General features: G+C 57.1%; 5 protein-coding genes and 1 pseudogene across 14 annotated transcripts; 3 read left to right on the top strand and 3 right to left on the bottom strand.

The window, feature by feature from the left end:
• Positions 1-24,718: 24,718 nt before the first annotated feature.
• Positions 24,719-26,366, top strand: LOC144994104 (uncharacterized). Of its 2 annotated transcripts, XM_078950572.1 has the most exons (4): positions 24,719-25,288; positions 25,359-25,595; positions 25,685-25,954; positions 26,098-26,366. In XM_078950572.1, exons 1-4 carry the CDS (start codon positions 24,880-24,882, stop codon positions 26,220-26,222), a joined length of 1,041 nt encoding a protein of 346 aa, XP_078806698.1. In that variant the 5' UTR covers positions 24,719-24,879; the 3' UTR covers positions 26,223-26,366. The 2 variants fall into 2 exon arrangements, with proteins under 2 accessions (XP_078806698.1, XP_078806697.1); XM_078950571.1 differs by having other exon boundaries at positions 24,731-25,288; positions 25,685-26,366.
• Positions 25,531-28,739, top strand: LOC144994103 (uncharacterized). 5 transcript variants are annotated; one of them, XM_078950569.1, is made up of 5 exons: positions 25,531-27,141; positions 27,257-27,565; positions 27,654-27,968; positions 28,044-28,325; positions 28,527-28,739. In XM_078950569.1, exons 1-5 carry the CDS (start codon positions 27,078-27,080, stop codon positions 28,676-28,678), a joined length of 1,122 nt encoding a protein of 373 aa, XP_078806695.1. In that variant the 5' UTR covers positions 25,531-27,077; the 3' UTR covers positions 28,679-28,739. The 5 variants fall into 5 exon arrangements, with proteins under 5 accessions (XP_078806695.1, XP_078806692.1, XP_078806696.1 ...); XM_078950566.1 differs by having other exon boundaries at positions 27,654-28,325; XM_078950570.1 differs by having other exon boundaries at positions 25,531-27,382; positions 27,478-27,565; positions 27,654-28,325.
• A 36,388-nt stretch (positions 28,740-65,127) lies between these two features.
• On the bottom strand, positions 65,128-67,195 carry LOC144993915 (uncharacterized). The gene is made up of 2 exons (XM_078949841.1): positions 66,148-67,195; positions 65,128-66,046 (listed from the first exon to the last, which is right to left on the bottom strand). Exons 1-2 carry the CDS (start codon positions 66,917-66,919, stop codon positions 65,268-65,270), a joined length of 1,551 nt encoding a protein of 516 aa, XP_078805967.1. The 5' UTR covers positions 66,920-67,195; the 3' UTR covers positions 65,128-65,267.
• LOC144993914 (uncharacterized) lies at positions 66,824-70,849 on the bottom strand. Its single transcript, XM_078949840.1, has 2 exons — positions 67,078-70,849; positions 66,824-66,992 (listed from the first exon to the last, which is right to left on the bottom strand). Exons 1-2 carry the CDS (start codon positions 70,783-70,785, stop codon positions 66,960-66,962), a joined length of 3,741 nt encoding a protein of 1,246 aa, XP_078805966.1. The 5' UTR covers positions 70,786-70,849; the 3' UTR covers positions 66,824-66,959.
• A 14,949-nt stretch (positions 70,850-85,798) lies between these two features.
• On the bottom strand, positions 85,799-117,892 carry LOC144994101 (uncharacterized). Of its 4 annotated transcripts, XM_078950562.1 has the most exons (5): positions 117,614-117,789; positions 117,424-117,525; positions 113,770-113,896; positions 87,709-88,290; positions 85,799-86,694 (listed from the first exon to the last, which is right to left on the bottom strand). In XM_078950562.1, the coding sequence occupies exons 3-5, from the start codon at positions 113,770-113,772 to the stop codon at positions 85,858-85,860; spliced, it is 1,422 nt and encodes a 473-aa protein (XP_078806688.1). In that variant the 5' UTR covers positions 113,773-113,896; positions 117,424-117,525; positions 117,614-117,789; the 3' UTR covers positions 85,799-85,857. The 4 variants fall into 4 exon arrangements, with proteins under 4 accessions (XP_078806688.1, XP_078806687.1, XP_078806689.1 ...); XM_078950561.1 differs by lacking the exon at positions 113,770-113,896 and having other exon boundaries at positions 117,614-117,892; XM_078950563.1 differs by lacking the exon at positions 117,614-117,789 and having other exon boundaries at positions 117,424-117,560.
• On the top strand, positions 112,229-113,516 carry LOC144994102 (serine/threonine-protein kinase pim-3 pseudogene; annotated as a pseudogene). Its single transcript, XR_013657507.1, has one exon. The product of XR_013657507.1 is annotated as a serine/threonine-protein kinase pim-3 pseudogene (transcript).
• Positions 117,893-138,639: the final 20,747 nt, after the last annotated feature.

Below are 138,639 nucleotides of genomic sequence, written 5' to 3'. Positions count from 1 at the left end.
CTGCACAAATCCAGCCTGCCTCTCATTCCCTCCCCTGCAGGCGTGTGTGCCTCAGACGCAAAAGGCTCCAGCCTTCCTCTGCGTTGGGCCCCCCCTTGACACGAGCCTCGCGGAATGGAGAAAGAGTTGGCCTTCTAGCACTAAATCTCTCATTGTTTTTGCAAATGAGCTCTCCAACTCATGCTACTGTGAATGTCGTGTGAGGTTTTCACTAGATGTAAAATAAAAAACAGAGCAAAAAATCCAAAAGAACCCAAAAATTATTGTAATTGTTTTATTTTTTATTTTTTGCATGATGATTTTCTTTGTTGAGACTCGGGGATGCCTTCTGATGCAAAAGGCTCATCGCGTTGGCCAGAAAGAGTTGAATTCAGAAAGAGTTTTTCTCACTCGAGCTGTCAGAGATACAAGCGGAGCCAGCCTGAAGAGGGAACAGAAACGGGCCACAGCTCAACGGTCTGCCTGCGGGCGGCTCTCAGACAAAGCACGATCCAGGCTGCCTTCAGTCGCTCCCCTGCACAAATCCAGCCTGCCTCTCATTCCCTCCCCTGCAGGCGTGTGTGCCTCAGACGCAAAAGGCTCCAGCCTTCCTCTGCGTTGGGCCCCCCCTTGACACGAGCCTCGCGGAATGGAGAAAGAGTTGGCCTTCTAGCACTAAATCTCTCATTGTTTTTGCAAATGAGCTCTCCAACTCATGCTACTGTGAATGTCGTGTGAGGTTTTCACTAGATGTAAAATAAAAAACAGAGCAAAAAATCCAAAAGAACCCAAAAATTATTGTAATTGTTTTATTTTTTATTTTTTGCATGATGATTTTCTTTGTTGAGACTCGGGGATGCCTTCTGATGCAAAAGGCTCATCGCGTTGGCCAGAAAGAGTTGAATTCAGAAAGAGTTTTTCTCACTCGAGCTGTCAGAGATACAAGCGGAGCCAGCCTGAAGAGGGAACAGAAACGGGCCACAGCTCAACGGTCTGCCTGCGGGCGGCTCTCAGACAAAGCACGATCCAGGCTGCCTTCAGTCGCTCCCCTGCACAAATCCAGCCTGCCTCTCATTCCCTCCCCTGCAGGCGTGTGTGCCTCAGACGCAAAAGGCTCCAGCCTTCCTCTGCGTTGGGCCCCCCCTTGACACGAGCCTCGCGGAATGGAGAAAGAGTTGGCCTTCTAGCACTAAATCTCTCATTGTTTTTGCAAATGAGCTCTCCAACTCATGCTACTGTGAATGTCGTGTGAGGTTTTCACTAGATGTAAAATAAAAAACAGAGCAAAAAATCCAAAAGAACCCAAAAATTATTGTAATTGTTTTATTTTTTATTTTTTGCATGATGATTTTCTTTGTTGAGACTCGGGGATGCCTTCTGATGCAAAAGGCTCATCGCGTTGGCCAGAAAGAGTTGAATTCAGAAAGAGTTTTTCTCACTCGAGCTGTCAGAGATACAAGCGGAGCCAGCCTGAAGAGGGAACAGAAACGGGCCACAGCTCAACGGTCTGCCTGCGGGCGGCTCTCAGACAAAGCACGATCCAGGCTGCCTTCAGTCGCTCCCCTGCACAAATCCAGCCTGCCTCTCATTCCCTCCCCTGCAGGCGTGTGTGCCTCAGACGCAAAAGGCTCCAGCCTTCCTCTGCGTTGGGCCCCCCCTTGACACGAGCTTCAGTGTCTTTACTCCACACAGAGCCTTCCTGCGGGCGGCTCTCAGACAAAGCACGATCCAGCCTGCCTTCAGTCGCTCCCCTGCACAAATCCAGCCTGCCTCTCATTCCCTCCCCTGCAGGCGTGTGTGCCTCAGACGCAAAAGGCTCCAGCCTTCCTCTGCGTTGGGCCCCCCCTTGACACGAGCCTCGCGGAATGGAGAAAGAGTTGGCCTTCTAGCACTAAATCTCTCATTGTTTTTGCAAATGAGCTCTCCAACTCATGCTACTGTGAATGTCGTGTGAGGTTTTCACTAGATGTAAAATAAAAAACAGAGCAAAAAATCCAAAAGAACCCAAAAATTATTGTAATTGTTTTATTTTTTATTTTTTGCATGATGATTTTCTTTGTTGAGACTCGGGGATGCCTTCTGATGCAAAAGGCTCATCGCGTTGGCCAGAAAGAGTTGAATTCAGAAAGAGTTTTTCTCACTCGAGCTGTCAGAGATACAAGCGGAGCCAGCCTGAAGAGGGAACAGAAACGGGCCACAGCTCAACGGTCTGCCTGCGGGCCGCTCTCAGACAAAGCACGATCCAGCCTGCCTTCAGTCGCTCCCCTGCACGATCCAGCCTGCCTCTCATTCCCTCCCCTGCAGGCTCGTGTGCCTCAGACGCAAAAGGCTCCAGCCTTCCTCTGCGTTGGCCCCCCCTTGACACGAGCCTCCGTGTCTCTACTCCACACAGAGCCTGCCTGCGGGCCGCTCTCAGACAAAGCACGATCCAGCCTGCCTTCAGTCGCTCCCCTGCACAAATCCAGCCTGCCTCTCATTCCCTCCCCTGCAGGCGTGTGTGCCTCAGACGCAAAAGGCTCCAGCCTTCCTCTGCGTTGGCCCCCCCGTGTCTTTACTCCACACAGAGCCTGCCTGCGGGCCGCTCTCAGACAAAGCACGATCCAGCCTGCCTTCAGTCGCTCCCCTGCACGATCCAGCCTGCCTCTCATTCCCTCCCCTGCAGGCTTGTGTGCCTCAGACGCAAAAGGCTCCATCCTTCCTCTGCGTTGGCCCCCCCTTGACACGAGCCTCCGTGTCTCTACTCCACACAGAGCCTGCCTGCGGGCCGCTCTCAGACAAAGCACGATCCAGCCTGCCTTCAGTCGCTCCCCTGCACAAATCCAGCCTGCCTCTCATTCCCTCCCCTGCAGGCGTGTGTGCCTCAGACGCAAAAGGCTCCAGCCTTCCTCTGCGTTGGCCCCTCCGTGTCTTTACTCCACACAGAGCCTGCCTGCGGGCCGCTCTCAGACAAAGCACGATCCAGCCTGCCTTCAGTCGCTCCCCTGCACGATCCAGCCTGCCTCTCATTCCCTCCCCTGCAGGCTCGTGTGCCTCAGACGCAAAAGGCTCCATCCTTCCTCTGCGTTGGCCCCCCCTTGACACGAGCCTCCGTGTCTCTACTCCACACAGAGCCTGCCTGCGGGCCGCTCTCAGTCAAAGCACGATCCAGCCTGCCTTCAGTCGCTCACCTGCACGATCCAGCCTGCCTTTCATTCCCTCCCCTGCAGGCTCGTGTGCCTCAGACGCAAAAGGCTCCAGCCTTCCTCTGCGTTGGCCCCCCCGTGTCTTTACTCCACACAGAGCCTGCCTGCGGGCCGCTCTCAGACAAAGCACGATCCAGCCTGCCTTCAGTCGCTCCCCTGCACGATCCAGCCTGCCTCTCATTCCCTCCCCTGCAGGCTCGTGTGCCTCAGACACAAAAGGCTCCAGCCTTCCTCTGCGTTGGCCCCCCCTTGACACGAGCCTCCGTGTCTTTACTCCACACAGAGCCGCTCGTGATTTTTGCTTCACACAAACCGAGCCTTTCCGTCAAGCTTCATGTGCTGACGGAGGGACAGGGTCAGCCTGCGGGCTGCGCTGCAGCTCCCGTGAAGTTGCTTCAAAGTCAGAACGCTTGTGTTCGGAAAGGGTTTTCTCAATCCGGCTGTCAGAATTACATCCCGAGGCAGCCCGGAGAGGGAACAGAAATGGCCCAGAGCTCAGCAGACTGAATAGAATGTCGGTCTTAGAGCTCTCCGCCTGAAGCTATTGGGAATGTTCTTTGAGGTTTTCAATGAGTGTGAAATAAAAAAATAAAAAAAAAACAGGACAGAAAATCCAAATGAAAACAGAAATTGTTTGTTTTTGTATGACTTCTCCAGCCTGCCTCCTGCCTCTGAGTCGCCCCTTCCTGACACAGAGCTCTGTGGCGTGTGACTCGTCTGAGAGGAAGTCTCCCGCCTGCCTCCTGAGCGGGCTTCTCCTGACAGAAGAAGAGCTCCGAGGCTGTGCGGCTCTGGTTGCTAAAGGCTCCAGCCCGCCTCTGAGCGGGCTCCCCTCGACAGGACGCACAGCTCCGTCGCGTGTGACTCGTCTCGACCAAAGGTTGCAGCCTGCCCCTGAGTCTGCCTCTCCTGACAGACGCAGGGCTGCCTGGCGTATGGGTCGTTTTTGGAAAGGTTTTTTCTCTCTCGAGCTGCCAGAATTACATGCGGGGCCAGATCGGGGAGTGAACCGAAACGGCCCAGAGCTCAGCAGAACGAAGAGAAAGAGTTGGCCTTCAAGCAACAAATTTAAAGCTATTCTGAATGTTCTGTGAGGTTTGCGATGGGTGTGAAATAAAAGAACAAAACAAATCAAACGGGACAGAAAATCCAAACGAACACAGAAATTGTTTGTTTTGGTATGACTTTTTTATTTCAACCCAGGGATAGCTCAGCGAAATGGAGAAAGAGTTGGCTTTCCAGCCCCACACCTGAAGCAATTGCAGCCCGCAGAGCTCAGTGGAGTGTGACTCTTCTGAGAAGAATCCAGATTTTTGTTTTGTTCTTGTGGGCATACAACGGGGAACAGAGATGCTTCAGAGCAGGCTCAGAGACCCCGCCGAGCTTTGGAGAGTGATAAAAAGAAATGAAAAGCAAAAGAAGCTGTGCTTTTTTTAAAAAAAAAAACGGTGCTTAGAAAGGCGACTGGTAGTCGTGCGAAACACTTTCGGTGCTGCTGTTAGATACCGCACTCTTCATTCTGTTTCAGAGTCTGCCCATCGGAGTCCTCGCTGTCCCCAGCCACGCATTTGAGAGGGAAATACCGCCGCCCCTCACTACGGCACGCTGCCCCACGAGTAAATCCCACGCTCGAACAGTCAGGGGAAGAGCCTCGGGATTTACATTTAGGGCTGACCCAGGCTGGAAACCAAAAGGGCCCAGAACTCCGTCACGAGAGGAGAGGGTTGGCGTTCGAGCAATAGGTTCAGAAGCTATTGCAAACATTGTATGTGGTTTTCACTGGCTGTGGAATAAAACAATAACAAAACGAATAAAAAAGCCACAAAGACACCCAGAATTGGTTTTGCGTGGTGATTTTTTTTATTACAGCATGACTTGGAGACGCTCTCATAGACAATAAAATGGAAAAATACAAAAGATTTGTCCAGCGAATCGCTCAGATGTTCCTAGTCAACGTCTCCGTCGCTTGTCAAGGCTCTCAGAGCAGACTGACCTGGAGGTCAGCCGTTTGCGCGAACGGCCCATCCCTCCCAGTCCAGAAGTCCTCACTTCGTGCCGAGTTTCACCTGCGCGAGACTGGGTCGAAGGCCACGTTCTCATCTCCAGAGCGGCGCGACCGTCGGCCTTGCGCAAGACGCTCACCGCGCGGGCCAGCCTTCGCGATCTCATAGGCGCCCTGGACGCGTCCTCCCCCTTGACCACAGTCATGGCCACGGCGTAGTCCCGTTTCAGGCTTTCGACGGTGAACGCATCATGACCGTGCAGTCTGTTGAACACCTCGCAGGCTTCCAGCCACTCCCAATCCGGTTCCAGCTCGACGACGGGCCGGCGGGTGCCGTCTTCCTCCCTCAGCAGAATTCGCTCCTGGTGGTACACGGTTCGCGTTGCGCAGAAGGAGCTCGCGTTTTTCACCGGCAGGCCCGAGTACTCCGGCGAGTAGACGCTCAAGCGAGGCCCGTGAAAAGTGTCCGCCGGGCCTCTCTCGGACTCCCGCTCGTGCAGAGGGTCCAGAGATCCCCGCGGCGGGTCGTCTCCCCTGAGCCTGAAGGCTCTCGCCACCAGCCCTCCGTAGTACAAGGGGGCAGTGCAGCGAAAGAGCTGTCCCCCGATGGCGCATTTGTTGAACGAGAGCTCGTTCAGAGGATCCACTCCCGCCGTCGCCTCGAGTATCAGGGAGCGAACCGGGTCGTCGCCGAAGTCCAGGGAAAACACCAGTCTAGCGCTCCGATCCATATCCTTGTCCCCGTCGGCCTGCGCGGTCCCGAACGCGTTGGTCTTTTCGACCGTTTCGTTGTCATAGGCGTCCATCATCGCTTCGCCCAGCTGGTCCCAGAAGCCCCGGTGTGCCTCGGGCGCGTACAGAGCCAGCATGTCGTAGACCGCTTCGAGAGAAAGGGTGACGGAGCTCACCTTTTTGGGCCGAGCGTGTCCGCGCCTGCCCTGCTGCGTGTTCTGAGAGGGGGCGCATTTGTACGAGCAGAGCCTGCGGCTCCTGGGACCCGTCCCGCCACGTTCGGGAAACGTGCAGGTCGAGCAAAGCTGGAGCATTTCGTGAGCGGCGTCGTTGCCGCCTCTAAATTCGGGGCCTGAAAAACTCAAAGAATCGACGCCCGAAATGCACATCTGACCGTCCTTGACGGTGGTCTTCAGGCCCTTTTCCCGCACCTGACAAAGAAGGCGGCCCAGCGCCTTGCACGCGAAGCGTCCCTGCGCGTCCAGCACGCGGGGGCAAATGTCCGGCAGGCAGGCGGCCGCGCAGAGCTTGAACGCCGCGTTGGTCTCCAGGCAGATCTGTCCGAAAGACAGCCTGTCTAGGGCCCTCAGTCTGTTCCTGTTCAGCTGCGTCCAGAAGCCGCGGAGGTCCGGGAAGCTCCTCTCGTCTGGCACCTCCGTCCACGGAGGGACCCACACGTCGAACACAAAGTGGCAGGCCAGTTTCATGGCCTCGGCGAAGACCAGCTGGTTTATGCAGAAGGACACCCGTCTGCTCAAGGCTCCCGCGCACACGACGTGACTGGCGTACATGGCCTCGACGCAGGCGTCTCTGGCCGCGTCGAACCTCCTGTCGAACTGCATGATCTCGGACTCGGCGATCATGGTGGCCGACTGCACCAGGTTCTGCCTGTACAGGCAGACGGCAGCCACCTTGTCCATGGATCGCTTCTCCACTGTGTCCTGCAGCTGTTTCGAGCTGCGCGTCCGAGTCACGTGCGCCGAGAACTCGGATTCCATGATCACGCAGCGGTCGGCCCAGGCGTCGCTCACGAACCCCAGGGTGTTGGTGTTCCACACGAACCCGCAGTTGTGCACCGCGTGATACCTCACGGTGTCCACCTTTCCGCTGCACGCGTCCTTGCCCACCACGTCGCTCTCCAAGACGCTGGTGTCCAGCAGGTTCTTGAACGTGTTGGGTATCACGCTGGACTCCTTGTCCAGGGCCTTTAGGTTTTTCTCGTGGGTGATGTGAGCGTCGTCTATCATCACCACGCAAGCTTTCCTCTGTTGCTTGTACTTGAAAGCTTGCGGGGTGAAGGACGTGAGCGTCTCTATGCAGCCCTTCACCTGCCTGAACTGGCAGTTCAGCACGTTGTTGGCGTAGCTCTTGCCCTCCCCGGGCCCGGTGACGTTGAACAGCATGATCCGTTCGATCGTGTACCTGGGCGCGGTGTTGGTCACCACGTAGTTGAAGGTGGTGGAGGCCTGAAATAGCCTGCCCACCTGGAGGCTGTCAGAGAACATGTAGCGCACCAGCGCGTGGTCGTAGACCTTCACCGGGTTCAGCGAGCGCGGGTCCTCGGCGTAGTCGTCGTAGTAGTCCTCAGCCGGGAACTCCAGGCACAGCTCCTCGTGTATGTCGGGGAGAGCGCGGCCGAGAGACAGGCGCGAGTTGAGCATCCCTTCTCCCATCAGGTCCCGGAGCCCCGCGTATAGCGCGTCGGCGTGCGAGGAACGGCGCTTCGCGAGGATGTCGAAGACCATGTTGGCTATGCTCTCGAAGTGCCTGTGTCCTCCGTATTTCGTCTTCATGTCCTTGCTCAGGCGTTCGAGTTTTCCCAGGTGAGGGTACAGGTGCGCAAAGTAATGGTTGTAGTCGCACCTGCTCACGGAGAAGGGGTGCTGCTCGCACACGTTGTAGAAGCACGCGTACGCAGTCTGACAGTCTTCCCGGCACCTCCTCCCTCGACGATCCTGGTCGACGGCCGGGCCGGGCCGGGGGCAGGGGCAGTGGCAGCGGCCGCCCGTCAACAGCCGAGCGAGGTGCCGGGTCCTGCGGTTGGCCCTGATCTCTCGCAGCGCTCTCGAGATGCGAGGCTTCGTCACCGGCATGTGCCTGTGGAGCATGGAGTTCAGGAAGGCGTCGGGTTTGTCCCTGTCTATAAGCCTTTCGATCGAGTACCTAAACACCAGGAGCCTACCCACGCAGACTTGGGGCGCTGTCCCGCCCGCGAGGGCTCGCGTGAAGGCTCTCACCTCCTCCAAGAATCTTGCGTCGTTTGGGATGCTCGAGCTGTACCTCTGCACCACTTTGTGCCTTCTCCAGTTGTCCTCTGCGAGCCTCGAGACCAGGCGCTCGAAGAGTTCCTTGCCTTGGTCCCGACTCTCGGTGTCCGTGATCCTCCCTATCGCCTCGGCCAAGGACTTCAGCGTCAGACCGGTGATCGCCTCGGGCAGCGCGGTCGTCTGCTTTCCGCCCTGGCAGGCGGGCACGTACATCGAGCCCTGCAGTTCCTTGACCTTTTTCCGATCTATCTTGTCGGGGTTCAGCGTATCGCTGCGAATGTCTAACCACTCGAACGCAGGGTTCAGTTCTCCCTTGGGGTCTCTCATGACGATCATAGCGTTGTTCAGCGACACAGCTTTCTGCCTGACGAGCTGAAGTCTCATGAAGGCGTTGTAGGCCTCCTCTCCAAGCTCGTAGTCGATGGCGGTCCAGTCGTGTGGCTCCTCGTCGCCGTCATCGCCCTCGTCAGGCTCGCTGTCCACACTGGTGTCGGAAGGCTCGTCTCCGCTCGCCCCGGGACTGCGGAACACGCTCGCGTCCGCCTCCACGAAACGCAGTAGACCACCGCCGTAAACGCACTCGGCCGGGTCGCCGTCCTCGCGACCGCGACGTTTACCCGACTCGCGTCCAGCGGCCACAAAGCTAGACATTCCGGGAGAGTCGCCCCCGTTCATGTCCAACACGAAACAGAAAAGCCTTCCGTGCGCAAAGTCCTCCCTGACGGGGGCCGACATGCTCGAAAAGTCCGGGTCCTCCAAGGTCAACTGGAGGACTTGTCCTTTGCAGCAATAGGTGAGGTAGAGGAGCAGCTGCACCAAAGACCTTTCGCAGGGCGGCAGAGCCCGAAAAGCCAGCTCGACCGTCTCGTCGTCGTGCAGCATTTCGGTGTCCAACGCGAGGAACAGAGCTCTCCTGTCGGTGGGGAGTTCCACCATTCGCACCACGGCGGTGTTAGATTCCCTGTGGGGCAACGCCGCTCGCTCCTTCTGCGGGGCCTTTTTGTCAGACTCCATGCTCGTGGTGTGCGCGAACCTGCTGCCAACACTACATCTGGATCTGCGCGTGGCTCACTCACTCACGAGCTCATCGGTAGGCTGGCCAATTGAGCAGTCTGACTTCAACTGAGGCGGTGGGAAACGCTCCGAGTCTGGAGGCAGGGCATCCCCGTCAGATTTTGCTGTGGGTTGGACACTTTCAGAGGCGGCCTCTGGCTCACTCACTCACGAGCTCATCGGTAGGCTGGCCAAGTGAGCAGTCTGACTTCAACTGAGGCGGTGGGAAACGCTCAGAGTCTGGAGGCAGGGCATCCCCGTCAGATTTTGCTGTGGGTTGGACACTTTCAGAGGCGGCCTCTGGCTCACTCACTCACGAGCTCATCGGTAGGCTGGCCAAGTGAGCAGTCTGACTTCAACTGAGGCGGTGGGAAACGCTCAGAGTCTGGAGGCAGGGCATCCCCGTCAGTTTTTTGCTGTGGGTTGGACACTTTCAGAGGCGCCCACAGCCGGCCTCTTTTCGATCAGATTTTGCTGTGGGTTGGACACTTTCAGAGGCGGCCTCTGGCTCACTCACTCACGAGCTCATCGGTAGGCTGGCCAAGTGAGCAGTCTGACTTCAACTGAGGCGGTGGGAAACGCTCAGAGTCTGGAGGCAGGGCATCCCCGTCAGTTTTTTGCTGTGGGTTGGACACTTTCAGAGGCTGCCTCTTTTCGATCGGATCGTTTTGCTGGCGGTCGGGGCTGGTCTTTGCTACGTCGGAGATTTTAGATCGTGGCCGGACCCTTTCAGCGGCGGTCGGAGTCCTTCTGTGTAGCAAGGGGAACCTGTGTTGAGAAGAAGAAAGAAAAGAGGTGAATAAGAAAGAAGAAGAAGAAAATAGAAGAGAAAAGGAATTTAAAAATAAATAAAATAAAATAAAAATAAACCAAACACCTTGTGTCCAGTCTAAGTTCACTGTACCCCCCATTTTTTTTTTCTGAGGAGAACGATGGATAGGCCCATTCCTTTCGTGAATTTGTTCCCCGACATCTTTCCGAAACGTAGAGCAGTATCGCCCTCGGAAAGAGGTTTGATCGGGCTCATGGTCAAGTCTGTGATGTTTCACAGGTTGGAGGAGGCACTCTTGTGCAGGGGCTTGGTGCTGCAGGCTCACAACGGCACCACGGTGTACACCACAGTGTGTTTCAAAGTGGTGGGCATAATGCCCGTGGTGGGCTATGACTTGGAATTGGACTCTGACCAGGGCGACGCCTGTGAGAGCTGGGAGCGGGTGAGTCGAGAGTGGCGCAGACACTTTGCTGCGGAGCCGGCTCACGTGAGAGTGGTGCACGACGACGTGAAAAGGGAAGTGAAGGCCGCTGCGTTCCCGCTGGGGAGCATAGCGCTGGCCAAAAAATATATGGAGACCGTAAAAGGAGCTCTCACGTTTGGGGATTTCCACCCAGAGAGCGGCTACTACGTTGCACGGGACGGCAACACGCCGGCCCTGTGCTGCGATGTCATGTACGGACGAGTGTATTTCTTGCCCGAGGAAAAGTGTGGCGGGACCCTGGTCCCAAGCGAGCTCGTGTACGACCACGAGAGGTCCGAAGAGGAGGCCAAGCTGTTTGACACCGTGCACGCGCCGCACGTCTACAGGGCCGCCTGTCTTGACATCGAGACCGTGGTGGACGAGGCCTTCCGCGATCGCTCCCTGAGGTGCGAGTTTTTCGCCCACAGGTTCCCCTACTGCACGGAGCGCACGGTTTCCGATTTGACGGCGTACAGGAGCAAACTGGTCAAGATCCTGAGCGACTTGAAGAAAGGCCCGCTCAGAGGGGCTTGTCGGGTGTCCATACCGGCCCTGGCCAGTGACATGCCGGGACAGGAGCACGAGATCACATGCGTGTCCTTGGTGCTGATGAACTCGCACCTCCCAAAGCCCGAGCCGGGGAGTCACAGGAAACAACTGATAGTGGTCTACAACAAACTGAAGGTAAAGGGCCAGGGACGCCCGAAACCCGATGGCGCGCTCGTGGAGGCCGTGGGACTGGAGTCCGCGTCCAGGATCCTTTTCTACCCCTGCGCCGGAGAGCTCGCGCTCCTAGAGCAGACCCTGCGGCTGCTCGATCGCCACGGCGTGGAGCTCCTGTACGTGTACAATGCGGAATTCGACCTGAGAGTCATCGACCAGCGCGTGCATTTCTACGCGGACTCCAACTACGCAGAGCGATCGGACGAGGATACCCGCAGAAGGTGCGCTGAAATCCTCCGGTCTTGGCACGGGCTCTTTGTCACCAGGCACCTCTCGGAAGACCTGCCTCCCGTTTTCCGTTTCGAGTCGGTGCGCCACTTGGAAATTTACAAGGAGATGCTGACCGCCGTGGGCTCGAGCCTGACCGGAGGCAAGCTCACCGAGCGCGAGGTCGAAGCGGCGTGTCGACACGTGGACAAGTTCAACAAGGACAAGGGCAAGCTGGGCCACTTTAAGATGATCGGCTGCGGCATGACAGTCGTGGACCTGTACAGGATGGCGGGCACCAGGGAGATCAGATTCGCCTGCACGAGCATGAAGCTGAACGACGTGGCGCCCTTCGTGATTTCCAGAGACCGAGAGCTGCGCGGACTGCCTCCCAAAGACCCACGTAAGCTGCGGAAGCTGACCGACGTGCCCTACTCGATGATGGACGGCATGATCCACCGCGGCGGGACCGAACTGTTCGCCGTGCTGCTGTACAACTTGGTGGACTCGCAGCTGTGTTCGAGGATGGCCAAGGCGCTCAAGCCCGCGTCCGCGCTGTTCCACAGGTGCAGGATCATGCTCAACATAGACGTGGTGGTGCACGGGCGGGGAGACAACTTTGGCGGTTTCGTTCAGAGCATCCACTCGGTCCAGATGCCCCAGCTCAAGTACGTGCTCGACACTCTGAGGGTCAGGGCGGGACCCTCGGGCAGAGAGCTGAGCAGCCGCGAGCCCTGGGACGCCTCACCGCCGGGGCTCGACGGAGCGGGCGAGGACACGTGGAAGGGAGGGTCCGTGTGCGAACCCCTCTCGGGCCTCCACTACTCTGGGCCCGGCATGGGCTTGGAGCTGGCCTTCGATTTCGCCAGCATGTACCCGTCCATCATGTGCGCGCTCAACATTTCTCCAGAGACCACCGTGCCCTGGCCTCCGCGCTCCTTCCCCCACGATCTCTCCGGATGGGTCGTGTACAAGTGGGAGGCCGAAGGCTTCGAGTACGCGACGCTGATCCTCCGGTACGACGCGGACCGAGCCGTCTTCGAGCGGGCGCCGGCCGTCTTCTCCTCCTCCGTGGAGCATTACCTCAACAGGCGGGACGAGTTCAAGGCCAAGCTTAAGGACCCGGCCCTCTGCGACGCGGAGCGAGCGTACTACAAGGTGCAGGAGGCAGAGTGCAAAGTCATGGCCAATTCGTTTTACGGGACCGCTCCCCCACCCTGCGGGTCCCTCATATCGGGACACGGCAGGAGACAGATATCGGTGGTGAACGACTGCGTGTCGACTTTTTACAAAAACCGCTGCCCGGTCATGTACGGGGACACGGACAGCGTGATGGTGTCCGCGGGGTACGGGCCGGACGACCTGCCCGAGAGCGACGTGTCGGACGAACAGCCGGGCGACGGGGAGTCCCCGGAGCTCGAGACCGAGCGGCTTCGGAACTTCGCGGCGGCCTCCCTGGCGGCCTTGGGGGCGAAATTCGAACGCGCTGCCTCCGAGGTACCGGGTTTCCTCCGATACGTGCACCTGGCGCTGGTGGAGGACACTCTGAAGAGGATGTACACCATAGAGAGGGGCAACGAGCCGGTGGCGGTGATCAGAGACCCCGAGGGCGCCTTCACGGAGGAGGGCTACCCCGTGTACGTGGCGCAAACTCCGGACTCCCGGAGCCTCCTGGACGTGACGAGGCCCTTCGTGAAGGACCGGCGGGTGAAGCTGGAATACGAGTACAGCAGCTCGGTGTACTGCCACGTGGCGAAGAAGAGCTACGTGTCTCTCACTCACAACCTTGATGGGAGGGGCCGCATGTCCTCCTCGACGGTCAAGATCAGAGGACTCTCCGCTGTAAAAAGCCTGCGCTCGCCCTGCGATTCCGCCGTCGCGGACACTTTCGTGGCCTGCGTCATGAGGGGAGACTGCGTCAAGCTGGAGCCCCGCGGACTCTCCTGCTTCTCCACCCTACCGTGGCATCGGCTATCGGAGGGGGACCTCGTGCTGTACCCGGAGAGCGAGCTCACCGTGGACGGCCGCGGGCGGTGGGAGCAGCTGGATCGAGCGCAAGCCCTCTTCGTAGGCCACAGGGTGCTGCGCGTAACGGAGCTGAAACTGGACGGCGGATTTTCGGCCGTCTCCGTCACGTTGGCGAGGCCGGGTTCCGGCGTCGTCACGGCGAGAGCCCTGTACAAGGACGGAGCGTACTGCATGAACCACCTGTTCTCGAGCAGACACGGAGTGCTCAGGGACCTGCTCGCGTGCCGAGCCTCCGAGCTCATCGCGTCCAAGATGGGAGCGGGCTTCTTTCCCTGGAGCGCCCTCGTCAAATCGGCGAAAAACAAGCACTTCAGCCAACAGACGCTGGAACGTTTCAAAGCGAGCAAGTCAGGCGTGAAGACGACGTACGTGGAGATCGTCCGCACGTGGCTGCAGAGGATAACCGGGCTCTCTGTGAAACCCGTGGAGTGCGAGGAGTTCTACAAGTGCAGCCCCATCGAAGCCACCTTCTACAGGTACCCGCTCAACCTGCAGGCCACCTCGGGGTGCACGACCGCGATGTTCGGAGGGTCCCTCGCCTGCCTCTCGGACAAACACGCCCGAGGCGGCGACGGCGAGGCCGGCGCCCGGAGCGCCTCGGCGGGCCGTTTGGTCCCTCACCCCTGTCAGCCTCAGAGCCAGTGCTTCGCCGACGCCAGGGTCTTGACGGCGCACAAGGCAGACCGTGAGCTCGTCGGCCGATCCGGGAAGCTGGTGGCCCACTGCATCGTGGACTACTGCCTTCCGCGACGCATGTACGGGAGCGGCGCGGACGAGCTCGAGATCCTGGCAGACTGCAGGAGGCACCTGATCCTGTCATTCTCCGCCGTCCGAGAGCGCCTGAGCAGAGCTACGGCCGCGTTCAACGCGCTGATGAACGTCTGTCCGGAACACATGGAGCCGGCGTGCGGCCTCCGCGAGCTTGAGCGCCTGAGGGCTCTCCGTCGGGCTGCGCCTCGCCTCACGGGGGACAAACTGGAAGCCTGTCGCAGGGTCCTGGAGGAAGATCTCGCGCTGGTGCCCCGCGAGGTGTACGCCGGCCTGATCGGAGAGCTCGGCCGCTCGCTGGCCTTGCTGACTCGCGAAGGCGTCGTGCGCGTGGGAACCTCGGACGAAGGCGAAGGGCTCTCGGGCGAGCGCATAGCCCTCCGCCTGCCGACGTGCCTGTTGGTCGACGCGGGCCTCGCCGGCTCGGAGGGATCTCTGTCCATCTCGAAGAGCGAAGCCTCGGAGAGGGTCCTGGTGGACCTCGCGGGGCTTCTCTACCAGACGTTGCTCGCGCTGCACGTGAGATCGCCCGACGCGTTTTCCTCTGTCGTCGCCAGGGAGCCCGATTCGACGCTGCGCATCATGCCGTACACGACAGAAGACCCCGATGCCCTGAGAGCCTGGATAGAGGACTTCAAGAGCAAAAAGTGGCTCGTGCGTCCAGCGCCGCCAACGGGACAGAAAAGGACGGCCCGCGACAGGGCCTCTCTCGGAGGGACCGCGGGAGTCACGTATCACTGCGCCGGTTGCAAAGACTTTTTCAGAGACCTGTGCGCAAACAAGGTGTCGGGCCGAACGCTCCTGCGCAGTGTGTACGGAGACAACGGTAAGAGGAAGCTGGGGCGTTGCGTCAACGAAGCCTGGTGGCTCCGTTGAGAAAGGGGACGGCGCCCGAGCGGCAAACGGGTCGCGGTCCGGGGACGTGAACTGGGCAGACTAACTGAACCGAGGTGCGGAGGACCCCGAGCGAGCGAGCGACCAGGAGCGGACGAGATGGCCTTCAGTCAGAAGACCTACGTCTTTTGTCACGACGTGGCTAAGGACAGCGTGTCGAAACAGCCCCTCCTGTTCGCCGTCGACCTGCGGGATCTCATCTCGCCTTTCGAAGGATGCAGCCCCATGTTTGTGATCGAACAGATGAGCTTGCGGGCGTACAAGAGAGACACCTTCGAAAGGATACCGGCAAAGTTTGCGGTGCTCAACTACGCCAAGAGCAGGGTGGTCACCAACGACCCCTCGAGACTCTCGTCCGCGTGGGAAGTGGAGTTGAACGGAAAGGATGTCCGGATCAGGGCGGCGGGGACAGACACTGATCCTTTTTGCCGCACGCCGTCCACGCACGACGACGACAACAGACAGGCTCTCTTGAACGTTCTGGCCTTCATGATGTCGGGCGGGGTGCGAGCCTCGGATGGGGCGAGGCGCTCCCTCGACGCCATGAAAGGCTGTTTGTCCTCGGAACACTTCACCTACGCCTGCGAGCTGTGCAAGGGACAATGTGAGGCGACGGTCATCGTGACCCAGCCCGGCAACCCGTCCCTGTCGTTGCCCTTGTGCGTCGACGGCTACGTGTGCGTGCCCGAGCGGTCGGGCTCGACGAGTCCGAAGTCTCAAACGTACAGGAGTGTGATTTCGCTCCTCAGGACTGCGTACGAAGACAACACGAGCCTCGTGGACCGAGCGATCCAGGCCGCGTTTGCGAACTCGGGGGTCGGGCGTTATTTGAAACGGGGCAACGGAGAAGTGGAACTGTTTCCCAACCCGCTGATAAACTTTGTCGTTTCCCTGTATGACACGTTGAGCGACCAGGCCGGCAATTTCGTGGCGGTCGACAAACACGAGCCCGGTCTGAAGGTGCTGGTCGAGAGCCCCGCGGAGAAGGTGGGACACGTGACGGGCTCCCTCACTCTCACACTGCTGTACGGTCAGAGCGTGCTGGACGTGTACAGCAACGTGAAGGCACGGCACCGAGGCACCGACTGCCCACAGGACCTGCTGGACATGCACACGGCCGTGACTCGGCTCGGCTGCGACGCCTTGCTCAGACGATTCCCCTTGGACTTCTGCTCTAAGAAACGCCACCTCACCACAGTGGATTTGTGCAATTTTGACAACGACTAAGTGTGTCCCGTGGTTTATTTGAGGGTTATGCTTTATTGTGTGTTACCGGTTGCACTGTGCTCTAAACGCCAAGGTGACAATAAAAATCAAAGACAGAAAGAATATGTTTGGTCTCACGCACTCATTTATTTTGTGCACACAACCACATGGACAGAGAAAAGAAAACGAGAAAAAAAAATAATAACGCAGCCTCTCGCGCTGGGCAGAGCTGACCCACGGAGGCATCTAAAGGTGAAGGTGACAGCACAATTGTCTAATATCATGTGCAGACATTCACTTGGAAAGAAAAATCAGCCTTTTTAGCCGGCTGAGCCCGTACACCAGGGCCTCCATGTCCATGTGATAAGCGAGGCACTTTTTGTCCCTCGGTCCGCACACCACGGTAAACCCACGGATGCCGAACACGACCTTGCACTTGTTGATGAGCAGTCCGTAGCCCCCGTTTCGTTTGCTCAAGTACATGATTTCGAACAAGTACCCGGGACCCCTTTCTTCCTTCACGTCCGTCAGAGCGATCATGGCGCTCGGCCTCCTCTGTCGCTGCAGAGCCGTGAGGGGATACGTCAGCTTTGGCACTTGGGCCAAGTTGGTGTACGTACCCCACCAAACCTTGCCCATGGGGCCTCGTATCAGCCTGTGCAGCCGCTCTGGTATCCTCGCGTCGGCGAAAAAGCTCCGTTGCGAGGACGTCACGTTGGAGGGCTTGCGAGCCACCGTTCGCTCGCATCCCAGTAGGAGCAGGATGTCCCTCGGGTCATCGTAGTAGCCCTTGAGCTCCTTGCACACGTAAAGTCCCCTTTCCATCGCGATCTCCGTCGTCAGCACTGCGTCCGAACTGCCCTGCTTCGTCACGGAGCACAGCGCTCCGATCTTCGGCTCCAGGGGCTCCGAGACCACGACGGCGCATCGCCCCTTCTCGCTCCTCAAGAACGTAGCTATGTCATCTCGAGACACGGAGCCCCACCAGCGATCGTCCAGCCAGTTCAGGAAACCCTTCCAAGAACGCATGACGCTCAACCAGTTCTGGACGAGCGTGTCAGAGTCAGAGTAGAGCTCTTCCATGTTCACTTCAACTGCTCTCCTCAAGAACATGGTGCTAGGTACGAGCAGCTGGGAGCCATCCTCCCCGTTGATGATACACTCTTCTTCTTTATCCATTTCTACATCTTCATATTCTTCCTCTTCTTTTTCTTTCCTCCCTTCCCCTACTTTCTCTTCGTCCGCCTCTCCGGGTTTCTGAGACGTGGCGAACTTTGAATCCCGGAGCCCTCTCGCGATGCAGCGGAGCGGCTCTGAGACTGCCTGACGGCACTCGCCGACAAAGGTGTGGCGGCAGAACCCGTAGCAACCCGAGCCGCTCGGGTCCTTCACGCACACGATGGGTTCGTAGTGGCCCAACTGATTCTGCACGTATATCCCGGGCAGCTCGTTCGACCGAGGCCTGCCGTCCGGACTGTAGACTACCCACCCTCCGTGGTTGTGCGTGTACACGTTCACGTCCCAGCCGTTGGCCAGCGCTGCGATTTCCACCTCGGTGGCCCAGACACCCCGATCCTTCGGCCTCCTTTCGAGAATGTACTGCTCCACGCTCGAGTACTGCGAGCGCAGCAAATCTCTGTATTTTTCTTTATTCGAACTCATTTCCCTGACGCACCAGCTTCTGATCTTGTAGTGGTAGTCGTCCCTGCCGCAGACCAAGTAGCTGACGGCCCTGAAGAAACAGTTGCCGTCTCCCATCACCGGCACCGTCGCGCAGGGCCGTCCCAGAGGCACGGGTGAAAAATTCGGCCCGCGGCACAGAGCTCTCGGCTTCTCAGGAGCTGCCACAACGTACGCAGCCAGGTCGAGCAGCGTCGCTCCCCTCACCGGATCGAAGGTCATTTTGTTCCCCGGGGCAGATTCGATGTACATGACATCCAAGTCCGAGTCGCTCCCAGCCCTCCCTCCAGATACCGGGGTGCTGTCCATTCTAACGAAGAGAGTGTTTCGGTCTGGAAACTCGAGAGGAGCAAATGAGGAAAACGAAAAAAACAAAAAAAAAAACAAAAAGAATACTACTTAGAAACTTTCCAAGCGACAGAGATACAAGGTACAACAGAGACAGTGCAACAGGTTTGCTCTCATCTGCAGAGCCTGTCAAGTGCCTGCCCCTGAAAGGGTGTGGGTGGGGGAAGAGGTTTCTTAGGAAAGGTGTGCCTGTTAAATATTTAAGCGGAGGGGCTGGCTTCTCTCCTCCTATCGTCTTGCAAACAGCCAGGAATTCAGAGACATGCAGTGTTAGGAATAATTAGAAACAGAATAGTTAGAAACTCAATCTTTTCTTTTATTACATTCACTTTTACCTTTTACTACACAAATGGTTTAAACTTGATTCAGTATTATCATCTCAAATTTATATTACATCCTAAGACAGCACAGCAGAGTTATTGTTGTCACAGTTTCTCCTCATCCTCCCTTTTTCACTTTTTGTGTGTCCTCGTGTGGGTCCATAGACCCTCGGACCATCTTCTGAATAAGTAAATGCTAGGTATATAAACCGAACCTTTTTATGAGTGTCTTTGTTCAGACTTTGAGATCATGTTCCTCTGTCTGTAACCCTGCGTACAAATCTGTGCTGTTTTGTGCGGGGTAAATCTTCACTGTAGCTATGTATTGTCTCTGAGTCTTATTCATTCATTTCTGTGTGCAGGAAACTGAAGGGAACGAACCAACCGAACGTTTTTATTAAAACAGTCCTTTCTAGAAAATCCAATTTTCTCACAGGCAGCATGGACGTCGACTCGGATGAGGAAGTCAACGCAGGACGGCGGTTTGTCCCAAGACGCCGGACCATCGGGACCAATACTGGGACCTCGCCCGAAGGGCCGCAGGCCAGCGTGGAGGATTCCGAGTCAGATTCTGACAACGATCGGGCCATGATGGCTTACTTGAAAAAACGGATCAAAGAGTCCCGTCAGTCCGGGAGCGACAGCAGCGAGCTGGAGTCTGGCGGAGAAAGCGTGGAGTCCTACGACGACAAAGAAATTTTCCCGGCCCACCTTTGGGGTTTCGGGGACCATGAAATCGACTGCGAATGCTGCAACTGCGTCTTCTGGCGCGCAAAGTACCGTCGCAATTACTACCAGAGTAAGCACGGTAGGATCTATTACGATCGCACCACGCAGACTGGAGCAACGGAATCCACGAGCGCGCCAGCTCAACCCGAGAAATCTGAGCCGGCACGCGTGGATCGCGGCACGAGGCCCATAACCTCAAGATTCACCAGCAAGAAGATGCGACTCGCCCAAGCCAAGTCACATTTCAGGCACACGGGAGACATATACGTCGACAGCACGTCTGACGAGGATGAGCCCAGAAAACCCTAGTTTTACAGTCACGGGCTGTGCACTCGTTTTACCAAACGATGTGAACCTGGTTTTGTTTGAATTGAATTCTACGTTCCTGTGTTCCATTACAAAATAAAGACTCCTTGACTGGGGTGTTGCTCCTTGACTGATTTTTTGTTTGTTTTGTTTTTTCTGTCTCGACCCTATCTTTAACTCGATTGAATACTGAGGAGCAAGTTACACACACACATGCACAAAAGACAAGCACACAAAAACACACACAACATAAAGGTGTGCACTGTTGGACAAGCATGAAGGCTTTTGGTCAGAGAGGTAAAGTATGTCCCTAGACCTTGAGAAAGCTCATGTGCCCCTTCCACCGTATTTTCTGTGTGCAGAAGAGATCTGCTCAAACAGACGTTGCATCCTACCTGCCATAACGGCCAGGCAGCGCGGAAAGTGTAAGAAGTAGAGACGAACGAGGAGAGTGCACAGAAATTTTATTTTATTTCATTTTTTCCATACATAACAGACAGCAGAGGGCAATAAATCTACAAATCCGGTCGCCACTTCAACATTCCCGCCCGCTGTCGACTGTCGAGTCACGATCGCTGTCTTCGCGGTAGCCCCTGCCGCCTTGTTTCACCTCCCTTCCCTGACCGTGCCTTGTCGAGGAGAACTCCTTCGCACTCGAGCGACATCCATTGCGAACAGGCACTCTCCCTCGCTCTGTTCTGTCAAACCTCGATTCGTCCGCTTCACGCCATCCGCTTTCCACAGCTTCGCTCGGGTCAACCCTTTCGGCGTGACGACCGGGCCCTCTCGTCTGCGCCCGGAGCTTGCCCGCTCGAGAAAGCTGCGCAAAGTCAGATTCCTCCGGAGGAGCTGACGGGGCGGGCGACTGGAACGGAGGCAACCAAGCGTGGGGGATGTCTCTCAGGGGTTCGACCGCTCCGGCGCCAGCACCCCACGCTCGAAACCTGTTGTAAATGAAGCCCCCTCGATCGGACGATGCGAAGCTCACGCTGTAGCGAAACAGCAGGTACACGTAGTACCTGGACAACTTGCGATGGTCCACGGCGATGCATTTCGGGACCTTGGCGCCGGCGTGCCCGGCGCTCTCGCACTCCATCCGATGGAGCGAGATCAGGTCGTCCTGACACACGTGCAGCGCGTCAGACCTCGTCCACATGTCCCTCAGAAGCTCGAGGCTCTTTTGAAGCGTGGGTCTGTGCTTGCTGACCACTTCGTTCTGCAGCAGGCCAGTGGCGGGCGCCCCTGCCACTATCAGGCACTCGAAAAGGGCTACCGAGGCGTGGGGAGAAAACGCGATTTTCTGTCTCATTTCTGAGTTCATTTTATAAACTGACCGAGAGCCCCCTTCGGGCGCGCAAAGCATGGAGGACGGCGGACGGTGCACTCGGAGGCTTCTCGGACTGCTGGGAGAGCACCGCTTGTATCATGTTAAGACTCTTTGTTGCAGCGACGCTCCTGGAGCGCTGGAGTGGCTGGGAGCTAAAAGCGTCGATCTGTGCGAACCTCGCCGGGGAAGAGAAAACCTAGTCGCCTGGCTCACGAGACTGTGCGGGCTGTGCGGCGTGGACACGGACAAGGTAGAGATATGCAGCGTGGACGCGAAACCTCGCGTCCGAGAGACCACGGAGCGTTTGGTGGTGTGCGTAGAGAGGACCTGGTTCCTGGGTCGCGACGGGTCTCTGGTCCTGTTTTCGACTGTAGGGCGAAACGCCCCATCTCAGAAAAACGACGAGGTGAGGTCCTTGTGCGCGGCCGCAAACGCGATCTTGGGCGCGGGAGGCTTCGAGTATGTCGCTCGCCGCGTTGCCCGGGGCTGCGAGTGCTCAATAAGACCCAAGGAGCAGGGGAGCGCTCCCGTGCTGAGGAGCCTGAGACCAGAGAGGTACGACACCGTGCCTCCAACGACGCCGATTGTGACAGCTGACAGTTTCGGACGGCGTAGCGAGCCAGAGGCGCCCACCCGCTCGTCCGAAAAATGGACGTTACGCGCCGTCCCGGAGACGGCGTCCGCGACGGCGGTCGACCTCGAGTCCCTGCTGCGCGACGGGAAGTCCGTGCTGGGCCGCGGCGGGTTCGGCGTCACGGTGCGCATCGAGGAGGGGCTGGTTGCCAAGGTCAACCTCTTCCCCGAGATGCTGAACTGGAGCCTGCCCGTGGTGGAGGACGAGTTCAAGCGCTATGCGCACGTCGCGACCCAGATGGAGGAGGTCCTGATCGGAGCCTCCATCAAGCACCCGAACGTGCTGCGGACATTCGGGGGCTTGTGGTGCGAGGCCCCCGGGTACCCTTTGGGTGGCAGGGTCGTATCCCTGATGGAGGAGGCGGCGTGCTCCCTGCACGAGTTTTCGGCGCACATGGGGACCGAGACGAGGTACGTGCCCCTGGTCGAACTGGACGTTCTGCGCGCCCTGGACCACCTGCGGTCGAGAGCCATCCAGCACAGGGACATCACGCACAGAAACGTCCTGGTGTGTCGCGCCGAAAGCAGGAGGCCCCTGCCACTGGTGTTCAAGATCAGCGACTTTGGCACCGCGTGCAACTTCTCCACTCCCGATCAGCCCAGGGGCACCCGTGCGAACAGAGCTCCCGAGGTGCTGTGGTGCCTGGAGTCCGACACTCAGGCGGACGTGTTCAGCTGGTACTGCATGATCTGGGAGCTGTACAGCGGTGCGCCCCTGATCGGCCACAGGGCGTCCGGTCAGCGGGAAGGTTTTTGCAGCAGGACCTACGCGCGGAATTTGTCCGAGCTGCTAGGCACGTACGAGCCTACCTCAGAAGCCGCCTTCGATTCGTATTACATGAAGAGCTTGGACGCCATGGAGCTGCGGCGGCAATTCCGCTCGAGGCCGCGGACTAGAGACGTCGCGGAGAAGCTGGAAGCCGCGGCCGCGAGGGCGTCCGGTCGAGCGGGCCCAGATCCGGAGTTCGTCGCCATCGGGGCGGCGTGCGTCACGTTGTTCCCCCAGGAAAGGTGGTCGGCGTCTGAGCTGCTCGAACTCCCGAGGTATCGGGACCTGGGCGCGGATGCCGTCTCGGTTCCGGCGAGGGAGATCCCGACGAACATCGGCGCCGGCTGCTACAGAGCCTGTGACGCGGTGGCTTGCGAGGACTGCGAACCCCCCGCCTTCCGGGTGCCAGACACCTCTTCTCTCGCTACCACATTCCGATCCGAGAGTAAGATCTTCTACGGGGTCGACGTGATAAGACTGGCTCCGGGTTACATACAGCCTTACGTGTGGTACTCGAGAAAGGCCAGCGCTTCATCCCAGGTCGCCAAGGAAGACTCGGGCCGTGTCGGGCGGTCTCCGGAGAGACTCACCTTCGCGCAGATGCGGATCGGGTCTCCAGAGCCAGACCCGTGCTCCGCTTCGGCCAGCTCGCCCGCGGGAGGTCCCCGGGTCATCGTGAAAGGCAAAAGCGGATGCTGCGAGGGAGAGGTCGACACAAAGATGGCCATCCTCACCCAGGCATCTCCGGAGGACGCCGAGAGGTTCAGAGAGCACGTCGTCGAGCTCTCGATTGCTGTCACGGAGCAGCGACCGGACTTGTTCGCGGGCCCGATCCGAGGCCTGTGCAGGAGCTCGGAGAGCTGCGACGGCGTTGTGGTGTTCCAGTACGCTCCCATGTTCGCTGACTGCAAGAAAGCATCCGAGTGGACTCTCGAGAACGCGCCTTTCTCCGCTGACGCCTTCGCCGCTCAGGTGCTCCTGACACTTCACCAGGCCTTGGAGGCAAAGAAGCTCCCCACGCGCGCGTTAAATCTGGACGACTTGCTGATCTGCCGAGGCTGCGCGCTGATCGACCCGGTGGCTTACCTCGCCAAGCACTTTGGTCGCGGTGGTCCTTTTTTCGGGGTGCGAAACGAGGGCCTGCTCACGTTCTGTATCGAGGTTTTGGGCAGATGCGGCTTTCGCGAGGCGGATTCCATAAGCCTCCTCTCCTCAAGGGACCCCGTCGGGATCCTCAGCGGGGCCCTGGGGATCCTGAGTGAGAGAGCGGGCCGGGGGAGAGCCGTCGTACCCAGCAGGCTCACCCTGGACAGCGCCTACTTCGCGTTCGAGGAGTACACGGCCGAGAGGTCCACTTGGCGGGCCGAGCCGAGCCTCACGGGGACGAAATACGAGTCGGCCCGCGGGCTAGGCCTGCTGGTGTTCGGCAACCCTCCGCCGCGAAGGGGAAAACAGACGTTGCCGGGGCCTCCATCTGATTCCAAGTCGCTTTCTTCCCTGATACGAAACCTGACGCTGAGACTGAAGGTCAGAGTGTTCGAGAGCCACAAGGTCGAAGTGGTCGCGTTCAACTGCACGAGAGCCCCGCTGACCGTGGACCTCAGCAGGGCCGGGCTGCGCGACGTCGCGGGGGTCGACCTACTGAGCCCCGACAGAGTGCAGCTGTCCCGAGACGGCAGGTGCTACACTCACGACGCAGACCCTCGGGTCGCCTTGGGTCTATTGAAATGGGCCCCCGTCGTAATGATCTCCAAACACGCAGCACGGAGCCCCGTGCCCGAACTCACCAAAGTGTATTACAGGATCGTCATCGCGCTCGTACGCCTGTGCGGTAACGGCGCCTCCGAGAGCTCGCTGGTCGACCTCTTTGCCAGACTTTCGCCCCTCATCGTCTCCACTCACCTGCGGTGCTAGTGAGGAGCCCTTCGATCAGAGGCCCAGCGTACATGCTCATGTATGTGTGTCGATGAATGTCCCAGAGACACGGCTACGCTACACTGAGATCTGCTTCGGCTGGCTTTGTTTCTGTACTTTTACTTGACTTTTTCACATTTGTTTGATTGTTTTCAGGTGTCCTTCGAGGGACCTACACATTGTTTGTTTTTTTGTTGTATCGTCGAGTGAAAATAAAATGTATTGTGTTCAGGTGTCTGGTTCTCCTTTATTTTCAGAGGTGAGATAAACTGTGCACTCGCTCCACCGGGGGTACGGGGTACGGTAGTGTAACCGTCCGTTGGCTCCAGTGGTACTAGGGCCCGCCAGTTCTTATTAAAATATTGCGTTCCCTTTCGGACTGCTGACAGATAGTTTCGTGTATCCCGTCAGAAAAAAAAAAAACCATGAGAGGTCTCCCATTCGGACCGTGGCTACTTCTGACTCTCACATGGACCTTGAGCGCAGCGGGTGAGTCCTCTGTAGGCTTGCTGATACTGTTCCTAGCACGAGTACGATCGATGAGCCTGTGTTTTGAGAGGCAGGCCGTGACTATTCGATGAGTCTGTGTAGTCAGGTTACAAAGTCGCAGAAGGACTCGGGAGGGTTGCCGGCTAAATGTTTTTTTCTGCTTTCTTTCTTGTGTCGCTGTCACGTTGTTACAGACACCAACATCACCTGTCTCATCATGGAAACCTGCATCTTACCCTGCAGTTTTCAGAGAGGAGACAATCCGATAGTGCACTGGATTAAGGATAACGAGGGCACCCCCTTTCTTTCATATTACAACGCGAACCCTCAGTTCAGGAATGTCAAGGGCAGAGGTTTCTTGTTCTCGGATCAGGTCTCTAAAGGTAATGCCTCACTACGGTTGTCCTGGGTGCAGCTTCACGATCAGGGAAGATACACCTGCTACGTTACAACCCGTAAGAATGAGCGATACACTTATGTCAACGTCAACGTGCAAGGTAAGAGCGGTGAGTGACTTAGGTGACCGTTTAGCGAAAATGCGGCTCTAAATTCTAGTTTGTCTCGCAGCGGCTCCGGTCCTCGACAGTTCGGAGGGGATCAGCCGGGAACGCGAACCGGTTCGGTCGACGGAGCCCACTACGGCCAGCAGGACTTTGAACGCCGCGATCACCCCCCGGTGGTCCACGCAGCCGTTTCCCAACAAGGTCGGCTACCACGGTCCAACAACAGAGAACGTCGACGCGGACCGTGACCGCACAGCGGCGACTCCCGAACGAGACGATGGGGCGACGAAAGAGGCTGAAGGTGAGAGGGGCCGACGGTCACTGTCGAGAGGGAACGCTTGGCCCGCCAAGCAAACGGGTTGCGCTGAGCCCAGGATTCGTTTCTCGCAGCGGCTCCGGTCCTCGAAGTCCGCATGGAGGAGGTGGACGACACTGTCGTCTGCTGCTCGAAAGGGATCTACCCGAAACCCGAGCTAACCTGGTCCACCGAGCCTCCGTCCGGTGGGGCTCTGAACGCCACGACCGCCGTCTGGCGGACCTCGCTGCTGCTCTACGACATCCGCAGCTCCTTGTTACTGTCGCACGAGGACGCTGTCATGGTTTACAGCTGCGTTGTAACCTCTGGCAAGCACAGCAAGAAAGCAACTTTGATGGTGGAAGGTGTGCGAAGCAAGTGGTTCATTTGTTTAGTTTCTTTTTTTTTGCACCTACTGTTGGACTTCAGATTATGCACGAACGCCAGAGGCGTCACTATCCTCAATCTGTTCTCGCTTTCACGGCTTATTTCTTTTCGTTTTCCTCAGGCAGACTCCGAAAAGTTCTGACGATCTATGTCCTGATCCCCGTCGGTGTCGCGGCTCTCGCAATTTGCCTGGCTCTCGGGATATGGAGCATGCTAGGGAGAACCAGGAGATGCGCTCCCGCCTGACCGTGGGACTCTCGGCGACGGACCTTTCCAATCTGCCTGCTCATGCATTGTTCCAACTTCACAGGCTTACTTTTGCTACGTGAACCCTTGTGTGTGTTCGTTTGATTGCCGTAACAATAAAGACCCTAGAGTCCACCTCTGAAAGATGTCTGTATTTTGTTTTTCTTTTTGCTTTTTCAGTAATGAGAAAGTGTGGTTACGAAAAAATAAAAAGGATGGGGCATGCTCCATGAGCCTTCGAGCGCTTTGCGGCAACCCAGGGTGACCGTCCTACGCTTAACGGGGTTTCACCACGAGGTCGGTAGGGTCCTCCGAGCCCATCGCTTCACACTGCGCAAAAAACAAAAGAAAGGAAACCCAGGTTAAACGTCTGACTAGATTTTACTTTGTGTATCATCTCACACGATTACGTGTGAAAGTAGATAGAAGACAGACAAAGATGGCAGAGAGGTTCAGCCATTGAATCGAGCGGCCTTCACTGTATGAGCATGCCCTTTCGATTCTCGCCTTACGAGTTCTCTGGAATATGTAGCTCGAGAAACTCGGATGCGCCCCGAACTCGCACTTTCCTGACCTGCCTTCAGGGAATTCCCCATCTAGCGTCGGAACGGATTTGGGCGGGTCGAACGAAGCCCTTATAACTCCGCCGTGAATGCAGTGTTTGACTGAATCACCACCATCTGCTACGGTTTTACCAGGCTCCCCGAGCTCCCATTAAACTTCAGCGCCCCCTCGGACGAAAGCGAAGCGGACAGCGAGCGACGACGGTCGAAAGGTCCTTCTGTGTCTCCCACCGCCGACTCCCTCGACCCCAACCGTACTCTATCTGGCCTCAGTCATCAGAGCGGATAAACCATGAGAGGGTTCCTATTGGGACCGTGGATCCTTCTGACTCTCGCGTGGACACTGAGAGCTGAGGGTGAGTGAACTCGTTGTGTTGTGGAAGGCAGATGGTGAAACTTTGATGAATCTTTGTGAAAATGTGTGGGGTTTTGTTTTTCTTGTTTTTTTTTTCTTAAGCCGCTGTCATGTAGTTACAGACACCGACGTTACCTGCCTCGTCATGGAAACCTGCATCTTACCCTGCAGTGTTCCGAGGGAGGGCTCCATAACAGTGCGCTGGTTTAAGGATCCAGAGATAGTTCCCTTCCTCACATATGGTATAACAAACCCTGACAGGGGGAATGTCAACAACAGAACCTCCTTGTTCGAGGATCAGATCTTTGAAGGAAATGCTTCAATATTGCTGTCAAAGGTGCAGCTTCAAGACCAGGGATCATACCGTTGTGTCGTTGTCAGCTCGAGAAATGGGCATACCAGAAACGTCAAAGTAATGGTGCAAGGTAAGAGTCGCAAGTGTTGTGATTAAGTCAACCCCTGTGACCGTTAAGCGAAGACGCGGCCCTAAGTCCGAGTTTTGTCTCGCGGCAGCTCCTGTCACCGACGGTCACGCCAAAGAGGGGTTCGACCGGGATCCGAGTCTGGCCCGCCCGACGCCTCCTCCTCCACCTGGCTGGTCGAACGGCGGCGGCGCAGCCGGGGAAGAGGGGTCCAGCCGGGATCCGAGTCTGGCCAGCCCGACGCCTCCTCCTCGGACACACACCATGACCACCCCCCAGCAGTCCACGCAGACTGTCCACGCAATCAGCGACTCCCGGGTTCGACCGACCGAGGTTGTCGACGTGGACCCCAACGAAACCCAGGCCACTGGCAAAGGAGACGATAAAGCGTCGAGGGAGGTGGAAGGTGAGAGAGGCTTTCCATTTTTTATTTATTTCAATTTTTTTTTTTTTAAATTTGTTTGTTTCTTTCTTCTTTTAGTTTCTGCAGCATCTCCGGTCACCAAAGTCCGTCTGGAGCAGGTTGACAACACCGTTGTGTGCATTTCGGAGGGCATCTACCCGGAACCCGAGCTGACTTGGTCCACCCAGCCTCCGTCGGGCAGGACTCTGAACGCCACTACCGCCGTACGACGGACCTCACGGATGCTCTATGACATCCGCAGCACCGTGGAACTGTCTCCTGAGGACGCTGGCTTGGTTTACAGCTGCGCCGTAGCCTCTGGCATAAACAGCAAAAAAGCGACAGTGAAAATTCAGTTTTGTGAGTGGTGCTCTTATTCATTTATTCATTTATTTATTTATTTATTTATTTATTTATTTATCTTTAACATTTGCATTTAATATCAGTTACGTGAGTGGTGCTCTTATTTATTTATTTTTAACAATTGAATTTATTATTTGCAAAAGCTGATGGACACCATCAACTCTCGGTTTAACGGAACATCTCCCTTGTTCTTCTCAGGCCGACTTCGAAATCGTGTTTTGTTTGTCCTTATCCCCATCGGTCTCGCTGCTCTCGCGATTTGCGCGATCGTCTGGAGGATGCGACGAAAGATGAAAAGGGGATTGGCTCCTGCATCTATCAACCTCAGTGACTTACTTCATAAGACATAAACCCATGTGTGTGTTCATTTGATCACCGTTACAATAAAGACCATCGAGTCCACCTCTGAAAGATGTCTCTGTTTTGTTTTCGTTATTATCCTTTTCAGTGCTGAAAAAGTGTGGTTAGGACAAAAACTATATAAAGGACAAGAAAATGCTATGAGGCACTTTGAACAATGTGGCTACGCGTAGCAGGGCCCCAATGATTCTGCTTGAGGTCACTCGGGTCCTCCGAGCGCAAACCCGACGCGCCGATCGCTTCAGACGGTGCAGACAAGGAAAAGAGACACAGGGCAAACGTCTGACATGATTTTATTTTGTATCTCATCACACGTGATCACACTGAGATGCTGCATCGGGCACTACAGCAGTCGAGGCGGAGCACAGGTCAGAGTCTGTGCTCTCGTCAACCGAGGGAGTGTGGAAGCGTAAGCACAAGCTTTCGGTCTTCGTCCGCTTCGCCCCGTCGTCAGCACGCCCACGATGCGAGTAGACGCTCACAAGCCCGACGTCTCGGTTTCCACTCGATGAGGAGGCCTCCCCCGAGCGAGGCACTTCAACGTGGTCGGCCAGCTCTTCCAAATAGGTCATCATGCGAGAGCTCTGTGCGCCGTGCGAGCGGAGAGTCTTCGAGGGCCCTGGTCGCCGGGACTCCATAGGCCCTGCCTGAAGGGAGATAGAAGACAGAGGAGTGCAACGGAAAGGTTAAAGGGGTTGAGTCTTCTTCGTCTGCCTCCAACGGTGTGAGCTTGTCGCCCCTCTGCCATTTATAAAAGACACCGGGTAACCCGACTTTGTGACCTGCCTTCGGGGAATTCTGCGTGACGTGTCGGAACGGTCTTCGGGTGTGATCGAGTGGTGCAAAGTGGAATAGTGTTTGCCTCAATCAACGAACGTCTGCTGCTGCTTCACCGGGCTCTGCGAGCGTCCCTTCGGACGAAAGTGAAGCAGACGGCGAGCGACGACGGTCGAAAGGTCCTTCTGCGTCTCCCGCAGCAGACTCCGCGACCCCAACCCTACTCGATCGGGCCTCGGCCATCTGAGCAGCTAAACCATGACAGGGCTCCCATTCTTACCGTGGCTACTTCTGACTGTCGCGCGGACCCAGAGCGTGGAGGGTGAGTGCTCTGTAAGCTTGCTGACATTGTTCCGAGTACGAGCGCGATCGTCATAACCCAAACAGTCAGCGCAACGCGGCTAGAGCAAAGCGAAAACAGGGGATGGCGAATTCCACACTACGGGTTGAGATGCAGTATCGTGACGTTGACTAAAAGTTCTTTTTTGTTTTTGTTCACCGCTCACACTAAAAGTCAGCGAGGAGGTGGTGTACTACGACATCTATTACGACCCAGACTACGCCTTCAATTACAGTTATGAGGGGATCAATCCGGAACCCGATCTGACCCGGCCAACGGAGCGTCCTCCATCCAGGTGGACATTGGACGACACCCAGGCCACTCACGAAAGAGACAATGATGCGACGAGGGATGCTGAAGGTGAGAGGGGCCGGCGGTCCCTTTCGAGGGGGCCGCTTGGGCCTAGAAGAAAACAGGTTGAGCTGAGCTCTGTCTTCGTTTCAAAGCAGCTCCGGTCACCGAAGTCCACCTGGAGCAGGTGGGTGACACCGCCGTGTGCAGTTCGGTGGGGATCTACCCGGAACCCGAGCTGACCTGGTCCACCGAGCCTCCGTCGGGCAGGAATCTGAGCGCCACGACCGCCGTCTGGCGGACCTCGCAGCTGCTCTACGACATCCGCAGCTCCTTGTTACTGTCGCCCGAGGACGCAGGCTTGGTTTACGTCTGCACCGTAGTCTCTGGCGAAAGCAGCAAGAAAGCGACCGTGAAAGTTAAGCGAGGCGAGTGGTATTTTTTTTAAAAAAAAAACAAACAATATTTTAATTTGGTTTTTGGACCCATTTGTTGACTGTTTCTATCCCCGCTCTCTTTCAGTCTTCTCAGGAGGACTGTTTGTCATGATATCCATCGGTGTCACGGCTCTGACTGTTTGCACGGCTCTCTGGATCTGGAGAACGCGAAGTGGAAACAGGAGACAAGCTCCCGCCTGGGCGTAGGCTTATTCACGATGTGTCTTTCTGCCAGTGCGCCATAGGGTGATGCAAACCCATGACTGTGTTCATTTGATCATTGTGACAATAAAGACCCTCGTGTAGACTCCGAATGATGTCTGTATTTTGTTTGCTTCATTTTTTTTTAATTTTCATTTTCTGTGCTAAGAAGAGTTAGATCAGAAAAGGTTATGTTTAGAAAAATAAATGTAAAAGCGGAGAGGTATACTCTGGTATTCCTCGAGGCATTTTCCGCGTTGCTGCAACGCAGTGTGACGTTCTACGCTTATCGGAGCTGCAGAGTTTTACCGTGAGACCGCACAAGAAAAAAAAAAAGAAAGAACACTCAAAGCAAAGCGTCTTACTTTGATTTTTATTTCATCACACATAATTACACAGATCCCACGGATGTAGAAGCGGTGCACCAGACAGTCTGCGGTCGCATCGAACTAATGTCCCAAACGAGAGCCCCAGTTTTGTCCACCGTGACTCCAATGCGTTCTGTCCGAAGGTTGGCTGAAGACAGGAGTGCAACGGAGAGGTCGAAGAGGTCGAGTCGGGTTCGTCTTCTTCGTCCGCCCCCACCGCTCGAGCTAGCCACTCCTCGACCTTTTCTACATCCACACCGTGTACGGGGCGCTTCCCTCTCCATCGCTTTCGTCTTGCGAGAGCCGCCGCTGAGACGCCTTGCGCTCGTCCTTGCCATCTGTGCAGAGGCGACCGGGTCCCTCTCCGAACCCTCCTGCGAGCAAATCGGCTCCAGGCTCTCTGTTCTCTGTGGGCTCTGGGTCCTCTGTGAGCTGCGGGTGCTCGGCGTGAGACCCCGCGCGCTCCGCGCTCCTCTTTCTCTGCGGGTCGCTCGCTTCCGAGCTGCCCGGCGAACAGCTCAGTTTAACCGGCGTGATCGGCTTTGGTTTTGCCGGCGACGTCACAATTCGACCGTCGGTCTCTCGCCTTTCGCCGCGAGACCTGACGGTTTGGCACCGCCTGCCCAGGTCCGTCGACTTCAGGGAGCTCCTGGCCTCACGCTCCCTGCGTGAACGGAGGCCTGCGGTCGATTTGTCAGAAAGGTCGGCCCCTTCGGATTCCCAACCGCTGCCTTCAGACGCGGACCCTCGACTCTCCGAACTGGAGGAGCGCGAACGAGCGATCCGAGCGCCGGACCTTTTCGAACCTCGACCGTCGGCCTCTCTGCCTTTCTCGCCAGAGAAACGCAGCGGTTTCCCGGAGGCTGATTTTTGCAGCCCTCTCTCTGGGCGTCTTACGTCTTTGCGGCCGCTGGAGTAAGTCTTGGAGTGGTCTTCGGTGTCGTTGCGTTGTCGCCGCGTGAGCGCGGTTTCGAGCCCCGGCCTCTTTTCCCGCTCGACCGAGGGTCTCGACTTCGACCCTCTGCCTTTCGGCCTCGCGGAGACTCGCATCGCCCATGGGCCTTCCGTCTCCGAGCTGTCCGAGCTGAGTGCTCGCTTGTAGCCCCGCCGGTCGCTTTTGCACGAGGGCGAGGACGGCTGCGACCCGCAATACGGACGGCCGACCCCGTCCTCGTTCCACCTGGCCTTGGAGCCCGCTTCCTCGCCAGCTCTTTGTCTGTACGCGCTACTGGGCGAGGAAGGTCGCGACACGCAGTACGGACGGTCAACTCCGTCCTCGCGTCTCTTGGCCCTGGCGACGTTGTCCTCTCCCGCCTCGATGTCTTCTTCGCTGGACGACGATGCGTCGTCTATGAAACTGTCGCTGCGATCGTAGTCGTCTGAGCTTTTGTCGCAATCCGAAGAGCTCTCCGTGTCCCTGTCGCTCAAATACTCCGGCTCTTCCTCGCTTTCGGAGCTGAGAGGTTCCAGGCCGTTGTCTTCCTCGGCTTCGCTCAGTAAAAAACTGTTTCTCTGGCGGCGCCCGACCTTTCTCCTCTTGGTCGCCGGAGACCGCGAGGCTCGGACGCTCTCGGCCCAGGGGGACAACCGACGTCGAGCTCTGCCGACGGTCTGGCGGCAACTCCTCTCGGGCTTCTTGACTGGCGGCGGCGGGGAGAGGTGCCTTCGGGGAACCCGCCTGGACGCCGCCTTGCGCTGGAGTGCCGCGAAGGACCGGGCCACCTTGTCGCTCCACCTCTGCGTGGATTGGGACTCCAAGCATTGGATCAACGCTCGGCTCAGGCGATCCTTGATGCCGCGCCTGCGGAGCTCGTTGACCGTGCCCTGGTTGTACGCCACCCATTCTCTCAAGAGTTCCCTGTTCGCCTCGCCGAGGAGAGCGCTGTCCAGGTTCAGGAGCTTGCACACGGCCTCTCTCTGGTACCCCAAGGAGTCGTGCAACCAAGGGTAGCTCAGGAGCAACACGGACAAGTTTTTCATCCATGTCGAAACCGGGACGGGCTCTGGGATGGGGTTGAAAAGCTCCGAGCGGTCGTTCGGGGGCTGTCTACATCCCTCGCCTGGCTCGACCGGCTCTCCGCAAGCGGGATTTCTGCCGCCCATGTCACCGTCAAAGCGGGCTGCGTTGATCCCCAGTTTCTTGAGCTTGCTGCAGTAAACTTTGAGCTTCAGGAACGCCACTTTGGCGGCCGCGTTCACCTCCTTGGCGTGGGCTTGCGCTTCCTTGTCTTCCTTGTTGCACTGGTCGCGTTTGCACATGGTGTACCAGTCTTTCTGGATCTTGTTCACTTCCCAGGGCTCTCTGTCCACCATTTCGGCGCAGGCTTTCGCTCGGCGGGCCGTCTCGGGATCGGCGTCTTTCCGGTTTTGGCTGTAGCAGCGCAACTGCCGAGCGAGCGAACCGCACTCCTTCCTGATCAGCTCCATGACCGAGGCAGCGAACCTATCCCGCTCGCTTTTTCTGAACGTAGCGTCCGAGGCGTACCTGCTAAGGAACTCGCAGTACCTCTGCAGCTTCCCAAGTGGACTGTGCAGCAGCTCGGCCACGGCGAATGCGCCTGGGATCTTGGCGTTCATGAACGTGATGGCGAGTTCAGCGATTTCGATCATCCTGGGGTCCGCCAACTTGCTCTCCACGTGTCTGGGTATGCGGTCGCACCACCCGTTCGGATCGACGCGCTTGGTGAACGCAGACAGCGCCCATTGGTTGATTTCTTGGAACGTGAGCTGCCCCGACAGATACGTCTCCCGGGCCATCTCCTGGAGCGTCTCGTTCCAGCAGCTCGCGAGCTCTCCGTTGCCTTTCACGCAGCTGCGTTTCAAGAGCCTGTAGAACCGGAGCGTGGTGGACACGTACAGCGTGGGCAAGTGTCTCTGCTCCGCTCTCACGGCCACCGTCGGCACCAGGTTGCTTCGCCTCCCATCTGACGCTTTCCCTCCTGACCTGAAGTACACCATGCGGGGTTCGCTGGCTTTGTACGTGAAACGACTCAGGTCGCATTTCACTGCGTCCTCCCCGAAACAGTCAACGCCGGCGTCCCCCTCGTTCTTCCTGTCGCTCGAGGACTCCCATGCGTGGCTAACTTCTGGCGCGCAGCACATCGGCTCCACATCTTCCAGGTGAGAGGCCAACGCAGCCTGGCTGCTCTGATCCCTGCCGGGGGACCCGGGTGTGTTCGATATCAGCAGTTGACAAGGCTGAATCTGCTGGAAGGACGGACAGAGCGCCTCCACGTGCGTGGGCATCTCCAGCGACATGTCCCAAAAGTCGAACGCGTGGCCCGCGACCTTCCTCAGCAGCTTCAGGCTGTCCAGGGTCGGGGCGAACAGGACCTCTTGCACGAAGTAAGACCCCTTGCTTTCGCCGTCGTTTCCGGGGATGTCTGTCATGTAGGTCCCGACCATGGACCTCGCGGGGTCGTAACGCAGCAGGTTCTCCTTCGTCGAGTGCTGCGTCACCACGGGCACCACCGTCCGATCCTTTCCCCTCAGCTCCTCGGCGGGGAGGTAGTACGCCGTGTAATTTCCGCACGTCAGCAACACTTGCTTGAGGCCGGCTCTGTCCGAAGTGACGATGGATCCGAAGTCGCTGCCTCCCAGAAGGTCCACCAGGTCCATAAGGGCGAGCAGGAGAGATCGAGAGGGACGCTGGGGTATCCTACCAGAGTCCGCTATGACCGCGTCTCTGATCATCTTGTTCAGAACCCTCGGCCTGTAACGCAGGTGCTCTTCGTTGCTCAGGCGCCGTTCCTTTTGGGTCATCATGCTTACCACTGCATCGAAAACGCCACGTGGGTGCGAGCACGTGAAGACCTCGTCGTGGTCCACAGTATCGAAGTACCACGGAGGGCTGCTGGAAACGACGAAGGTTTGATTTGTAGACACGGCCGCCTCAGTCGCCGATACCGTAGCCATTTCGAAAGCAAGACCTGTTGAATGCGCGTACGGACAAAGTGGAAACAGCAGCAACAGCTCTCCTAATCCACTCTGGTGAATTCAGCCTAAGTCCTGCGAGATCCTTGCGCTCTCTCTAGCTCTTAGAGGGGAGGTTCGAAGGCCACTTATATCCTCCCAGTTGGGGTTTCCCACCTCCTCGATGCTTTGAACAGCCCAACCCTGATCCTTGCGCTCTCTCTAGCTCTTAGAGGGGAGGTTCGAAGGCCACTTACATCCTCCCAGTTGGGGTTTCCCACCTCCTCGATGCTTTGAACAGCCCAACCCTGAGGCTCGGAGGGATAGGGCGGAGAAATCTGCTCACCACCACTGCACACAGGCCCAACCCTTAGGCTAGGAGGGATAGGGTGGAGAAATCTGCTCACCACCACTGCACACACACTCGCAAGCAACTTGCACGGAGGCCAGTCATGAGACAAACAATCCGACTGCTCTTTGCAGTGTCCGCCGGCCTTTCACAGTGTCCGACCGTCGCGCAGGGAGTCCGACCGCTGCTCAGAACATCCGACCGCCGCTCAGTGACTCTGACCGCCGTTCAGTGACTCCGACCGTCGCTCAGTGACTCCGACCGATAGTCAGAGTACGACCGCCGATCCCTGTGTACACTGAATTCAGGGAGTCCCAGTGACACGGAGCCTACAGAGAGAGCCTTTGTGCACGGACAGTGATGAAAATGAAATATCACAGTCACCTAGGTTGAATTCAAAGTCACCTAGGCTTGCTTGTAGCTTTGTTGTTTGTTTGGTTTTCTCCTCATACAGCTTTTTATTTACCCCCCTCTGTGCTCAAAGAGAAAATCGTCGGGCTTTGCGATTTGAGGAGCAGAGCTCAGCATGGATGAGGAAATTAGAATTTTGATCAAAGGTGTTCTGGGGCACTTCGTTGGACGACGCCAAGACTTTGAAGTCGAAAGGCCGCGTTGTCGGGAAGCTGTAAATGCTATGACGAGAGCTGTGTGTGAAGTGCTGGAGGTTCACAGACCGAAATACACAGGTGAGCAGCACAAACAGATCTGTTTTTTCAGAGTTATCTGTACGCTCAGCGTGATCTCTCCTTGTCCGGTGTCCCACTTTAGAGATGGTTTCAGATCTAGGTGATTCATTTCCCGATGCCGCGATGGTCAACGTCGCGAAAAGCCTTTTCGAGGACGGGATCATCAACTGGGGCCGTGTGGTCAGTCTGATATGTTTGGGGGCCGCGGTGTGCCAACATCAGGACAGGTTCAGTGGCAGCCCTGGCTCCCTCTTGGCTGACACAGTGTCAGAGGCGATCGCCTCGTACTTGCTCACAGAGCACAGAGGCTGGCTGGAAGAGATGTGTTGGGTGAGTGGCCTGTACTCTAGGGGGTTGAACTTCATGCTATCGCTGTTATGAAACAATTTGTCTTCATGTTTTGCTTTTTTTTTTTTCTGTTCCTCTTTCTGTTCTTTTTTTAACGCTTTCTTCATGACCAGGATGACTTCGCTGACTTTTTCCCTTCACCTGAAGCCACGAAGTGCCATGACCTTGTAGGACCGGCACTTGGACTCTTTGTTTTTGCGGTCGGAACTGCACTCTTGTGCACGCACCTTGGGATGTGACCCGGTGGTTGTTTTCTGACAGCCTCCGGGGGCTTTGCCCTCAGAGTGCTTTAAAGTCTGGAGGGCCAGTGTCAGACACTGAAACAACCGGTGTGGACGAGAGGACGCTTCTTAGACACGCACTTTAAGGCATTGGGAACGAGGAGACGTTCCTCAGGAGCCCGTTTGATCCTTTTCTTGTTTTTCTTTTGCTCCCGCATGGAGAAGTACTACAAAGACCCAGTGCGACCAGTGATCGGGCAAGGCACCTACGGAGTTGTCTACAGGGTGCGAGATGTGAGAAACGGCCAAGAATATGCCCTCAAATGTCACAAGCAGGCAGACGTTATAGAGGACGCGACTGTGAGAGAGTTGTCCTGCCTGACAGCGCTGAAAGGTCATCCCAACATAATACAGCTCCTGGACTGTTTCATGGACGAAGATCGGGTGGCGATGCTCATGCCTCACGTGCCCTTCGAGCTGACCAAAGCTATTCACCGCCAGCCACCGGCTCCGCTCAGCTTCGTGGCCAGCTTCTCGCTTCAGACGGCGAACGCCCTGGAGTACATGCACGGACTGAACATCTTACACAGGGACCTGGTTCCGAGTAACGTGCTTCTCGAGGAAGATCTGACGGTGAAGGTGGGCGACATGGGCCTAGCCAGACAGTACTCCCGACGCATGAGCCTTTGCGTGGTGACGGAGCCCTACAGGGCTCCGGAGTTGTTTGTCCGCGGGAACGCCGCGGAGTACACGTGCGCCGTAGACATGTGGAGTTTGGGAGCTATGATACTGGACGCAAAGGAAGGCGCCGTGGTGTTCGCTGCAACGCGTGGGTCCAGCACTCTGAGCAAAGTCATGGCACTGGCGGCCTCGGATCCCGACGGGGGAGCGGAGGAATCGACGCCCGCCAGGCAGGAACTGATACCCAACACTATGAAGTGTGAGCACACCAAACGCATCGCCTTCCGCCTAATCGCTCTCAGGCACGACAAGAGGCTTACGGCTCGCCAGCTGTTGGACGATGAGGAATGGAAGCGTTTGTCCCACATGACAGACGGAGAAAAGGCTGAGGTCTTGCAACAATGCGTCACGGGTGTCATGTAAAAATACACAGTTCAAGAGGCTTTGCAATGTCTGAGTTTATCATTTTTCAATAAAAAAAAAAATGAGCCAATGACCACAGACTCTATGTATCGTACAGGTGTAAATTTTGTTTATTATTTTGAATACGTTTGACCATAATAGCAGATGTATCATTCAGCACCACTGGCCCGCTCTGGGAGCACGCTTACACGTTTGTAGCGATGGAGATGAAAAGGGATGTAGCACTCAACGTGGAACACCACTTGGCGTAGTTTGTTTCGTAACTGCGCGAGGGCCCTCGGGTCTTTTGAGGGCTTCGGGCTCAACTCAGCTTCCGCTCTTCGTCTCAGAGCGCGGCGAAAACAACAGTGGCAGCCGCTGCGACGAGAGACAGGGCTAGAGGTTTGGCTCCATTTCTCTGACTAGGCCATCTATCCAGTTCCTCCTGAGCCTTTCTCACGGTTTCCTTCAACTTGCTGAGCACTGCAAACAGAAGACAGCGAACACTGGTTGGGAGAGAAGCGCTTTGCGATAGGCGGGTAGCTAAAATGCACACATACATACATACAGTCTGTCGTGTTGTGGAGTTTTCCGAAAGTCATCACGGGCTCCATTGGAACCAGGTCAGGCATGAGAATCTCAGGCCGACGAACGCCGTCCGAGTAAGAAGGCTCGTTGCTGTGATGTAAAACACAAGAGTCCACTGATGTCAACAGCACGAACACGAACAGGGTCAGATGCAGCATCGAAGTGGTAGTCATTGTGTCTTCAAGAGAAAAAAACCCCCACAAAGAACAGTTTTCTTACTGCAGTGCGCAAACACAACTCACGCCTGAAGAGGTTGCCTCTGTCAGCTCTCCACTCTTGCCTTTTATACTTGCAGAAGAAAACACTCGCTGTGCAGATTCTAATCCCCCCTGCCCAAAAAAAAAAAAAAGTCCCTGGCCAAATCCCAACCACAAGCCCGAAAGAGAGGCCGCGACCGGTCAGCTCGCGTAAACCCAGCACGCCCCTCGCTCACAGGCAGGAGAGATCACGTAACAGGGTGATTCAGGGGAGAGGAACGCAGAGCATGGCGTCAGAGTCTGCCTGCCTCGGTCGGCCTCTCATGGCGGAGGACGGATTCTCAGAGTGGAAATCGGTGTGAGAGAGCTGAGGTCGGAGCCAGCGTTTCTCAGTCCCTCCCCTACATCTCGGTTTGGTAGCGTAAGATGCCATCTGACTCAGTGATGTGTGGTCGGACTCCCTAAGGGTCGGTCGGACAGAGTGAATGACTGTCGGACTCCCTTAGCGCCGGTCGGACAGAGTCAATTGCGGTCAGACAGAGTGAATAGAAAAGGTCGGGCTGTCTGGACGCTGACCTGGCGAGGTGAAAAGCTGGCCCCATCTCTCGTCTGCAGCTTTGGAACTAGGAAATTTTAGCGGCTGTGTTCTCTGTGTTCTATGACACAGCTCCTACGTAGAAAGGATTTAGTTGGGGATTTTTTATTCTTTTTTTTTCTTTCCTTCATATCCAACATCGACATCACAGCCCTTACCAACAAAATGGTTGGATTTATCTACAATTCCAATAAGCTGCTCCCCGCTCTGGCCCCATCAGAGCCCCGAGCCGCTCTGAACACCCAACAGCTCTCACAGAGCCGGACATCCTCTCGCTTCATCAACCATCACGGATCCCCCACGTCTGCCCTTACCAACAAAATGAGCAAATCGGGCTGCTACAGAGACGGCGGCATGCCGCAGCAGAAACCTGACTGTCTGAACATTTCCGCCAATTACAAGACTAAATTGTGCTGGTTCTTCGCGAAGAACGGCGTCTGCAAGTACGGAGGGAAATGTCGGTACGCCCATGGCTACGGAGACCTGCGGAGCCTGCAGCTCAAAATGAACCTTTGCCACCATTTCTATAAGGGGCGCCCATGCCTCCACGGCGGAAGTTGTGGATTTATTCACAATTCCCATCAGCTGCTCCCCGCTCAGCCCACATCAGAGCCCCGAGCCGCTCTGAACAAGGACGGCTACCGACAGATGGACGTTTCCCCACCCCAGCAGCTCTCACAGAGCCTGACATCCTCTGGCTTCTTCAACCATCGCGGACCCTCCACAGTCAATGCCGGGGCCATCACCTGCTGCATCCCCACCGTCCCCGCCGTCGTCTTCTCGAAAGTCCCAAATCCCTGTAACCCCTGCCCCGGCCTTATCCCCACCGTCCCCGCCGTCGTCTTCTCGAAAGTCCCAAATCCCTGTCACCCCTGCCTCGGCCTTATCCCCACCGTCCCCGCCGTCGTCTTCTCGACAGTCCCAAATCCCTGTAACCTCTGCCCCGGCCTTCTTCTGCTTCACTAGCAAAGAGGGGCTTTGTCCAAAATTTGTGACGCGCTGGCCTGAACGGTCTACCCGGTTTCTCTCGGGGCCCTGTGGTCATGCGCAACAAGGCTTATGGCATCGAGGTCTTTATTTGTTTTTTTTGTGGTGTTTGTTTAAAATAAAAAATAAAACAAGACAAGAACAACGTGTTTTTACTACATTGTATCTGAAAAGATTCAAAGTGTGTTATTCCGTGTTGTTTCGCTGACCCTGATATCGTTGAGCTTCTTAAGCAAATAAAAAGACTCAGACACATTCACTTTTTCTGCTCTTTATTCGTTTGCCGTGGACATTCACAGAGTTGTCTTGGCGTCGCAGTATTCTGTCTGAAAATCTTTGGTGCAGACTTATACGCACTTTCCAGCCGTGCTCACTTGCGTTTTACGCAACGTATCTCCTCCAAAGAAACAGGCTGTATTCTTGTGCCCCAGTGCTTGTCCCTGTCAGGGGGGACGTGCAGCAAAGTCCAGGTGGGTGTTTGTTCGGCAATGCCCTCCAAGAGTCTTCTTTCACAGCAGCGGATGACGCCGTGCATTCCGTTGGCAAGTATTGTCCCTTCGCCGGAGTAATTCGTGCAGAGCCACGCCACCCCCATGCGCCGCAAATCCGGGTCTCCGTTCTTCTCTGTTGCAATCGCGTACTCCACGAACAAGTGAGTCTTTCCCACGCGCCTCACCCGTACGGGCAACGCTGCGATGCCGGCCGCTATCAAAGCATTCGCTCCGCTCAGAGCATCAACGTCAGAGTCCCAACCGGCGAAATCTTCGTCTGGACAAGCGCAGCGGCCAAGGGGGTAGCGACCATCTTCCGTTCTACCACCCATTCCTTCGAGCTCCGCGTAAGTCGTCTCCTCGGATGAGGTTCTGACGATCAGCGTTCTGCGACCGTTGGTTTCACCCAACCGGAGCTTGTGCATTTTGAGGGTCTCCGTGAGTCTCCGTGATCTCAGAACGGTCAGGTTGCCTTTCTTCTTCTCGGCCCCTTGGGTCGTCCTCCCGTTGCCGCAGCCTCATTAGTATGTCAAAGGAAAAAGGCCCTGACGGGAGAGCTTTCCGTCTGATCAAAAAGTGAATTTCATGATCGCATCTGGAGCAAACTCGAAATGCAAGGGCACGCAATAAAGGCACAGAACCGCTTGACACAAGGACGTCGGTATGAAATCGATTTAAACACCACACAGACTACAGCATTTTATCTTTTATTTGACTTCAACCATCCAAAACATGTTCCAAAAATAAAAGGATACAGAAGCAGCACACAATGAACCTAATGGCAAACATAATGTCTCAGGGCGGCAGCCCCACATCCTTCTCTCCCAAACAAGCGTTCCCGAGCCCAGGCTCCTATGCTCTGAACTGGTCCCCTCATGTGACAGCGGCTCAATTTCCGATCAGGGTGATTTCCGAAACCTCCACCACCGGCGCCCTGCCGCTAGCGTTGCTCGCCTTATCTACGTGATCCCAATGCGGCGGATCTGAACAGTTGACCGCGGCGGGTTGTGCAGATTTGACCTTTGTCAGCTTCGCCAAATTGTACAAGTACGGCTCCTCTGGGTTTGCGCCTCCCTCACGCGTCGCTACCATGTAGCACCTCGTCTCGCGGGCCGGATCGGGGTCTTTACTCAGCACGATGGCGTACAGGTGCTCCGTGGACGCCCCGTGGATCTCGTATCCTTCGCAAGGCGACCAGATAGCGACCAGCTTGCAACTGAGAAGTTGCGATAGCTGTAGGAACGCTTTCGAGCACCGTAGATCCACGGCGCTGCATTCCCTGGCGACATCATCTGTGGTCTGGAGCACCCCGCAAAGGGTCTTCGGAGCGCTTTTGCTCTCACCCAAGTGTATGAGCCTCACGTCTTGATGGGTGTAATGCCGCACAATGTTTGGCAGCGATACGGAGGCCGAGCTCTCCCCGAGTCGCACGCAGTGGACACGTAGGTGCTCCGATCTTTCTGACTTGGACTCCGTTTTCAAAAAATCAGGGCGCTTGGAAGAAGCGCAGTTTGATCGGAACGCGTCTCCGCCTGACGAGGCGGCCCTGTGTACTTTCGTCGGCGTGGACGCACCGGTTTTCGAGCCTTCGTCCACCTCCGTCAATTCGCTTGTGGGGCTGACCTGCCGGGAGCCCAGGTTCAGCTTTCGCTTGGCCACCCTTCTCCAGGTGTCGCTGCAGGACGCTTCTGTGTGCTCCATCGGAGTTTGCTCCGTACACAGAGATGACACGGTTGTCCTTATGTAATTTTCATAGTCCTGGAACAGCGAGCCTCCGGGGGATCCCATCGCTTCATCTTCGCTGCGGTCGAGTCCTTTTAGCCTTCTGACGCAGTCGTGCCGGAGCAGCCGTGACACTCTCTTCGCAGAGCACAGCGCGGCACACCGGATTCTTTCGATCAGCTCCGTCTCCACTGCGCTTTTCTCCACGCCTATCAGTTGGCACACAACGGCCACGATACCTTTCAGAATCTCCGTTTCGTACGTGAGCTTTTCCGTGAGGCACTTTTGTCCGGCTATCGTCTCATCGGCCCGTTTCAGACGTGTCAGGAGGGCCTTGGTCTGGCTCTGACTTTCGTCTGTCGCGGCTGCGTTCTCGGCGGCCAGCTCTCGACTCCGCTTCAGTTCGGCCTCCAGCTCGTTGACGCGTTTCGACCGGGACTCGTTTTCGGCCTCCGCTTGCTTCTCTCGGTCCTGCAGCTTGGCGATGAGCTTTGATGCGCGCTCCTCCTCCACCTTGCTTCGATCTAAGTGTTCTGCGGCCAGCTCTCGGCTCTGCTTCAGATGGGCCTCCAGCTCAATTACGCGCTTTGACAGGGACTTCTTCTCGGCCTCATTTCGCTTCATTTCGGCATCCGATTTCTTCGAGAGCATCAAGGCTGTCTCCTTTTCGGCTTTCATTTCCTTCACTTCGTTCTGCAGCTTCTCCAGGACTCGCCCCTTCTCGCTTAAGTCCTTCTTCGACGAGGCTATGACATTTTCAGCGAAACTTAACTCTTGCCGCAGCTCAGACAAGTCCAAGTTTGCTTTTCTAACTTTGGCTTCCATCTCCATGTGCTCTTTTGCGAGGTCTATTTTCATCTGCTGATGGGCGGATTTGTCCGTGGTGTACTTCAGGCTAACCTGCCCCAGTTGATCGCTCAGCTCAGCCAAGCGGGACTCGTATGTTTTCTGGTCGCGAGCCTCTCTTGACGCGATTTGGAGACGCTCCGCTAAACTCTGGACTTTGTCATGCAGGACCCAGCCAACACTTACCACACTTTTCCAACAGGCGCGAACGTGTGAGGGACTGAGGCGGCCCTGTGGCTCAGCTTGAGGCCAGTGAAATGTACCACAGCCCGGGGACGCGGACTCAAGTGATTCCAGGGCACGCATCAGGGCCCGCTGCCCACGTTCGGCCTCCGCTTCATTTCCCCCGGCGAGTATCTCGGACACGACTCCCAGGGTTTCGTCCGCGAGTGCCAGTCCCCCAGGTTCCCTCACGAATGTCCGGTCGCGGAACATATCCTGCACTGCTCCCGTCAACCTGTGAAGCGCCGCGTCGTAGCTGACGCAGAGTTCGGATGTCAGCTCGAATCCCAGCATCGCCTCCTGGCCCTCGGCGTAGGCCAGATTCTTGTGGAACCATTTGGCCAGGGCGTCGAATTGCCTATGGAACGCATGGGCTTCGTCAAGGGCTTCCTCCAAATAGCTGTTCCTCGTCGACGGGCGGTCTGCTGAGACGGCGGGATCGGTCCTCGATGTCGAGCAGGTCGCAGTAGAGCCCGAACGGACAAGTCCCGATATGATACCCAAGAACTCCGCAAGACAGTCCTTTCCAATAGTCTGACGAGAGAGAAGCCCCCCCGAGCTGCGCTCGCAGCTCGTCGGCCCTCCCGTTCGAGTAGTAGCTGCTCCACAACCTGAGGTAGGAGGGATCTTCTCCAACTGAGCGTCCGAGCACCTTCTCCCTGAGTTCGAGTCGAGCCCGTTTCTGCCAGATCCACCAGCCAGCGTCCGGCTCCTCCTCGGCCTCCGCGCGACGGTGAAGTTCTTTGGCTTCGCTTCTCGGCTCATCCCCCCTGCTGCCTTCCAGCCCGCCGCCGTGCCTCCCGCCTTCCCTCAGCTCTTCCGCACTGACTCCGAATGTCCTACGGTGATTCAGGCAGAGCCTCCCGCCTTGCGCCGGCACCGTTGCGCACAGGGTCGTGCAGATTTTTCCCAAGAGCAGGCCGTCGATCTGAGACACAGCCAGAGTCCTTAGGGCCGCTGGCTCGCAGGCCGAGGGGCAGACGCCGTTCGCGAAACCGCACCGTTGGCAGATTCGCCCCCAGGAAATCCCAGCGCTCCGCAGCTCTCGCGAGAGCAGGTCCAGTTCGCGAGACCAACGCGAAAGCGCTCCGCAGCACAGTGCGGTCAACACCACAGCCCAGTACGGCGCGCGGACCTGGCGGTCCGCTGAAATGACGTCTGGGCCTTCGGGCTCGACCACCTCGATCCCCGAGCGAGTGAGATGCGCTAGCAGCCACACGCCGGAGCTCGGTGGTGAAGGAGGCCTCAGGGGACTGTTGACCACCCAGCGGGACAGGGCTCCGGGGTCTGCGTCACCCTCTCGTCGCCACAGCACACTGGTGCCCCAGACGGCTTGCGTGGGGTCGGGGAGCCAGCTCGAGTCTGACGCTCTGCCGTCAGTACGAAGCGCAGCGCGGGCCACGGTCAGCCGACTTTGTTCGTGCAAGATTTTAAACGCGAGCGGGGCTCCCAGCGTGGCCAGGGTCGCGACCGTGACCTCTCGCGCAACTCTCTCCCTTTCAGACAGGTCCCCGTCGCGAGACGCCGCGACCGTGTAGTAGGAGAAGCGGTTCAAGCTGGTATATATCGAGGACACTAGCTTCTCAGCCTTATCCGTTCCATGTCCGCAGGCCAGACTCGCTCCAGGTTCTGCTGTGTCGTAGTGCTCGGAGTGGCGCAGCTCAACCCAGGCCAGGGGTGCGCTGGCCAAAACGGAGATCCTTTTCACCGGGTAGCCCTTGGCATGTCCCTTCGCGGCTCTGAAATGCCTGTCCGTCACCAGACCATAACTCTCACTCCCCTGCGAGTACACCACCCTCAGGACCATGCAGCGCGCGCCTCGCAGAGCGCCGGGCCCGACTGGGATGAAGACGGGACCTCCTAGTTTCGGGCCGGTGAGCGTCACGCTCGAGGGCAACCTTTTCTCTATTTCGTAAAGCTGCACCCACGTGTACTCCAGAAGGACCGGAGCATCGGACCCCTCCAGCTCCACAACCAGTTGAGGCTCGGAAGGCCCCGTCGCGCACATGCCGTCTAAACCCGGATCAACTTGAGAGCTTAAGTTCAATTTAAACACCACACCAACCTTTTTTTTTTTGTTCATTTATTTGTCTCATACCGTCAAAAACATGTGCCAAAGGAAAAAAAAAAAAGTTACACAAGCAGCACACACGAACATAATGGCACCGCCACACCGTTATAGCAGGGTGGCCTCCCGATGTCCTTTCCCCCCCCCCCCCCCCTGAAATCCTCCCTCGTATGCGGAGTGCCGAGCTTACGTTCCTCTCCTCTGCGGAGTGCCGAGCTCACGTTCCTCTCCTCGGACTCGGCTGTCTCGCACGACCCCCGAAATTCGGGCTGTTCTTTGTGTGGGAGCCATTCTTCTGTAGATCAGTGGTCTACGACGCCGAGTTCTTTGGCTTCTCCGCACCATTATTGCATCGCCTAGGATCTCCGATCTTCTCCTAAGCGGTCTGTGGCGTGCCGCGGATCGAGGAACACTCTGAGCCCTCCTGCCGCGGACTCCTCTTCTGCGTTCCCCTTCGTCGGTCGTATCGCCCGGAGAGGGGTCCTCTTCCATGACCGCTAAACTCTTGCGAGGGTCCACTATTTCCTCGATCACGCTTTCGTTCCTTCCTCTCCGAGATGGGGCGAGGCAGGGTCGCGATCATTCTGTCGTGATACCTCATGACGTACGGCTCGTAGTAGCCACGAACCCCGAACTCCACAAACCGCTGTCCCCATCCGCCTTCGGGCGCTGAAACGGCTCGCTCTATCCGGAGGGTTCGGAGAGGAGGTTGCGAAGACATCTCAGATGCCGATTCGTTTCCATGAACAGAACACGCAGCGTGTGTAGAGCGTGTCTAGGTCCACTAGTGAATGGTCTATTTGCAAGCGGGGCAGACGGTGTACGGTTTCGGGTCCGGGAAGGTCAGCGTACTGAGTGGCACGTATTTTACCTAAAAAGGGGCCTAACGCGACGTGGTGACCTCACTCTGTGCGAGGAAACCTGCCACTTTGAATGGCTGAGTTTATGAGAGCCCCTGGAGCATACTCGAAACGCACTGAACTATACTGAAGTGAACTACACACAGACTGTAATGTTGTGTCTTTTATTTGACTCGAACCATCAAAAGCGTGTTCCAAAACCAACCAAAAATTACACAAGCAGCACACAGAAACACAATGACACCAACGCGGCGTCGTGATATCGCAGGGCGTCAGCCTGACGTCTTTCTCCCCCTGAGATCGGGAGTCCCGAGCCCAGGCTCTCATGCCTCACACCCTCCCGGGCGGTCCTCGTCCCAACGCTCCCCTCCGATTTCCGCGTAGAAGCTGAGAGTGGTGTTGCTCGCCACGCCGTCCAAGTACTGCGAATCGTGCAGAGGATCGACAAGAGCAACGGGCGCTCCTGCCGAGGACGCCTCCTCCGGGATCTTGCCTTCGTTCGGAGCTGGGTCCTCTTCGACGACCGCCAAGCTCTTGTGAGCTCGGACTATCTCCTCGATCACGCGCTCCCTCCTTCCCAGCACATACACGGTGTCCAGGTACGCGGACAGGTTGTCGTACTTGCCCGTCTTCAGAGCGGGCCCTCCGCGAGGTCTTCGAGAAGAGGCGAAGCGGGCCTCGCTCCCGTAGTGTCTGTCCATTATGTCCCGAAACGTCGGGTCGGGCAGCTCGCAGACGCTTCGAAACACTGACGCCTCGGTCCCCGGTTCCCGGTCCATCTGGAGGGTCAAGGAGGGAGGGGCAGGAGGACACGACGGGATCTCAGGTGCCGATTCGGTTTGATGCGCAAAACACGCAGCGCGTGTGGAGCGTTTCCAAATCCACTAGTACTTCTGAGAAAATGGTCTGTTTGCAAGCGGGGCACACGGTGTACATCTGCTTCAGGTCGGTGAAGGTGCACGTGTTCACGGTCGACGTGCTGAGCGGCACGTTCGCCACCGGGGCCGCGCAGCAGGACGAGACGAATTTCATTTGTTCGAAATCGAACGCCACGTCGATGTTCCTGGGGTTGCCTTTCACTTCGGACGATCGGAACGTCTGGTTCTTCAGACACCTGACGCACCTCAGGTCTCCCTCCGCGGCCCGAGCCCGGTCCCGACCCGGAAGCCCCACGGGTGCCAGCAGGATCTGTTTGTGGTTGTAGTCTATCCAGTTTATGTGACAGCTCAACACGGCGTACAGCAGCATCCGTCGTTCGGGGCTCTGGCTTCGCAGCTGCCCGAACTGCTCCCTGCTGATCATGTCCGCTGCTTCCCTGAGCTGCGGGATGCACGCCGCGGCCATCTCGAGCGGCCGGTCCGTCGTGTAAGCGGCGGCCAGCCTGTAATAGCAGCTCAAGGGCCACTCCGAATTTAGCGCGAGCATCGAGTGGCCCGAGGCCTTCACGCACTGAAATGCTCTGACGAGTTTGCAGTGGTACGACCGTCTCCTGGGGGCAAAGCAGAAGCGAGACCACTTCACCGGGTCTTCGCTCGACCCGTCGCCTTCCGGGCGGCTGCTCAACGGAGCCGAGGTCGTCCGGAGGGTGGCGAAAGGAGACGCTGTGCGCAGGACACGTGTCACCCGTCTCCCGCGTTCGTTCGCTCCGAGACCCGCTCGGCTCCGCCGCGACTTGGCCTGGGGGCCCGCTTCGCCGTCGAGAGGCGCTCCCGATTTCTCCCGAGAGGGAGGTCGGACGACGGAGCTGCCCTCTGCCCGCTGGTCCGAGATGAGCCTAAAAGCCTCCAGTCTGAGGGCCAGGGCCTTGTGCGAAGAGTGCGACTCGTCAAAGAACAGATCTTCTGCTTGGAACCTGTAGAAGTCAACAAGCAGAGCCACCCTGAGCATTGCCTCGCGCCCCCTCAGCTTGGACAGCTCGTCGCAGTCGGGCACAGTCCCCTCTCCAAACAGACCGTCTGAGCCGACCAGCGCGGGGCGCAGAGTCGAATCCCAAAGGTTAGAGCACAGCGAGTAGGCTTCGCCGTAATCCTCCACCGGAGCTTTGGCCTTGCTCGTCAGCAGCCTGACCAGCTGAGCTCGAACGCTCGAACTGTCCCGAGAACCCTGTCTAATTTTGTTATGGCACACGGCGTGGTTGTGGAGGCACTCAAGGTAAGCCTGGACGAGGGCTGCTTTTGCGTGGCAACCGGACCGCACGACTCCGCCGTCGCTTACCCGTGCCCCGTGGAAGCTTTCGCACCCGTGCTCCTCGGATCGCCCGTCACGCTGCATGTCTACTGCCCGGCCCTGTTCCCCGACAGGGTGTTGAGAGTGCACGCCGAACACCTGGGTCACTTCACCGGGATGAGGAACGTGCCTCGCGTGGACCCCGAGCAGGAACGAGCGCTCTTCTCAGGTCTGTGTGGACTGTTCGGCACAGAGCGAGTCCTCGGCCTTTACCGGGAGGCCCTGAGCGTCGGAGACGGCGGCGAGGGAGCCCCGAGCCAGGATGGCGGAGCAATCGAAAAGCCGCCGATGAGCGACGGGGAGCTCTGCCCCTCCGTGTTCGTCAAGTTTCGCAGAGAAAACACGCGGGAGGCCAGGCGGATCGCATCTCTGGCTAGCCAACTCACGGGGTTGTTCGACGTGGAGGATCTCAGAGAGAAAGCGATCCCCCACGTCAAGGGAGAGGAGCCGGCTCACATGTTGTTTCTGTTTCTCGTCCAGCTTATGGCTGTGTTCCTCAGCTCCTGCCTGGACGAAGCTAGCCTCGCCACGCTCATGAGCGTGGCTCTCTCCCCGTTCCTGGAGGGCAACTTCTGCGACCCCCTGTGCGCAGCCACCCTGCTGAAGCCCATGTTCATCCCGTGGTTCGAAGCGTTCCCCAGGAAGGCGGACGGCCCGGAAGCAAAAGCAGACCCCGAAGCCAAGCTGAAGTACTACAGGCTGTACAAGGGCTACGAGATCACGAACGAGGGCGCGGACGTCTCTTCCGTGCTGGAGGACGACCTCACGTGGACCAGCGCCAGCTTGCAGCTGCGCACTCTGGGCTACAAGATCGAGGAGAGCCTTAGCAAAACGCTCTGGTTCGTGGCCCCCCAATTCGGAGACAGGCTGCGCATGACTCGCGACTCTTGCATCGGGAAAATGGCTGTGTCCCCGGGCGAGCACGTCGACCTCATCCGCTCCTGCCTGCTCTGCGACAACGTGATGGCCTACGTGCAGTGCGCGCTCTTCGGCACGATCCGCAACATGCTGCCCTGCCACGCCAACAGCGAGTTCTGTGAGACCGTGATGGCGGCCCTGAACGGCTCCATGAGGAGGTTTGCGGCCGAGGCGCGTCACCAGAGCAGAGAGCTGTTCTCTCGCCTGGAAGGGTGGAGCGGCCCCTGCGCCGGCAACTGCCTGTACACGTCCGGGGTCAGTTTCGCTGGTCAGTCCGAGGGCAGGAGCCTGTTCTTCGGCAAGATCTTCACCGGCCCCGAGGACAGGAAGCCTCCGGGCAAGTACAAGACGGCATTTGGAGACTTTTCCAGCGTCACACTGGGCCTTTCGCTCAAGACGGGCTTGCTGGAGGCGCTCAGGGTCGCGCTGGAACGGGACGAGGCGCCCAAGGCGGGCTGCGGATTGAGGCGCGAAGCCGGCGGCCGCATGCAAAAGATGCTCTCCACGGCCCAGGAACCCGTGTGCGCGGAGAGGGTGGTGACCGAAGTCGCTTTCTTCGCTCGCTATCACCACAGGTTCAACTCCGGAGAGTTCACCGAGGTGGGTTGCGTGAAAGCCATGAGCGAGCCCGGCTTCAACGAGCAGATACACAAGGACGTGCTGGACGACAAGAGCGAGTACCGCCTGTCCCTCGCCCACGGCGCACTGCCGATGTGCGCGCTCACGCTTTCCATGACCATGAGACAGACCGTCATGATGACTTTGGGGTTCTTCTGCGTGGAGCTCGCGCACGGAGCTTACGCCGGGGCCAAACTCAACTACAGTACGCTGTGCTCCCGCTTGGTCTCCCTCTCCACCGTGGCCAAATTCAGGCACGGGAAAGACAGCGACAACACGAACGTCTTCCAGGCGTTGTACGGCAACTGCCTGAAGCTGACGTGCGCCATGTTCAGCAAACCGAATCCGCACGCACCGATAAACTATCACGATCTAGATCTAGTCGAGTGGCTGCACCCCGACAACCCCCGCCTCCCCTGCTACCTGCGCAAATCGCTGGCCATGATAGGGGGCACCAAGGCTCGAGTTAGAGACATAATGCGGCAGCACGGACTCTGCTACAACAGAGTTATGTTCAGCGATGGCCAGCGCCGGTTGCTGTTCTCCCACGCTTTCGCCAACGCGGACTGCCTGATCCACGCACCGGTTACGATCTGCTCCAGCCTCAGGCTGTTTTCGAACACCCAGAAGTCGTTCGGGTCTCTCAAAGCCTGCAGGTGGGGCTGCTACTACCGAGTGACGATCATGAGCAACGGCTGCGTGAACACGGCCCTGTATACGAACCGCGGATACGGGGGCTTTGACAGCATCGCCTCTCAAGGCAGCGCCACCGGGGACGAGGTGTTGGAGAGGATCAAGCAAGAGGTGTCTCGCGTGTTGCCCAGGATCGACGTGGGCCGTATCAGGATGATGGCCCCGGAGATGAAGGAGACAGAGTTTGCAGCCCTGGTGTCCGCGGTGAAAGACAGCAACATCGAGGTCACCGGGCAAATGGACGGCGACGCTGAGCTTGAGCCGTGGCAGGAGGATGGCGCGGGGGAAGAAAATGCGAAACGCCCCTTGGACCACTCTGACGCCGACGACGCCAAGAGAGGTCGCTGGGATGCCTGTGAGACTGGTCGGGTTTCCGAGGACGAAGAATTTTTCTTTTTGTAGTGAGTCGATGGTGGGGTGTGTGGGCTGTGATAGATGGAAAGGAAGAAAAAAAAAAACTTTGCACTTGGAATGTGGTTGAAAGCAAACATGTGCGAATAAAAATGTTGTGAGAGAACAAACACAGAGTCGTCTGGTCATTTTCTTGTCTCCATCCTTCACAAACGTACGAAATGAAACACGTTTGGCCGCGACGGCTCTACCTCGGCCGCGACACCGAGCTCAAGTGACGACAAGAGGCCCAATGCTGAGGAGAGGACCGACGGCGAGAGGTGTCGCTCGGGCTGCCTCAGAGTACAGAGACTTTTTTTTTTTCATTTAGAGAGTGACACAGAGTGTGTACAAACCGACGGCGAGCGGCCGGGGAGGAGAGAGCAGGGGAAATGGCTGGGGCGTCAAGAAAGCATGCCGCAGACCGCTCCGTCGTCCGTTTAGATGATTTGTGTGCGGTTGGAAAGTGATTGAAAACAAGCCTACGAATAAAGAATAAAGTGACATGACAAACACAGCCGTTTTCATTGTTTTATTGTTTCGCTGCCTCGAGTCTTCACGAGTGTAAGAAATGAAGTATGTTCAGGTGTAACAGCTCAACCGTGAGCATCAGCTGCCGGTAGGCGCAGCCCAGAGCGTGCAGATCCCGTCGCACGCAGAAAGCGAATCGGGACTCCATGCTCCCGATGGTGTTTCCCAAGCGGCCCTCCTGCGTCGTCCCGACAGGCCTTGTTTTGCGCCGGGCCTCCAGTCTGCGCAGGGATTCCTCGGCCCTGCTGTAATCGAGCTCCCCGCAGCGGGTCAGCTGCAGCTCTCCGGGCTGCACGCGCGCGCTCACCAGAGGGCTGAGGGCCCCGCAGACCGACACGAGCATTTCCGAGTTTGCCGTCCGCTCGCGGGCCACGGGACACGCGAGGTTGGTGAACTTGCACCTAGGCGTTTCTTCCCTGCCGTGGTGTCGATCGCGCGGGTCGCGGGGCTCTTCGAAGGAGCACAGCCCGTACATGTTCATGAACTGGTACGAGGTCGAGGCCGTGCTTTGCCTTTCCACGTGCTCGCGCACCATGTCTTTTATGTCAGAGAGGGCTTTGGCCCTCAGTTCGCCGTACAGCCTCCTGTATTCCACGTCGATAGGACTCTCTCCTCGGTCGTCGTCCTCCTCCCTGATTCTCTTGGGCACAGGAGGCTCATCGTTCGGCTCGCCTTCGCCCTCCCAGTCCGGGAGCGAGCCGTAGCATGCTTTGACGGCGCTCGCCACGAAAAAAAGTTCGGGGATGTCCGCGGGACGCGAACATCCCGTTTGCGTGGACATAACCGACTGCGCCCACTTGATCCGATACCTGGTCGACGAACTCGGAAGCGCCTCGCTCGCCGACCTGCCTTTAGTAGAGTGCCTGGTCAAGCATCTGGAGCTGGTCTCCGGCCCTGACGTCTGGTCTCCTAGGGCACGCGCCTACGTCGGCTACGACCCTCAGGTCCACGGCTCTTTCGGGCGGTTGAGGCCCGGACCGGCCGGCCGCGTGCGGTTCCTGGGGAAGCTGCTGCCCGTTTACTGCAGGCTGTGCTTCCTCTGCGACTGTCACGGCAGGGCTCTGGATGCCGCGAGGACGCTGCGGTCTAGACTGACGGCGGCCGCCGAGTCCGGGGGATCGGCGGCGCCCCCGAGCCTCGCGTACGAGACCAGGGCCCTGGAGTACCTGACGGAAAACCTCTCCTCCGCTCCACCTCCCGAGTGGGACTGCGTGCGCCGTTCCCCTGACGTTTCGGCCGAAGTGAAAATCGCGAGCGAGCTGCTCTGGTCCCACTTGGTGCTGGTTTACGCCGGCAACCGCAGGCTGCTGCTCTTCAACGCGGAGCTGTTTTTCTCAAGGCCGCTACAGTCGACGGCCCTCTGCTCCAGCGAGCTCAGGGAGGCGCTGTTTTTGCACGGCAAGCATGGACCCTTCTCCCAGCGCAAAGGCCGCCGTCAGGCGCGAGGAGCGAGTATCGGCTCTGCGTGGCAGGGGCGAGACTGCCCCGTTCTTCCACCAGACCCGCGTGCACAGCGAGGGCCTAGATCCGACAGGGGGGGAGGAATGTTGCGAGAGACCCGAGTGTCTCGACTGTGCTGGCTCGCGGTTTTGTGGCTCCTGGACCAGCACCGATGCCACAGCGAACTTGGTTGGCTCAGTAGGCCCGTACCGTGTCGTCCCTAGCCCCGACGTGCTCGGGCGAGGCGGGGAGCCAGAGCCCCGGCGCCCTTCTCCGCAGGAGACAAACGACACCCTCAGGGCCGCCGGCAGCTGCGTGGTGGACCTGAACGGCTCCGTGCTCCTCCACGTGCTTCACGTGAACACGGTGGGCAACCGCAAGTTCAGCGCCGTGGTGTACTCGGAAAGCCTCAGGCGCTACGCCCTTCAGCAGTCCAACACGACGAAAACCAAGCTCGTGAGCAGGCTCCGCTTCGTCTCGGACAAGAAGAAGCTCAGCTCCCGACACGGCTACAAGAACACCCGCATCGAGTTCTCGTCCAACCCCAGCCGCAGCGCGAACTACACGTCCAACGCGAAGCACGCGCTGCAGCCCTACTTCAGGGGGCTGTTCGAGACCGTGTCCATGGCCCAGGGCACCTGCGTGGTCTCCGCTAAGCCCTTCGAGGTGAACAACGAAAACCTCACGAGCTACATGTACGGCGTGGCGAACCCCGCGAGCGTGGTGATTCGCATGAAAGACACCAAAAAGGACTTTCACACTCCCTTCTTCTTCTCCTCGGTAAACGTGACGGGCGAGGAGAACAGGCACCAACTTTTCTCCTCCATGTCCATCAATTCGCAGAGGGTGAAGAGCGCGGCCGAAGAACTCCCCCGGGCCCTGGCATCCGTGGCCTCGCTCGTGGAGCTCCACGGCCACTTCAACAGACTTTGCTGCGAGCTGGCGCACGAGCGAGGTGGCACTCTCACGACCAGGGAAAAGGTCTGCCTGGTGTACCTCACGGAGATGTACTTTTTGCGAGTCAGGGACCGGAACCACCCCACGCGCTGGCCCGGCTACAGGGAGGCGCTGAGGGGCTCATTCGCCGGCCGCTACGGGAGCCGGCTGACGGCGTTTCAGGACAGAGTCCTCTCCAACTACTACCAGAAAAACCCAGAGTTCGTCCACCTGGTCCCGTGGCTCCTGGACAACCCGAGCGTGCGGCACCGGGAGATGCTCTTGGCCCACGAAGCCTACCTGAGAGAGGAGGGAAAAGAGGCCGCTCGAGCAGAGCTGATAGCGGCCGTGGTCTGCCACTGCGAAAACGACCTGACCCGCCGCCCCCCGGAGGGCTTCCCTGACCTGCGGGACGTCGACTTCTCGCGACTCGGCTACAGTGAACTCACGCTGAGGCACGCGCTGGACAGGTCCACCAAGGCCAGCGACGACGCTCGCCCAGGCGGTCGGGCTAAATGACCGGCGCGGTCCCCACGATAGCGAGCCCCCCTACCATGACGACCGAAGTGAGCGGCGGCACCGAACTCGGGAGCCTCCCTCGAGCTTCCATCCTCAGGGTCTGGGAGATAGTGAACCGGCACTACGAATCCACCTTGAGCTCGCTCGAACGAGAGGACACCTCTCGTAGAGCCGCGGCTCGGGTGAGCTCGCTGGCGAAGGAGCTGCGTGACCTGACCGCAGCCTGCACGGAGAGGCTCGAACGCGTGGAAGCTCGCGTCAAGGAACTCAAGGCCCTCGAGTTCGGCGGAGTTCGCAACGAGCAGCCCGACGGAGCGCGGGCCGGCGAGGCGCTCGGCGGAGAGTGGCACTTTGTCTACACGCGCCGAGGAGATGTGTTCGGATACATGAGGCTGATCCCCGAAACGCTCTCGCGGCTCCCCTCGGACGCGGACGACACGAGCCTCTGCGGCGGGCAGAGGGCCGAGTTCACGCTCCCGACACAGGTGGCGGCGGAGGCCCGTCGCGTCCCCACGGGCCGGTCCGGGAGCGCCCGAGGACGAGCGGAGTGCCCCCGCTGCGGCGAGTCTCTGGATCTCTCGGAGTTCTGGAGGCACGCGGTGTATGAGATCGCAGAGAGGGGAGCCAGGGTTCCTGCGCGCCGCCCCCCGGTTCGTTCAGACGGTCCGCGACCGAGGTGGACCTTGCAAGAGGGCGAAGGTTGGGACGAGCCCATTTACAGGCCCAGAGACCTGACGAGCACGTGCGAAATCGGCGAGTGCCTCTCCCAGCTGAACTTGAAACACTTTCTCTCGGACGATGAGTTCTCCGGGGCCCTGGACCGCGCTTTCGAACTCTTGGCTCTAAGGTTGAGATCTTAACGGAGACCACAAAGACGACTCGGCTGTTGACAAAAAAAAAAGGTTGAAAGATGAAGAGAAGAATCGAAAGGAAGAAAAAAAAAAGAAAAAGAAACGGTTGTGTGCACGCAGAAAGTTGTTGACAGCGAACACATCTGAATAAAAATAAAAGTTGTGAGAGAACAAACACAGTGCTGTTTCATTGTTTTATTGCGTCAAGGTTTCATAAGCATACACAATGAAGTATGTTCAGGTGTTACAGTTCCACTGTGACAGTGAGGGCTTTGGGTTGCTCAAGGCCGGTTGATGTTCACGAAGCGGGTGCTCAACGGTCAATCGTGCCTGGTAGCGAACAGGAAGGCTTCGACTGTCAAAGCAGAGCCACCGGGGACAAAGGGTCGGAGAGGGGAAGCTTGGACGAAACATTTTGTATTTTCGAAAAAGGAAGACTTTTTCTGTCGGGAAATCTCAGAGTGGGGCAATGAGCTGTAAAAGAACAACAACAAATAGTGGTTGAAAGCAGACGTGTGCAAACGAAAAGCAACGAGAGAAGAAAACTGAAAGTTGTTTAATTGCCTCAATGTCTCAAGCCTTCAAAATAAAGTACGTTCAGGTGTGACAAAGACTTTTTTTTGTCCTTTTATTTGTTCGGAGATTTCCGAGGTACTTTTCGCGAAGAAAGTGGTCAAAGGCAAACGCTTGCGAATAAAATTGTACGAGAGCTGTTTCATTTGTTTTCTATCGTCTCGAATTTCTGCGAAATGATATTCCGGCACAACAGTTTGACCGTGACCGTCGTCTGCCAGTAGGTGCAGCCCAGAGCGTGCAGATCCCGGCGCACGCAGAGAGCGAATCGAGATTCCGGACTCCCGAGGACGCTCCGATTTTGACCCGCTTATTTACAAGCCCAGAGACCTGTTGATTACCCGCGAAATCGACGAGAGCCGCTTCCACCGGCCACCATGTTCTCATACTCCTACAAGCCGAGCGCAGCCTTCGCCTCGGCTCCGCTCGGAGCCCGTCCCTCCGCCGCAACGCCCACAGTCAGCGGTGTGGCGAGACAGGCCGAGAAAGATCTCCGCTCGGAGAACGAGGGGGTCGACGGCGCGGCGGTCGGGCCTTCTCGGGCGGCTCCTGGGATCTACGAGACCCTTGCGAGCGATGAAGTGGTCACGCTCGACTGCCTGACTGGGGTGGTGCGATCTGAGCGGGGCTGCACGTTCGTGCAGTACATCCCGACGGAGGAGCACAAGCTGCGCGCCGGGCGGAAGAGCGCCCCAGTGGAACAGATCAACAGGTTCCTCAGGTCGTTAGGGGACAGCGGCGTGCCAGCTGAAACCTCCTTGATTGCGCTCTGCCCGTTGGAGCCGGGCCGCCGGAAGACCCTGTGGATAAGGGTAGCGCTGGAGGAAGTGCAAGAACTCAGCCTGGAAGCCCTGTGGATGCTCAAGGGCGAAGCGCGGCTTCACGCGGAGAGGACCAGCCTCGTCGTGTGGCTGGAGTCGAGCGCGCTGGGTTCCAGCTCGCTGAGCCCGACGGCCGAACGAACCCTGTGCCCCGCATCCGAAAGGGACGCGGAACGTCTCGCCGCTCTCGCCGAAGAGGGCCTCCTGAGCCCCTGTGAGAGAGGAGAGCGGCGCGAAGAGGGCTCGAGTCGAGAGGCCGCCCGCGTCTCGACACAACGAGACGAGTCGGGGCCCGGACGGTCCGGTCTGAAGCGCGTGAGGGTCAGAACGGGACTGGTTGGCGACTGCCCAACACACAGCCTACCCGAGAATTCGAGAGACGGCCAGCCGTGCAGGAGATCGAAAAGACAAATACGACGGCGGGCGCAGTCCTCCGGGGTAGGTTTCATCAGAAAAAGAATCAAAGCTACAAAGACAGCCGAGAAGAGGGTCGAAGCGGAGTCGACGTTTGCTCGATTCGGACGGGAGAACTCCACGATCTCTCCTGAAGAGACTTCATCGCTTCCTCCTCCTCCTCCTCCGCCTCAGCCTCCCGTTTGTCCTCACGATCCTGTTCCCCGTCACGGCACCGTCAAGGCCCCCACGCGCAAAGCGCAGGATCGGGCCGAAAGAGAGCTCGGGGCTTTGTCCCTCTCGTCTCGGCGAGTAGAAAGGCAGCCCCGGGCGCTTGGCGGAGAGTCTCCACCGTGTTCGGTTCCCAGTTTCGGACAGGCCAGAGAGACCAGTCTGTCGCCTTCCGGGGAGAGAGTCCGTGTCTCGTCGTCTCATCAACGCCCGGTGCCCACGGCGGTTTTGTCCGAAGCTTCTCGGGGCTGCGGGCTGATGTAGAGCGCGGACGGGTCGTGCGGAGCACCCGGGACCCGCTCTTCCGTCGTGACCTCTTCGCAGCTTTTCACGTCAGAGGGCCTGAGGCCGAGTTTGTTCGCCAACAGCAGGCCGTAGGCAGGCGGGTGCAGGGAATCCTTTGTGAGCATGATATCGCTCACGGAGAGGGACCCGTCTGGCTTTCTCCCCGACAGGCTGTCGGCGAACGTGGCACCGGACGTGTTGAGGAGAGCGACCAGGGCGCTGTGGAAGATGTGCACGGGGGATCCGGACTCCAGTTCTCTCACGCCGTCCCTGTGGTTGTACTGTATGGTGTTGTGTCTCCTGTTGAAGTGGCTGAATCCCGACAAGGCGCTACGCCAAAAATTTGTCCAAATGCTCAGAGTTTCCTCCAGGTGAGCAACGCTGACAGAGGACGGGTAGCTGCACACCAGCCTCACGTCCGAGCCGAGCTCGGTCACGGGATCCCGGTCTCCTTCGGCCCCGTCCTCCCGCTCGGCGAGTCGACGTTCCAGACGCCTGGACACGTTCTCCGCCATCCTCAGCAGCCCGGGATCCTCGCACTCGGACCTGAGCTTTTCCAGAGCCGCGCGAGGACGAGAGGTGACCTCGGTCAGAAATCCGCGCACCAGCAGGACCTCTTTGCCTTCGGATATCATGGAGGCCATCATCTTGCTGAGGCTGTGGGACACGCTGGCGGACTTGTGCTTGGACACCGAGGCGCACGCGCCCGACTGCAGCAAGGAGTCGGGCAGCTCGGCGTCGTTCAGCAGTCCCAGCATGTCCGTCTGTTGGTTGCAGGCGAGGGCTCGCGACAGGTTGTCCAGCAAAGGTCTGTCGGTCGCGTTGCCTACCACCGAGATGCCAGCGTCCCGCTGCTCGGCCCTCGAGGAGAGCATCACGTCTGCCACGCGCGCCAGCGACGACCGATCGGCCCCCGCGCTGGTGTACACGTGCCTCGCCGCGGCCTCGTTCAGACCCCTGGTTATCCTGCCGAAAAGCGTCCTCCAGTTCTTGACGGTGTCGTGAGCCCTCTCTGCCAAGGAGGAAAAGGAAGGACCCGAAGCCGACCAGCTGCTGTCCCACACCGACGCTCGTCTGTAGAGGACCCCGTCCACCACCGTGGTGACGAGAGCGGTGCGCTTGTCGTAGAAGGCCAAGCACGAGGAGGCTCTGCACTCGGGCACCACCGGGCACCGTCCGTGTTCGAAGGTCTTCATCACACCCCATAGAGTCACCACAGACATCTTCAGCTCTGTCTCCTTCACGGGGTTCCGAACGAAAGCCTCGCGCTCTCCCCTCACCCAGTCCGCGACTATCTTACACACCACGGCCGCCGGCGCGCAGGGCACCGACGCCATCATCAGCAACTTGGCTGTCTCCGCCAGACTGTCCAAGGGAACTTCGAGCACGCGAGGAAGCGCCTCGTCGTGAGCCTCCTTCTCTTGGATCGCTTCAGCCGCGGCCCCGGGAGGGCTGAGGCCGTCCGGCGACACCACAAACAGGCGTCCGGCACTACGGGGCGGGGCCGCTTCGACATCTTTCCTGCATCGCTTGCTGGGGCGCGCGTCCGGCCCGCTGGAGCCCGAAACCATGTTGATCACGGCAGCTTTACCAGACAGGCCGAGGCCGAGGGATCGGATTTTCTTCCACGGCAGGAAAAGGCAAGGCACGAAGCCCGCCAGCACGGTCCAGCGGATCATGTTTCTCAGGGTGCTTTTGATGTGCCCGCAGCAGGGGCGGTTGGCCACGTAGTGCCCGACGAGATAGCGGACCAGGCACGCGGCGCTCTCGCTGTTGCTGCCCAGCACGTTGCACAGCAGCAACTCCACTGACAGGGCCGGGCTGAAAGTGTTCACGATCTCCTCTATCACCACGGCCAGCTGCGGATCCTCGCTCACAAAAGCCCAAGACGCAACGTCCCTGTGTAGCGGCAACAGGTCGTAGCACTGCTCGTAGCAGTCCCAGCGCGCCTCTCCGCGGGGGCGATTACGGTTGCGTGCACGATGAGCGCAACGGCCGTTCCTGAAGTCCTCTAGAACCCTCGCGTCCCCTCTGTCCGCCAAGGCGCACTCGGCCAAGGCCGCCTCCCGGACGTCGAACGGTTCTTCGTCCGCCTTCATCGTCACAATTCTGTTCGACTCGACTTTCGGACGGTAACCTGGAGGGGTTAATGAGAATCCGCTCCTCAGCTCCTCACCCGTACTCAGCTGCTCCCGCCGCGTCTTCGACCCCTCTCGTCGGCCATGTTCTGCGTACTGTTCAAGGCGCTCTGCTGCCTTTGCGGCAACGGGCGGACGGCGCGCGGCCCGAGCGGGTACCGTTATGAGGTCCTCGGAGACAGCAGCGACGAGTACGCCGTCGAGGAAGGCGACGAGGCGGACGAAGCCGAACCTCGCCTCAGGGACTTCGCGCTGACGCGCAAGAGAGCTATCGGTCTGACCAGGTTGAAACTGAAAGCTATCAACTCCGCCTCGGACGTGTCCGTGGCGGAGAGGCTCTTGGAACGCCACGGTCAAAATGACCCAAGCTTACTAACTTACGAGGGCAGGTGCCGCGAGGAACTGCTGGCGGCTTTGAGCAAGCTCCCACCTTACGCGCACGGGACCCAGATCGACAGACCTTACAGGATAACGCCAGCCTCGCGCATCGGAAGCGAACGCAACGGAGCAATCGTGTGAGCGCAAGGGTCCCTTTCGCCGAAGAGGGGGGGGGGGGGTGAAAAGGAAAAAAGAAAAAGAAAGAAAAAAGAAATAAATCACCATGAGCGTGGTCAAGACTGACCCCAGCGTTTACTCGCTGAGATCTCTGGAGGCTGCCAAACGACTGGTCAAAGCGCCTGGGTTTCTGGCCGACTCGACCGGGGCGTTCTCCGAGCTCGTGGCGGAGAACGTGATCAGGGCGTCCGCGGCCAACACCTCGGTGTCGGCCGACGCGGTCGTGATGATACTGCAGGCCCACATGGGAGTGTCTCTCTTCAAGCAGCAGAAGGACACGAGCCGTTTGCTGGCGGGCTTCGTGTACAAGATGTTGATCCCGGACAAGTCCGTGCCCACGGGCACGCGGTTCACGAGGCGTTACAAGATCACGGATCAGCGAGAGGCCCAGCGAGGTACCTATGACACGGTGGGAAACGGGGTTCGGACCAGGGAGTACAGCCAGGTCTTTCAGCACACGTCCAAAGTGGTGACCATGCAGTTTGGATTTCTGCTCGGCATCACGGTGCCTTCCGTGGCGGAGGAGCTGATACGCAGGGAGCTGGAGCAGGCCAGGACTTCGTGGGAACTCACCAAGACCATAGAGGTCCTGGAGTACTGCGCGGCTCAGCCCACGCTCACGGACAGGATCTGCCAGAAACTCGCATCCCTCCCCAGAGCGGAGAAGCTGGACTCTGTGCTGACGATGGCCGAGCTCATGTGCGGCACCGTGAACGCGCATCCGGATTCTTTTGTGTGCGTGGTGGAGAACGCTCGCAGGGTCCTCTGCAGCGACAGGCCAGAGGTCCTCGTCATGGGAGACACCCTCTTCAGGGTGGTGTCCCAAGACTCCAGCGCCGTCAGGACGCGCATCGCTTGCGAAAACGTGAAGCTCGCGCCCGAGTTCTGCGTCTACACCGCCGCCGACGAGAAGTCGCGGGGCGACGGGCTCCACGAGTTCACCATGGAGTTGGTCAACAAACGCGAGCTGGGCGACGGGGACCTGGCTTTCGCGGACGACTCCAGCTTCAGGGACCAGGTCACGGAGATGCCGGTGAACCACATTCTGATCGGCGGCGGGCGTTCGGTCGGCATTCCCATCGCGTTGGTGGACGGCGTGCAGATGGAACACGGATGCGGGAGGGAGACATCCACGGAGCACAAAGCTTTCAGCAACACCCAGGGTTTCAAGTGGGAGTACTTCACGGTGGGCTGCACGGCTCCGGCGCTCGGCCAGATATCGCCGTCCAAAGTGCTCTCTGCCACTGACTCCGAAGAGGTCGGCTACAAGCAGCTGGCCCAGCGATCGCCCTCGGTCTCGTACCTGCACCAGTACGACGGCGCCGTGGTCTGCGTGACGCTGAGGGAGCTGCACCGCCTCGGCAGTCCTCGAGCTCTCTTCGGCAGGGAGCGCAGGGACAAGCTGCAGGGGGACTTGAACGCCTTCATGAGGAACGGACCCAGAGGGATCGCCGTGGGACGCATGGCGCAGTTGGCGCACAGCGATGACTGGTACCAGAAGATCAAGAACCCCGCGTCGCTGCTGGAGTTCGACGTTCGAAACATGGTTGTGCCCGAAGCCCCGGACGACGCCTCTCACGGATCGGCCGCCGTCGAGCCCGTGCGCTGGGTCGTCAGGCCCAGGGTGGCCCTGTTCAACACCTCCGCCATGAACAGCCTCTCCAACGAGATCGCGCAGATCGGAAGCGAGCTCCTCGCCCGCTTCGGAGACAGCGAGCACGCCAAGACCGTGACCCTCAACCTCACCTTTCTCAGCAAAGCCCTGGATTACCGCGGTGGTGCGCAGCGCATGCTGGAGATGAGAGGCAAGATTCTCGCGAACCAGCCCATCCGTGACTTAGAAGTGGATGGGTGGACGAGGGGCCGCCTGTTCTGGTCCTGGATGGCGGACCCCATATGCGCCGTGTACATGCGAAAGGCGCTCGGGGCCAAGGAGATCGGCGCCAATGCGCCTGATTTCACCGTGGAGGAACGGGAGGTCCTGGTGCAGCTCGAGGGGTTGATAACCGGAGTGCTGGCACTGTTTAGAAACGTGGTGGGGGACAGGTCGAACTCTGTCGTGGCCTCCATGCCCTGCTGCTTCAGCCACCGGCGCTACGCGGCCATAGATGGGTCCCAGGCCACGGTCAACGAACGCGGATATCCCGTCTGGTTCACCTTGGACGACATGGACTACTGCAACCTGATGTATTGGATCATCCTACCGAGCCTGGGGGCGAGGGTGTATCGCCGGCAACCCGTCGTCGAAAACGAAGCCCACGCGGTGCGCGACCCGCTGAGGTACAGGGACGGGGAGCCGAACCTCTCTCTCGAGCTGGGCATCGACGGCAACCTAGGATTGACCGTCGCCCGTCTGACCGGGGAATGCGTCTTCTCCAGGGTGGCGCCCGAGGCCTTCGCCGAAGACGCCAGCGAGCAGTTCGAGCCCACGGCCTCTCGCCACGTCTCCTGCACGGACCTGGGATTCCACAGGAACTCTGTGGTCACGTACATGTGGTCGATAAGACTCAGGAAGATCTCCGGCATCGGAAACGACCTGGCCAAAGCGCTCCTCGGCATGCACTACAGCACCCTGCTCACTCACGACGTGGTCAGGGATCACTACGACACCGTCTACTACTCCGGCTTGTCCTACCTGATGTTCAGGGGAGTGAGGTTCACGGGCTGCGGAGTGTCCCTGATGCAGCAAAAGTCGGCTCTGTACGCGCTGGGCACGCAGGTGCTGTGCAACCCGACGGCGAACAACACTCACCAGGTGTGCACCGTGAACCAGTACTGCGAGTCGGTGGTGATACCGGACACCCTGGAGTCGCCCGGGCTTTACATCCCCAACCTGTACATGAAAGACGTGCGAGGGGGAGACGTGCACCTGGAGGGGCGCGGAGGGCCGTACGACATGGTGATCGCGGACGCCTTCAACGGCTTCTGCCCGGAGTCCGACAGCGCTTGCGGCTACCGCAGGCCGTACATCTTCACCACCGGCCGGTCCCAGAGCCTGCAGGGACTCACGGGCGAGGTGCCCTTGGATCCGCTCATGCGCTCGGAGGCCTACACCTGCATGCCCACTCTGCTCAGGCCCTTCAGCTCGGCGCTCAGGTCGCGAGGCAGACGCAGAGGCGACGGCGGAGAGGACAGCAACCACAGCGTCTTCTGCGACGCCCTGCACGCGGCGGAGTTCGAAAAGAGCGTGCTGGATCACGTGGGGGACCTCTTCAAGGACACCACGGAGAGAGCGAATGGGAACAAGCGGGCCACGGACATCATGCAGCCCTCGCTCGGGGTGGCTTTCTGCGGTACTTACAGCATCGGGAAGACCTCGGACAGGAAGCTCATGAGCGCCTGCGCCGCGACGGGCGGCGAGCCCCTCGTCGACAGGCTCGCGCCCAGAATCAGCGGCACGGGCCTGTTCGCTTGCAACCCCATGCAGACCACCGCTCGGTTGATAGCTCCCATATTCAGCAGGATATTCGAGAGCCCCAACCATGGTCGCAGGCTGTTCTTGTGAGGGAGGAAACGGAACGTAAAACGGGCGAAGCGCGCGGGAGAAAGGAGAGAGAAGAGAAAGCAGGGAGGAAGGATGCCTCGGGTCAGGGGGCCCGGCTTAGCGCGCAAGGTGGCCCGCGGACTCTGGGCCTTTGCTGAATTGGTGCTTTTGTGCGGGGTCAATTTCTTCGTGACCCTGTACATGCACCCAGTTGACCGCGAGCGCGCCATCGCCTTGATTAGGAAGAGGGAGGAGGCCGAAGTGGACGCCGCCATCAACACAGTGGCCAGGTCCATCACGGGCCTGGACGCGAACATAGAAATGATCAAGGGGATCATCGGCTCCGAGTCATGTGACAGGGCCGTGACCGCCGAGTACGTGAACGAGCTGCGCTCAGCCGAGACTCAGAGGGACCAGCTCCGCTACATGCTCATGGCGCTCAGGGGCCGGATCGATGCTGTCAGGCTGGTGGGCGCGGTGGACACTCTGTCAGACAGCGTGGGGCTTCAACTCAACGCTTCGGCCAAGATAAACAGGACGGTGCTCGCCTTGAACGTCCACAGGGACCTCGACGACATGAGGGAACCGGTGTCTAAAATGACGGTGGAAGATGCCAGCGGGGCTTACGAAGACGGCCATCTTACTCAGAGGCACCCTCACTGGCTCGTGTGACCGCCCTTAAACTGGGTAGTCCCGCTACGGTTCTCTGATGGGGAACGCATATAAATTCCTACCGGAAGGTCTGGGTTGTTGGGGTTTCAGGGCTTTTCTTTTCTTTTCTTTCTTAGTGTACCTGCCCTTTGTATAAAGTGTGTCTCTTTTGCTGTGCTGCCTTTTTTGTTTTGTTTTCAAATGCAACAGTGTTTGACTGTCTGTGTGTGTTGATCTTGTAACAAATTCTGAATAAAATAATTTCTGAAAACACAACTGCTTGGCTTGTTTCCATATTCTGTTTGCCAAGAAATGTAGAGAGAAGATGTGAGACTACAGTAGGCGTACTTCAATCAACAGCAATATGATTTTATTCAAAGTACAAAAGGAAAATAAGTCTTACATTTCAAGAGGGTACAGTTCATGTGATTGGATTGCATGCTGAGGGTACAGTTCATGTGATTGGATTGCATGCTATGAAAAAGAAATGCACGAGGTAGAAAGACAACTACGCAAGCCTTCGCTGTTTCAATGGCAGTCACAAGGAATAACATCTGCTTGTCGAAAGAAACCTCTGAGATAACTGTGGTAAAGAAAACAAATTGTAAAAGAGTAAAAGCAAAACACTTCGATGACAATTCCTATGCAATCATGTTCCACACACCTGTTTTTTTCAAAAAAAAATATAATATAAAAAAATGATGATGAAATAATGTGAACATTGTGAGCAAAAATGTTCATACGTAGACATTTTTGTCACCTTCGTAGCAAATGGGTCGGGTCAGCGTATTTCCAGTCTCCGAGTTACGGTGGCAGTCGCTGAACTCCTCTGCCACGTTCATGTAAAGCGTCTGGGATTGGCAGCAAGACAGCGGCCTGTAGTCGAACAGAGCGGCCGCAGCTGCGTTTTTAGCCGAAAACACATCTGCGTCCAAGGCGAAGGGTCGTACCCTTTTGTGTACGTAGCTGGGATCCGCTTTCTCCATTCCGCTTCGGGCGGCAAGCTCAGCGATGGCTTGAACGATGGTGGGTCCATCGAGCGGCTTGCAGTCCAAGACCACGTGGATGTCCCTTTCAACGCTCCCGCCGCCTTCCCTTGAGCGGTACTGCACGGTGAACCACGTGCGCAGGAGGAAAATCATCCTCTTGAACTTGACCTCGGACACCGTCTCCCTCAAAGAACTGTCGATCAGTGGGAGGACTCTCATGCTCCCACCCTGGCACACTCTGGTGGTGCACCACGCTGCCAAGACGATCTGTTCCTTGAACACGAAACAGCACCAGTGAAAGTAATGCGTGCCCATGTCCACGTCGAACAGCCGCGGCAGGTGCACGTCGGGCCCGATGGCCGCCTGGGTGCTCTCGGGGCACCATTTCCCCACTAGCACGCGGTCCCAAAACCCCGGGATGTGAGGCATGCAAACGTATCTGTAGGCATCATACTCAGGCAAGAGCTTATTTTCCCAGTAGGTGAAAGACATGTCGTTTGCTGGATTCTTTATCAGGGTCTGGAACGCTGCGTAAAAAAAAAAAAAAAAGAGAGAGAGAAATCAGAGAGAGGAAAGTCAGACTCTTGAAGCTGTGCAAGGTCGAGGTGCTAGAGGGTGTGCCTCTTACCTCGCTGAAGTTCCTCGTCACTTGGCGACCCTTCGGCCAACATCCTTTCAACGCATTCCTCTTTTTCGATCCTCGTCATGAAGCGGTCGCTACCTTCTCGCTCCAGTTCCCAAGCTCCTACAGCCTCCATCTCCGGCATGTCAGCCAGCGCGTTTGCCGTGGCGTTCACCATTCCGTTCTCGGAGACGACCCAGTGCTTTCGGCAGCCTCCCTGCGCTCTGATGCACAGCGTGCACAGGACGCATCCGCAGAGGCACTGCACGGGTCGATTGAGTTGCAGGAGATACCCGCAGCACACCGGCGCACGGTTGAAAACCCGTCTGCATGATGGGCAAGTGATGAGATCTTCGAGCGTGGATAGGGAGACGCCGGGGATGCCGTCCCAAGGGCGCGGCCCCGCGCTGCCCTCTGCGCTCCAGCACGCAAGCTCCTCTTCTGCGGGCGTCCTGGGCTCGCGTCGGTTGGACTCCACGGAGAGACAGAGCCCTGGAGACTCACTCTGCAGCGCTGCGCCGGGCTCGTCTTTCGGCGGCTCGACGTCAGGCTGCGAGCTCGGGCGTCCGTCCCCTCCATGGTCGAGATCTTCGTCACCCGTCTCGGGTGGCGGAAGTAGAGAGCCTGGAAGCTCAATCGTCTCCGCGCAAGTCGAAGCGACCCGAGGAGGAACTTGGTAACCGTTTGGGGGTTCCGCCGCGCGCGGCTCGATGCAATCGGGGTACGTGATCAAGTTGATGTCGTCGTACGCTTTCGTGATGACGCTCTCGCACAGCATGGCGCTGGCTTCTTCCTCCAGCGTACCGTACTCCTCGTCCTCAGTCGAAGTCAAATAATATCTGGAGGGGTTTCTGTAACGCACCCACAGTGACACAAAAGACAACTTGTGAATATCACCTTCAAACCATGCCTCCCAGGATCGACGGGGATACCCACGGCTGGCCGCTGATGCTCCAGATGGCAGTGTGCAGCTCTTCGTCCATTCGCTTCGCGACCTCGACGCCTTCCTCGGACTCCGGGACGTCGATCTCCCCCGGGCGGAGCGAGCGTTCGCTCTCCGCACACGGTCTTGCATTCCGAGGGGTCCTCGACGCACCTCCTGTACCTTTCGTGAAGCTCGGGCCTCCTGCAGTACTTTCCGTGGCACTCGGAGGGCTCGTAGAACCGTCCGTCTATGAGCCAGACATCGTAGTCTGGCCAACAGGGAACGCCATCGGTGCTGATTTTGGGCATTGGTATGATCCCTCGGACCACGGCGCGCTCCACGGCGTTCGGCAACGAGTGCACGATGAACAGCTTTCGATTTCTGTACAGGGCCGCGCCCACGGTCGGGAACTCGGACAGACCCGGGTGATCGCGCATCACGGTCATGCCACTGGGGCAGCTCCCCGAGCGCTTGGAGGCGATTTGCCTCAGACAGTTTTCCACCCCCCTGGCCATGAACTTGGTGTGCATGGCAGCCTGCGTCATCTGATGGGTCACGCTTTGCATCTGAGCGTACCACATCTGGTAGCTGGCCATCACGGAGAACTTGACGTTGGTGTCTCGCAGGGCTGCCTCGGTGTTGCGCTTCATCGCGTCCCTGAGGAGTCCAAAGTTCTTGTTGGCGATCTCGGTGTTGCGCTTCATCTTCCTCTCCTGTTCGTCTATCCTCCCGTCTATCAGCGCCACGTTGGCGTCGAGCCGGTTGCTCACCTCCACCAGTTGCCCAGCGACATTCGTGAACGCGTTCTTCACGGAGTCCATCTGGACCTCCAAGCGATCCACTCTCTGAGACACGTGCAATGCCAGACCCAGGGCAGCGCCTCCGAGCAACGAGCCCAGGAACCTCTTGTGCCTCGTGCGGCGTCGCTCGGGCCCGTCGAGTGCCGGGAAGGGTGCATTGTCGGGCAGGGCGTACGCAGAGGCCTTGCGCTCCTGCGCGGCCAACTCCTCCAGACCCTCTCTCATCAGGTCTCCGGCCCTGCGGGCATCGTCTGTGATCTCGTGCGCTGAATCGCACAGCTTGCCGTAGTCTCTCCGGCAGCCGTCATCACCTCCGCAGACCGAGATCAGGCAGGGCTTGAGGGCGCTCACGTCGTAGTTCACGCAGCTCACGTTCAGGTTGATGTAGTCCAGGCCCGGGGTGAAGTTGGACACGAAGTGAATGGCTTCCGCCGGTTTCACGATCACCCCGCGATCGTGCTCCACCACCGGCCTGTCCAACGCGTAGCTGTCGTCCACGGAGACTAGATTCAGGCCCTGGCTGCTCTCTCCCGTGTTGTGCGCGGTGCACACCCTGCTCACGGGCGGAGCGTACTCGACGAACCTTTTCGCGTCCAGGATCCCCACAGTGTAGTGATTGGGATCGGTCGTGGGCACCATGGTGTTGATGTTTATCGCTACCTGCGGAGGCCTGCCCGACGACTCGACCCGCTTGTCCGGTTCCCCGGGGGTGCACGACTCCATGGCGTACAAGTTCCCCACGTAGATCCTGTCGTAGCTGGTCGAGTACATCTCCCTGTGGGGCTCCTTGAACACCCCGAGCGCTCCGTGGACGGCCACGAGGCCGGGGCACACCAGAGTGTGGCTCAGACCCACGTTGTACCGAGGATCCAGGGAGCTCTTGGAACCCGACGCCGGATCTTTGTACGCGCTCTCCGGGACGGTGATCACGATGTCGCCCAGCTCGTCGAGCTCGGGCAGTCTTTCGTTCGTAGAGGGCAGCGGCGGCGGCGTGCGGAGCTCGGCGGACCTCGCGAACCTGGAGGGCTTCGCGGCTCCGGCCTTCGCGGTGGATATGCCCGCCGCCATCTGCTGCCTCTTCCAGTCCCTCAGCCTGTGCACGGCCGAGGCGATTCCCAGTATCGCGGGCATGTCGGAACGCACGCCACGCTTGAAGTCAGAGTCCACGGGGGCAATCATGAACTGGTTCACGCCGAAGGCCACGGCCACGAGTTCGGGAAACCGCTTCAGGGTCTCGAAAGACGTCGAAGACACGGTCACGTTCACCATCACTCCCCTGGCCCAGACCGTGGTGCTGGAGCCCGAGCAGCACTTGGTGTTGAGGTCTTCTTCGCACCTGAGCGCTGTGTTGGTCTCCAGGTCCGCTAAAGGCAGACCGCCCTCCACCTCCCACCTGCCCGCGCCCTCAGGAGCGCTGAGCTTTAGTCCTCCGGTGAGGGATAAGGTGAAGACGATCTTGTTTGCTCGGACTCCTGTCCTGAGCAGAGTCATGAGGTAGGGGACGACGGCGTAGCGCTCGTCGTCGCCGCCGTCAGTCCTCTGTCCGCTCGGGCTCACCCACGCGTTCTGGCAGTGCCTGGGATCCTTCGCGTCCGCGCGGCCCCGCGGCGTCACGAACGCTTCGAACTCGGCCAGGTCCAAGAAGTCAGTGCTCGCCAGCAGCCCGCGAGAAGGAGGCAGTCCGAGGAACAACTTGCGGACGCCTCGTCTGTGCAGGGCGGACGCGGCAAGCTTCGCAACTCTGCCGAACTGACGCCTTTCCCAGTTCGACTTGGAGCAGTTCGTCAGCCCCCACCGGCTGGCGTCCAAGAGCAAAGCCGTGGACGAGACCGAGGTGCTGACCCTCGACAGGGTTTCGGCCACGGACTCCAGGACCGCGGGGAACTCTTTTCGGTCCGGGGACACGGGGACCACGCACTCGTCAAACGGGACCTTTGCCACGACGTGGCCGGCTTGCGCCACCGTGGCGAACAGGGCCGCGTCTAGAGCTACGGCTAAGTAGCCTCCGGCCGAGGAGTACAGAGCGCGCTCCACCGAGATGACAGTTGCGTCACACATGGAGGGTGCGACAAAGTCTCTGATATCCTCGGGCGTCGGCGAGTAATCCGGGCCGCGGGCGGCCAAGTCGTCGACGCTGGAGATCTCACACATGGCCAACGGAGCGGAGGCCAGGCCGTCCCAGTTGGTCAGACCTGGCCTCGCGTGCTCCGAGCTGCTCACGCAGAACGTGTTGCCGTTGGATTCGAAACAGTTGTCTCCCAGCTGCTGGTGGCAGGCGCCCATCGCCTCTGCGTCCCCCAGGCCGACGTACACCAGCACGCAGGCGTAGGCCGAGTTGCGGATGGCCAGGACGTCGTCCGAGTCAGGCCACCGCCTGCTGGCCTCGGGCGCGCGCAGCGTTCTCTTCATGAGCTTGTAGGCCGCGCACTGAGCTCCCGGGTCGCATTCGGCCGACGAGTTCGCCCCGAAGTAATAGTCTCTGTTGCGAGGGCTGGCGTGCAGCATCGCCGATATCCTGTTCAGCGGCGCATGCGGGACCACCCGCTCGGAGCACCCGAACCCCCCCGGGACCGGGACGCACGAGGACCTGTCGAGCTTCTTCACGTAGGCTCCCAGCATCACGCCTTCCGTCTGGTACCTGGTCAAGTCGGGAGAGCGTCCGCGCGTGTCTCTCCACAGGGCGCCGATACTTCCCGGGCAATAATGCGTGCACTGGTCCCGTTCACCCTCCTGAGAGCCGATCCTGCGCAAGGCGAAGCCTCCCTGGCTGGTGCCCATGCACCAGCCGGTGTGAGCGCCACATTTCGTCACGGAGATCCACGCGTAAGGAGCATACCCGTAAGGTTCGTAGTCCGCGGGCGCTTGGGTTCGGGCTCGGCAAAGAAGCCACACGGCAAGCGTGGCGACGAGCGCGAGCATGTCACCACCCTTCCGAGGCGGTCGATCGTTGACCGGCTCGAGAAGGTGCGCGCTAATACTCGACGCCTCCCCCCCACCCCCCCCCCCCCCCCCCCCGGGAGGAGTCTGGAAGCCCGGCCTCGCTCTTCACAGGAGAGGGTGAGCGGGGTCGCCGTTACCCTTGTCCGCATCTGTCTGCTTGCGCTTCATGAGCGACTGGCACGTGGCGGCCAAGCCTATGAACTGCTTCACCGCGTCGTTGTGAACCTTGGCCACGGCCTGGTCAGGGACCAGGAAAAGTCTACCCATGTGGGTGCGCACGCGGTTCATGACGCGAACGGACGCCTGGCTCGCCAGGGAGTACGAGCCCGAAATCAGGTCCAGGGTCATGCTGCGCAGCACCCCGGCGACGTTCTCGTCGTCTCTCGCGCAGTGGGCCAAGTGAAGGTTGATCTGCTTCCTTGTGAAAGCGTGATGGCACGACTTCAAGTACGGAGCCACCTCCTGCGGTTCGAGCACTCCGATGGAGTCGAGGGTGTTTTTGTCCAACCTCTCGCACAGGAGGCACTTGGAGCGCTCCTTTTCGTAACAGAGACTCCTGATCGAGGGGTGCTCCCCTCCGCTTATGTTCATGTGAAGCATGGGATACTGTTTTCTGAGAAACTGATCCGCTTCGCTGACGCTGCGCAACTCGCCCTCCGTCAAGTCAGAGGCCCCTGCCTCGGGAAACATCTGAAAGATGGCCTCGGAGGCCATGCTCGACAAGTAGCCCGGCGAGTCATGGGACGCTTCGTTCTCGGCGCTCGACGACGACGACGGCGGGCCGTCCGGGTACCGCCCGCGTCTGCCAGCGGCCTCGCGGCCTCGATTACTAACCGCGGAGGCCCTCCGTCCCCCGAGCGGCACCCTGGTCCTTTCCCCCTCGCCTTCCGCTCCGTGACGCGTCGACCGGCATGGACGGCCCGAGGCTTCACCGCGTGAAGACGGGCGGGGCCCGAGCTCAGAGTCCATCGTTCGCGAGCCGTGAGGAGCCCGGTGCTCCATCCAGAGGAGTCTGGGGGGTGATGGAGAGCGACAGGTCGACCGTGCGTGGGGCGCTCTTTTCTTCCACGAACCCGTGGTTCTGGGGTATCCCGGCGCACAGGCGATGCGTGTTCCGCACAAGCTCGGAGCGCTCGATAGCCGTGATAGACCGCGCGAGGTGTAAATGGTGCAAACCGTCCCGCGGGGAGGTGCCGCGTTTCGACCAGGACGAGTTCGAGCGGATCAGGACGAGGTCTTACTTGCGCGGGACGTTCGGCTTGTCGCCAGCCGAAGCCGGTCGTCTTTCGGAGCTGCTGGCGGAGCTTGCACTTTCGGCCGAGGGGAAGGGCGCCTGTCCGTTCGCGGGCACCCCGCCTTACTGCACCGTCGAGAACGTGGTTCACATCTCGGGGCCGGCGCTGGAGAGACTCATGGAGTTCGACGACGAGTTCGTCTGGGGAGACAATCTTATCTTCCACGCGGGAGCCCGTCCACGCTCGTGCCACACTTAGCCACTCGAAGCGTGAGCCCGCCTATATACGGCGGCGGGTTACGTCTCTCGATGAGATGGGCGCCTCGCGATCGGGGAGAGGAGAGATGCCGAGCGGGGACTGCCGAGGATCCCCCTACGTCCCCCGGACGGGACCACTGTTCTGCCTTAAGGGCCAGAGCGTGTACGTGAAGATGACCGAGGCGGACGAGAAGAGGGCCTTGCTGAGCGAGAGCGACATGACGCTGGTGGGCTACGCCGATAGCGGCGAGTGCGAGGGCGAGGAGCTGCGCTCTGACCCGTCCGTCTTCGTGCCGATCTTCTGCAGAGAGTGCTACGGGACAGAGACACGGGATTACGAGGAGGCTCTGCGGGACATTCTCGCTCGCGGGACAAACTCGTTCATCGTGGGCGTCTGCAGCGTGTATGGCGCGGCCCCCGACGAGATTTACCCCGAATCGAGGGCCGAGTTCTCGGTGGAGAACGCGTTGTCATTCTCGGGGGCCTGCCACCCGCAGCCCGGCAAGGCCGTGTTCCTGCACGACGCGGAAAGAGACATCGGCTGCGTAAAGTGCTACTGGCACGTTCACAGCAGGTCAGCGGACAAGACCTTCCTGTTTTGCTGCGTGGCCTGCGACGGCACAGAGTACACCGCCAGGTTGCTCTCGGAGCTGAGGAAAAACGAGACGCTGAGTACGGCCTTCAGCTTGGGAACAGTGGGAGACAACTCCGTCGGGCCCGTCGTCGAGGAGTGCAGCCTGGTCTCGGTGCCCATGCGACCAGCCTGCTTCTGCGTGGCGCTCACGGACAAGGACCTCGTGTCTCGGACCATGACGAGGATGGGCTTTTGCTCGGTGAAGGACAAAGCCCTCGAAGCCGGGCTGCGCCCGGACGAGGGGGGCAGCCCGCGGGAGCCGGAGGGGACCGGACACCCCGGACTCCGGGAGGGCGAGAGCTCGGAAGATGGGATCGAGGCCGTGAGGCGGCTCGCGATCAAGCAGGCGGACGAGTTGCGAGCGCTCGAGGACGTCCTGAAAGCGATCAAGGTACAGAACGGGGTTCTCGCGCAAAGGTTGAAATGGCCCCAGGACCCCGACACTCTGTTCACGATGCGAGGGGCGAAGGACTTCACGGAGCGCACCGGGGTGAGCAACAGACTGTGTGCGGGCGAGGAAGCCCGTACTAACGCCGCGACACCGGACCGAGGGGGTCGGGGGTCCGAAAAGGACATGGAGGCCCGCGAGGATCAATCGCAACAAGCTTTGTCGAGGTACGAACTGGAAGAAGTCAGGCGACTACTCTCCGCTTCGAGACGAGCCGGGGAGGAAGTGGGCCAGCGCCTGCCGCAATACGGAGTCCGTGGGGGAGATGCTCTGGCGGCACTGGGGGGGTCGACCCGGCGAGCCCCGCACTACAGCTACTGCGAGGACGACGACTACGACTGCAACGAAGTCGCGTCAGGTCGTCCCCGGACGCGATCTCAGAGTGGGAAGACAAAGCCCTCACCGGTCGACCGCCTGACGGAGCAACAGAGGAGAGAGGTAGCGCTGGAGTACAACAGACAAGAGTCCGAGAGAGAGGAGGCCTCGCGGAAAAAGAGGGAGACCATGATCGAAATGATCAAAGCGAGCATGGGCGACTTGATCAAGAGCGGCATCAAGGATGCGATGCACCAAGAGCGCGGGTTCCAGGCGACCGCTGAAGAGGTCGGGGCACCCCAGTCAGCTTTGCCCAGCGCCGAGTTGGAGACCCTAGCGAGAGACACTCCGTACAACAGGCAGCCTAGGAACTTGGACGGGCGGCGGCCTTTGCCCGAGAGCCTGTCCGTGGACGTCCCAGCGCTGCTGAAAGAACTGGAAGAGCTGCGACAGCGATCGTTCGCGAGGAGCTCCGGAAAGAGCGGGGACAGCGAAGGATCGCTGCCCATGGACACGGACGACGACGCTCCCACCGGCGGAGGCGCGGAGGCCACTAGCTCCTTGCGCAGCAACGGCACAGACACGACGGCGGCGAAAAACAAGCAGCAGGCGGGCTACACTCTGAGGCCGTCCGGAGAGGTGCCCGGCATTTCTGACTCTCACGGAACGCTGCAAGAGTTCATTTCTGCGGTCTCGGTGCACAGATGATTCCGCTTACCGGGGCCGGGACCCTGCATAACATGTTTTTGTACACATTTTCAGAATGTCTGTAGGCTTGTATGACTTGCTTTTTTATTTTACTTTTTTTTTTTCCTACAAGAAATAAAGCAGAAAAACTCTTTGAACGCTCCACACACTGTTGTTCTCTTTCCACTTCCCGCTCGAATAAGATTAAAAAATGAACACACGTTTGCGTATAACAGCACTTGCAATCGCAATGCCTTTCCTGGGCTTCGGTCTCAGGATCTGTACGCTTTCCACTAACGACCAGCTCACGGTTCGAACGTTTTGCCAAAGTGCATCATGGCGAACTCGATCTGCGTTACCCTCAACCTGCCCTCTGTGACGGTGGCTCAGGTTCAGCAACTGCAACATTCGCGTTGCGAAGAGGCTGACGACGACGACGCGGTACACACGGGCGCCTCGTCCTGTTGGAAGAGAAGCTGCGATAACATGGCCATGGGCGCTGTCGATTTCAGTTACGTCGCATCGCAGATGATTCCTTCCACGGTAAAGCAGGCGCCTCAAGTGGGAGACCTTTGCGTGCAGCTGGCTCCCCTCGCAGCTCGCACGGAAGAGTATGCGTCGATAGTGGATCTGTACAACACGTACTGTGCAAAGGGTAGCGCACAGATGGCCGTGAGGTGCATGCGGAGCTTCGCGAGGAGCCAAAGCGAGCTGTGCATCCCCGCGATACCGATACACATCTTCGTGTCAGAATGGAACAGGTCCCTGAAACGGTTCCACGACATGGTCAGGTGCAACAGGGAATGGACGAACGCGCGCACAGGCGCTGCTCCCGCACAGGCTGTGAGAACCTCGCTGCTGAACAACGTGATCACGCTGACTCTGGGGGACGTGCCTGCTCGAAGCGAGCACCTCTGGTACCTGCTACACTGCGTGATTTCCAAACCGTCGTTGGTCAAAGAGGCGCTGCAGCTCGTGGGCTGCGTGTCCTCGTGCTCGGGCACGCTCTATCGCACGGGCGACGTGACCAACTCGACCGTTCCGTGCAAGAACGGCTCGAGCGCATCCAGGCTGTACCTGATCGCCAAGTCGGCGGCCGGCGCGAACGACACTCGGCTGGGCGAGAACGCGGGTGCCTCTCTGGGTCTGATTTGGGCGTCGAGCGAAGACGAGCTCTTCGATCACTTTCGCAACGCGAGATGCTGCCACTACGTCCACCTGGGGACAGAGTCCGGGAACGCGTTCAGGTGCAACGGGTACTGCGCGTGGCGCACCCACGACCGGGAGGTTTTCGAACGGATGAGCGAGCTCGGTGCAGAAGTTGCGTCGATGCCCTGCGTGCAGGATTCGCACCTGGCCGGAAACACGGCCGACGCGGTGAGAGCAGCGTGCCAGCTGTGAGGCGAAGGCTGACGGCCTCCGGTCCCTCGAGCTTGGGGTTTCAGACGGCGCATCTGACCGACTAACGATCGTAACGCTGCGGACGATGGTGGGGGGGGGGGGGACTCGAGAACAGCAGCTGGAGAATGCTGCCGAGGACTTTCGTGCCCGATTGTGACCTGATCGCGTCGGCCGCACTGAACAGAGGAGCGGTCTTGACCTCCGGCGTCCACCCGCTATATCTATCCCCCGTGGTGTGCTGGCTCAATCGCACGCGTGAGCGATTGCGTCGGGCCAAGCGCTCTGCAGTCTGCGCGCTGAAAGGAGCGTCAAACGCGGCGAGCATGCTAGCCATCTTATCCCACTCCGTGAAGCTCTGGGATTACCCGACCTTGGACGCGACCGCGGCAGGTTGGTCCCTGACGGTCTGCGGGGCTCTGATCGCAGGCCTCGCCGTGGCCGCCAACAGTTCCAGAGCATTGGTCTCTCGAGCGGACCCCAAAGTCATCGCTCAACCGCTGCGGGTCATTCCCCTCTGGGTCAAATGCCTTCTGTCCGCACTTTTGTTCTCTGCCTACACGTACACCTGGTTGTACTGCGCGGACCCGTCTCGTTCTGGCTGCTGGGAAGAGGGCCGTAGAGCCTGGCCGCCGCTCTGGTCTTGCACGGTCGGCTTGTTCCTGTGGATTAATGCGGTCGGTTTGCTGGGACTGCTCAGGCAGACCCGTTTGTGCTAAGCGAGAATGGGATTGTGCGCAATCGGGGCGAGGTTTGGGCTTTCTTTTTTCATCTTTTGTTCACTGATCATCCGCAACCCTCTGGAACGGGGTTTCCAGTGGATCGTAGGATACGAGACCCTACTTGCGGTGGCGGCCGTAACATCGGTAGCGTCCTGTGTGTGCACGAAGTTCGCCTGCCTGATCGAAACGCACAGACGCATGCAACACCTGGCCCTCTCAAACACGAGCAAAGGGGAAACTGTGGCAGTGTACAGGGAGAAGAAGCTGTCGACGGTCTCCCCTCAGGACGACGACGCGGCTCGCTACGGGAAGCGAGCCTTCGGGCAGCTCCAGGACACACCCTTCCACCCTCGCGACAGATACGACGCGCCAAACTCTTTCTGGTGCGCGCTGACGACTGTCGCGCTCGCCTACAACACGGCTCACATCGCGCTGACCGACGCCTCGGATCCCGAGCCCCTCGCCTGTGGCGCTCCGGCACTGGCGCTTTACTGGTGCGTGACCAGAAGCGCGCAGCTGGCGCTCTCTTGACAGCGTTGGCGCCGCTCGCACTCTGACCGTGATGGTATTTACAAACGGGACGAGGGAGAAGAGGATGATGCACCCGAGGACTCCAGTGCGCTCAGAGAGCTGTCTGGAGGTGCTCCTGGAGGTCTTTCTATCCGCATTGGTGATCGCCAACATCGTGCTGTGGTTGCAGAGGTTGTTCTTCCAGATACACCAAAGACTGGAATAAGGGAGAGGATGGGTACCGCGGGGAGTTCGGGAAGCGCCTGGTGGACGAAACTCGCCTCTCCGAAAGACGACGGGGCTCTGCGGAAGCGCCTCGGGTTCTCGAGCCCCGAGGCTGACCCGGCATCCCTCCGATGGTGGTCCGATCTCGCTCGCGGAGGAGCATCGGAGCAGCAGCGGGACCTCGGCCACCAAAGCGTAGAGGACGGGGTCGACCTGGGTTCGAAGCAGAAGCTCCAGCCCCAGATCTCCTCGAATCTGTCAGCAAGGAAATCTACCAGCAAAACAATGAGCACGGACGACTTTTGGAGATTGAAGGTGGCAAAAGTCCAGGGTGGCCAAACCCTTCACCGCAGTTATGACAGAAAACAGCGAAAGAAGGAAAAGAGTCAGCCAGAGTTGGAGAAACTGTTGTGACCGCGTTTGACAAATGCAACATGTTTGCGAGCTCACACGAGCGTGTGCAGGTGATTGTAATGAAACGAGAATAAACCAATCATTCGCTGAAACCAAAGTCTTTTTGTTGTCTTTTATTCGCATTGGTACACAGTACAATGTCACACAAGAGAGAGCATTCTTTTATTTGTTTTTTTTTTAAAAAAAAAAAGAAAACACCACCACCAAAGAGACCACCACTCCCAAGGCCACCCTTCACCACACACACCCACACCCCTACACACCATCCACCTCCCGGCAAAGCCGACCCACTCGGAGTTTAAACTAAAAAGACAGAGGGAAACGGAGAAGTTCGACACCGTTGCGACCCGCAGACCGATCAACAAGCAAACGGGCATGCTCCGCAAATATTCGCAGAGAAGTCTTCTGGCCATCTGGGCTCCTCGATCGGCTCCGCCGTCGCCAGCCAGAGTTTGTTCGACGGGACCGGCAGCATATGCAGGCCTTTCGTTGCCGCAGGGTGGACGGTGCGTAGGCTCGACATGGACGGGAGACACGGGGCTGATATAGTGACGGACGTAAGGCAGTGGGACCCGAGCAGGGACTGGCGGGGGCCCGCGCCCGACGTCGTTTTCGCTGGGCCTCCGTGCGAAAACTACAGCTTGGCCCGGACCAGAGCCTGCACGCCCAGGGACCTGAGACTTGCTGACTCGCTGGTGACCAAGACGCTGGAAATCATAGAACACTTTCATGGACAAAACCCTCGCATGCTGTACTTTGTCGAGAACCCGGATTCCAGCATGCTATGGAGGCGGTGGGTTTCTCACCGGCTGTACGAGGACCCCGGCAAGCACTTTCTCAGCTCCTTTGTCGAGTACATGGACGCGAAAAGGGGCGCCAAGAGCTACAAGTACCTGACTTGGGTCAAGCGCAAAAGCTTCACCTCGGGCTGCAGAGACAGTCGCATCGTCAGGCTGGACTACTGCATGTACGGCACCAAGTACCGAAAGAGGACGAGGCTGATGACCAACAGCCCCTTCGAGGCCTCGCTGTGCAAAAAGAACTGCTCGGGTTTCAGAGAGCGCAAGCACGCGGAAGCGGCTCAGCGGGGACCCTACGACAGGGGCGCTAAGGGCGAGGGGCACTCCCTGGACGAGCTTCACGCCTATCCCGCCCGACTGGCGGACGCGATATTCACACACGTCAGCCGGGCCGAGTGGCGCGTACGACAGGGACTGAGCCCGTCGACTGCCGAGCCCGTCTTGAGACCGGTGAAGCGCCAGAAGAATGTGTGATGTGAATGAGTGGATGAGATATGCTGACATGGTGTATCTTGGGGGCCCATACTGACCGTGCGATCGTGGGTCATTTCAAAAGCTCCAACTAAAAACCAACAGGCTCTGTGTCTCCTGTCTTGAGATGTCTGGGCGATTGTACACATACACTCTTTTGCTTGCTGCTTCAGTTTCTGCTGAGCGTTCCAAATAAAGCTCTGACTAGAAAACAGCACCCTCTGTGATTCTTGTCTAACCTCGTCTGTTTTTATTTTTTTTTTTTTTTTTGCTCACAGGGTCAATGCATTTGCATCCAAAGTGCAAACCTAGGCGAAATAAAATGTTGACACTCGAAAAACAAGCAAAAAAAAAAAGCAACACATATAAGACTCAAATGGGGTTTGGTGCAAACTTTATTATTTCACACATATGTATTGATCCATTTGTAAGACACTGATTTTCAAAGCAGAGAAACAGAACAGAAAAGAAAAAAAAAAACGGAAAAAAAAAAACAGCGGATGTCAAACAACCCCAGTTTCCCCCAGTAAGTCCCTTAAGAGCATCAGTTACAAGCAGGTCTGACCCGTCTTCCTTCCTCAAGCCACAAAACATTTGGCTTTGGTGTGTGAGTCAAAGACCAGGGCACAAAGCTTGGTCCTGGAATGTACCCTTCCGTGAATGGGGCACGGGTAGGTCTCAGACTTTTCGTCGGCTTGCACGTACACCAGCCCCGATCCGGTCGTCCTCAGCGTCACCGGCACGCCCCACTGATCGGACAGTCTCCGAGCCTCGCTTTCTGCCACCGCTCGATCCGGGGCCCCTGGTCGCTCCGTTTCGGGACCAGGCCAGATTCTCTCCGCCCCGACTGCGCACTCGAAGCGTGCGCCGAGTGACGTCACGTCGGGAGCGATGGGGTTGGAGGAGAGGCCCACAGAGAGAGCGCAGGGGTCCTCGAAGCGAGGATCCTCTAAGTCTTCTCGAGCGTTAAAGGTGTCCACGTACTCGAAAGCGAAGCCGTCCTTGCTGCAGTTTGGAAGTCTCACGCACTTTCTGCAAGAATACGGAGCTTTGTCGATCGCCGAGCGCCTGCGCGAGCCGGCGTTCGGGTCCTCGGTCCTCAGCCATCCCGACCCGGACGCCCTCCGCTCACCGACCGCTCTTCTGAGATCGCACAGCCCGCACTGAGACTGGTCGTCCGGGTACGAGAGCACAGAGTAGCGCAGGGACCTTCTCTCCATCTCTCTCAGCAGCCGTCCGTAAACTTCGATTCCATCGAAGCTGCACAGTTCGACGGGCAGGTACCACAGGATCCTCATGCTGAGCTTAGCCTTGGCCGTGGACACCCTCTGGTACGCTGCGAACTTGCCCAGCGATCGGCACAGTTCCCCCGAAAGCTCGGGGTTTCCCTCGACCTCCGCGCGCTTCACTCCGGCCAGCCCGAGCACAGATTCCGCGGCGACGAGGACGAGGCTCGAGACTACGTTCTGACACAGGCGAGCCTTGGTGGCTCGGTCGGTCCTGTTCGAAAACTTCTCGCTGCATCCCCGACAGCACTTGAGGTCCAGGTCCAAGTTCAGCCTGCTGACGGGTCTGCCCGGCAGGAAGACCTCGTTGTAACAAGGGGGCGGTCGGTCGCAAGGCGACGAGGAGGATGATCTTGCGATCAGGGTGCTTAGGTGGCCTCTGGAGGTTACGGTGTACCTGCGCGAAACCTTCCCTGTGTCGCGATCAACCGGGTCCTCCATGAGGAGCACAGGGTTTATCGATCCCCAGTGACAGCGCGCGGGCAAGGGACCCAGGGGTCCCGAGGCTCGTTTCAGGCAGTAGTCGACCAGGTCGTTGAAGCGTAGCTCCGCGCCCGTGAACACAGTGAACGCGTAAGGAAAGCCCTTCGGGCCGTCCGTCAGCGTTCCGGACAGATTGTTGAAGGCGGCATAGATCTCCCCGACCCCGTGAGCGATTCCCGGATCGACTGCGGCCACGTCTTCGTCCTCGCCGCTCGCGAGGTCCTCGCCATCATTGCCGCCGACCTCCTCTTCGCGGGAGCTCCCGTTTCCTCCGCTAATAGGGGTCTCCCCCTCAGCCTCTGCGCTCCCGGGCTCTTCGACGTCGAGTTTGTCACCTTCTGTCTCGTCGACAGAGCCGTCCCGAGCCTCGCCCTTTCGGTGGTCCTCCGCAGGGTCCTCGTCTTCTTCGTAGTACCTCCATCGAGAAAACGAAAAGCGGTCCGAACCCACCAGTGGTACACCGTGCAGAGTGACGTGCTCCTCCGCACTACGATCGAGCAGCCCCCCTGGCGCCACCATGTCCTCCACCTCGGGCGGCCCGGACCGGACCTCGGACGTGTAGTGCAGGCTCAAAGCTCGACGGAACAGGGGGTAATGGTGCGTCACGTCGTACTGCCTGCGGAGCATCTCCTTCACGGAGCGCGCAAACAAGACCTGAAGCCGGGCTCCGAGCCTTGAGTCCTCGCCCTTCTCGTCCTCGGGCTTCTGCGCGTAGCAATTCAGGAAGAGAGAACAGTCCACTCCTTTGGACAGGCACAGTCTCGTGAGCTCGTCCTGGCGCGCCGCGCACTGAAGGACGCCGCGTGCGTCTGTGTGAAAGCGCACATCTCGATCGAGGGCGCAGGCTCTGCCAGAGCACCCGAGCAGGACGAGGTCTACGAGTGCTTGCACGACAATGCTCGCGCAGCTCTCAAAGTTTCGATCCAATATCCTCGCCGAGCATTTGTCTCCGGGGCGCAGGTTCACAGCTTCGGACGACGCGTTCCACACGTTCCACTCATTCTCCTCAGATCCTCTTGTCAGGTAGCAGACGGGTTTGTACACGCGGTCAGGCGAGGGCCTCTGAGTTCCTCCCAGAGGACCAGAGCGCTGCTGCTGCTGCTGCTGCTCTGCCGTGTTCACCCTTCTTTTCGCACGCTTCATCGTGTGACTGACGTTCTGCAAGAGGGTGCGATGTTGCTGATATTCTTTTCCTACTTTTCTTTTTTTCCTTCTCTTTCGGTAACAATCCACAAAGTGAAATTCGTCTCAGATTCTCGGGCCCGACGGGGACGAGGCGCAGGGTGAGGCTCGCTCGCGCTTAGAGAACTCGCCTCCGAAGCTCGGTGACCCGTCACAGAACCGAATTTAGGAGGGTGTCTTGTAGAGCGCCCGCCAGCACTCTTATTTTGTGATAACAGCGAGGCCCGTGCTCCCCTGGGCAGCGGCCGCACATGTAGCACCACAGTTTCTCGGACAACGTTACGTATAACCCGTGGGTGAGATGAACTTTCAGAGAAATGTCCGTCCCGGCCGGCACCCACACAGCCTGAGGGTGAGCGATTAGGCCTCTAGTGAACCTGGCTTGGCCCAACTCAATGGCGATGCGCTCAGGTGTGTAGTTTGAAGTCAGGACGGGGCAAGCGCCTCCCGAGACGAAAGCGTGCTGGTTCAGATAGGTCTCGCCTGGCGCCGCAACGACCACGTCCATGCCGCAGGAGAAACATCGACTGTGCCCCGTGGGCTCGGCGGGAGCACGGCCTTGGGCGGCCTGCGAAATACCCGTTTCATCGTTCTCTCTGGGCATTCCCAGCCGTACCATTTCTTGCGCAAAATACGAATTGTCGTCCGGGTGGACGTCTCGGCCTCCATTTGTGCTGTTCAACCACTCGAGCCTGCGCGACATGGAGACGTCAAAGTACGGGTCTAGGCCGATCGGCACGTACACGCCGTCCCTGCGGACGATGTTGCTGTAGACCGTAGGTTCGTCTCCCTGTCGTCGCTCCATCCCCTGGACTAGTTTGACACCTGATGCGAGCCTGGCTGCAAAATGTTTGTGAAACAGAATCCTGGAGCCTTATAAAGAGTCACTTACCTGGCACAGATGTCTGAAGTTGGTGTTACGAAATAAAATGAAAGGAGAGAGAGAGAAAGAAAAAAGCAAAGACAGCAAGAAGAAGGAGCGAGGTGACAGAGAATGAGATAGATAGGGACGGACGAGGAGGACTAGTAAAAGAGTGCCCACTCACGTCGTTGCTGCTGGACAGAAAGTGAGCGAAGGACGAGCCCTTGTACCCGGGATCGAATCTGTACACCCGGTTCTCGGGGCTTCCGTGAACGCTCACGGTCCTCTCGGTCTGAAGGAAGGATGGGAGTCTCTGGAGTTCCTCCATGGCGGCTTCCACCCCTAGCCTCAGTGTGGTGCACATGTGTTTGTTCTGAGCCTGCACCATGACGTTGATGTCCAAGTGCAAGAGCACCGCCGCCAGTATCAGCCTCATCGCCAGGCTCTTGCCGCACTGCCTCGGGGCGAGGCACAGGGTGTACGGGTTGGCGTATCGAGCAAACTCCTTTTCCACTTCGTGCAGGTGGCTGCGCGCCGGGTCCTGGTAATCGTAGCTCTCGGAACCCAGAGGCGCGAGGTTCAGCGTGCTCAGCAGGGCGTGCTTGTGCCTGAAGAGCTCGTCTCCGAACTGTGCCTCGGTGACGCCCAGCACGACTCCTCTCAAGAGCTCCATCTGAAAGGGCTCCATGCGCATGCCGTTCGTTTGGAAATATTCAAACACCCGTTCTACCATGCGCCGAAATCGATACATGAGGCGATCGGAGGCGTCCCCTTCTAGATTTCCAGAGGCCCGTATCTCGCGCACCCTCGCCTTCGCGCCTTCCAAACCCAGCTCGCGAATCAAGACGGCTTGCGCCACTCGGTCTGTCATCAGCCGATTGTATTCCGAGACCCTCTCCCGTTCGGAGCGCCTGCTCTCCTCCTCGACCTGATCCTTGTAGAGCCTGAGCCGTACGCAGTCCACAGCCACAGCCAAAGGCACCGGCGGCCTGGAGCCAGGCACGGGATCGCGCACGATTTCTCTTCGCAACCAAAGGATGTCATCAGGGTCTGGTGACAAAGCTCTCCACGGAGCTCTCGACAGGCCAGGGCGCGCGAGGCGCAATGGCCTAGGTCCACGCGTGAGCTCGCTGCTCGAGGAGAGGGCAGCGGGTGAGGCGCTGTGTCCGGCGGAGCTCATCGCGCACAGTGCCTGGGCTCTCCGAACCCGCGACGCAGAAAGACGTCCCTGCAAGGCCGCCGTGAGCGAGTTCGTGCTGCCGCTCAAAATCCACTTCAGGTACTGCTGGCTCTTCTCCGGGATTCCCGTCAGCGATGCGGCGCGACCGAGAGACGCGTGCCTGCCGGGAGTTTTAACAGATCTCGAAAGAGTTCGCTTCAACCGCGTAATGATGTCGGGAGACGGCGATCCCGAATTCTGCTGCGAGGGAAGGCTCTCGGACGTCTTCGGGATGAAATCTTTCTGGCTCACCACCGACGGAAGGTTGGTCGTCGTCGACTCGCCTTTCGAAGACGCCAAGTTGTCTCTGCTGAGGCACCGCAATCTCACGGACGCCCTGGCTCTCTGGGAAGTGCAGCCCGAGCTGTGCTCCCGGCTCACCGAGGACTCGAGCGCTGCGCACTCAGCCTTGATCGGGCTTTGCGGGGACGCGTGCCGCCTGAGCCGAGGCCGCTTCTACAACCTGTACGCCAGGTACCCTTTGCCCGTGGAGAAGCAAAGAGGCGGCCTCGCTTCCGCACCTCCCCAGAATCGTAAGGCCCCCGTCGAGGAATGCGACGTCTCCGCTCGAGAGATACGTTCTGGTCAGGAGTTGCTCTCGATCCTCGCACCTCTCTACGCCACGTATTTCGCCCTGGTGGAGGGTGACCCGGCTTTGGATGAGCTCTGGCGCAGAGTGGATCTCCTCGGGGCGAGGTGGCTGGTTCGAGAAGAGTTTTCGGAGCTGAGCCTCTCCGTCAGGCTGCGCGACAGTCGGTTCGCGAGATTGGCGTTCGCCTGCGCTTTCTTTCTCTCCGACTGTTGAGCATGGCAGGTCTTTTGGGCGCAGAAACCGCCGCTCATTAACCCTGGACGCTGACCCGCGAAGGCCGCGGTGATCAGCTCTCGCTCCACCGAAGACATGGACCCTCCCAAGTTCAGCTCCGGTCTATGTTCCGTGGAGATGAACGAGGTCGGACGAGCCTTTCCCGTCTACTTGAGCCCATAAGCAGCATAAGAGCGAAGAGACGAAGCCTCGGTCTTGTCTACTTGTCTGTTTCTGGAGCGTACACTCACACGAAAGCAGTCTGATACAACAAGCCCATCCGCCACTGCAGCAATGTCAACCACTCCAGAACAAGACTTGTACTCCTCGGATGTGACGCGCACCAGGGCATCGTCCTTCACGGTCACAACGGACACTGAATCGTTCACCACGGCCCGCAGTCCCGAAGGAGACGGTGTTGTTCCCGTATTCTCGCCCAGAGAGATGGCCCGCTCGGAGCATGACGGCGATTCGGGCCTTGAGGAGACCGAGGCCGAACCGGACAGCGTCCTTTACCTCCAGCTCTCGTCGAACCCTGGGATCGCAGAGCCGCGGATCGATTTCGAGCCCCCCGTCCGATTCATCGGGAAGCGAGATCTACAGCTCCTCCGATGACGATGAGGAAGACAGCAGCATAGAAAATTATGATCGCTACGACCCAGCACTCCGGTGGCACCACCCAGACGTTGTAGACCACATGCGAGGACTGGGCCTGGCCATCGACGAAGAAGGATACTGGTTCGATCCGGGTTCCTTCCCCCTCTTCTCTGAGCCTAAAGGCGTCGTGTTTGAAGACGACGATTGAAGTTCTGCTTGCTGTGTGTGTGTCTGTTCACATTTTCGCTACCATCTTTATCTTATGAGACTCAATAAAGGTTCTGCTATCTGATAACCAGTGTGCTTGGGTTTGTCGAGAGCTCCCGACGCTCGTGCAGTGAAAGGTTTAGGGGGAGCATGGGTTCGAAACCCTAACGCCGGGAGTTTGAAATGGGGGACATAAAATGAAATAAAGAAACGTGACCACCGGCAACAGCAAGCGTTTGAGCCTTTTCCCTTTTCATTTTATTGAGGTGAAACAAAACAAAACACAGCTGCATTTCACGTACAATGAACCTCTCCGCATATTCTCACGGAGCTCTCTCCCCCGTGAATCTCGTCTCTTGTGTGGCAAAGGAGCAGAAACGCGGAGAGCACGTCGTCCCTGGTGTATTCGCCCCCCTTGGACTTTTTGCCTCCGGTGACCACGGTCCCCCCGCTGCCCTTGGCTGACTCCTTGATCGAGACGGCAGCCATTTCCTCCCTCAGTTTGCCCAAGAGCCGCTTCCCGTGCTCTGCGTGCAACCTGTCGGCCAACCTGCTGTCGGGTAGGGAGATGGTGTCTCGGATCTCCAGAGCTCGAGCGGTCGTGTCCGTGGCCAAATTGATACCGCTCCTCGACCTCCTGTACATGTGCACGGCCATGGAGGAGCCGGTTCTCGTGCTGGAGCCGGCGCCCCGAGAGACGCCCAGGGTGGCTTCCACGGCTCTGCCCTTCCCCACAGCCTCGGCCAGCACGGCCCAGCCGAGGGACATGACGCACTCGCAGTAGCCCAGATCGTCCCTCTCTATGGCGGACACGGTGCTGAGCACCATGGCCAGTTTGGTCTTGGCACTGACGTGTTTCCCCAGCATGTACCTGGAGTTGACCTGGGACCACTTGCTGTAAAAGAGAACCCTGAAGCCAGCGCGTGCCAGAGCGTGTTCGAGCAGCTCCTTCAGGTCGGCCAGCGCGTTCACGTAGGTGTTTTGCTCAAACACCACAACCACCGGCACCTCTTTCCAGTGCGCTGAGGGCAAAAGGACTTTGAGCAGCCTGACGTGAGCGCTCAAAAGGGCCGCGTACACCCTGGTGACTTGATCTAGGTCACGTATCTCCAGCTCGTCCAGTGACATGATCTGCAAAGAGACGGGGGAGAAAGCAGGTTTAGGTACTTTGTGGCGAAAAACGAATTGCACATAGGAAACCGCTGGCTGCTCAACACGATCACATTCCGCTTCTTAATCATCATCATCATCGTCATCATTATCATCATCATCATCACTTGTTGCAATATCACCCTTCGAGTAAGACGAAGGTTACGCTTTGTCAACATGTCTTTCTGTCCCGCGTGCCGCAGGGCTCGAAGACAACTCTTGAGCCTCATGCGCATGCCGTGGGAGCTGCTGCTCTCCCGGTACGAGTTCATGGTAGCCCTCGCTTCGTTCCGCCGCAACATGGACCTGTTCGTCGAGATGGACATCGGGCAACTGAGGACGGCGTACAGTCAGGTGGTGTCGTTCTCGCCCGCGAGAATACTGGTGACAGACTCGCTCGTCTCTCATTACGTGCTGAGTTCGAGGAACGAGCACTCGGGGCGAGAAGCTCTGGCTTCGGCCCCGCGCGTCCCTGTGGAGCTTTCGGAGGCAGTGACCCTTGCCCTCGGAAACAGCGTGCCGAGACGTTTTGTGCACGATTGCATGAGCCAGCATGAGTGGCGTGGGCATGAGGAGATGGTTCTCTCTGCCTTCGCCTCTGCAGAGTCTGTGCGCGGCGGGCCCCTTAAGTACCTGGCCCTGGTAAAGGCCAGCTCCCGGAACGTGGCCTCTCTGCACACGGTGGTGGCGCTCGCCATTACGGGCTGGCTGATGGAGCTCTCGGGGCATAGCGCGGGGAGTTGCAAGTGCGGGGTCTGGGAACAGGCCCTGGAGCTCATCTCGTGCTCCGTGCCAGATGCGGAGACCTCCCTCAGCGTGCAGGACGAGAACCGCGTAAGCGCGTACATCTGCACCCTGATGGACGTGAAGCCCGGGCCCGAGGAGCGAGCTCTTCCCGGGCCGGCTCCCGATTACGGGTACGTTTTTAGAGATCTTCTGGTGTCCGGTTTAGGGGGGACAGAGGAGGGAGGCGCCGATCGTGGGCGGGAGACCTACCACTAGCTTGCCTCCAGCGATCTCCACGGCGCAACAAACTCCGGCGCAGGACCTGGAACCTCCCCCGAAGGTTGGGTCCAGACACAAGTAAGCCCTGGTCACGATCGATCGGGCCACGTCTTCCAGGGCCCAACAGTTGTTGGACAGGAACCTGTTGATGACGGAAGCCTCGAACGGGACTGTGGTGTCGGTCTTGATGTCTTCGGACGAAGTGCTGCTGCTGCCTGTGACCTCGCTCTCGAAACCCTTGGGTGAGACCATGTTCATGAGCTCCTTGAGCTGCCCGTCCACCGAAATGTGTTGCGGGCAGTAGACGCCGAGGCAGCAGCAGGTGAGCCCCGGATCCCTTTCGTGGTATGCGCATTTGAAACTCTGAGACACCACGTGGTAAGCAGGGCCTCCCCGGTCGTCGCGGATGTCCGCGACCTTGTTCAGCCAAGGCGTGTTGTTGACGTGGCTGGTGATGTGAACCTGTTTCCGTCCTCTGAACGCGATGTTGGGCAGGACGGCCAGAAGCACCTTGGAATTCACGAAGCCTACTTCGTCCACCAGGATGAGGTCGGCGCTCTGTCCCCTGCTCGCCTGTGAAGAGAGGCAATAAAAATTGATAAGGAACAAAGAAAAGGGAAAGGAGAAGAACACAGAGAAAGGAAATACGAAGGGAGAGGAGGAGAATCGAGAGACGCTAAGGGAAATACGAAGGGAGAGGAGGAGAATCGAGAGACGCTAAGGGAAGCGCCGATGGACCGCTGGCCTTCAGAATTAATAGACGATCCGCAGTGGGTGAGCCACTGCGTGGAGGAGGAATGCGCTTTTGACGACCGATACATCCCGGGCTGTTACGTATGCTCAGCGCACCTCAGCAAGCACTCGTGCTCGGGATTCGACTGCGCCCTCGTGCGGGCTATGGCCGCCCGAGTTTCTTACGCCTCGGCGTCGGGGGAATTTTCCTGCCCCGTGGTGGGGCTAGCCGCATTTCGCAGGGAGGACCCTGACTTCAGGGGGCCCTGGTACTCTGGGACGGAGGCGACGGTGGGCTACGGAGCATTGGAAGTTGACCCGCGGACGGGCGGACCTCGCGGAGGTCCGTGGGTCGAAGACCAGTGCGGCGTATCGGCGCGGGTGCTGAAATCCTGCCTGCCGGCCATGATTGCACTTTTCTCCACCATCCTCACGCGGGAATTTGCAGACGAGTACCGGACCGTTGAGCGCGGAGAGGGTCAAGTCCCGTCGCAGCGCTGCCGATGGACCTCTCGAGTGTTCAGGCTCGCGGGCTGTATCGAGTTCCGGAATGTCGGCGAGCGGGTCCGAGCGGACCTAGGAGATCTGGGAACCGTGAGGGACGCCGCTCTCAAAAGCGCAGCCGCCGTGTCCACCCTTTTCTGCTCACCCGAAGCTAGGATCAAGCGCTTCGTGAAGAAAATGGTGAACAAGCAAAGTGACAAGCACTCGAGGAGAGACGGCTTTTACACTCTGGTGATCATGGCCTCTCTTTGCTTCTTCCCTTACTTAAAACTCGCCGTGCTGAGCGAAATGTTCGACAACAGGACCCTGGTGCTCATGTTTTTCGACAAGACCCTCGCCAGGCACAACCAGTGGTCCATGCTCTCTACCAACGTCCACCTGCACGTGAAACGGCCTCAGTTTCAGAGAGCGCTCGCCGACGCCGACCCGGGTAGACTCCTGCCACTGGTCGTGAGGGCCGCCTTGGACGACTACGTTTCTCTATCGGGTCAGAGCAGCGAGCTGAAATGCCTCCCGGCCACAGTAAGGGCCGCGAGCCAGTCCGAGCCTCGCTCGGAGAAAATGGAAACGCGCTCCGATGCCGCTCCCGAGGCAAAAGGGGGATGCCCTCTCCGGCGGGCTTTTACGAGGTCCACAGAGGCAGGGTCGAGGAGAAGAGAATCCGCGTGAGCGACGAGTCGCCCTCGTCGCAGCGATCCAGACAAATCCGCGTGGGATGACGACATGCTACCTTTCGTCCGATGTCTTCGCATCTCACGCTGAACATTGTACCTCGTGGCTGTTGTTTCTCTGCTGTGTTGTACCTACGCTACCTTCAATAAAATCTCCAACGAAAATGTGTCTGATGTGTTGGTTTGTATGCCTTGCCATCTTTTCTACCCCTTCATCCCCCCTTAAGAAAAGAACGGAAAAAAAAACAAAACAGTGCTTGTTCAAATTCAGGTTTGGTGTATCGGCTTTATTTTCCCAACCATGTCACCCCAATGATACAAAGAAACGATGAAACGAAAGACAACGAAACAAAAAACAAAACAAAACAACAAACATAGAACCAGCAACTCGCACACGTTCCACAGCAGCACAAAGACACAGGAGGGCCTTAGACATCCCCATATCTCTTCTCTTTCAGTTTCCTCCCTTTCTTTCGCTTGGAGCACAGAGGTCTCTTCCATTCCACCCCTTTGCGCCTCGCGCGTTTCGCCTCTCTCGTCTCCACGTGGCCGGACACGTCCTGCTCCCGTAGGGCCGCGCTCTCCAGAGGCAGCTCTAAGAATCGCAGAGCACGATCCGATTTGAGCTTCTGCAGCGCCTCCCTCTTCCACTGGAGGTTGACCAGGGCGGTCAACGGCGCGTGTCCGAATCGCACCAAAGCGTCGTACGAGCTTTCTGGGTTGGCCCTCGCCAGCCTATCGGCGAAAAATCTCACAAACGCGATCTCGCATCGCAAGCAGTTCCGCGATGCGCTCGAAGGGCACGTGGGCTGAGGCCACGGGTTGGGCCGAGTCCGATCCTCTTTGTCCTCTCGCAGACAGCCTGAATCCAACGTGGTCGTCATCAAACACGTAGATCCCGTCCCGAGACAGTTCCTCGGGCGAGTCTCCCATGAGCACGTATCCATGAGGAAGCTTGCGCAGTGTGCAGTACGATGTGATGTGAGCGAACAGCCAGACCAGAGAAGCGATCTTTCTGTTATAGGGCGTGGGTCTTGTCGTGTGTTTTAGCTGTCTGTCCACTCCCTCGCTCAAAGTCGCTCCGATCAGCGGAACCTTCGCTACCCGAGACACGCTCCTCACCAGGCTCCACGAGGTCTCCACCGACAGCCCCGACGCCACCAGGTGCTTGAACAGAACGATCCTCTCGGCCGTCCCGTTGTACCTGTCCGTGTATCTGCGGACAGGGTCCAGCGAGGCCATGCACACGTATGAGAGCAGTTTGTCATTGGTACCCGTTGAGGCAACGGAGGCCAAAGAGAGCTTGAGCTGCTCCACCTCGAGGCCCGCTCGCGTGCGATAGTCCTCCCTCGCCGGGTCGGGGCAACGCGTCGCCAGGAGCCTGGCCCTTTCTCGGCTCCTGTTCAGCGAACCGTAAAAGCGGTGCAGCCAGCGCACGGGATGGGTGCTCAGGTACCTCGGGGCTTCCAGCTCCTCCAGCGTGCGCACGTACGATCGGAGCTGATGAACCACTTCTTTCCCTAGGGCTATCTGTTTGTCCATCTCGTCCCGCCGCTTGATCGACTCCAGCTGCTCGAGGAACCTCACGGACCTCGGGCCACCACCCGTACCTTCCGCGGGCCGCTCCGTCCCGGGAAACGCGCCTCCGCTCGGCCTGGCCCCGGCCACCTCCCCGAAGCCTTCGCTGTTGCCCAAGTCCAGCGCGGCCGACGCGGCAGAGTCCGGGTCGACGGGGGGCTCCGCGCCCTCGTGCCTCAGCGTGAAGTGGCAGCAGGAAAACATTCTCCTGGTTTCTTCCCAAGTGTCCAGGGTAATGTCGGTTTCGAAATAGCACTCAGGGCACTCCTTGGTGTCTGCGACCAGCCTCGGAATCATTGGGTAGCGCAGCACCAACGCGAAAAAGTCCCTGAGAGAGTCCAGCGCGAGCAACGACTCTTCGGTCGAGATTGTGCCGAACTCCCTGCTCAGCCTCGCGTACACCTCCAGGGCTTCGGAGAACGTGAGGGGTTGGCCCGGCCGCCTGGCGATGGCTTCTCCTTCTTCTATGCCTCGCACCGCGAGCCACAGGGTGAACTCGTTCACTCGCTCTCCGCCCGGGTCCGCTGGGGTCGAGGCGGCCGTGCGGGGCTCGGAGAAAGTCCTCGCGAATTCTAGCAGCGTTGCGTCCGCGTGGCCCAGCAGGCGCGCCGCACAGGCTCTGTCGTACAGCTCGGCCACGGACCTCCGAGCCGTCACGGCTCTCGCTTCATCTCTGGAGCCGTCAGGGCTTCCAGGGCGCCCGGAACCAGCGCGTTCGCGACGAGCCGGTGACCTTGCCACTCGGCCAGACAAACCATGAGTCCTATCCATCGCGGGTCCCCCGAACACGACGGGTGCTTCACGTCTGACCTGAGCCCCGCCTGAGGCCAGAGGGTTGTTAGTTGAGCGAACGTGGCCGCTCCGCTCTCTGAGAGGAACCGCCTGGGTTCGCCGTAGACGGGTCGCGCCCCGTAGCTCGACGAGGACGGCGATGCGGCCAACTCGCGGTCCAATCTCTCGGGCAGTTCTTCGAACTCGTAGGCCCCTGCCTTCGTCACGATCACGCAACGGGAGAGCTCTCGGGCGCGCTTCAGCATCTCCCCTCTGCCTCCGCGCACCACCAGCGTGACACCGAACCGTCCCGGGGGCGCGTCCGTCGATAGCACGTTGCCCAGCGCCAGAGCGCAAAGGACCAGGTCCAAGATCTTATCCCCCGCCGGGTCTGCCGATCCGTGCTCAAACACTGGCCTGAGGCCGCAGCCGAACGTCAAAACAGTGTGAACGTGATAAGTCAGGGGTGAAAACGAACAGGGTCTGTAATAGCGTACGAGCTTGCCTCTTTCCGTCAGATCGAAATGCCTTTTCCAGGCCGGGTTGGGAGCGGGTGCGAAAAAAACGTGGCCCTCCACGGCAGGGACGTCTGGAACCAATTCGATTTCCAGTCGAGAGTTCAACGTGAGGATACTCGAAAGGCCTCTCTCTCGAAAGTCGCACTTTACTCTCAGGGGCGCGGGCGTTGGTACCGCAGGGTCTCCTTCTTCTCCTTCATCCACAGCTACCCCTTCTAGATCTTGGTCTTCTTCTTCTTCTTCTTCATCCTCCTCCTCTTCTACCCGTTCGTCTTCATCGTTTTCAGCTCTCTCGGTCTGCACCTGTGCATTTCCCGCCTCTGCATTGAGCGTCAGGGAGGCAGCTCGGCGCCTCATCTCGACGAGCGACGCCTTTGTGTCCACCGAATGCCAAAACCTGTCTCGCTTGAGCACGAGTCGACCGTCTGGGCTCCTCTGCCATCTCGGAGGGCTCGAACGTAGACGGGGAAGCCATTCGCAAGGTCCTCGAGCTGGCGCTTCAAGCGGCGCTTCGGTTCCCGACTCCCACCTGAACTTCAGCTCGGCCACCTTTGAGCAAAACGATCCTGGCTGTCTCTTTGACCACGGCGAGGGGTCCTTCCAGGTCTCGGGGCCTCGTATCCCCCCAGGCACTCCGTTCATTTCGCAGAAGGCCATGAGCGAATCTTTGTTGCGCATTCGCAGAGTCTCCTGCTGCTCCTCCGATGGTTCGGCGTCCTCGGGTGCGCTGACGAGCACGTGCAGGCCGGGATCGCCACGTATCGCTGCGGCCCTTAGGGTCCTGGGCTCGGAATGCAGCACCAAGTTGCCAGAGTGTCTCACCGGTATGACCCCTTTGGACCTTTCGACCAGAAGCGCGATAGCATCGTCCTCCCGCGGGCCGTCCGGACGTGACACCAGGTACCCCGTCCTTCTGCTCCTCAGCACGTCCAAGTCCCTCGGCAGCGCGTGGGTCCAGCGACAGGCGAAAGTCTGCGAGTCTGCCTCCGGGGTGTACACAGTTACGGCGCGACTCCTGAAGGGGCCCGTGGCTCCCGCGAACCAAGCCACCGCGCGCTGCAGGTAACCGTACAGACCGCGTCTCGAGCATCTGATCTCCAGCTCTGCGTGAGTGTTCCCCGAGAGCATGGCTCTCGCGAGCGAGTCGGCGAACTCTCCGGCCGAGCTCACCTCGGCCCGAAAGCTCCAGCTCTCGAGTTCCTCTTCGCCGTCGGCCTCCGGCTCGCGGCCGTCGTCCTCGGGAACCGGCTTCGCGTACCACCTTCCGGGCTCCGCTATTTCGATCAGGCTGGAGATGGGCATGCGAGATTCGCGCTGAAACCGACTGGTGCCTCTATTCGTGACGACGCAGAGGCCTCTGGTCCACCTTCTTTCCGAGGGGCACGTCAAAACGCGCGATCGCAGCACGTCGAACCCTCTCCACTCTCTTGGGTTCAGGGCCCTGGCGTGCCCGTCTGCCATCTCCACACGCCCGAGGCCCTCGCCGGGGCGGCCGTGGTGCGTGAACTCCTCCGGCGGAGCCCCGCAGAGCCATCTGACGATCTCGACCCCTGCGCCCTCCGGGCCCGCGGACCTGGAGCTCCGGGACACCGGGTAGTCTCGCTCCCAGTCGCTCGGGCGCGAGGTCTCGGCCGGGACTTTGGCAAAAGTCCACAGAGCGTCCTTCAGTCTTTCCCAGGAGCTCTCGCTCGTGGCGTAGCCCTCCAACGGATCCCTGCGCCCCCGACGCATGAACATCTTGTCGATGGCGGACGCTTTGTCCAGGCACTTGATGCGTGCCCTGGCCTCGAGCGGCTCGGGAGCAGGCCACGCGGGGTCTTCGTTCGTCAGCGCGTCGGTCCGGAACAGCGAACAGTTCTCCGCGACCACGGCCACGGACTCCAGCCTCTGAACCAATGGGCCTTTGCCCCTCAGGTAGAACAGGGGAGACTCAGAAGCGAACGCCACCGTGTGCCCGTCTATCACGGACATGCCGGGGCGTCTGGCGGACGCCGTCGACTCGGGTCTCGAGGCCCCTTCGCTCGCCAGCCTAAGAAAGCTCCAGTCCCCCAGGCTCGTCGAAACTCTGCCCGGGAAGGTCTCGACCCTCTCGAACACCAGCGCGGGTCCCAGCGTCTCAGAGTACGCCCTCAGGAGGAGGTCTTCCTCATCCCCCCGAGGCAGCAGCTCGCTCCCGGGGCAGAGCTCGGAAGCGCTCAGGGGTCTGGGCTCGCAGCACCTGGCCAGGAGCGGAGCCAGCCTGTGGTCCCGGGAGCAGAGGAAGGCTCCGATTGTGTTGACCCTGAGGCTGCGCGAGTGGCGGACCTCTGCGTCCGTTCCCCTGGTCCAGGCAGACGCACCCCTGTGCCTGCTCAGCGTGAACAGCTTGCAGGCCGGGTGGCAGGTCAGTCTGCAGCTCTCGGCCAGGTGGCCCAGGAGAGCGTGCGCCGGGGGCAGAAGGCCCCGTCCGTGCAGGACGAACTCGTAGTCGAGCATCACGTCACCCCGGCTCATCTCTGGCACGCAAGGGTGCACGGCTCTGTAGAAGCGAGTCAGGCAGGCGCTCACGTCAAAGTCCTTCTCTGCCCCCCTCGTCGCCAGGACTCTCGCGCAGTGGCCCAGCATCACAGCCTCATCCAGGCAGGCTTCGTACGCAGAGCCGCACTCTCCGGGGCACCTGTCGGCCCTGTCCAGCGCGAAGCGCTTAGGGCGCGCGTTCGCCGCCAGGTTCAGGTTGTATTCACGCAGGGGATGGGAGAGGGCGTCCTCCGAGACGCTCCCGCTCGACTCCTTCTCGGCCCTCGCCACCTCGACCGTGGGGAAGAACTCTCCGTCCCCGATGGCGCTGTGGCACTGTCGGTCCGCCGCCGGCGACCTGAGCCACGAACGCGTGTGTGGGGGCTCTCCTCCACACGGGCCTCGAGCGAAAGGCTCGTCTACGGCCAGCTCCAGCTCGCAACGCCCGGCCGTCCGGCGGGAAGATCTGAAAATGCGCGACAGCCTGCGCTCCTCGTAACCCCTGGCCTGATCGCTGCGCACGGCCCGTTCCAGGCTGGACGCGGCGTCTGCTGTGAGCGGGAAGCGCTCCAGTTCGTGGCCGGAGCGGCTCCAGATACGTTCCCTCCCTGTCTCCGGGGCGTAATTCAGCTGAAAGTAGCAGTCGGGCGGCGGGATAGTCGAGGAGGCGGCGATCTCGCGCAAGTCCTCGGTGAGCCTCGTGCAACGGGCGCCACCTGATGCGCGGGAGCCCGGGCGCACGCCCTGCGTGTCGGGAATCTTCAGGAGGGCCCTGTGACGGCCGCGTCTCGAGTGAAACACCCCGCAGACCCTCAGTATGTTCAAGTCGGCGGGCCCCAGCGTGCGTATGCCTATCGTGACCCACTTGAAACGAGAGCTCGGCCCGAGCCCCCTCCCGAAAAGGACGATGTGGCCCGTGGTCCTCTCGCAGATCGACGGAGAATCCACGCGGGCCGGCGGATCTGCCTCTTTGATGCCCCTGGCGTCCGAGAGCGGCGCCCTGCTCGGGGTGCCCCGCAGCAGAGCCAGGTCCCCCTCCAAATCCTCGTGCATCGGGCGCTCGGGCGACTCGGACGGCCCAAGACTCGCTAGGCGAGGACAGGTGCCAGGTACGTGCTCTGACACGATCTGCCTGAGCTTCGACAGAATGGAGCAGTCGCTCGCCTCGAAGCGAATGCTGCTTTCCCTGGAACCTCGTTCGAAGCCCGCGTTTTCCATGCGTAGGTAAGAAAGGACCAGTGCCCGCGCCTCTGTCCACTCCAAGGGCCCCGACAACCATAGGCTCGTCGGTACGTCTGGGCCCGCCAGCCTCGCGAAGACTTCCAGCGCGTACAGCACTGCCGCGCAGCTCGCGCCGTCGAGCTGAGGAGGAGCGATCACGTCCATGCCCACGGGGATCAGACACACGGCCCGATCGAAGAGGTACGCCTCTGACCTGAAGCCCTGCGGCATGACACCGCTGTACCGAGGGGTCCTGTAGACACGCAACGTGGGCGTCCTGCTTGCAGACGGTGATCTAGAGTTCCCTCGGACGACCTTCGGCGAGGATATCAGCAGGCGGGGCGCCCCTGGCGCGCCTGTCTCGATCTCCAGCACAGAGTGCCCGCTGGGAAACCATTCGGTGAGCCGTCCGCTCGGGCCTTCCGCAGCTGTCCTCGTCCTCAATCTGCTCTCGCTTTTGCTTTCGGCCTCCCGGGTTTCCCGTGCTGTCGTCTTCCCGCCTCTGCTCACACCTGCAGTGTCCTGGCGGCCCGTGCCCCTTCTGGCGTTCGGACTCGACTTGGGCACGATCACCAGAGCATCCCTGAGAAGGTGCCTCAGCACGGCGACGTGGTCGTTCTCGGCGAGCACCGAGAACGCCAGTGGTGTGGAGATCACCTCCCTCAGAGCCGCAAGGCCGGAGAATGCGCCGTGGCGACTTTCCGCCGTTCCGTCCAGTTCCCGTAGAAATCCCTGCCTCCCGCTGGCGCCGGGGCCTAGCGCGGGCCCCGGGAACCAAGGATCTTTAGGCTCCAGTTCCCTCAGGTCGAACGCGCGGTCGCCTTCTCCGGGTAGCACGCACCGCAGGGCGAACCGCGTCCCCAGCCCGCAGTCGCCCAAGGCAAGGGCGCAGAGCGTGCGGACAACCTCCTCGCGGCAGTCGGGCGAGAAGACGAGGCAAACGCGAGCCTTCCAAGAAGACACCACCTGGTAGAGCGACAGGCCATCTGAAGCGTAGATGATACCCGGGACGACCTCGGCTCCGCTCACGTCCCTCTCCTCGACCTCGTAGCCCACGCTCGTTTCTGGCCACCAGTGGGAAGAGCCGCCCGATTCGATCTCTGAGCGCTTCGAGATCACCAAAGCGGGCTCGGCCCCACCGCCTGCGAGCGCCCTGAAGGCCACGTCCGAGAACACAGACAGGGTCTCCCTGAACACGGCGAATGCGCTGTCTGCGGGCCGCAGCCTCCTGGGAGGACGGGGCTCCGCGAATCGCTGGATGCTCAGCAGTCTTCCATCCTCGTCGGCGATGATCAGCGCACCGTCACCCAGCCGCGTCGCATAAAGCGTCGACGAGGAGCTCAGGGGGCTCTGGCGCAGGCGCCGCCGACGTTCCTGCTCGTATGCGTGGCGGCACCTCAAACGGTAGCCTTCGAGCCACTGCGGATGAAGGCGGGCTCGCAGGTTTCGACCCCGTGTCCCGAACAGGTAGGCCAGCTCGTCGTCCGAGAGTTCCGCTTTGCCGGCGCAGAGGCACGCGTAGATGTAGCAGATGTACTTATCACACATGCGGACGATTGGCCCCGAACGGCCCCCTCCCAAACGTTTCGGAGGCAAACGGGCTTCGAGGGAGCTGCTCCCGAAGGCTTCTACCCCATGGACATGACCGCGACTTTCTGCTCCGCGTGGAGCCGGGCCGCCGGACATGCCAGCGGATCGCAGCAGGCAACGCTGGTCCAGGCTGTGGAGTCTGCGTTTCGGAGGTATGAGGAAAGGGCTCGGAGGGAGAGCGTGGAACGCAGGGAGCGTGAGACGAGCGGAGGGGAGCGCGGCGAGCGCAGAGCCGGAAGGTTCCCACAAGACGACGTAGAAATGTACACAGAAGGCGAGTCGCTCGATCTGGACTCTCCATCCGAGAGGTCCTTAGTGAACCTGAGGCGCAGCGAAAGCGAAGAGAGCATGTCTGTGCACTCTCAAGGCAGCGAAGGCGAACCTGAGGGCGAACCCGCGGACAAACGCGAGTACAGCATTTCCTGGGTACCCGTGAGACGGGAAAGACGCCGGCGCGAAGACTCTCTGAGCGACGGAGGCCTCGGTCCGGGAGATCCACCACAAGGGCCTGCCCGGTGCCTCAAGTGCGAAGCCTACGACGCCCACTGCAAGTCCGCTGCCGAGAGCTACAGACGGACCTTGGGCTGCTACACGAAAACGGTGTCCGAGCTCATGTTGGGCTTTAGAACCGTGCTGGAGAGGTATCCCGAGCTGAGGGTCGACACGGGCGACGAACGCCTGCACTTCATGGTTCAAGCTGCTCTGGGCCGTAACAACCTGGTCCGAGAAATGGTCCGCCTTTCCGCGAGGAGGACTCACGATCGCACGCGTGGGGAGTCCGGGCAGGGAGAGTCCTGTCGAGAGTCTGCGTCGGCGGCGGCGACCGTGTGCGAAGCGCTGAACTCCTGCTACACGGACGGCGAGGCGCTGCGGATGATCCTGGAGCGCTACACCGACCTGTACGTGAGATACATGGAGGTGTGGAGGGGGATGTGCGCAAAGATTTCCAGGGATGTTACGCCGCTGGAATTTGTGGAAATCGTGCGGGACAGACCCGGGGTGAGCCACGGCGAGCCGTGGAGCGAGGCAAGAGCGTACGTGGGTCGCTTGCTTGTCAAGGCGTCTTTGCTGGTGCCCAGGCGCGTCGGGGACGATTGCGCCCGGACGCTCAGGATGCTGGACGTCGAACTTTCCCGAGCCAGACCTCGAAGCTCAGAAGGTCGGGACAGGGTCCTCGTAGGGCACGTGGAAGACGTGCGCGAGCTTCTCGACGAGGCAGGCTCCGGCATGTGGAGCTGGGATTTTCACTTGAACGACGCCTACTTTGACATCAGGAGCGACCTGGCGGTTCTCGAGAGCCTAATCGGAATCGGCGACATCTCCGTCAAGAGCCTGCTTTACGAGAGATCCCTACTGATCTCTCAGTTGAGAAAGGTCGTGAGGAACGAAGGCTCTCTGGAGCTCAGCCTGAGCAAGGCACGCGGTGAGCTCACGGAGGCCCAGGCATCGAGGCGCAGGCTTGAGGCCGCCGGCTCCTTCTTCGCGTTCTGAAGGTGTGCCTATGGGGGTGGGACGGGACACGGTGAGATACTTAACGCGGCCGGCAGCGGGCTCAACTCGACCACCCCCCTTACCATGGACGTCGACTGCGATTACTTGACGGTCGGCGGTGTCGACGCTGAACCTGACGGCCGGAATGACCCCTGTCCGCATTGCTCCTCCGCGCGCTCCCTGCGCAGGGCCCTGGTGTACAAGCCAGTGCACCAGGAATCTGATGGGGTCTCGGCATCCATTTCGGTCAGGCCGGTCACCTTCGAGGAGGCTTCGTCCGGCCGAATGGTCCCCTACGTGCTGTCGCACGAGACAAGGTACGGTCGCGGCATCGACCCGGAGGACGGGGACGAGACCGCGCATTACTACACGGTGCGGAACTGCCTCGCCTCGATCCGTGGCAGCGTCCACCTGAGAGACGCGGCGGAATACGGAACCTGGCTGTCAGAGGTGGACCAGTGTGCGGCGGCACTCGGCCGGTTGCGAAGCGCAGCTCACGTCTGCTCTCACCTGCCCGACCTGAAACGATTTGTGCTCGAGCAGAAAAATGACGATGGCCTGCTGCACCTCGCCAGCAAGTGGCTCAGGCGGGGCGAACACGCAACCGTCGGGATCGAGATGTTCGGGCCCTTTTTCGTCGATGTGGCTTTCGCGCCGGTTCTTCACAAGATCTTGAGATCTGACTGGCTCGTTATGCGCAAACGGAACTGTGGCACCTGCAACGAACTGAAACCGGGCTGGGCTCAGGAGTTCTACGACGCTCGCGAGGTCCCGCGCTCGCCAGACAGTGAGATGAGGTTCGTGGGCCACCCGACTTGTCCTTGTTGCAAGCCGGGGGAGGCGAAGGACCTTGGCGTCGTGGCTCGGGCCATTGTGAGGGAGATGAGGCTCTGCGGATACACCCCTTGGTCCGCTGTGCAGGCGGTGCGGCGCTGCGAAAGCTCCATGCTGGAGCTGTCGTGCTCCGAGTGCCGTCGGGTGATTTTTACCCATTGCGCATTTCTCATGGAGTGCGCTGCGGTCGAGGCTTCTCGGGAACGCGACTGGCTGGTCCGCAACGAGGCCGTGATTCAACTGTGCTGGGTCGTTCATTCCCTCCTTCCGCTCGAGAAGCAAGCCGCGTTCCCTGCGACGGACCTTTCGGGCGCCTGCTGCGTATCGGAAAACTTTGCAGAATCAGAAGATGGGGGTGGAGGAGAAGGAGAAATCCCCAGACGAGGAGAAGAAGGAGGGAACGGGGAAGGAGAAGAGGATTTGCCGGCCTGCGAGACGCGCCAGCACGGAGGGGCTGCTGCGATGTACGCTTGGGCTTTTTCGGTGGCCGCGCACTGCGTCGCGTTTCAAACCTACGAGCGAAACGGCTCGCTGGATTTGGAAAAGATCGTGGTGCTGTACGCAAACGATCATCTCCCCATGCTCCTCGACGATCAGGACGCCCGGGGAGAAGGCATCCTGACGACGAGCGTGTCGCCGGACCCCAGACTGTTTGAGACGGCAGCGCTGAACACTGGCTTCGTCTCTCCTGGGCTCGACCCGAGGGATCGCCTCGAGGAGCGGGACATGCGGGTCCCCCCCGCCGGAGAAGTGCTGTACGAGCTCCCTGCGCCGAGGACATTCCGTCGCTCGGGTTCCGGGACCCCGGTCGCCCTGGCGGAGATCCCCAGTCACACCGAGGCCCGGGCTCAGGATCCCGAAGCGATAGCGGCCGCCATAGCGCTTCACTTTCCCAAAGTGTCGCCGTGCGCTCTCGACCGTCTGAGCCTAAAAGTGCCTCGACCCAGCTCGCTCAGGGCTGACGCCAGCTTGTTCTGGCCTGTGTTTGTCAACCCCACAAGGTCCTGCCACAAGCTGTTCAAGGCCCTGGCTCTGCCCGCGTCTCCGAGTCCCGCTTACGCGCTAGAAACGTTGGCGCGAGGATGGCGACGGGTGAAGGACCTCGTGCGACCAGACTCGCCTCTGCCCACCGCCTCTGGAGGGTGGGTCGCTGTGGAGCGCGAGCATTACGAACGTTATTTCGAGGGCCCCCTGGACCTCTTGACGCGCGCAGGGTTGACGAGTGAGAGCGAAAAGGAGGCGATGCAACAGGCTTTGGCGAGAGGCGTTTTGCCGTGCTTCGCGGCCGAAGGGGAAAGCTTACCCGACGCGCTTGTGAATTCCACCCTGGCGCTATCGTTCGCGGCCAGCGGGTTGAGACTCTCTGCGCCTCGTCACCTTGGAGGAGTAGAGCGGGGCCGGCGAGGAGTAGAGGCGGACGGCCGGTCCGCGGTGAGAGTCACCGTGGCGGGTCTGTTGTACTTTGCGGCGTGGTACGTGCTGGTGTACGGTAACGCTCTGCACTCTCGTCCCAGCGCTCTCGAGGTTCTGGCTCGCAACCCGGGAGGAACGGACGCAGACAGGCACTTGCGTGCGGCCATGGAACTGAAGATCGACCGACGCGCCACGACAGGAGACTGGGGAGAGGACGACGTCGGCCCAGACCCGTCTTGCCGCTACTCTGTCCGCGGGTACAACGACCGCAGCATCGTGAGAGCCATGCTGATCGTGTTTGAGGGATTGCTCGATGCTCGAACCGTGCTGCGCGCGGCACAGCTGTACGTGCCCGAGCTCACGGCTCAGCTGCCTTTCTTCATGGCCCTAAACGTCGTTCCCTGTACGGTGAAGAGCGCGATCGAGGCACGCGACTCGTGGTTCGCTGCCCGCCTAGGCAACGCGGAGTCGTCTCCGGACGACCCGCCTTACGCCTACCTGGGCGACATTGCCCACGGGATTCGCAGCAGTCTGAGAGGCGCCTTAGATCGCGGCGACGAGCGGCCCGTCGCGGCTCCTCCAGCGAGCCTCGACGCTCGAGCCTCAGACCCCTGGCACGGCTGCCTCCTGTCTCTGAGCGAGAGCGACGACGACTGGGGTTCTATCCTCAGTTGCGCGACGCGCGACCTGGAGAGCATGTCTGTTCAGAGCGACCCAGATTGCTGGGAAAACGAGGTGGAACCAGGGAACCAGTACGTCGATTCGACCGCTCGCCATCCAGGCACTGCAGACGGGACGGAACGAGTAGCGACCTGCTCTGAGAGCGCCCCTCGAGACCCCTCGGTCGCCTCCGGAGATCAAGACGTTCCGAGCGCGGCACTCGCGCAGCGTGACTGCCCTCGGTCGACGCTGGAAACGCTGCTGGTGGTGGACTCTCCAGATAGTCTCGGCTTTGCGCACCAAAAGGTTTTTCCCAGCGAAACCGCGGACGCGAACGAATGGCCGGGCTTTGTTGGGGTGAGCTCGGTTCCGAGTCTGAGAAAGCCTTGCCTGACGAACGTGTGGAATACGACTTTCGCCAAGACGCGCAGGGACGCCGTGCCGAGCTCAGAACCTGCCGTATGCAGCTCGGCGTCGCGCCCGTGCAAAACCCTGGCGGAAGCGCTCTGGCTGATGTTCGTCGGCGCGTACGGACGCCGAGAGTCGGACTCGGCTGCCCTGACGGTGGAAGCCCTCGCGGTTGTTGTACACTTGGCCTCGAAAATCATCGATAGAAATTCTACCTCAGGCCTAGGGCCCTGCAAAGACATAAAGGCCCTGTGCGGCGACTTGTACGCAGCGCCGGAACAGTTTCTGCCCGTCGTCTCCATAGCGGCAGGTTTGTTCGGGCGCAACGTCACGGTCTGCTCGCAGGGGACCTTCTTTCACATTTGCAACAGCCATCACGGGAACTCGTGGGTGCAGGGCTTTCTGGAATGCGACGGATCATCGTGGCAGCTGAGGGGCCTGCCGCCGCACACGACTCCAATCGAACTTCTGTTCGAGAGTGGACCGAATCACAGAGCGGGCTCGCTCCGCGCCTACGCGAGGCTACACGACCTCGATGTGATCGAGGTTCCTTCGGACGGTTACTGCGGATTCCACAGCGTAGCCCAGCTCCTGTTCAATGACACGGCCAGAGGGGAAACCCGCGCGTCCCTGGTGACGAGGACGGCCGAGTTTGTGTTTCTCAACGCGGAAAGGGCAGACGTCAGAGAGACGTACCTGACAGTCAACGGACCAAAAAACGTCTCTGAGCTGAAGCGACTCTTGTCTGAGGAGAAGAGGTGGCTCAGTGTACAGGAGGTAAAATACATGCTAGAAGCTCACGGCAAACGCTTGGGACTCCTCACGGAGACGTCGTACCCGATCTACGATAGGGCTTGCGCTCACATCGTGTGGACCCGAAACCATTACGAGCCCTTGAAACCCAAAGTGTTACGATGCTGAGCTATGCTGTTTTCTGTCAGATGTTTTTATTTTATTTTTCCTTGTTGTTTCGATGAGGTGATGGAAATAAAAATCAAAGACATACCAAATTCTGTGGTGCACGACTGAATTCTTTATTTTGTGAAAAAGGAATACACTGGAAATACTGTACATGAACACAAGTACATGAACACAACCGCAATGCAGTCAGAGGGTGAGTTTCTTTGCTTCATGCGAGATAAAGTAAACTGCAAAAATGGTACATGGCGACTGCTCTCGGTAGAAGCGACACGGGTCACTACACAGTCAGAAGGAACATTCGGTACACTGCCCCGTTGCCGAGTGAGAGACGGTGCGTGCGCTACAAATTGAAGCAAATTGAAGTGGATGAAACCTAATAGTACATGCTGCTTTGAGTGTCCTCTTCCCGCTGAGGGAGCCCTAGAGAGCTTTCCCCCGCCCCGTCACCGTGCGTGTGCTCAGACCCTCTCGAGGTCCACCCGTCTCCAGCCACTCCTTCCCCGTCGAGTTCTTCGTTCTGATTGGCAAAGGCGGCGGCGAGCGCTCTGGTGACCAGGTCGTACCTCTCCAACGGGTTGAGCTGAGCGAGGGTCACGGGCCCGGCGACAGCGGGCTCGACCACAATCACCCGATTCCACTTGATGACTTGATTTTGTATCCGTACGACAAACGGGCCGTAGGGTTGCACCTCGAAGCCTTGTTCCGTGGGCAGAGAAAGCATTTCGTATCGTCCGTCTCTACCCAGCACGTCCTCCAGCGGGCTTCGCGGTCCCGTGGCTCTTTCGGAAAAGCCGCACAGCCCGTACACTTGGTGGATGAGCTCCTCGTCCTCGGGCAAAGTCCACTCTCTGAAGTAGTTTCTCATATCCCCGGCCTGGAGCCACGACACGCAGCTGCGCTCCTTACTGCGGCCGCCCTTTGAGCACATCGGAGAGCCGTAGGCTGAGTGCGGGCACGCTCCGAAAACGGCGATGTACGCCCGCTTCAGCTTGTCAGCTGCCGCGTCGGGCACGTATTGTCGCAGGTTTAGCTGGGAGAGGGTTTCCCACACGGCGGCCAGACCTTCCAAAGCACCCCATGCGGGCCCGTTCCCGTCCCAGACGTACAGCGTGTCGACAAGGCACGCCAGCAGGTCGACCCTAAATCCCGTCTTGACCCTCCAAATGCGAGCCGGCTGTATGCGCTTCATGGTGAAGCCGAGAACCCTCAGGGAAAGGATCTGAACTCTGAGGAGGCACTGTAGCACGTGGTAGGCCAGCAGTACCTTGTCGTCGTAGAACCACGACACGAGCGACCCCTTGGAGCACCCGAGGTTCACAGACCCGGGGCTCTCGCCCACAAACACCCCGAGCGCCATTTCCTCCGTGTCTTTGGTCACGCAGTGTAGGGCGAAGGTGCGTGCAGCAAAGGAGTGGACTTGCAGGCGCGTGTGCATGTCCAGCAGATTCACCAGAGACTCGTAGGCCATGTGAATCCTGTGTATGATCAAGCCCTGGACGTCCTGGACGGTGCACACGGCACCCAGGTAGTTGGTCTTTTTCCCGAGCACTCGAAGGAGATGTGGCGTGTCCTCCTTGCACAAGCTCGGCAAACTGTCCACGAGAATCTCCGTGAGCCTGAAACCCCGGTCCGGCGGAGCAGAGAGGTCCACGGTGAAGTACCACTGCTCCGAGAGCTCGCAGTTGAGCACGGTGCGCTCCACCGCCGGCACGTAGGCAAACCCTGTGGGCCATGAGAGCTTCGTGCACCGGGCGTGCCCCCGTCTCGTCATATCCCCGTCCCTGTGCGAGTACTCTCTGCCCATCCTCCACAGAAACCTTTGGCAAGTGATTGATCCGTGTACCAGGTCCAATACAGCTGGCCCCCGCTGCATTTGCTTGTCCTTTGCGCCCGGGCCCCACGCATCCCATCGCTCCGGCTTGTTGAGTCCGTGGCACGGCCTGCTGACGCAGTCCTCCTCTGAGTGACGTTTCACGGTGAGGTTGCTGATCAAATCGGTTATGTCCCTCGAAACCAGGTAAGTGACGGGGTGAAAGCGGGCGCAGTCTGACAGTTGCCTCTCCCGCCGCGAGAGCCCTCTGGACCTCCATCTCATGCAATTAGCCTTCTGCACCCGCTCGCGTTTGGCCGAGCTGAGACTGTCCTCCTCGCCGCGACTGTCCTCCATTCGGATGGGGCCCTGAAGCGACTGCCTATCTGCGCTTCCCGAGGGGTTGAGTCCTCCCGAAGCGACGAGCGCCTCTTCTCCGTCGCACCGGGTCGTCTCTGGCAAGGGGTCCTCCGATTTTAGGCGAAGAAGGGTTAGAGTCGTGTCCGCACTCGTGCTCTGCTCGGGGTAAAAGGACTCTTGTAAGACTCTGTACACCATGTCGCTGCTCTGGAAATTGTCGATGTCAGTTCTGGCGAAGAAGAGATTCGTAGTGTTGTCTGTCACAATGCAGTCCAGGGAGCCTGCCGTGTGGAGGGAGCCTGCCGTGTGGAGGGAGCCGGTCGAGCGAAGGGAGCTCGCCTCGTCCTCGTCGCAAAGTCCGAAGTCCTGCAGCTCGGCGAGGGCGTCCCGCTTTTCGACCTTGGCACTGGGCGAACTGTGGCAGCCTCTGTCACAGTCTGTCAATCTCTCCCATTCCGCAGAGAGGAGGCCCTCGTTCACGGGGTTCACGTCCGCGTCTAGGTAGGTCACGGTCCGCGGCTTGCTCGAAGGTTCGCTCGACGACCCGCGAGAGAGAGCCAGTTCCCTTGTCAGATCGCTGCTCATCTTCATAATGTGCTCCAGGCCGCAGCATTCTTCCAGCGTCCGCTGGCTCGCGGACTGGGATGCCTCTGGAAAAAGCGGCTGACAGGGATCCATCGTCATGCTTTTTGTGACGTGCGGATTGCTCAGCGTGTTACTCTTGCGCTTCCTCCTGCCGGTCTTGGTTCGGGCTGGACTGGTGGCACGGGCGCGTCCCGAAGCCTGGCAAGACAGAATTTCCGCCAGGGTCTTACAGCGCTCCAGTGTCCTCCTCGCTGGCCCCAGCGAGGACAACTCGTCCTCCTTCAGGACCTCTATCATGCAGGCGAGCCCGGGCGCCGCTGCGGCCCCGTCGCACCGCGTCAACCAGTCGAACCGCTCTCTCAAAGAGCTGCGATCCCTGGACCCGGGCCCCAGCCACGTGGCCCGCGGCCAGCGCCCCGTCTCTTCGGACCGCGGCGGTCTCCCGAGGCAATCCAGCACCGTGGACCAGAGGTGAGCGTCCGCCATGCCCGTCCTGCAAAACTCAGAGATGGCGGCCTCCGTTGTCGAGCCATCGTCCGGGAGCGCTCCGGCGCGCAGCACGCTCAGCGCCAAGTTGGAGCACGCGGCACGAAAACTGTCTTCGTCGTCGGTCAGCGCAGAGGCCCTGTAAAGCCCGGGCATGGAAACTAAGGGGAGCAGCGACATTGTCTCCCCTGTGTGTCGGTGGATGACGAAGGCGCATGAGAGCTTGGAGGTGCGGCTGTGAGAGTCGTCATCCTTTGCGTTCTGGTACAGAACTCTGCAAGGATGGCGATCGGTGGAGCGGAGGTCTCTCAGGGAGTCCAACACGCAGACCAGCGCTCTGCGGACCACGACGTCGCGGACCTGCTTTCCTCGGGTCTCCCTCAGCCAGCTGTGGAGCGGCAGCCACCCGGCCCCCGACGTTGTCACCACGTGCATGACAGTCGACGGCGCTCCTCCCGCTTGCTCCAGCGCGATGCAATCGAGCTGCGGGTAGTGCTGCCCGACCCCCGGCGAAAAGACCTGTCCTTCGTCTTTCAGCCTGACCATCCGCCTCGCTCTGCATTGGTTCTCGTAAGCCCTCGCGGCTTCGTGCAAGGTTTGCTCCAGGTGTTTGTTGGAAACCAACACACTCAGGACGACGGAGACGTCCCCGTGGAGCGAGGTGCGCACCTCGCGCACCCTCACCAGCGGCTTACTCTGTGTCCTTTGGCTCGTCATTTCGGGTCCGGGCGCGGCCCTCAGCTCGTGAAACAGGCAATGGTTCCTCACGAAGCCGTAGAGGGGTTCGGGCATCCTCAGCTCGAAGCGGTCGGTCGACGGGGTCCACGACCAGCTCTCCAGCTCCGAGCCCAGGTTGAAGTAGTAGGGAATCGAAACGCCTAGCCTGGTGCTCTGCTTGTCCTGATATCTCCACCAGAGCTTGAGGATGCTGGCATGAAGGTGAAGCTCCTCTTCTGGGTCGTGAGGCGAGCGCCGGGATGCGTCGGGACCTAGCGCTAGAAGTAGGTGCCTGGCGACGTCCCTCAACTCGCCGGGGGATCTGTAAAACGTGTAGCGCCTCCTTTTGGCCAGGCTGACGAAGAGCATTACGAAGTACGGAGTGTGGAGGGTGGCCAAGTGTTCCAACCGCCGCAGGTTCAGCCCCACTTCTTGCGGTGCGCGGTTATCGCAGCGATCTTCCACCTCCAGCACGTGGCGACACAACGATGGTTCGAAACGTATTTTCACCCCTCTGCACAGCTGACAATATTTGCACTGGCCTGAGACGAAAAACGAACTTAGTCCGATCGAGCCCCTTAGGTCTTGCGGGTGGTAGAAGTAATCTCTGCGCTCTGCTGCGAGGCGGTCCCGCTCCCCCGGTGGAATCTCCCACGTAGCCCGATTGCAGAGGTAACAGATGGCCTCTTCGACGCAGTCGAAGCAGTCTCGGTCAACGTGGAGTTCCAGAGCACCTGCGTGCAGTGCTGCGGCTGCCACCAGCCACTTGGAGACGCCGTCCTTTGGATCCATGGGCTCAGCTGCGCAACTGACAAAAAAAACATAACACAGAGGAATGGTTGGGCAGGGGTGAGAGACAGAGGAAAGGACTCAGATGATGATGATGATGATGATAATGATTATGATTTGTCACAGACGCGGTTAGTTTTTTTTTTTTCACTGCGTTTTTATAACTTTGCCTCGTCCTTTTCACTGGATCGCTTCGCGCTTCGAAGAAAAGTCTGAAAAGTCTGTTAATATCCCTCACGTGACGCCCGCCATGTAAGCATCACGAGCGCCCCCCTGTCATCTTGACTCGGCGTCACAGTTTGTAAATGTTCAGCGAGGTGTCGCCGTCCAACACTGTGTGCGTTACCATCAGTCTGTACTCTCTGTCTCTCGCGTGGTAGTACAGGGTGTGTTGCACGGCTATGGCGAGGCAGCAAGCCCCGTCCGTCTTCCCGAGAGCCCAGGTCCTGAACTGGTCCCGAAAGCCTTGCGGCTCACACACACGGCGAGACCTGGAGCCGCTGCTGAAAGGCGTGGGCTTCAGGGTGCCCAGGGATGCCGGCAGCTCGTACCAGAAAGCGGGAGATCCTGCCCGCGGGGAGCCCATCCTGCTCGAGGCCTCTGGGAGCTCACCGATGGCCGCCGCGGCGAGCCCGACATCTCCCTCGAAGTACGTGTGCGCGAAGCAGGAGGCTTCACCCTCGGGTGGCTCGGGCAGAGTCCCCGAAAAACCATCCACGTCTACGATGATGTAGCGCACGCCGAGACTCTCGTTTTTGTAGTCTACGCTGCGGACGGCCGCGGGCAGCGCGGTGACGTACCCGAAGAGCCAGGCCAGCACATCGGACTCGATCTTCACAGGGTCGGGCACGTGGTTGGACCAGACCACCGCCTGCATTCCCCTGATCTTCGGAACCGCCTTCATGCAAGCGCTCATCACGTCGAAGGAGTTCCAGCGGAGGTCTATCACGCAGGCTTGCTCCGTTCTCATGCCGATCAGGTGGTGCTTGCAGGCGACGGCTTTCTCGCATGACTCCGGAGACACCAGGTCGAGCGCCAGGGCTTCTCCGAAAAGCCTGTTTCCGTATTCGGGCGTGGGTGCCGTGATGGCGCGCCCTATCACGTACAGGGCGCTGAAGTTGTCGCGGCCCGGGAAGAGCTCCAGGGTTATCTCCTTGGGCAGCGCACTCTCGAAGCAATGCGGCTCTTCCTCCACCGAAACCGGTCCCCGTCTCTGGACACGAAAATTAAACTGGTCCACCACACAGAGGGGTCTCTCTGCGGTGCATCCGAAGTGGGATGGGCGTGATTTGTACACGTACAGTCCCGGAGGCAGGGTCCTGGAACGGTCTACCTGGTAGACCAACACAGAGTCGCAGCATTTGGGGTATCTCGCGCTCCGGTTGCACATCAGCCACCTGTACGCCGCTGCCACCGGCTCCATTTCGTACGCCCACAGGACTTGGGACTGGGCTCTGGCGATTTCGCGGGAGGAGCCCTGCCCGCCCGGTTTGGTGGCGCACCGTCGGCGGCGTTCGGGGTTCGGAACATCTGCGCCGTCCCCCCCTCTGTAGCGCTGTTCCGCGGACGCGCTAATCCGTTGCGCGCAAGTGCAGGGCCCTTCTTTCGTGCCATGTCGCAGCAACGCGTCCACTGCATGCCTAAAGTTGAACCTGTGGTGGGAGCAGTTGGTCGTGCCCTCTCCGAGAGACCTCAGGCTCACGCCTTCAGTTCCGGGGGCGTACAGCACGCCGCCGATCACTGGCACGGGGTCTAGCGCCAAGGCCCTGTACAGGGAGCAGCACAGCTCCCGCTTCGCTTCCATCGTGGACTGAGCTTCCTCGGACGGCGGAGGGGGCCACGGGTGTTATGTCGACGATGTCGCGAGGAGAGGGGGAAGCTCCTCGAGAGGGCCCTCACGACGCCTTTGCAGGGAGGGTACCCGTCGAACTGTTGATGGAGTGTAAAAGAAAGCGTCAGAAGGCCTCAGTGGAGGCCGCTCTCAAGTCTACGAATCTATACAGGAGAGTTTCCACGATCAGCTACGTCGGCGGAGCGTCCAAGGTCGGCAGAGCGAGGGTCGACAAGCGGTCGGGGTGCGCAAAGTGCCTGTCGTGTCTGGTGACCTTGGTCAAAGGCAGCAAGCAAAGGAGCAGAGCCGGCGTCAAGCTCCGATGTCCTTGCGAAGCCAGGGTGTGCGAGACCTGTTTCGTGAATGACCCACACTGGTACCTGACGGAGCCTCACTTCAGCAGCTGCCCGTCCCTCCGCGGGTTCATCTGTTCCACGTGCGCCTGTTTTGCAGGACTCGTCGAGAAACCATGTTGCCTCTGGATGTGCCCGGGCTGTTCGGACGGGGTCCGAGAGAAGGGCGTCGCCTGCTCGCTGTGCTCAAAACCCGTGCCTCGCGGGAAGCCATCCGCGCGTCGCTCCCTCTGGTGCGAAGCGGCGGATCCGGGTCGACGGGCTGCGGAGCCTCCCTCGGACGCCCCATGTTTGGACGAGGGCAAAGTCTCAGACGGCAGGGAGCTGATCAAGGCTCGCGTCTTGGAGCGTGCGGCAGAGAGAAGACACCTGTCGTCTGCCGACCTCGCCGTCCTCTTCCCGGAGTGCGAGCCTCGGCCGGGCAGATGCTCGTGCGAGGCAAACGGCGACCCCAATCCCATGTGCCCACGCTGCACCCCCGTGCTGGCCGTGTTGGAGCTGCTGGCCAGGAACCCGAAACCGCTCATGGCATCTTTCGCGGAGCGCGCGGTGCCTGGACGAGCCCTGGCCCGTAACACGTACGACAGGGCCCTGCTCACGGAGATGCTGAATGACAGAGGGCTCCCTTGGTGCGCTAATCGCAACTCCTGCAAAGGAATGCTGGTCAACGTGCGGACGGGCCCCTTGACGACTCTGATGTCCCCAGAGGCTTACAAGCAATATGTTCTGGAACGAGATAAGGTGCAGCGCTCGGGCGACGGCGAGCCGAACATCGTGCCGCAGCCTTCCTGCTGCGTCCTGTGCCTGCTGTTTAATCAGTCCGCCGCGGTCTCGCAGATGTGCGGTTCGCAGGGCCTCCGGCTCGAAACCCCCCGCACGGACCCCGTGTACTACTTCAACGTGAAGTTCGCACCAGACGTGGGCCTGCCTGAGGTATCGGTGAGAGACTACCAAGGGTTCCTTGTCAACTTTCAAGGTTCCGTGGGAAGCTACAAGCCCGCGTTCTACTACAACTGGAGACACATGCTGGAAATGTTACACAGAGACGCCTCTGGAGCAGTGACCCTCATTCACCCCGGACAAAGGCAGCTTTAGACTCTTGTCTCTTCGAGGTACGATAAGCTGTGCTCGAAAAGGGCGACTGTTTTGTAAAAGAAAAAAAAAAAAGAGAAAAGCCAACCGTTGATCAATTAGGATTTAAAGTATGAACTCACTTACGTGGTCCTGAGCTCTAAGCTGTGCGATCCAGGTTCAGCAACACGAAGCCTTGTGAGATTCTGCAAAGTGGAAAAAGAGGGGAGTATGCAAAGGAAAGATTGCCCTCCTCTGTGTTGCTCTTTGCAGCGTGACAACTGGCTTTGCACGGGCCCTTGGTAGAAATCTGCCACGCTGCACTGAGTCTTAATCTCTGTGGTTGGACCTCACTGTCCTCTTTGCCCCTCCCTCTTTCCCTGCAGCGGGTGTGGGGGGGCTTACAATCAGCCTCCTCCTCCTTCAGAATGAAGGCCCCACCTTCTAACGTTTCCTCTTTTTCTTCCAGTGTCCTCCTTCTCCCTCTCTGTCTGACTCTGCCTCGCTGAAGTCTGACGGGAGTGCGGCGGACCGGAAACGGAAACTAGACCAGAAGATTTGGATCACAGGCCCTTTAAAACTTGTTCCGTGCAAACCAAGACAGGTCATAGTAACCTTACGCGAGTTTAACAAAGACTGGAGGGAAGTTGCTCCGTGAAGAGCGCGACAGTTCGAGAGAGAGAAAAATCAATCCTTCTGCCATGGAAAAGTACTGGAAGACCAGCTTTTGCCTGGGCAAGGGGGGCTTCGGCAAAGTGTTTCTGGGAAAGAGGCGAAGCGACGGGATTTCCGTGGCCCTGAAGATTATCCCGCTCTCGCGTACGAGATGCTGCGAGGTTGATGGGACCAGTAAGCCATTCGAAGCTGTCGCCTTGGAAATGGTCTCCAAAGACCCTCCGTTTCCTGGGATCATCCGCATGCTGGACTTTTACAAGACCCCGTATAATTGGGTGATAGTCACGGAGAAGCCAGAGAACACGCAAGATCTGTACGAATACATCACGATCAGTAAGCGTCTGCGCGAGGACACGGCCAGAGAATTTTTAGGTCAGGTCATCCAGGCCTTGCTCCACTGTCACAGCCGCGGTGTTGTGCACATGGACGTAAAAGACGAAAACCTGCTGGTGGACCTGACGACGCTCGAGCTGAAACTCATCGACTTTGGCTCCGCCGAATTTCTTGAACCCGACAAAGTGTACGACATGTTCCACGGGACTGCGGCATATGGGCCCCCCGAACGGCTCACACAAGGATGCTACAAAGCTCTTCCATCTGAGGTTTGGTCGTTGGGGATTCTTTTGTACGACATGGTGCACGGGGACATACCATTTGGAAACGACAGGGAGCTCCTACTGGGCGAGCTTAGATTCGAAAAAGACCTCTCTGAGGACTGCGTGGCCCTGATAAAATGGTGTTTGAGCAGGACGCCCGAAGAGAGACCGATGCTGAAAGACATACTGGCCCACCCTTGGATGCTGAAGCGAGGCTCGGAGGCGCACGAAGGCGACGCCACGGCTGGAGCCCCGAAGCCCACGCGAGGGGATCTCCAGCAATCGGAGCCCGGCTCTGCTCTGGCGGCCCGAGCCCACGATGTCGACACGCCGACCCGTCGAGGGTCCGTCTCGTCCGTGGGAAACGAAAAGCAGCTTCGTCCGGCGATGGCGACGCTCTGCTCCGAGGGCTTCGAATCAATCTGGAGGAGATTGCCGTCCTTCGACCGACTTCCCAGTCGTCAGGGGAGTATCGCCGCAGAGACAGGACTTACCGAGGCTCGTTGCCACTCAGAGGTCTCGCAGAGCGGAGCTCATCGTCCGGGTCAGGGAGAGCTCCCAAAAACGGAGTAGGATGTAGGATGTTGAACAAAATGGCTAACTGCTCATGTTGTATAGATGCCAGTTCCATGATAACTCAATAGAGCTTGTTCCCTGATGCCTACTGTACAGTTTTTTTTTTTGCCTTGTTCGAATAAAAGTCAAACTGGAACCTCAACGTTGCATATTCGCTTTCTTTTTTGCTCATGGGTTTTGTCCCAACATGACTATTTGAAGAGATATTTTTCTAATTATTGGATACATCACACAATCTCGGTTTTTAAAGATTGAAAAATTAAAAAAAAAATACATTGGTGTGTACATTTTTAATCGTATAATGGTCAGTATATACACGTTAGATAAAGTGATTACCACACACAAAGGTTACATGATTTTGGTCAGCATATACACAGGTTAAATGAAGTGAATACCATATACAAGGAATGGCAGCCAGAGCTGTCTGCTGTGACGTTACTTTGATGACCCAGACCTCCCGCTCGCCGTAGCACCAACAGAGTGGGGTGGAAATGAAACGGTCCAAAGAACCTTCATGCAGCTCTACTCAAAAAGAAAAACAAAAACAAAACAAGAGTGTGTTGGAAAAGTCAGCAGAAGTCGATGGTATTTACTTACCAAATACCAAAAGAAACAAAATTAGTTGTAGCGTTAGATACAAGGGGGCTTACAAAGAGGCTCCGACCCAAGTTTAGGGACACTGACCTGAGTTCTGAGACTCAGACCATCAGAGGAAGCTTTGGACCTTAATCTCTCACAAAAAGAGTCTCAGTGAAAATCTGCTAAAAATGTATACTAAAAAAAAAAAAATAGTTCCACACGCTCTCTTGTAGGTCCGTTCGACCCCAACACTAACTAAAACTAAACAGTAGCTCCGCGCACTGTCTCGCGGGGTCCGTGAGACCCAACGCCGACTGGAACCAAACAGTGGGTCCGTGCGCTGTCTCGCGGGGTCCGTTAGACCCCGAACAGAATTGGAACGAAACACAGGCTCTGCGCGCTGTCTCGCGGGGTCCGTGAAACCCCGTACAGAATTGGAACGAAACACAGGCTCCGCGCGCTGTTTGCACGGTCCGTTAAACCCCGAACAGAAGTGGAACGAAACACAGGCTCCGCGTGCTGTCTCGCGGGGTCCGTGAGACCCCGTACAGAATTGGAGCGAAACACAGGCACCTCGCGCTGTCTCGCATGGTCCCAGCGACCCCGTCTCGATTTGGAACCAAACAGTGGCACCTCGCGCTGTCTCGCGTGGTCCGTGAGACCCCGTACAGAATTGGAACCAAACAGTGGCACCTCGCGCTGTCTCGCGGGGTCCGTGAGACCCCGTAGAGAGTTGGAACGAAACACAGGCTCCGTGCGCTGTCTCGCGGGGTCCGTGAGACCCCGTACAGAGTTGGAACGAAACACAGGCTCCGAGCGCTGTCTCCCGGGGTCCGTGAGACCCCGTACAGAGTTGGAACGAAACACAGGCTCCGAGCGCTGTCTCCCGGGGTCCGTGAGACCCCGTACAGAGTTGGAAGGAAACACAGGCTCCGAGCGCTGTCTCGCGGGGTCCGTGAGACCCCGTACAGAATTGGAACGAAACACAGGCTCCGCGCGCTGTCTAACACGGTCCGTGAGACCCCGAACATAAGTGGAACGAAACACAGGCTCCGAGCGCTGTCTCGCGGGGTCCGTGAGACCCCGTACAGAATTGGAACGAAACACAGGCTCCGCGCGCTGTCTAACACGGTCCGTGAGACCCCGAACAGAATTGGAACGAAACACAGGCTCCGCGCGCTGTCTCGCGGGGTCCGTGAGACCCCGTACAGAATTGGAACGAAACACAGGCTCCGCGCGCTGTCTTGCACGGTCCGTGAGACCCCGAACAGAATTGGAACCAAACTGTGGCTCCGAGCGCTGTCTCGCGGGGTCCGTGAGACCCCGTACAGAGTTGGAACGAAACACAGGCTCCGCGCGCTGTCTCGCGGGGTCCGTGAGACCCCGTACAGAGTTGGAACGAAACACAGGCTCCGAGCGCTGTCTCCCGGGGTCCGTGAGACCCCGTACAGAATTGGAACGAAACACAGGCTCCGCGCGCTGTTTGCACGGTCCGTTAGACCCCGAACAGAAGTGGAACGAAACACAGGCTCCGCGCGCTGTCTCGCGGGGTCCGTGAGACCCCGTACAGAATTGGAACGAAACACAGGCTCCGCGCGCTGTCTCGCACGGTCCCAGCGACCCCGTCTCGGTTTGGAACCAAACAGTTGCACCTCGGGCTGTCTCGCGTGGTCCGTGAGACCCCGTACAGAATTGGAACCAAACAGTGGCACCTCGCGCTGTCTCGCGGGGTCCGTGAGACCCCGTACAGAGTTGGAAGGAAACACAGGCTCCGCGCGCTGTCTCGCGGGGTCCGTGAGACCCCGTACAGAGTTGGAACGAAACACAGGCTCCGACCGCTGTCTCCCGGGGTCCGTGAGACCCCGTACAGAATTGGAACGAAACACAGGCTCCGCGCGCTGTTTGCACGGTCCGTTAGACCCCGAACAGAAGTGGAACGAAACACAGGCTCCGCGCGCTGTCTCGCGGGGTCCGTGAGACCCCGTACAGAATTGGAGCGAAACACAGGCACCTCGCGCTGTTTCGCACGGTCCCAGCGACCCCGTCTCGATTTGGAACCAAACAGTTGCACCTCGGGCTGTCTCGCGTGGTCCGTGAGACCCCGTACAGAATTGGAACCAAACAGTGGCACCTCGCGCTGTCTCGCGGGGTCCGTGAGACCCCGTACAGAGTTGGAACGAAACACAGGCTCCGCGCGCTGTCTCGCGGGGTCCGTGAGACCCCGTACAGAGTTGGAACGAAACACAGGCTCCGAGCGCTGTCTCCCGGGGTCCGTGAGACCCCGTACAGAGTTGGAACGAAACACAGGCTCCGAGCGCTGTCTCCCGGGGTCCGTGAGACCCCGTACAGAGTTGGAAGGAAACACAGGCTCCGAGCGCTGTCTCGCGGGGTCCGTGAGACCCCGTACAGAATTGGAACGAAACACAGGCTCCGCGCGCTGTCTAACACGGTCCGTGAGACCCCGAACATAAGTGGAACGAAACACAGGCTCCGAGCGCTGTCTCGCGGGGTCCGTGAGACCCCGTACAGAATTGGAACGAAACACAGGCTCCGCGCGCTGTCTAACACGGTCCGTGAGACCCCGAACAGAATTGGAACGAAACACAGGCTCCGCGCGCTGTTTAGCGGGGTCCGTGAGACCCCGTACAGAATTGTAACCAAACAGTGGCACCTCGCGCTGTCTCGCGGGGTCCGTGAGACCCCGTACAGAATTGGAACGAAACACAGGCTCCGCGCGCTGTCTCGCGGAGTCCGTGAGACCCCGTACAGAATTGGAACGAAACACAGGCTCCGAGCGCTGTCTCCCGGGGTCCGTGAGACCCCGTACAGAATTGGAACGAAACACAGGCTCCGCGCGCTGTCTCGCACGGTCCCAGCGACCCCATCTCGATTTGGACCCAAACCGTGGCACCTCGCGCTGTCTCGCAGGGTCCGTGAGACCCCGTACAGAGTTGGAACGAAACACAGGCTCCGCGCGCTGTCTCGTACGGTCCGTGAGACCCCGAACAGAGTTGGAACCAAACTGTGGCTCCGCGCGCTGTCTCGCGGGGTCCGTGAGACCCCGTACAGAATTGGAACGAAACACAGGCTCCGCGCGCTGTCTCGGGGGTCCGTGAGACCCCGTACAGAATTGGAACGAAACACAGGCTCCGCGCGCTGTCTCGCGGGGTCCCAGCGACCCCGTACAGAGTTGGAACCAAACAGTGGCACCTCGCGATGTCTCGCACGGTCCGTGAGACCCCGAACAGAATTGGAACCAAACACAGGCTCCGAGCGCTGTCTCCCGGGGTCCGTGAGACCCCGTACAGAGTTGGAACGAAACACAGGCTCCGCGCGCTGTCTCGCACGGTCCCAGCGACCCCGTACCGATTTGGAACCAAACAGTGGCACCTCGCGCTGTCTCGCGGGGTCCGTGAGACCCCGTACAGAGTTGGAACCATCAGTTTCTCTTTGAAAGCTCAAACACGAACCTGTTTCTGTAGATCCATGACATGTGGGTTACAGTGGGCCACAGGCTGGTTTACCTTCTCCCTTTGCTGCGGATCAGCAGCACCAGTGTTGCTGGCTTGTGACTGTGGGGCAAGTAAGATTAACTGAATATCAAAAAAAATAAGTTGTTTCAAAGAAGTTGGATTTGACGAACATCCCACGTTGACCAACCTCAGAGTTCTTCATTGTTTTGGTCCTCGCCTCGTAGTTTAGCATGTCAAACGGGTCGAGCCACTCACCGTTGACTGTCTGTCCGGAATTGGACAGAACCAGACTGCAGGACAGCAAAAACAACCAGAGCATCTTCTCTGGAGACCAAATTGGTTTGAACTAACTAGCTAGTAACGGAAGAAGAAAACTATGGAAGCCGAAATTGCTTCCGGTTATTTTTTTAAAAAAAAAAGCAGCAGAAAACCATTTAGGTTTGTTCATTTGTTTCTCTTGACCTTTCTTGATCACATAAAAAAAAAAGAAACGTAAACACAAACAGTACACTTCGAAAAGCCTCAAGGGTGATGTAGAAAAGTGAATGCTAAAGAAAAAAAAAATACTTGGGGTCAATCGCACCCCATGAGCCAGCGGGTGAAAGGGAACCGGAAAAACGAGACCCCCGGTGGTGGGCCATGAGAGAAGAGTGAATGCTAAAGAAAAAAAAAAAAATACTTGGGGTCAATCGCACCCCATGAGCCAGCGGGTGGAAGGGAACCGGAAAAACGAGACCCCCGGTGGTGGGCCATGAGAGAAGAGTGAATGCTACAGAAAAAAAAAAAATACTTGGGGTCAATCGCACCCCATGAGCCAGCGGGTGAAAGGGAACCGGTAAAGCGAGACCCCAGGTGGTGGGCCATGAGAGAAGAGTGAATGCTAAAGAAAAAAAAAAAAAAAAAACTTGGGGTCAATCGCACCCCATGAGCCAGCGCCAATCCCCTCAGTGGCCACACAAAAAAAAAAAAAAAAACTTGGGGTCAATCGAACCCCACGAACCAGCGGGAGGAAGGTGGTTGCTAAATAAGTGGCGCCCCTGGTGGCTGAGGGCAATAAAAGAGAATGGGGTATTAGTGACCCCTAGAGGCAGGGTATAGAAATGAACGGTGGAAAACAAGACCCCTGGTGGTCGGGGGGTATAACTAAAATGGAGAAATGGCGGCCTCTGCTGGACGGGGACAAAAAAGAAAAGGGGGGTTTGGCGCCCTCTACCAGTCGGGGATATAGAGGGTGCCTGAAACGTACAAAAAAATTTTTTCAGGAACTCGACCCTCTTCGATTGCGGGAGGGTGTACCGGGTGTACCTGTCTGGGGTCAATACCAAAGGGGGGTATGCGTTTTTAAAATGACCCCCCCTCCTTACCTTTTTTTTAATCCATGCTTTTCTTTCCCCCTAAGACAGCACAAGGGTTAACCACTTTAGCTTTTCATTTCACGCATGCCTAAATAATTATTGAAAAAAGTAGAGAAAAGTGATATCAAAGCTCAGAGCCATACCCTAAATAAGGCCAAAAACCAAACAGGGTCACTATTTTTCATTATGGTCTGTGGTTAACACTTGGTGATTCTGTGTCCTATTTTTTTAAAATAATCCCTATTCGTGAACACTTTAAAGAAAAAGAAAACATGCATTATGGGACAAATCTCAACAATTTGCATTTAATGCCATGCACTGTTTTACTGTGACAGCTTCCTCCCACGATCCAAAAACATGGTTCATGGGTTAATTGGTTACTCTAAATTGTCCATAGGTGTAAATGTGAGTGTGCATTGGTGTGTGATTTGTGGGCCTGCAACAAACTGCTACTGCCTCCCAAGCGCAGTTGGACTGCAGCTCACCGCTCCCCCAGGGGATGGATCAAATGCGGAGAAGAATTTCCCCATCGAGGGATAAATAAAGTATCAGAAAAAAAAAAAAATAACTGGCGTCCAGGATCTCCCCTACCTTCGCCCACGAGTGGCATGTGATCCCAAAAGGGGGAAAACAGGTTTGGAAGAATGAATGAATGAATGTGTGGACCTGTTGTGCAGACATGCTCTATAGAATTACAGTAATTTTGCAAATTTAGGTTAAAATCCTCAAAAAAAACGACTGAGTTTTTTTCCCCTTTTTTGTGGTGCTCCTTGGAGGCCATAATGCCCTAAGCATTTACCAAAGCAGTAAATACTAATGGACCAGCTGGTGAAGCGGTTATGCAATAGAAAACCGAAATCCATATATCAGCATAGCTGATATATGGATTGACCCTTGTGCTATTTTATGACCCCACCCTTACATTGACGTGTTCTCCCTACCATGACAAAGGTGGATAAAGGTGAAGAGGTAATCCATGGGCACCAGTGAGGTTCACATATCATTGAAGAAAAAAGGTTCAGGGCACTGTCCAGTGGGTCTAGATGACCCAACTCCCAATGTTAAAGTGCCTAGGATAGCACAAAGGTTACATGCCCTTTTCAACTTTACTCATAATTGTCCTCACTTTACTTTGAGGTAATGACTTTTTTTACTGTCAAATGTCGTCAGAATCCAGTCATATTTTAACACAGACAAGTATTTGGTATCTGGTATTTGGTTTACTTTGTAGACATAGTCCTGGTCACTGAAACTGGTTTAGGACTGACCAAAAGCATTCATTCTGTTTGTTGGCTTGGTCCTGTAAGCCACACCAGAGTGGAAACCTCTAACAGTATAAAAAGCTAGGGTTCCTTTTCTCAAATCCCTTTTCCAGTCCATCAGCTTCCATGTTTATGCAGAAAATATTAGAAACAAAGTTTATGGATGACTTACATGCTATAGTCGAAGTCTTATGAGAAACTTTAAGATAGATTATGTGCAGCGACGCAGTAAAGAGAAAATGGATTTAAGGGAAAATACAGGAATTTTTGACAAGATTTGGGGAGCTGAACTGGAACAAAATGAAGATAAATGGATGCAGTGAAGAACCAAAAGAACAGAGAGTGATGATGGACAGATGTGTCAGCCGAGGAAGTGAATGAGAGACTGTAACTTGGGGAGTGTTATTTGACAAAAGGTATATTTATTATTAATCCACCTGTCTTTGTCAGGAACTAAATTTAACATTTATTTAGCTGTTTGACAATCAATGGTAAAAATAATTAGGCATTGATAAATGCAAGCAATATAAGGATATATATTTCTACCTAATTCAGGTTTTTTTTTTTTTTTTTTTTAAACTTGTCCTGTCCAACAGCTAGGCAAACAGATGAGAGCTGAGGGCCTCTTGTGTTGGACATATTTTATTTTAACAATAGGGGTTATTAATCTTCATACCTTTGGTTTGTCTGAATAAACCCCTTTTGTAATTGAGGCCAAACTTTATTAATTTCAATCATGTTTGAAAATCTTTGGTGTTGGACCGGACGGAAAAGGAAAGAGGGGAAGAAGAGAGAGGGACGCTAAAGAGAGGGGGGGGTAGGAGGGTGATAATAGGAGGGGAAGGGGGGTAAGACCATGAAGCAGCATAGAGCAGACAGGTTTACTGGTTGTTTATCATTACGGTACGGTTCAAATGTAGTACAAAAAGGGCGGGGCCTGTTCACACACACTCAAATATTATCAACACACCTGCTAGCTGCAAAAATGTCCACATGTCAACATGTACACAAAACAGATAGTGTTCACACGCATACTTATGCCTTAAAAACCAACTAGTGTGAAATCTTTCATTCATTCAATCATGCAAACTATTAGTGCAAAGGTGAGCTAACACCTGTGCTCAAGTGAGTGTTTATGTTCTTCTAAAATGGATGGTGGAATGTGAAAAGAAGGAGGAGGAGCGCCCAGCCACCCCCACACCCAGACCCCCGCCCCAGCAGCAGCGGCAGCCGGAATTCCCCCAACGCCATACGGGAACAGGCAGGGAACAACCGCCCCCCGGGCGACCAAGACCGCCACCCAGGCCAGGGCCAGCAGGACCGCCGCGAGGCCCCCAGAGCCAGAGAGCAGGGAGGCGCGGAGGGAAAGAGAGCGCTGCCCCAGCCCAGCCAGGAAAGCAGCCCCCCCGCCGCGCCGGAAGAGCCCAACACAGGGCCCCACCGGAGAGGGACGCCCACAGCCCCAGACGAGCACCCCACCACCACCCAGGAGTTCCGGGCATCCCCCCGCCCCAACCCCAGGTACGAGCCATGACCCCCCAAGGGAGACCCGCTCCGCACCCCAGGCAGCCACCCACCCGGCCCACGGTTGGTCCAGGTAGGAGCAAGGCAGGGGCCCGCCGCCCCCGCCCAGGAGGGGGGAACCCCGGGGAAAAAAGGGTGGCCCATAAGGGGTGTTATAAATATGGCCCGACCAGGCTCGGCCATGTTGGAAGTTTGGCGGGGCCCAGCGCCCAGGGGCAAGGACCAGGACCCACCCCCCAGGGACACGAACACCCCCGGCTCAGGTGTAATATGAACCCCCCCACCGTGCGGAGAGAGCACCGCCGGGCCCAGGGAGCCGGCACCCAAGGGACACGGCCGCCATCGCCAAGGGGCCCGCACCCCCCACCAGGGAAGGGGTAGGGGACAGATGGACCCAGGTCCCACCTTCCTTGTAAAATGTGTGTGCGTCTATGGGTGTTTGAGAGGGTGTTTGTGTGCATGTGTGTGTGTTTATGTTTGAGTGTATATATTGAAGGGGGAGGGGTGTGTGTACTAAGGGGGGTGCAGTTAAAATTGGCGAGTAGGGCACTAAGGGGACATCTCCTGATTACTCACAGTGATGTCCCCTCACCCTCCACACCAAGGGGCCCTAAATGTCTAAGGTGCGGTTAAAATTGGCGGGTAGGGTGCCAGGAGGACATCTGCTGCTTGCTTGCAGTGATGTCCAAGCACCCCCCCTACCAAGGACCCTACATGTCTAAGGTGCAAATAAAACCGAAAGAGGGGGGGCCCACTCCATACGGCAACCATAGGAGGGGGGCCACTGCCAAGTAGCCCCCCCCCCCAAGGCGCATCGCAGGCTAGACCCCCCACCCCTCACCCTAATATGAGGTTATATGAGGAAGGGGGTAAGTTTCCACTCAAAATATGCAGCTGTGTTTAGCTAATGTGTACGCCCCCAATGTAGATGACCCTAAATTCTTTCATTCCTTCTTCTCTGCGCTATCTGAACATACAGACAAATCGCTAATCATTGCAGGTGACCTCAACATGTGTTTAGATCCAGAGATGGATAGGCTGAATAACACAGGAAATCTTAGAATCTGGCAATCCACAAACACTGTTAAACAGTACATGGAGGATTTTGGTCTTTGTGATGTTTGGCGTTTATTCCACCCCACGAAAAGAACTTATACCTTTTTCTCCACAGTTCATCAATCATACTCCAGGCTAGATTATTTCTTGGTTAACAGCTCCTTGTTGAGCATAGCTACGGAAGCACAGATCCACCCCATTACTATCAGCGACCACGCACCAGTTTCCCTGACTCTTAAAGACAAAACATCACCACCTTCATTAAGGAGCTGGAGGTTCAATACATCGTTGCTCAGAGACCCTAACTTTATAGATTTCCTTGCTAAAGAATGGTCCTCATATCTTCAAAATAATGACCACCCAGGTATTTCCTCGTGCCTTTTATGGGAGGCCGGGAAAGCAGTCATGAGAGGAAAAATAATCGCCTTCTCATCCCACAAAAAAAGAAAAGAAAACTCTAAACTAGTGGATTTAGAGCAAAAAATCAGACTGTTAGAGGAAACCTACAGCAACTCTCCGGATGAACAAACTCTACAACAAATAAGGAAAGTAAGAATCGAATTAAATGAAATAACTAATCAAAGAACACAGTTTTTATTACAGAGACTACGCTTGGAGAGGTTTGATCACAGTAATAAATCTGGGAAATATTTGGCAAATCAACTCAAAATAAACAAAGAGAAGACAACTATTTCATCAGTCATAGACCTAACAGGAAATGCAACACATGATCCAGCTGCAATAAATTCAGTTTTTAAAAACTTTTACCAATCTCTCTACTCATCCCAAATTAATCCCTCTGACAATGACATCAACAGTTTTCTCAATAGCATAGATTTGCCTAGACCAACAGAGGAACAAATCACAGCCCTGGAGTCCCCTTTTACTAAAGAAGAGCTACATAAAGCATTAACCAACATGCCTAGTAAAAAAGCCCCAGGACCAGACGGCTTCCCAGCAGAATTTTATAAAGAGTTTTGGCAAATCTTAGCTCCCATTTTTCTCAGAATGACAATAGAAATTAAGGACAACAATTATCTACCTCCAAATATGAATTCTGCTAATATAATCTTACTTCTGAAACCTGGGAAAGATCCCACATCACCATCCAGCTATCGACCCATATCGCTGATTAATGCAGATCTTAAAATAATCTGCAAAGCTTTGGCGGGAAGGCTGGAGAAGGTAGTTCCCTCTCTAATACATCCTGACCAAACAGGTTTTATAAAGGGTAGACATTCATCTACCAACATGCGCAGATTAATCAACCTCATAGATTATACAACCATCAACAACCGAGAAGCAACCATTTTGTCACTGGACGCAGAAAAGGCATTTGATCGGGTCAACTGGAAATTTTTAATAGCCACCCTGAACAAATTTGGCTTTGGAAAATCATTTATTAACTGGATTAAAATACTATATGCCTCTCCTAATGCTCGTATCAGAACAAATGATCAAACATCTCCAAGCTTTAATTTACAAAGAGGAACCAGACAAGGCTGTCCACTATCTCCGTCTTTAATTGCACTATTTATTGAACCTCTAGCTGCTGCTATTAGGCAAAGTCGAGACATTGAAGGCATTCAAACCAAAAATTTAGAACACAAAATAAGTCTTTATGCAGATGATGTTTTACTATTTACTCCTAATTCACAATCTTCCATCTGCCAAATCATCTCCCTCATTAATAGATTTTCCTCAGTTTCAGAATACTCCATAAACTGGTCTAAAAGCACAATTTTACCAATTAATTGCAATTATCTAAATCCGTCATCTATTAAAATACAAACAGGCAACATAAAGTACTTAGGTATAAATATCTCCTCTAGGCTTTCTGATCTACTCAAGCTAAACCACACCCAACTACTTAAAACAACCGAGGCTGATCTCACTAGATGGAAAACTCTACCCATTTCTCTAATCGGGAGAGTTGCAGCCATAAAAATGATGATTCTCCCAAAAATTAACTACCTATTTTCAATGATTCCTTCCAAACCTCCAACTACTTGGTTCAAATCATTAGACTCATTCATTTCCCAATACCTCTGGGAAGGTAAACCCCCACGGATTAGTTTAAAAACTATTAAAAAACCTAAAGATAGAGGAGGACTAGGCCTTCCAGACTTCCAGGACTACTACTCCGCGAACAGATTGTGTTATGTACAAAAATGGCTGAATCCTGGTGTGCTGGATGAATCCTGGCTAGACATTGAACAAAATCTCTGTGATAACCTAGATATTTCTAATTTACCTTTCTTCAGTTCTAAAATTAAACAACACAAATGCTTCAGAAGTTTAAACATCAGCTCATCCTTAACAGCCTGGTGGGATTTTCTTAAAAAAAACAACCTCACATTATTTCCATGTAAACTTACCCCCATTTGGAATAACCCTGACATTTTGATTAACAAAAGCATGATTCATTTTGCTTCATGGAAGAACAAAGGAATCGAGCAGTTCCAGCATATAATTCAGAATAGAAAATTTATGTCCCTCTCAGCGTTATCCTCAACCTATGGAATTAATATAAACAAATTTCTAGAATATCAGCAGCTTAAATCAGCTATAAGCACTAAATACTGCCTGACCCAAATAGACCTAGACCCTCCCCTTACAGTAACACATTTCATGGACCTTAAAAATCCCAAACTCACCTCCAAAATTTATAAGATGTTATCAGACATAGATGAAACCATTTACTTACCCATGACAAAATGGGAGTCTGAGCTATCATTGAATTCTAGTGATCAATTTTGGCTACAGATCTGTTTGAACGCCTTTAATATGACCAAAAGCCCTAATCTGCAACTTATTCAATACAAGATTCTCCACAGAACTCACTACACCGGACAGAGGTTATTTAAAATGGGTCTCAATCAGTCTGCTACATGCACACAGTGCATAGGTAACAACATAGACGACTATTTGCATGCCCTGTGGGTCTGTCCACCTGTCCAATCATTCTGGCGTAAGGTTTGTGAGGATTTATCAATCTGGTTTAATCATAAGATTCCTGCTTGCCCCAAATTCTGCTTATTAGGTGACCTGAATAACATCAACATGGAATCTAACAAGGCTTATATGGTTCTCACCGCTGTATGTATCGCAAAGAAAACTATCCTCCTAAACTGGAAATCTAAAAATAATCTTAGCATCAACCACTACAGAAACCTCATGTCAGAGCATATTAGTTCAGAGATAATGTCCTCCACAAAAAACCTGTCGGCTTCAGACTCTCCCTGGCTCCAGCTGGTTAGTCACATCACCTAGTGGGGGTGGGATGGTGATAGGTTGAGCCGGGTCCTGGCTGGTTGGGTGGGCCGGGGTGGGTTTGGGGGGGTGGGCTCTGCCGGGCCTGTCGTTCTCCCGGCTCGGGGCTCTGGTTGCCTGGGTGGGGTGGTGGTGGGGGCGCACACTCTGCCGGCAACTTGGCAGGGGTTCCTGGGCGGGTGCCTGCTGGGCGCAGGGTAGGCAGTGCGGCTGACCGGGAACGGCGGCCGGGTGCCGTGCTGGGTGGCTGGTCGCCGTGGCGGGGGCTGGGGGGGGGGCTTGGGGCTCTGGGGCCTGGGGTCGTCTGCCCGTGGCCGGTGTTTCGCCCGTGGCCGGTAGTTGGCGCGTGGCCTGGCCCCCCGGGGGTCGGCGCCGCAGTCACAGCAGGGGTTAATGGGTTCACTTGGGTGGGTTTATTTCATTATTATTATTATTATTATTATTATTATTATTATATTAATTATTTTATTATTATTATTATTATTATTATTATTATTAGTATTATTATTATTATTATTACTTATTAATTTTTTTGGGGGGGGGGGCCTGGGGGGGCAGTGTGCTAGTCCTTAGGGGGGCCAGGGTATGAATGGTGGGGCTGGACCCCCTGCCCCCCCGTTCTGGCACCGGGACCCTTCCTTGCTGGCTGTCTCTCGGCGCCGCGAGGCTCTGGCCTCCAACTGCGGCTGGCTTGGCGTTTCTGGCTGCCCGGCCGCTCTGGGAGGGGGGGCGCCTACCGCGGCCGGCTGGGGGGCCGGTCGCTCGGGGGAGCCTTCTCCCCCGGTTGTGCCCATCCGCCCGCTCCTCCCCGCTCTCACCCAAACAAATATTGCACACAGGCACATAGGGCCCCGGGATCTGGATGGGAGGGGTATGCTGGCGGGGCTCACTGTGGATGGCCCTCTCTGGGTTCTCGTTGGCACCCGCCCTCCTCCCCGCTTTTTACTTGCATATTAGACACTCTGATTCATCTAGGGCCTTGTGGAGAGGGTCTGGTGGAGGGGGGCACGGTGAAACATCCGTGCTCACCTTTCGCTGGCCCCCCCACAATTTTAACTTCCTCTGTAGACACACACACTGCATGCTAGCAGCACACACACAGCAAATACACACCACTCACAGAGGGACTCCGGAGTGGGGGGCTTTGCGGCTTGGCAGCGGTGGATCCCCCCACACTGGTGACCTCCTATTTTACCTGCAGCACACACAGCACTCCCACACCTCCATACATGGGTGGGGTCGGGGGGGGGCGGCCGGTCTTCACCCGCCTGGTCCTCTCGGGGCGGCCTGGCTTATGGGTGTCCTGTCGGCTGCGGGAGGGGTCGGGCATGCGGCGCTGGGGGTCGGCCGGCTGGGGGGGGGGTTGCTGCTTGGCGGCGGGGGTAGGGAGGGTAACCAGATGATTGTGAGTATGTGTGTGTGAGTGCATGGGTAGGACCGACCTGGGGGCTGGCTCGCTGGGACCCTCTGGGGCTTTCCCTCCCCATCACAGAGAGGGGAGGGCACTGAGAGGGTTGGGGAGGGGGGGTCAGATATTATGGCGGGGGGGGTGGTAGTGCGTAGGGTTTTAGGGGGGTGGCTGTGGCTGTGGGTGCGTGGCGATCCCTGGGTTGCTAAGGTCGCGGGCCTGGGCTGGCTTGCGGGGACGGGGCGCCGGTCGGGTGGTGGCCGGCTCTTGGGTTCCGGGGGCCCTGGCTTCGTCCCTGGCCTTTGTCTCGGTGTCCGGCGCCCGGTGGCCCCCATGGCTGCCGCCTGGTACGGCTAAGCGCTCCTGTCTTGTGGCCTGGGGGCCGGACACTGGGTTCGCTTGTGCCTCTGGGCATTGGGGGGGCCCCTGTAGGGGGGCCCTCTCTGTGCCTGGCTGGGGGGGTGGGTGGTCCCCTCCTCCTCCCCTCCCGGGCTGCCTGGGTCCGGATGCTGGGGGGGCTTCTGGCCTGGGGGGCTCTCCTCCCCTCTCCTGGTCTGGCTGGTCTGGCTGGGTAGGATCTGGCTCCCTTTATGAACACACGGTTCACGTCGGCAGCATGCATGTATCTCCACCCCCACGTGCACGTGCACACTCCACACTGCTCCCTGTCTGCTTCATCCCTCCTCCTTACCTACAGTGTATTGATGGACAGTTTTTTTTTGTCGCTCATCTTAGTGTCAGATTTTCACCTTTGATGTAACATTCGTCTTTCCAGCAGATCTGGTATAATTGTTACAGCTTAAATTAATAACTTAGTCAAATCAGTGCTTGTATCCCCCACCTTTTCACCTTTCTTCCTTTTACTCTCTTCCACCCTCCCCTCACATTCTTCCCCTCTCCCTCCCCACACACACTAAATGTAACAAATAAATAAAAAATAATACGACAAAAAGGGGTTTATACAAATCTACACTCTAGTTTCTTGAAGCTATATAACCTCTTTTTGTGATAGTAAAACCTGTCCAACACAAAAAGCCTTCAGCTCTAATCTGTTTGCTCAGCTGTTGGACAGAACAAGTTAAAAAAAAAAAAAAAAAAAAAAAAAAAAAAAAGGAAGGGGGTAAGTTGGGGACAGCTGGTAGACTGTCCCCTGGTGGTCAAACAGCCGTCCCCCAGCCCCCCCCAGCAAAGGGGCCAGGGCCACCCAGCCCAGGGGCCCCACCCCCGGAGGCGCCGACACCCCAGGCCCGGCACCACCCACCCCACACAGAGAGAGAGGAGCCAGAAAGCGTCGCCCCCCCCGGAGCAAGCCCAGGCCCCCACCCCCAGACGCCGGCCCTAGAGGAGCTCTGGTCAGGCCTCGACGGGACCGAGGAGGCCAACCGGCCGAGGCAACCACCGATTGCCTCAGCGGAGACCCCGACCCGTTAGCCCCCCCGACCCGTACCAATAATGGGCCCCCCCTCCCCCCCAGAACGCCCCCCCCACAGGACAGGGCCGACAAGCCCCCCACCCCACACCACCCCAGACCCCGCAGCCGAAGCGGGTGACACCCAGAGCGACCGGGGGCCCTGAGAGGGTTGTCCCGTCCCGTCCCAGAGCCAGGGAAGGGCCGATCCCAGCCCCAGGTGCAGATGGGCAGCCCATCCGGCGCCGCTGCCCCCCCCCCCCCCCCGAGCAGGGCCCCCCGCCAACCCCCCCCAGCACAGGCAAAGGGACCACCCCCCCAAGCCAAGCCAGACCACCACCCCACCCCCCCACCACGCACCCCCACACCCAAGCCCAGAGGACCACGCAGCGCCCCAGCCCGCCCCACCCAGGAACCGGACCCGACCCCCGACCAACGGAGCCCCCCACCGCCCCCGCCAGGCACCGGAAGCCCCGACCCCCACCCCAAACCACAGCAGAGGGGCAAGGAGCAGCGACGATCAAGCCCCCCACCCCCTGCAAAAGAGTGCAGACGCTTTTTTCCCTGCTCCTGCTGCTTCCTGCTTTATTTGCTTTTTAATCATTTAATTAATCATTTTTAATTTTTAAAATTTTACTTCTTCCACACATCCTGGAATATCAGACTGGTCATCCTTTTTTGTGACTTCTACCTATACAAATCAATATTTTTGACAAGCCAGCGACATGTCCGGAAGAGGAAGAAAAACAAACTCCCACTGTGAACGCTGTCGGATCTACCAACAAGAAATAAAAGAGCTACAAACAAGGATATTTACTTTGGAAACTGAAAATGGACTTCACAAGACCCTTCCAGTAACATCGGGTGGTAAGAAGCCTGCTCTTACCACAAACGAGAAGAATAACAGTGACATAGACCTGAGTGATGTTGTGTCCTTTCCAAAACTTTGTGCGGAGGAACTCTGTGTTAAGCCAAAGCGTAAAGATGACAGAACATCCGAAATAAAGCTCACAAACAGATTTTTACCCCTAACACAATGTGATATTGAAGAACACAGTGAAATTGGACCACAGAGAAGGAGTCATAATGTTGGCAACAAAGCACAGGCAGAAAGAAAATCTGTGCCAAACGTCAAGGTCAGAGATACGCTGCTGCTTGGAGATGGCGCTATCAGTGGAGTCAGCCACAGAAGAATGCAAACTTTATGTTGCCCAAGTTCTACTGTTCCAGTGATTACAGGACTCTTATCTAAAGTCTTGTACCAAGGAGTTAAACGAATAATCATCCATGTAGGTGCTGTCGATATCAGAAAAGAACAGTCCGAACGTTTGAAAAAGGACTTCATGAAGTTATTTGAAGAGATTGACAAAGTAGAGGTTGAAGCATTCATCAGCGGACCTCTTCCTAACATCGATGGGGTGTCACTCAAGTTCAGCCGTCTGTTTCAGCTGAACAATTGGCTCTCCAGAGAGTGTGCTTCCAGAGGATTGCATTACATTGAGAACTTCAATACATTCTGGAAGCGAAAGGACCTATTCATGGGAAGAGGCCCACACCTGAACAGAGGTGGAGCAAGAGAGTTAGTGAAGAACCTCCTCCACGCTCTGGGGCATAGAGGCCAAGGCCCTGAAAAGGCAGTAAGGAAGGACCGAGCCAGTGTCCCAGGAACCACAGCACAACGGCAACAACAACTACCTCCACCAACACCGGTCAATGACTTGGATCTGGCAGCACCAGCACCACAACCACCTCCACCTAAGGACTCAGCTCCACCAGCATTACAGCAACCACCTCCATCTAAGGACTCACCTGCACCAGCACCACAACAACTACCGCCAGCTAAGGACCCAGCTGCAGAACCACAACAACAACCACAAGATTTGGCCCCAGAAATTCCACCATCTGACCAGCTGTGGGCGCCCCCTGCTACATCTACTCCCAGTGAAGACTCACTTTCCTTTTAGTCCCCCCCACTTTCACCCATGGCCCTACCTAGCCATTTTGATAGCCTCATTAAGTCAGGAATTAAGATGGCTCCCCTAACACCTGTGAGCCTCACACCGCACAGGAGCTCTCCTACCCCTCCAGCGCCCCCTCCTCATCCTTCACCCAAAGTCCCTCCAACACGGCGTTCATCCAAACCCCCTCCAACACGCCCCCTCCGTCGTTCACCCAAATCCCGTCCAGCTCCCACTCCTCCCGGTCCATCACCCAAACTACCCTCAACTCAACCTCTCCTGCGCGCCTCTAGAGGTGCTATTCCCCGGAGCTAGGATGAAACGGGCCCCCAGTGTCCTAGGAAAGGTTATGTCAAACTGGGGCCCTGTGATGAACAGCTTCCTTCTGGTGCTATACCTGTAGTTGCACCACGTAGAATGCAAAAAAGGGCAGTTAGACTGTCCAATCAAAGAAATCTAGTTCACATCCCTTGCAAGAAGGTTTTGACCAGTCCCAAGGAAACTAATCTCAAACTTGCTGCACTCAATGTCAGATCTTTATGCAACAAATCATTTTTAATCAATAATCTTATCTCTTCTTTTAATCTTGATTTTATGTTTTTAACTGAAACATGGCTTGACAAAAACACAGGAAACATAGTTCTAGTCGAATCAACTCCCCCCAACTACAAACATGAATCGGAAATACGAGAAAATAAAAAGGGTGGAGGCGTTTCTGCACTGTTTAGAGATAATATTGCAACCCGCAGACTATCATTTGGTGTGTTTTCATCATTTGAGTATGTGTCCTTTAAGATTGAGCTAAAACAAACTCCTCCCTTACTCTGCATAGTTATGTACAAACCTCCTCAGCACAGCCAAAGTTTTATTGATGATTTCACTGAAATGCTCTCAGTTGTGTGAACAGACTTTGATGGTCTAGTCATTACAGGTGATTTTAATGTTCATGTTGATAATGTCAATGACAGAAATGCAAAAGAGCTCAATGCTGTCCTTGAAACCTTTGGTCTAATTCAGCATGTGAGTTGCCCCACCCACAGCAGAGGGCACACTCTGGACCTGCTCATCACAAGGGGGGTTACTATTTAAAATGTCAGTGTGGTTGATGTCGCCCTCTCTGATCATTTCTGTGTATTCTTTGACCTGTCTGTTGCTCCCAAACCACCGCCTGGCCCTGCAGTTGTCCAAAGGAGACAAATAAATGAGAGCACTAGGGCACAGTTTGTAGAAATGATAAACCCTGAAAACGTCTCTGGTGCCAATGTTGATGAAATGCTGAATTCTGTTACTTCTAGCATCTTGAATGTTCTGGATGCCATTGCCCCTATGAAAGTTCAATTGAGAAAACATAGACAGAAAGCTCCCTGGAGGAATGATGATCTAGTCAGGGCACAGAAACAACAGTGCCGCAGAGCCGAACGAAAGTGGCGCAAGTCAAAACTCCAGGTTCATTATGGAATATATAAGGCGGAGTTGTACGCTTACAACCAGATCTTATGCAGAACAAGGGAAAGGTACTTCTCTGAAATAATTGGAAGTTGCAGCAGCAACTCCGGTATCCTGTTCACAACAGTTAACAGATTAACTAACCCTCCAACCCAGCTACCAATAGAATTGGTTTGTACACCTAAATGTAATGAGTTTGCTGTATTTTTCAATGACAAGGTTCAGGGCATTAAAAAAGCCATCAACTCCACAACACATATAACTATCGAACGGCCACCTACTCACTCTAAGCTGACTCACGTTATACCTGTCACTGACCAAACTGTCCAAGAGACCATCACCCGTCTGAGCTTGTCTACATGCTGCCTTGATGTGTTACCCACTAGATTTCTAAAGTCTGTCTTGAACAGTGTGTTGCCATCAATTACTCAAATAGTTAACATGTCTCTTCAATCTGGAATAATTCCAGAGGCCTTAAAAACTGCAGTCATTAAACCCCTCCTGAAAAAGAGCGGTCTTGATCCCACTGTACTGAATAATTACAGACCTATCTCTAATCTGCCATTTTTAGGAAAAGTCCTTGAAAAAGTTGTCTACCAACAGCTCACTGAATTTCTCTTATTAAACAATTCGTTTGATGTTTTCCAGTCAGGTTTTAGACCCCATCATAGCACAGAAACTGCTCTTATCAAGGTAACCAATGACATCCGCCTGAACACTGATGATGGAAAAGTCTCTGTCTTAATCCTGCTAGACCTGAGCGCTGCCTTTGATACTGTTGATCATGGGATCCTTTTGCACAGACTCCAAGACTGGGTTGGCATCTCTGGATCTGCCCTAAGTTGGCTCAAGTCTTATCTAGAAGACAGGAAATATTTTGTTGAAATTGGGAGTTGTGTCTCAGACTACATGGGCTTGAATTGTGGTGTGCCCCAGGGATCGATCCTGGGACCCCTTCTGTTCAACCTCTACATGCTGCCACTAGGGCAGTTAATACGCAGTAATAACATATCTTATCACAACTATGCAGATGATACTCAGATCTATGTGTCACTGACAACAGGTGAATATGGGCCGGTGGATTTTCTCAACCACTGCCTCCAACAGATCAGCGCGTGGATGCAGAACAACTTTCTCCAGCTAAACTCAGACAAGACCGAAGTTATTGTTTTTGGCCCACAGAAACAAAGAGAAATTGTCAGCAGCTACCTTCATTCTCTGTCTCTTAAACCCTCAAATCAAGTCAGAAATCTAGGGGTAATCATGGACTCTGACCTGAACTTTAACAGCCATATCAAGTCAGTAACATCAGCGGCATTTTACCACCTGAAAAACATTGCCAAAATCAAAAACATAATCTCAAAGCGAGACCTGGAGATACTTATCCATGCATTTGTCTCCAGTAGGTTAGACTACTGTAACGGCCTGCTCACCGGCCTGTCCAAACGAGCTGTAAAACAGCTTCAGTACATCCAGAATGCTGCTGCTCGAGTCCTGACCAAAACCAGGAAGTATGATCACATTAGTCCTGTGCTCAGGTCTTTGCACTGGCTCCCTGTACCTCAAAGAATAGACTTCAAAGCAGCTCTGCTTGTGTACAAGTCTCTCCATGGCCACGCACCAAAGTACATCTCTGACATGTTAGTGCCATATGAACCATCTCGTACTCTGAGGACCTCAGGGACCGGCCTCCTGTTGATTCCCAGAGTCAGAACTAAACAAGGGGAATCAGCGTTTCAATATTCTGCAGCTAAAATCTGGAACAGCCTCCCTGAAGGCGTAAGACAGGCCTCTTCTGTATTCATGTTCAAATCTAGACTTAAAACATTTCTGTTTAGCCGTGTATATGACTGAAAGGTCCTATCTGCACTTTTCTTTCCTTCCTTTCTTTTTAAATCTTTTTTTTTTCCTTTTCTTTTAAAGTAAATTTTATGTTGATTATTTCTATGATGTATTGTGATTTTAATGCATTTTTCTGTTTTGTGAAGCACCTTGAATTACTTTGTGTACGAATTGTGCTATACAAATAAACTTGCCTTGCCTTGCCTTGCCTAAGTCATGGAGTCAACCACAGGAGACCAGAGAGACTGAATTCTTTCAAAGTTACTTGAGCTTTGGGCTGACATTTTTTCCAAGCTGATATGATCAAACAGCAGATTTCTGTGTTGACTTATGTTTATATTTTTCTTGTTTTCCAATTTATTAAAATAGTTTTTTTGGCAATACAAAGAGTTATGAAAATGATAGATGCTAATCCTTCTTCTATATCGATGGCACTCATGTTACCAAGCACACAAAGTGACGGTGAGGCAGTGATTGAAACCTTAAGCCAGACTGATAAATCGGCACATACCTGCTGCCAGAGAGCCTGGACAGGAGTGCAGAACCACAGTGCGTGCATGTAGCTGTCGGGTAGATTATTATCACAGTGCTCGCAAATGTCTGAGTTACTGAGACCCATCTTGAACATCCTCTGTCCAGTGTAGTAAATTCTGTGAAGAGTTTTGAGATGGATTAGCTGCAGATTTGGACTTTTTGTCAGTTTAAAGGTGTTTAGACAGAGTTCTGACCAGAAGCTTTCATCTGTGCTGATGCTCAAATCTGCATCCCATTTTTTTGTTGGAAGGGCAATATTGTTATCTAAATTACATTGGAGAGAGTTCTATTCATTGAAAAATTAATCAGAGTGGTAACTACATCTGGTAGCTTTAAATCGTCGTCTTTAAATTTATACTTTTTAGTAATACTTGATTTAAGTTGCTGATATTCCAAGAAGTTATTTATTCCATATTTGTCTTGAAGTTCCTGGGGAGTTATGAATCTTCTATCAGTAATTACGTGCTCTAGTTGTTTTATGCCCCCTGCTTGCCAAGCTGGGAAGTGAATCATTTTTTTGTTAATAAGGATGTCCGGGTTGTTCCAGATGGGTGTCAATTTGCACGGTTGAATTGATGATTTTGATATTTTGAGAAATTCCCACCAGGCTGTTAAAGTGGCATTTATATTAATGCTTTTGAAACAATCCTGTTTTTTAACTGTTTGGCTAATAAATGGAAGATCTGATAGGTTGATCTTTCCACATAACGCCTGTTCCAAGTCTAACCATGAGTTAGTTTCTGGATTATTTTTTAACCATTTTAAGATGTATTGTAATCTATTTGCAAGAAAGTATTTGTGGAAGTTAGGTAATTCTAATCCTCCACAGCTTCTTGCAGATTTTAAAGTTTTTAGACTAATTCTTGCAGGTTTGTTGTTCCATATAAAGCTTGATATAGATGAGTCTAATGTTTTGAACCATTTTAACGGCGGTTATGTGGGAATCATTGAGAAGAGATAATTAACCTTGGGTAAGATTTTCATTTTAACCGTGGCTACCTTGCCCATAAGGGACAGAGGCAGGTTGGTCCAGCGTGTTAGATCGTCCTGTATGCTTTTCAGTAATGGGGTGTGGTTTAGCTGCACCAGTTCTGATAGTTTGGGGGAAAAGTAGATACCCAGATATTTGATATTTCCTGTTTTAACTGGAATTGTGAGTCTTTGATCCATATTCCTGTTGAGTGGTAATAAAACAGACTTATTCCAATTAATGGAATTGTCTGATATGGAGGAGAATTCATTTATGATCATTGCTGTTTCATTTACAGAATGTAAATTCCTTAAAAACAGTAATATGTCATCCGCATAAAGACTAATTTTATGATGGCTGTGTTTGGTTTTTATTCCTATAATGCTCTCATTCTGTCTTATTGCTGCAGCTAAAGGCTCAATGAATATAGCAAAAAGATAAGGAGAGAGTGGGCAGCCCTGTCTGGTTCCTCTTCCAAGAAAAAACCTGTTTGAAGTCTGTTTATTAGTTCTAACTGATGCATTGGGGTTGTGATATAATATTTTTATCCAATTGATGAATGCTTCTCCAAAACCAAACTTATGGAGGGCAGCAATAAGGAACTTCCAATTTACTCTGTCAAAGGCTTTTTCAGCATCCAGCGATAGTACCGTCATTTCCTGGTTTTCAATGGTGGCAAAGTCTATTATATTAACTAGTCTACGGACATTATCATCCGAGTGTCTGCCTTTGATGAATCCGGTCTGGTCGAAGTGAATTATGTGAGGAGTGATTTTTTCTTTTCTCTGTGCTAGTGCTTTGCAGATGATTTTTACATCTGCATTGATTAAAGAAATAGGGCGATAGCTTGAAGGACTAGTGGGATCTTTGTCTGGTTTTAGAAGAAGAATTATGTTGGCTGAGTTCATGTTAGGTGGCATTGATTGGCTCTCATTAATAGATGTGACCGTTTTATAAAATGTTGGTGCCAGTTGTTCCCAGAATTCTTTATAAAACTCAGCAGGAAAGCCGTCAGGCCCCGGTGCTTTACCATTGGGCATAAGTAACAGAGCTTCATGAAGTTCAGACAGCGAGAGCGGAGAATCTAAGTTCGTGATTTGATCCTCATTTAGCCTGGGTAGGTTTACATTATTAAGAAATGAGTCAATACTTTGCTCTGACGGATTGATCTGCGGTGTGTACAGGTTTTTATAAAAGTTTTCAAATGCATCATTAATTTTGACCGGGTCATGAGTGACATTTCCTGTTTGGTCCATAATAGAGGTGATTGATGATTTTTCTCTATTAATTTTAAGCTGATTAGCCAGAAATTTGCCAGATTTATTAGAGTTTTCAAATCTTTCAAGTCGTAGCCTTTGTATTTGAAATTGTGTTCGTTTATTAATGATGTCATTTAACTGCAGCTTTAAATTTTTCAGATCTCCCAGAATGCGTTCCTGTGCTGAAGCAGCATAAGCAGTCTCCAGGGTTTTGATTTTATTTTCTAATTCTAATAAATCTGCTTTCTCTTTGCGTTTTTTGTGCGTTGAATAAGAAATGATTTTCCCTCTCATGACTGCCTTTGCTGTTTCCCAAAGAACGCACGGTGGGATGTCTGGAGTATTGTTGAAGTCTAAGAAGGTTGCCCACTCTTTTTTAAAGAATTCAAGAAATTCCTGGTCCTTTAACAGAGACATATTAAACCTCCAAGTTGTACCAGAGGGTGTGGATTTTTCCCTAGAAATGTTTACAGAGACTGGTGCATGATCACTGATAATAATTGGATGGATATTGGAGCTTTGAATATTTTTTAAAAGAGAGTTACTGATTAATAAATAGTCTAAACGGGAGTGTGAATAGTGAACTGGAGAAAAAAAGGTGAACCCCTTAGTGCTTGGATGACATGAGCGCCACGCGTCGCAGAGACCCAAATCATTCATGTACTGCTTTAGAATACTTGCAGACCGCCATGTACGCTGATTTGCTGCTGTGCTGAGTCTGTCAAGTTCAGGGTCCAAAACAAGGTTGAAGTCTCCTCCTATAATGATTGTGGAGTCAGAGTGAACTGAGAGTGAGGTGAAGAATCTGTGAAAGAAGGAAGAGTCGTCAACATTAGGGCCGTATACACTCGCTATACAAAAGTCCTTATTCTGAGTGGATATATTAATGATTACAAATCTGCCTTCTGGGTCAGTAACTGTATCCTTATGAGTAAAATTAAGATTTTTATTAATTAAAACAGCAACTCCTCGTTGTTTGGAGTTGTAACTGGCAGAGTATATAACTGGAAATTGTAAGCAGCACATAAGGTGATTCAAAGAATTCGATAAATGGGTCTTCTGCAGTAGAGCTATATCTGCTTTTAGACCATCCAGGTGATTTAACACTTTCAATCTCTTTGGCTCAGAGCCAAGTCCACGAACATTCCAGCTAACGATGTTAAGACTGTTCATAGCTGCTCTGACTGAAAAGGTGTAAAGCTAAGTAGTGCTTGTGTACCAGTCCGTGTGCGCGCGCCCGCATTGAGAAGCGCTGTGCGCGTGAACGTTTTCTGGCTATGTGAGCTGCGTGTCGCGTGCGTCCTATGAGAGCCTGTGTGAGGTGATTGCAGTATGTCGGCGTGTGTGTGCGGGATCGCATGTGCACGCCCCTGTGTGCGCTTGTGTGCGCGCGCGCCCGTTTCGTGCATAAATAAATACTTACCGAGGATGAGTTGCTTCCAGGTGATTTACATATGATGAGGGGGGAGAGGGGGGGGGGAGTAAAGGAAAGAAGAAAAGAGATAGAAGGGAAAACGAAAACAACAACAAAACAACAATAGACACATGAGTGGGACTAAGGTGAAGAAGAAAAAAAAAGACTGTTTTCCTGAGATCGAGGTGTGGATTATTGATGATCCGGTTTTCCATTCATTGAAGTAAGTTTAGCGGGTTTCTTCTGGGCAGCGCAGATGTTCTCAGCGCGGATCTGAAAGCCTTCAGCACAGCCAGGGGGTGATCTCCGGGTCCCGGAACAGCCGGCCGTCCACGTAAAGTTTGTCAACGGCCACAACCGCTCTCGAACCAGCAGCAAGATGCTTCCTCCTCAGCGGGAACAGGATCTTCCTTCTACGGAGGATTTCTGGCGGGAACTGGTCATTGACGCTGTAATGCGTGCCTCTCAGTTCCCGTTCGCGGCCCTTCACCAACTCCTTCTGTT

The sequence above is a fragment of the Oryzias latipes genome, chromosome 7, assembly GCF_053564925.1.
Source record: "Oryzias latipes strain Hd-rR chromosome 7, Olatipes_Hd-rR_3.1".
NCBI classification, from domain to species: domain Eukaryota; kingdom Metazoa; phylum Chordata; class Actinopteri; order Beloniformes; family Adrianichthyidae; genus Oryzias; species Oryzias latipes.
This window is presented reverse-complemented; position numbering and strand designations above follow the sequence as displayed.

What these genes read in the sequence shown, in the direction of transcription:
- LOC144994104 (XM_078950571.1), top strand. Translation starts at nt 24,880, where the DNA reads ATGAGTCTGTGTAGTCAGGTTACAAAGTCGCAGAAGGACTCGGGAGGG. An exon ending in TGTCAACGTCAACGTGCAAG is followed by an intron (nt 25,289 to 25,358) that starts GTAAGAGCGGTG and finishes TTTGTCTCGCAG; the next exon opens with CGGCTCCGGTCCTCGACAGT. An exon ending in GGCGACGAAAGAGGCTGAAG is followed by an intron (nt 25,596 to 25,684) that starts GTGAGAGGGGCC and finishes CGTTTCTCGCAG; the next exon opens with CGGCTCCGGTCCTCGAAGTC.
- LOC144994103 (XM_078950565.1), top strand. Translation starts at nt 27,187, where the DNA reads ATGAATCTTTGTGAAAATGTGTGGGGTTTTGTTTTTCTTGTTTTTTTT. An exon ending in CGTCAAAGTAATGGTGCAAG is followed by an intron (nt 27,566 to 27,653) that starts GTAAGAGTCGCA and finishes GTCTCGCGGCAG; the next exon opens with CTCCTGTCACCGACGGTCAC. An exon ending in GACAGTGAAAATTCAGTTTT is followed by an intron (nt 28,326 to 28,526) that starts GTGAGTGGTGCT and finishes TGTTCTTCTCAG; the next exon opens with GCCGACTTCGAAATCGTGTT.
- LOC144993915 (XM_078949841.1), bottom strand. Translation starts at nt 66,919, where the DNA reads ATGCTGTGCGAGAGCGTCATCACGAAAGCGTACGACGACATCAACTTG. An exon ending in TGACGAGGAACTTCAGCGAG is followed by an intron (nt 66,047 to 66,147) that starts GTAAGAGGCACA and finishes TTTTTTACGCAG; the next exon opens with CGTTCCAGACCCTGATAAAG.
- LOC144993914 (XM_078949840.1), bottom strand. Translation starts at nt 70,785, where the DNA reads ATGCTCGCGCTCGTCGCCACGCTTGCCGTGTGGCTTCTTTGCCGAGCC. An exon ending in TGGAGCATCAGCGGCCAGCC is followed by an intron (nt 66,993 to 67,077) that starts GTGGGTATCCCC and finishes GGTGCGTTACAG; the next exon opens with AAACCCCTCCAGATATTATT.
- LOC144994101 (XM_078950561.1), bottom strand. Translation starts at nt 117,745, where the DNA reads ATGCTCTGGTTGTTTTTGCTGTCCTGCAGTCTGGTTCTGTCCAATTCC. An exon ending in AAACAATGAAGAACTCTGAG is followed by an intron (nt 117,526 to 117,613) that starts GTTGGTCAACGT and finishes CTTGCCCCACAG; the next exon opens with TCACAAGCCAGCAACACTGG. An exon ending in TCGCTGGAGGCAAGCTAGTG is followed by an intron (nt 86,695 to 87,708) that starts GTAGGTCTCCCG and finishes GTCTCTTTGCAG; the next exon opens with ATCATGTCACTGGACGAGCT.